The sequence below is a fragment of the Sturnira hondurensis genome, unplaced genomic scaffold (assembly GCF_014824575.4).
Source record: "Sturnira hondurensis isolate 20B ecotype Veracruz unplaced genomic scaffold, ASM1482457v3 Scaffold0019006, whole genome shotgun sequence".
In the NCBI taxonomy this organism is placed as follows: Eukaryota; Metazoa; Chordata; class Mammalia; order Chiroptera; family Phyllostomidae; genus Sturnira; species Sturnira hondurensis.
This window is the reverse complement of record NW_028091637.1, coordinates 3,319,011-3,463,189: the sequence shown is the minus strand read 5'-3', so window position 1 is coordinate 3,463,189 and position 144,179 is coordinate 3,319,011. Positions and strand designations below refer to the sequence as shown.

At 41.5% G+C, this 144,179-nt stretch overlaps 4 protein-coding genes and 1 non-coding gene across 6 annotated transcripts in view; 2 read left to right on the top strand and 3 right to left on the bottom strand.

Annotated features, from left to right (window-relative positions):
- The window catches only part of NR1D2 (nuclear receptor subfamily 1 group D member 2), a 33,882-nt gene extending 3,823 nt beyond the window's left edge, over nt 1-30,059 (bottom strand). Inside the window, exons 1-7 of the mRNA XM_037070846.1 lie at nt 29,750-30,059; nt 17,060-17,326; nt 16,033-16,121; nt 13,852-13,996; nt 11,337-11,959; nt 9,244-9,429; nt 6,720-6,930 (exon numbers count right to left, since the gene is read on the bottom strand). Coding sequence (XP_036926741.1) covers nt 6,720-6,930; nt 9,244-9,429; nt 11,337-11,959; nt 13,852-13,996; nt 16,033-16,121; nt 17,060-17,326; nt 29,750-29,765 — 1,537 coding nt within the window. The 5' untranslated portion in view covers nt 29,766-30,059. The remainder of the gene's footprint in view (nt 1-6,719; nt 6,931-9,243; nt 9,430-11,336; nt 11,960-13,851; nt 13,997-16,032; nt 16,122-17,059; nt 17,327-29,749) is intronic.
- Nucleotides 30,060-50,306: 20,247 nt separating this feature from the next.
- On the bottom strand, nt 50,307-52,807 carry RPL15 (ribosomal protein L15). Its single transcript, XM_037070758.1, has 4 exons — nt 52,707-52,807; nt 51,831-52,012; nt 51,304-51,440; nt 50,307-50,663 (listed from the first exon to the last, which is right to left on the bottom strand). Exons 2-4 carry the CDS (start codon nt 52,000-52,002, stop codon nt 50,358-50,360), a joined length of 615 nt encoding a protein of 204 aa, XP_036926653.1. The 5' UTR covers nt 52,003-52,012; nt 52,707-52,807; the 3' UTR covers nt 50,307-50,357.
- A 78-nt stretch (nt 52,808-52,885) lies between these two features.
- Nucleotides 52,886-70,262, top strand: NKIRAS1 (NFKB inhibitor interacting Ras like 1). Of its 2 annotated transcripts, XM_037070760.1 has the most exons (5): nt 52,886-53,108; nt 58,632-58,742; nt 63,383-63,624; nt 66,707-69,398; nt 69,434-70,262. In XM_037070760.1, the coding sequence occupies exons 2-4, from the start codon at nt 58,649-58,651 to the stop codon at nt 66,947-66,949; spliced, it is 579 nt and encodes a 192-aa protein (XP_036926655.1). In that variant the 5' UTR covers nt 52,886-53,108; nt 58,632-58,648; the 3' UTR covers nt 66,950-69,398; nt 69,434-70,262. The 2 variants fall into 2 exon arrangements, with proteins under 2 accessions (XP_036926655.1, XP_036926656.1); XM_037070761.1 differs by lacking the exon at nt 52,886-53,108 and having other exon boundaries at nt 58,638-58,742; nt 63,361-63,624.
- UBE2E1 (ubiquitin conjugating enzyme E2 E1) lies at nt 68,599-140,042 on the bottom strand. Its single transcript, XM_037070759.1, has 6 exons — nt 139,881-140,042; nt 138,535-138,719; nt 134,402-134,452; nt 73,481-73,613; nt 70,370-70,517; nt 68,599-69,383 (listed from the first exon to the last, which is right to left on the bottom strand). Exons 2-6 carry the CDS (start codon nt 138,684-138,686, stop codon nt 69,286-69,288), a joined length of 582 nt encoding a protein of 193 aa, XP_036926654.1. The 5' UTR covers nt 138,687-138,719; nt 139,881-140,042; the 3' UTR covers nt 68,599-69,285.
- On the top strand, nt 100,509-100,632 carry LOC119004138 (small nucleolar RNA ACA64). The gene has a single exon (XR_005070131.1). It is a non-coding gene; the product is annotated as a small nucleolar RNA ACA64 (small nucleolar RNA).
- Nucleotides 140,043-144,179: the final 4,137 nt, after the last annotated feature.

The following is a 144,179-nucleotide window of genomic DNA, read 5'->3' as shown; positions in this document are numbered from 1 at the left end:
AAACGAAATACTGGACTACCAAAACAACGGTAGCTTCCACCTGATGCACTCACAAAGCCAGATGCCATGTTGTGAGCTGCGCAACCAAGTGGTTCACGGGCTAAGAAACTGAGGGTGGTCTCCAGCCAATGGCCAGCAAGAAACTGAGGCACCTTAGTCCAACAACTTACAAGAAACTGAGTCCTGCCAACAGCCAAGTGAATAAGCCTGGAAGCAAACCCTCCCTTACAGAGCCCCCAGATGACGAGCCGACAGCCCTGCCCACCGCTTGTCTGCAACCTCTTAAGAAACCTCAAGACAAAAGCACACACCTAAGCCACACCCATATCCCTAACTCTCAGAAATTGTGGGAAATAAATGTATACATTTTTAAGCCATTGAGTTTTAGGGTGATTTGTTATACAGCAATAGATACATACATACTATGCAACTTTAATACCTAGTTATATTAACCTGCATTCACTTTCACTTAGCGTACTGTGCTCATTAAATCATTAGGCTCATCATACAAATGTTAATAAATAAGTGGTTTAATACACCAATAAAAGAAAGTATCTTAAAATTATCCAAACCTAGGTTGTTTGCCCACTGACTTTTTTCATCACCAAGGACTATTTCTTCCCTTTACAATAGGAGGCACTAGTATGAAGGAAATATTCAATGGCTCCCAGTATAAGGAGCTGTAACTAATCAGAAAAAGACTTCTCCAAGGAAGCAAAATTCTCTGGCCATTTATACCTTTTTCATTCTTTACAAGGAGATTAAGGAAGTTTTCCATTGTAACCAGTAACTTAAAAAGGCCACTTGCAATACAAACATTTAGAAAGAACTAAAATTCAATAATAAAGAGAAGAAAGTCTGATTAAATGCAGAAAAATGATGAAAATAGGCTTATCTTACCTTTAATAAATTTGGATTATTATCACAACTATGTGCTAATTCTTACAGGAAAAAAAAAACAAATTGAATGGTGACTACTCATTTTAACTGTATGGTAATTCTATGGGAAAAGAAACATGAATTTTGACTATTGGTTTGGAGAAGAGGGTCACACTTTTTCAGATAATATTGTTAGACAAACAAGAAACCTCCTTTCTCTTGACATTTGACTGTGGCCATACAACCATAAGGGTCATCTTTACAAAGTCAATTAAAACTTTCAATAATAATTCTAAGAGTCTCCCCTGCCTTTAATATTCAAGTAACTGTTTTCTTTAACATCCTTGCAATTTATTAATTCATTTACCAAATACTTACTGACTGTAGGTAGTTACTGTGATAGGTGCTAAGGAATTAGCAATGAACATAACTAAAATTCCTTTAGAGAGCTCATATTTTGGTAGAAAAAAGAAACTGGTTTGCATCTTCTCATCAGTAATTCACAATACCAACAACTGGGAAAGAACAACAGTTCCCCACAAGCAAAATAATCTCAATGGGCAAAGAAGCATACTGTAAGTGGAGGATATCCGAGTATAGTAAGTGGTGTGTCTTCTGGTAAGCATCTTGTGTTTGGATGACCTATCCTTCTCTGTACAACTCAGAAGTTCAGGGAAAAGCACACCTACACCTAATAATGTAAATCATATTACATTTTTCTAAAACCTCAATTTCTAAAACCATGGCTTCATGATTTCAAGTCCAAAGAACCTAAATACAAATCTAGCTAGATGGTAAAAGAGCAGTCTTCTAGAAATCGTAACAATAGAATATACAGGCTGAAGGGGACACCCATCTTCAGGGGTGTCCAACCTTTTAGCATCTCTGGGCCACACAGGAAGACGAAGAGTTGTCTTGGGCCACACATCAAACACACAAACTAATGAAAACAACAAACCTCATAATGTTTTCAGTAAACGTAGGATTTTGTGTTGGGCTGCATTCATTGCCATCCTGGGCCATATGCGGCCCTCACAGGCCACAGGTTGCACACCCCTGTCAAAGCGATGCGCTAAGTATTGCACTATACCGTTGAACTCTGATACATCTGTCTTCTACTTCCTGAGCTGGTTCATCACCCCTCTCCTGATCCTCACCAAATCTCCTCTCCGTGCATACTGACTCTCTACAGAATGAAGTTAAATCCCTTCCAAAGAAATATGTCAGGACAACAAAAATCCGTATGCACATGAGCCTTGGTCTCACACCTACATGCCCCTGATCTTCAACTGGAAGTGACTGCTTGTATTTCACACAACCTGAAAAATAATGTACCTAATGTACACCCAGGTATAATTCCCCTCCTCTTCATGGTATCAAGATTCTTTCAGCCTCACAGGAAAATATGCTTGAGATTTCTCTCTCCCTTAGCGGCTAGAGGTAGTCTGATAACAAGCAGTATAATGGAAGGCTTTGAAACTAGACTAATAGTTTAGTCTAGTTTCAATAGGAATTCAGCTGCTTGCTCAGCCAATTCTTAAATATACAACCTTGGGTAAATTATTTAACTCCTCTGTTCCTCCAATTCCGGCATGTATAACCTAAGATAACATATCCTAGCTTACACGAGTTACATAATGTTAAATAACTGCCCTGGCCAGTGTGGCTCAGTTAGCCGAAGTGTCATCCTGTAAGACTAAAAAGGTCCCCAGTTAGATTCCCTGTCAGGCACATGCCTAGGTTGTGAGTTTGGTCCCTAGCCAGGGCACATGCGAAACACAACCTATCAATATTTCTCCCTCACATCAATGTCTTTCTCCCTCTCTCTCTCCCTCCCAGCCCCCTCTCTAAGATCAATAAGCATGTCCTCGGGTGAGGATAAATACATAAAGTTACATAATCAACCTAGAAATTAAAAAGCATTTCTTCTGACAACCAAAACAAAAACCAGAAAGCAACTGTAGATTCCAAGAAAAACAAAAAGCTACTTTAAACATAAAGAAACTATAATGTTGATTAATTCTAAGCAATAAATAGAAAATGTAAATGATTAATACATTTGTTATCTGACACTTGGAACTTTCCCATCCAGAAGGTACAGGTTAAGGGCAGAGATTTACATGGTCTTGTCCACCATTTCAACCCCACTGTGTTAACACTGTGAACACTACTTACATAATTATAGTGTTGTAAATGCTGATTTTTTACTTTTTAATTCTTAGACTCAACTTACAATGCATGGAAAATATTTGCAGCTATAGAACTGAATGCAAATGTTTTGATTCTTGACAACAGACATTATTTAGCAAAAGCAGCTCAATATGGAGAAAGGAGGGCACTGTCTCCCTACATAATGAGAAGATTCTATCTAAGCTATCCGAGAGATTATTTAAAAGTGAAGGATCCAAAAATGTAAGCACGTGGCCCTGGGTGGTATGGCTCAGTGGATTGAGCGTGGGCCTGTGGGCCAAAAGGTCACTGATTCGATTCCTGTCAGCGTACATGCCTGGGTTGCCGGCCAGTTGGGGGCACAATGGATTAATGTTTCTCTCCCTCTCTTCCTCTCTCTCTCTAAAAATAAATAAATAAAATCTTATTTTTTTAAGGTGAGCATGTTGAAATTATAAATAAAACCAATACAGTAACTGAAAAATATAACATAAAAATTGAGAGGGGAAATGAGAAGAAATTTTATCAGTTCTATTTACTAAATAAAAGGATGTATAAGCATAGTATTTAGAGCTGGGTGGGCAACCATCAAAACAATCACAATGAAAGACGGTTAAAAATCTAGTTCTTGGAAGAAAAGGCTGAGAACTGCAGAGGGAAGAAGAGAATTTTCATTTAAAATTCTTCTCTAGTTTTTTTATTTTATTTTTCTGCCTAGATACTGCTTGAAAAATAACAAAGGCCTTTTTACATGGTAAAGATTTCAATTTGACATGAATACTATATGTTTAAGTAAAAAAATTATTTTTAAATGTGTGGAGTTGTACATGTATATAAATTTCTTGTATATCTTAATATATAAGCATAACGAAAATTAAAATGTATATATTTTTATAATTTTCCACTTAGTATATCAAACATTTTTTACATACTATATATCAGTAAACAGGCAAATGGATTAATGGATGGGTAGGTGAGTGGTTAGCGGGAGACCCTAATGTTAACAGTTATCTTTTTTGGGAGTGATTATTATCATTATTCTTATTTTCATCTTAATATTTTCTCCTTTTTCAAAGAACCCACACTATTCTTATTGTCAGGAAACAAAAAAAGGCTTTTTCAAAGGGAAATACAAACAAAGTAAAAGTCATGCTCCTGGTGGAAAATACAGACGAAGACAGTGGCATAGCTCCTAGCACACCCAGGGCTCCCTTTCACCCCCTGCCCTCATTCTCCCTCCGCAGTATCTCTGGCACAAAGTCCCTTCCTCCACCTCCTCTGACACAACCTGTTTCAGAAGGGTTCACTCCACTGCCTCACACCTGAAGTTATTTCAACAGACTCTCTACCCGACTCTCCAGCTCTAATCCACCCAGGATACTGGTACAGAACAAGCATGACTTTGTTCAGGCCTGACCATTCCTCTGCATAAGAAGTTACACTGACTTCCAGCTGTCCCGTTTAGTGAAAACTTTTCTTAGTTCTCGCTGCTGTCATCCCACGACCTGGTACTCCCTTAACTGGTAAGCCTTCTGTACCCCTCCTCCTTAACGTGTACATTAGGCTTTGGACCTTTCCCCTGCCCTACTTGGTGTTTCCCCGCACCGTTCCATCATTTTCTCTTCCTGGGAAAACCTAATAATCCATCCTTCTAATTCCAGTTCCACCTCCATATTCCCCACATAGCCTTCTCACATGACTCCATCTTCCTGCCTGTAACTCCTATTTATTGCAAACCACACAAGTTAGTACATAAAGTTTTTGTGTCAGTTCTGTCTCCAAATAGAATATAAATACTCTGAGAGCAAATTCGTGTCTCTACACTTGTTCTGTCATCCCTTGATCATCTAGAACATAGGGCATATTCATCAGATAAAGAAATTAACAGGGGGGGTGGGCTGGGATGGGATGGGAGTAAAAAACAGAAAACTGTACTTGAACAACAATTAAATAAATAAATTTTTAAAAAGAAATTAACAAGTATGGATTACCTTTAGTTTCATAATAGATTTATTAATCTTATGTCCACTCAAACCATTACTAATTATTTACCAAGAGAATGCAAAATGGTAAAGTACAAAAGGCATTATAAGGTTACCAAGAGAACAGGTAAACCTTCCTGACAGTCCTTCCACTCTTTCCATACTATTCCCATATCAGAAGTGCATTTTTAGCTATGCAGGTAGAGCTGATCAGAAAAGGTAGCTAGCCCTAGCTGGTGTGGCTCAGTGGATTGAGGACCAGCCTGAGAACCAAAGGGTCACCAGTTCAATACCCAGTCAGGGCACATGCCTGCATTGCAGGTCAGGTCCCCAGTACGCGGTACACAAGAGGCAACCACACACTGATGTTTCTCTCCTTTTTCTCCCTCCCTTCCCCCTGTCAAAAAAAAAATAAATAAACAAATTAAATCTTTAAAAAAATAAAAGAAAGAGGCCCTGGCTGGTGTAGCTCAGTGGATTGAGCACGGACCTGCGCGAACCAGACAATCACGGTTCAATTCCCAGTCAGGGCACATGCCTGGGTTGCAGGCCAGTTCCCAGCAGGGGATGCATGAGAGGCAACCATACATTGATATTTCTCTCCCTCTCTCCTTCTCTTTCCCTCTAAAGCTAAATAAAAGCTTTTTAAAAATAAATAAATAAAAGAAAAGGTAGTCAAATTATGCTCCCAAATAGCCTAAGTCTTTATTTATAGCACTGATGTACAGGTCCTTTATGATATACATAACTCTTCATAAGAGTTATTGATTTACAGTTTAGCCAAATAACCAAGGGCCCTAACCTACCCTTTCACAGTGCCTAGCACATTTACAGAGTTAGAAGCAAATGAGAAGCTTCAAGTATGTCATATCAAAACAGTGTAAAACTCTCAACAAATGTTTTAATATAAAGTCAGGGATACCTAAAAGTGGCTGGTACTTACTTACCTATCTCCAGGAAAGTACTGCTTCAATTTCTAATTTGCTATTGAAAACTAATATCTGCTTTAGTAACTATTGTCTAAACTGAAATACTCTGGTCAGAAATAACTGAAGTATGAATGCAAGATAGGGAATTGAGAAACACCATCAATAACTGTTGTAAACAAATATTAAATATTAGGACTCAAAAATCTTGGTCACTCATTCAAACAGTACCTGACCCCATAATAGGCTCACACGGTGCAATCCTGCCTGGCACAGCATGAAAACTGAGACAGAAGAATAAAATTATTTACATACAAGTTACACATAAAATTCAGTGGCAAAGCTGGGAGAAAGCCTACAACTAAAGATTCACCAACTGTTGTATAACAAACCATACTGATACTTTCAACAATAACATACTTGTTACTTTAATTAAAACTTAATTCTTATTAGAACCACCTACCTGGAGAAATACGATGTTCCAAAATGAAATAATGATTTAGAGACATAAAAATCACTAACAAGAGCTAGTCTAAAATAGAAGCCCAGCTCTAAACATCATTTTATTGTTATATAGTAGTTTTGACTGTTACCACTATGATTTTAAAACATTAATTATGCAAAAATAACAGATTGATGTAGCTCAGCATCTTCCTTAAGGTTTTCTTCCCTCCATATAGCTTGCTACCTTATTAACTGCCACCTCCTCCCCAGCTGGTCCTTACATTCTAGGTGTGGCACAATTTGGAACCAGCTCGCATACCTGCAGATACCAGGACAACTGCGGTAAACAAACTCATCTCTTCATCACTAAGCTGGAGAGCATTCAGCTTCTCACTAAACTCAAACATAGAGTTTAGCAGATCCCCAGCTCCCATTGAGTGTAAGTCATCCACGCTATACTTCTTTCCACTTAAAAAGGTGACAGTACGCTCCTTTGCATCAAATAATGAAGCAAACCGTACCATTAAAACCTGGAAAAAGAAAAAGACTTAAATGTATTTGCAGAAGTTTAATAGCAATGCTAAGAAATACCTCAGTACTCAAGTCAGTCAGTAAACATTCTACATATAAAAGAAAAACTGAGTTTATTTTTACCCAGAATCATTTCCTTAAGGCCAATTCTCTACCAAAGCAATCAATACTCCAAAAAGAAGATCAAAAAAATTCCAGCCACCAGTGGCAAAATACTTAAGTCCTATGATACCCTGAAACTCTATTAATAAAGATTCTGAAATGCAAATACAAAATTAAAGCAGGTAGTAATGCCAAAAAATCTGAAACAGGCCTTGGCCAAAGGTATTAAAGAAACTGTTTAAGCTATCAAGTATACCTCACAGTCTCTAAGCCCTAAGTACAAAGAGCAATATTTCAATGCAGTAATACTTGGAAACTCAAAACACCAAATGCAGCCAAGGCAAATGCAGGAGATGAACTCTAATTAGACCACTTCAAAAAATCATAACCCAAAGAAACAATATACAAAGAAAACTATTACAGTAAAAGTGTGCTAGACACCAAGTTATAATCAAAATCCAAACTAGTCAAAAACTAACTGCTTACCTACGGCACTCCCTCCACAATACTAAATGGTGACATTTGTCACATATTTCTCTCATAATCAGCAAAACACCATCCCTTTGTAATGCTGTCAAGCAAGGACTTGCTTTACTCAAGACAATCTAAAAGTTAGCCTTCTGTGCAGATGGTGCTACATAGAATAAAGTTATCCCAGGACAAATCACAAGGCAAGAAGAACCCAAGTCATGGAGTCAGGAGTTTGTATTCGAGCCCTGATTGTGTTATGAATGTACTGGTAATCCAGGAAAAGTCTTTTCACCTCTCTGGGCCATTCTTACCCTCAAAAATGGGTGAACTGAACTTGATCACTGTACACCTCTGGCTTTAAATCTTAAGTACAATGTTTTCCTTTAAACTGAACATCCTCACCTATAGGTATTACTTTTGAATTACACCAAAGGTGTTTTCATTCATAAATAGGGCTTCACCTCTGTTCTAGTCCAGGTGCTCCAGAAAATAAAGCCTAAGCAAAAGTTTATGTGGGGTGTACACTGGCACATGTGAAAACAAGAGTAAGGAAACAGGAAATGATACAGGAATATTAGCATATGTTTACTGAGCTACCCACCACTTATTATCAAGACCAATTAACAGCCTGATCTTAAGACCATTAGAGAGAAGTGGATCCCTACCCCCACTGATCAAAGATTTCACCCACTAGACACCAACTTCCCACCTACTGAATTTCAGAATAATGCATAAGAGACCTCCAAGCAAGTCCTGAGGCTTTTCATACCTCAGCAGCAACAGGGAAGCCATGGGCCAGACAGGTGAGAGGCACCTAACTAAGCACTGAAGAGGTACTGTTTGTGTCCTACTAAAGCTGGCAACTGTGGCGATCCCAAACCCTGACAGGAGACATCACAGCAAGAGAAACTGAAGTAAAAGTAGCCATAGATTCTGGAGTGAGTTGTGGCCAAGAAACTCTGAGCTGCCACATAGGAGACATTTTATACATCCCCCAAATACATGGTGGGGCAAAAGTAGTTTTACAGTTGGTCATATGAAAAATAATACACTAATAAATTGTTTTGTATACTCACAACTGTAAACTTACTTTTGTCCCAACTTACATTCTACAAAAACCACATTCACCTAAAACACAAAAACCACATTCTGTTTAGCCTTCGTATTGTGTACTGAGTACAGTAAAGTCCAGGCTAGGCTTTCAGTAGAGTCCACTACTCTGCAGAACACACCAAGTCCACATCTTAAAGCAATACTTAGCCCTGGCCAGTGTAGCTCAGTTGGTTGGAGCATCGTCCTGTAAACTGGAAGGTGACAGGTTTGACTCCTGGTCAGGGCACATGCTCAGGTTGTGGGTTTAGTCCTCGGGCAGGGCACACACAGGTACAAGAGACAACTGGTCAATGTCTCTCTCTCACATCAAATGTTTCCTTCCCTCTTTCTCCCTCCCTTTCCCTAAAATCAATGGACATGCCCTTGGGTGAGGACATTAAAAAAAAAAATAAACTAGAAGCAGTACTAGAACTTGGAGTTTGCATGCTGCAAATACAGAGCATTTATGTTTGAAGTCCTAAATAACTCTGCATTTATCTAGCCTCCTCCCCCAAATCCCAAGATGGCCATTCTTCTGTTGGTAGTTTCAGCCTCTAGACTATAAATGCTCATTTACAAAAGGACAATGTGCATGAAAATAAAATACTGCATGTCCTGTACCCATACTCAGGATTAACAAAACCTACCTCAAAAGTCCCAGCCTTTAAAAGATTGACCTGGTCATGCTGAGAGAGATCTCTGAATCCAGGAATACGCTTTGCAAATTCCACCACTTCTTTCACTGCTGGGGTGAAGCTCATCGAAAATTCTTCCCAGATTTCATGCCCCGATTTATGAGGATCGACGTATGGAGACTTGCTCATTGGACAAACCTGGTATGCACAAAACAGAAAAAGTCTTCAACTGTGTGAAGTGGTAAAGAAATTTCAAAAGCGGCATCTCAATCACGTTGGAAATGCCAACGTGAAAACAACCCTCAGATGCTACTGAGGACAGCCCTTTCTCTTCCCCTACTCCACCTACTCCACCAGACGACAGGAAGCCTCACAGGAACTGAACGTAAATAGCAACTCACGTTACCATAAAAGAGGCAGCCTGAGCAAAACTGAGATCTGGAACAAGGCAGTTCAGAAATCTGTGGCATGGGTTTAAGAGTTTACTTTACAATACTGCTGCCACCTTACGTAGGCTTCATGGTTTAAAAAAGATTCACACATATTTACTTGATTCTCAATCCTATTAGTGAGTACTGGTAGATGTTACAATGACCATTTCTTAGATAAGAACAGACTCTAAGACGTTTAGTGACTTATGCAAACACAGCTAGAAGTCACAGGCCTAGAATCCAAGCCCACATTTAGTTAATATCTCAAAACTCACTTTTTTCTAAACGGGCACATTATGACATTGTAATTTCAAAGAGGAAAAGATAGTGATACCTCACTTTTTTAAAAAGGTCATTAACCATTTACTTTATAAACAATGATGTGAGCACTGACCTCTGCTTAGTCAATTAGGAAACAACGACTAGAGACACAAGTGGATCTTCCAGAGGAGGATTGGGAAGGAAAACATAGGAAGCTAAAGAAGGCATAAAAAGCGCTGGCTGGTGTAGTTCAGTGGATTAAGGGCCACCAGTTCAATTCCCAGTCAGGGCACATGCCTGGGTTGTGGGCCAGGTCCCCAGTGGGGGGTGCGTGAGAGGCAACCACACATTGATATTTCACTCCCTTTCTCCTTCCTTTCCCCCTCTCTAAAAAATAAATAAATAAATCTTTTTTAAAGGCATAAAAACACTAAAAAGATTATAAAACATGCACTACAAACTCTTTTAGTAAAGTCAGTCTTTACATTTTCACTAAATCCAAGAGATTCAGAAATTAAATGATTCTATAACCATGCTATTTTTTCCCCTTAAGGCAGCCACTAAGTCTAATAAAATATAAGGTCACCTGTCAGATCCATGGGATTGAATACTTGCAAGTGACCAAAAAGATCTAACATAGGGATTGGGGTACAGTCGACTGTTTTGAAAATATAAAAGAAGGCTTTAATTACCTGGCTGTAGAAAATACCAAGCACTATCAAAGGACCTCATAGTTTAAACTGGAAATGACGCAGTACTGATGCTTTTGCTGAAATTTTGGCTGAATATAAACACTGTACTTTCATTCATGTAGATTGTTGTATTTGATGAAAAAAAAAACTTGAATGATATGAATAACATTAACTCATCTCCTAGGATGAAGTCTGAGAAAAATCCTTAGAGGGTAGCCTATTAAATTACACTATTCCTAAATTCTCCCACAATAAAATATCCATGTTCTATATCCAAAGACCCTTTTGCATTATAATGGTTAAAGAAAACTCCAGAGAAATCAAGGAATTACTGACTGTGGTGAGCTTAAAGATTAGTGCCTAGAGAAAATCCCAAAGCTAGTAAGGTGGTGATTAATCAGAATGCTTAAATTTTGAAAGGGATTTCTAAGAATTAAAGGACCTATTTTTCATGATCCATACTTGACATAAAATCCCAATCCCAATCACGGTATCAATCAAATCACACGTTTGTACCTAACTCTGTGTGAAATTAGGTCATACAATAAATGATGTTTATTAAAAGTATTTGACCTAAAATATTGCACAAAAGTGATTCTGTAAATCTCTTAGGTTTTCTGACCCACCCTTAAAGTTGGTATATCCCCCACATAAAAGAAAACCTTCAAAGCTTTCCTTGATACAAGGTGAGCAAAAAAAAAAAAAAGAGATATCACTATACCAGATGCATTCTCCCTCCATTGTTGCACAGGTAACTATTCTTGTTCTCATTCTGAGAAAATCCATCTATCGAAACTCTATCACATACTCTTTGAGTATAAGCATTGGAGAAGTTCATACAATGTCCATTTGCAATACAAATGGCATGCCCATTTGGGTAATGCATTATATTCCTCCCTTTATACTGTCCATTGAGATTCTGCTGGCTCTCACTACAAGGAAAATGGTTGCTAAGCCCATTGCCACAATGGTCATGATTTAAATTATATTGCTCCATGTTCTTGGGAATCCGTTCTCTCTGGGGCTGCATGGTTTCTGCTGAGTTTTCTCGCTGCTCTTGATTATACATAAAGGTATCCTTGTGGGCTCTGGTCACCATGCCAATTACTTCTTCCTTTGCAAAATCAGAAGAGGGAGGAGAAGAGCTTTTGATGTTTTCTTGCTCCAGCTGGGGCTTGGGTCGCAGCTGTTCCTGGGCTGGTAAGGCTGTCTGTTCATGTTCTACTAATGTGTCATTCTGCAAATGACCATTGAACTGGCTGTTCATCATGGTCTTCATTGCACTCTGCATTTCAATTAGCATCCTCTGTTTTTCACGCTTAGGAATACGACCAAACCGAACAGCTATTGAAGAAAAAGATATTTAACATCTATACTCTAAACAGGACCTGTTTATACAAAAGAACAACACAAAATTATCTTTGATAGCTATGCCCTCTAGTCATACAAGTAAACAGTATCTATATGTCTCTGCCATAAATTATTCTAAACTTACTGGTTGTTTTTGATATACCATAGGAAGTGGAAGGCACTGTTCTCCCAAAACAAAGCTAAGAAGATCTGTATCTCTTGGGTAGTTTATAAGCAAAATCTAAGAAATTTGAAATTAACTAATGCAAATCAGAGCCTGAAGCAGATCAGCATGACTACACCATACCTTATTAACAAGGCTAAAGATTCTTTTTAAGAAGGCACATGGGATTCAGCTACCTAAATCCATTAACACTTAACAGAACCTAGTAGATATAATCACTCCCTGAACATCTGACTTTGTCAATTTATTTTCATCATTTTATCCTCAAGATCCAATATTAAATGACCTGTTCTTTCCTTTACTGGCTTCTTCAAAAAGAAAACCTTTTCAAAAAAAAAGGCAGCTCTGGCCAAGTAGCTCAGTTGGCTACAGCCTCATCCCAATATGCCAAGGTTGCAGGTTCGATCCCAGGTCAGGGCACATTCAAAAAGCAACCAATGAATGGCTAAAGAAGTGGAACAGCAAGTCGATGTTTCCCCCATCCGCATCCCCTGCCCTCAGAGATCAATTAAAAAAAAATAGTCAAGAGAAATGCACTTACTGAAAAATCAACTTGCTGGATTTTAATTAAAATCAATAAAATTCATCCTCCATTATTTTGGAGGCTAGTCTTAGACTGTGTATGGTATTTTATACAGATGGTAAAAATTCTATACACCCACCCAGCAAGAAAGCCTTACTAATAATCTAACTGTATCTCTGACATTATCAGACACGTGCTTTCGTCTTATTTCACACTCTACACCTCTACCCCCTCTCCTTCACAAATGATTGCCATTTTTATTCTTTTGGGGCAATCACAGTATCAACTTTGGACTGCTATTTCTAGTGCTATAAAATTTTTTTTCAGGCAATTAAAATCCAAAACATCAATTGCTAAAATCTGTTCTTTAAGAGTCTCCATATTGCAATACTATATTTCTGTGTCAGTAAGATATTAGAGCAACCTACAGGATTGCTTAAATGACCTCCCCTGGATAAATACGAGGTTCATTCTTAGCAGTTCTTAATTAGGCCTACTAAACTAATCCCTGTGAAAACCTCTTCCTCATCTGTTATGTTTCATACGACAGAATTAGACTGTCCACAAATGATTTCCTAAGCACAATAGAAGAGTCAAATCTTCCAGTGATGTCATCCACAGATAACACTAACAGTCCCACAAATTACCACAACTTTTATTTTCCATCGCTCCATTTCAAACCAGAAATGAACTACCTCTTCCACTCCAGACCCTAACGTTTCTTTCAAATTTGCATTTCTTTTCAGTGTATTCCGAATCTGTGCCCTAAAAGCTCAGGCTGAGAAAGTGATGGAGTCACATAAAAAGAAATGGGTTCATCAGCAATGCTAAGAGATTATGGAGAAAGATCCATGGATTCCTACATCAAGAAAAGCTAAATCTTTTTTGGGGGGGGTGGGGAAAGTATTCAAATTATACAGAGAGAAAATAATGGGTCTTTTTTACAGAACCAACAAAAAAAGAAGTGAGTCATAAGCTGTTCCTGGATTGTTGATGCTAAAATTTGACTTTAATGAATTTGGCATTCTACAAGGCATTAAAATGTGTTTTCTAAAATCTGCTTTACCCTAAGCATGAAAGGACTACCAGTAACTGGTTTATAGCTCTAGTTTATGCTGAGAAATACAAGTCAAGCTCCATATGCTTTAAAAAAGAATGATCTTTAAACTAGGAATATACCATCTCTCGACATTCCAACAGACAGACACTTTTTGAAGCGACACTGCTGACATCTGTTCCTATTCATTCTCATTATAGAACAGTTCTCATTCTTCAGGCACTTCTTATACTGGATGTTTTGCTGAATGCTTCTCCGAAAGAAACCCTAAGAACAAAGACAGACAGACCCATTCATTTAAAGACATCCAGATGGATTGCTTATAAGCAACCACCCCAACCCCTAACCACTCAATACTACTAGCTAAACCTGGGAAATAATTTTGGCTTAGAACAGAGGGAAACATAATCTTGACACATGGAATTTAACTGGATTCTTACCAGCATCAGTAAGCCTCTATATTTTCTAACCAGACAAAACTCTTCCTCCCTTTCTTCCTTTTGGAGAATCTTGCTGCCTTCCAAGCACCCCTTGTCCTACACTCAACTCTTACCAGTCCCTGCCTACAGCCACATTTTCTAACTCATACTTTAATCACATACAAATTCCAAAGCTCCTAAAATATGACTTAGTTTTAAAGAGTTGACAGAATATATGTTCCATAGCTATAATCCCCTCAAGGGAACTAAGGATTGTTAGTAGAGCTTGGTCTTTCTGGATCATTGCCTGCTGACGCCAGCAAGGCCTACTAACGTGTGCCAGGTGTCCCTGGCTGATTGTCAGCAACAGGTAAGTATCACACCACAGACCAACTAATGATCCAGAGAAAGACAGGTTCCAGCTAGATTGCTGTAAGTAACTGCCTTCAGTAAACAAACAATTTAAGTGTATGTGCAATAATAGGTATTCGAAGATCCCAGCTTAATAGTTCCAAGGAGAATGGAAAAGTCAGGAACACAGCTACCAAAAGTATCTTAAAATGCAGTTTCCTTGAATATTACAACTAACCACACAGTTCATGAATCTACGTTGGTAATTTGGGGATACAGTATTTTTATACTTAATTACTACAGTACTATATTGGACACTACAATATCTGAACCAGACACACTTTTAAGAAGCTATAGAATAATTATGTGTACTATATCAAGAATGCACAATTAGACTCACTGGCTTGTGCTTTTGTTTCTCCAGCTATAAAGGTAGAACGATGCCTGCCCCACAGTTACTTCACATTTTTGAGGGAAAAAAGAAAAAATGGTGTTTATACAACTTTTTAAACATTGGGAAAGTGTTATGTCTACATAAAACCCTGACCAGTTTATTAAGTGACCAGGCCATGAAGAGCTACCAAGATCACAATTTATTCACAGCCACCCTAAAAAATATTTCTTTTTTCACCATGTATATTCATTATCTCATTCACCCATCATACCCTGCCCAGCTGGATTCCTGCCTCTGCCCTTCAGTTAGAGAACAGCAGGAGCACCTGCCACAGCCATGTTGATTCAGGAAAAAGGATTGTGTCGGATTAGAAAAACAGAAAGAGAGGTTCCCTGGGTATAAGTAGGAGGTATAAACTATATCCCTTAGAATTTTCTGATAGACGATCTAAGAAATATTCAACCAAACTTAAAATATATAATGAGCTTTCCCAAGCACTCAATTTATATCCAATTTTCTTTTACTCATTTGGAACTACTTCCAAAGATACCAGGTTTTTACAAGTACCTAGGAATTATTCTCAACAACTAGTACCAGACATGTCAGAAAACACACCTGATGAGGTCTATTCAAAATTTGGTTTAAACCAGTTCCAACAAGGCAGGAGTGTCCCTCTACCTGGAACAGCACCTGACACATTAATAAACAAGCATTTTGTGCACTTGGTTTCATACCATAATTCAATTTGAGAATGCAAACTTATTTTAATCAAAATCTTTAAAGAAGTACTTTCACTGGATTAGAAATATATTTTTTCAAAATAAATTATATTTATATACTATAGATTGCGGCCCAGGTCCCCAGGGAGGGCCACGTGAGACACAACCATGCACTGATGTTTCTCTCCCTCTCTTTCTCCTTCCATTCCCCTCTCTCTAAAAATAAAATATTTTTAATTTTTAATTTTAAATATTTTTAAAAATAAAAACCAATAAAATAAAATGCTTAATACTTAAAGAGGAGCAGCAGCTCACTACTCTTCTCCCAGATTATCGAATGTGGAAAAATGGCAAACCTAACTCCAATGTGTTTAATCCCAGAATCGGAAGCTTAGAGGAAAAAAAGCATGCTTTCTTTACCTTACAACCTTCACAAGCATGAACTCCATAGTGGAACCCTGACGCCACGTCCCCACAGACTTTACACAGTAGAACCATGCCACTAAATTCTAAGGCACAAACAGAAAGAAAAGTGAGAAAGATTTCAACTGGTTTTTTTCCTTCCAATTGAATATTTTTCTGTTCATCTTGCAAGTGCTTTAGAAAGATACAATTACACTTTTATCATTTAAAGAAAATTCTTTACACCAAATTAACAAATCAAAAGACATTATAGTCTTCTCTTAAACTCAGTTTATGGGACTACCAAAAATCTTTCAGAAAAGCTGGTTTTGCCCTTCCCTGATGATTTTAAACATACTCTGAAATTTTGTAAATCCAGAGTTACTTCACACCAGATATAAAACCAGAACTAGGAAAACAAGTCTCCAGGATAAGAATGAAAAAGTCAGGCAGAGAGGTCAATAAATAAAAGGTACGAACAATGTCTGCACAGGCTGCTGTACCCTTAGTTCCCTTAACCTACAAGTCCCAGCTAGGTCCTATTCCTTCTGGACATTCCTTCCTGATCTTTCCCAATACCAATCCATCTTACCTCCATACCCTCTTAGGGGTCCAAATTCCACTATTCTAAGCCTGCTTTATTTCCTAATCCCAATATTCCTAGCTCCAACTTTATGGAAGAAAAACCTTTCCCACAATGAATAAAGTACTCTGTTCTAGAAACCAGATTCAGTACTAGGAGTCCAAAAGAAAGGTAACTGTGAAAAAGTGGCAAGTGGAGGTACCCTAGAGGAAACGTGGTAAGGCACAGTATATAGCCACAGATTTCACTTGGTGACAAGAATCAGTTATGATAACCCTTAGGGGCTGTGACTTTTAAAACCATCACTGATTTCTTACCTAACTAATGAACTATGTATGATGACCCAGAAAGGAGTGAAAATTAGACCCCCAAATATAACAGGTTCCCCCAAATAAAAAGCTGATAAAACAAGCCCCACCTGCAATGAATGGCACCAACCTTTAGGAAACTAAAGTAACTTACTTGTCACTCCACTATGACTCTTCGTCACCCCAGGTGCACTCGACTTGCTTGTTTTCAGAGAACAATCTATTCGATCATTCTTCAGAATGCCTTCAATATTGGAGAGATCACCACTTTTGGGATTACCATTGTTATCAGAATTAGAGCTATTTGGAGAAGATGGAACAGAAGAGAAGGAGGACTGGAAACTATTCTCGGAACCCTCACTATGACAAGAGGCAGGGCTGGAGGCTGAGCTGGAAGAACTGATATAGGCAATCACACCTCCTAGAAAAGAGAGAGAAATCAGATAATTAGACACATGATAATATATATATTCTATTTTTATAATTTTGAACAGTAAAGTCACTAATTTAGAAATTGATTGCTGAGTAAATGTCAACTTATCCCAAAAGGAAAAATAACTTGTTTCCTACTATTCTTCCTGTTTCCACAAAGTCCAAAGCCCATACTAATTTCCACTGACTGAAAAAGTGAGAAGGCTCTGATTGGCTTAGTTATTCTGAGTATATGCAGATCCAAACCTAGTTTTCTATTTTCCAACCTTTACCTAAGAGGAATGAAAAACCTTCCTGAGTGACTTCACAGCTTAAACAAATTGTTGTGGCCATGAAGAAATACAGTTCTGATCCTCTTTGTGTCTCCTTCATTATACCTTTATGTGACATAATCCTAGAAACAATGAGTTCATCGTTTGCCTCCCCCATCATTTGGCTAAAACACAGGTTAATCAAAACAAATGTAACATCTGGAACTCCTGATAAAGTAATGTATCTCAAAATAGAGAAACTTTCAGTTATTGGTCTCAGAATCTGTTCTGACGCTCCCTGAAGACTTCTATGACTATCGCTAAACCCCAGTTCCACTCTCCCTTCTCCACCTACTTCTGACTCGAAGACACACTTTACCTCTAAGCACCTCTTAAGGAATCCAGACTCACTACTTGTTCTTTTGACCAACTACAGTAAATGTTCACAAGACTAAAAGAAAGAATGCAGGCTATCAGAGAATAACATTAAGGCTGAAGTTAATGCCCTTTTCACAGAGCTACTCTCAAAACACTACTCACAAATTCATCAGTGTAACTTCCACAACCCCCCTGAAAACTGGTCTTAACACTTTAGAGACTATAAACCTCCCAGATGAAGAAATAGCACTTAGAATTATTTTTAGGATATAATTACAAACTTCTTCACTCAAAAAGACAGAATGTTGCAACAGTAACCTCATAGACAACAGTAACCTCATAGACAAATATATTATTTTTCCAAATCCTAGATCAAACAAGTAATTCTCATCTTCTCTGCCAAGGTCTACTGTAGTTCTTTTCCTCTTCTCTCCATCACCAACAAACATTTATTGGCTTTTTCAATGTGCATTAGATGCAAAGTTATCTCTCTTCCATCTCCATCCTGAGGTCTCATTTAAACCTGTTCACTTGTTTCCATCTATTTCTCAACTAGACTGTATGGACCTAGGTGTACAGGAGTGTCTCTTAATTCTCCATACATGTTTCATGTAATAAGCCCATCCTAAATATTTTTAACACCTAGTACTTCTCTGCCTTTGTTCTGAAGCCCACGTCTAATAACATGGACAGATTCCCAAACATGATAAAACATTCCTAGAAAGTTGCCAGTAAAACAGGGCACTTCTGGTAATAATCTAGATGACTATACTGAGTAGTAACTGCAGAATTTTGCACATTCCCAAAGTAATAACTACAATTCAAGGTTCTACTCTGAAACAAAACTTTCTCTGCTAAAGGAAAACAACTCTCCAATTTTTTTTAGATAAAAGCCATACTTTAGAAGTCATTTAAATCATACACACAGAGACATAGATACACTCAACAAAAAATGCCAAAAAAATTCCAGAGAACAGATGTTTCCATTTACAAAGAAAAAAAAAAGAATTTTAGTGTCTTAGTCTGTCATGTTGATATTAGGTACCAAATACATATTCATGTACCAATTATTACATCCAGGCTGGGAAGCCCTGAAAAGTAAAGCACAACCATTATCAGGGAGTTTGTTAAACTATCAGAAGAGATGTTAAAACAGGTGCATACTATGCCAAGAAAAACACAGCAGTGTTAATCATGTACCAATTTAATATGTGTAAGAGCGACTAAGTACACCTGAGTTTTAAATAATGTGAAAAATTCCATCTACTTTTCCATTCATTAAGCAATGCCTTGTATCAGTCCTAAGGCTAGGGTGTGAATCTGCTCTTTCTATAGTTTGACCCACTTCCCGAATCCTGTTAGCATGCTGTTATCAGCTGCCCAGAATGAAGTCAGGATTTGATAATTAACGTGTCCTGTAATGTGGTCCCTACCTATAAACCAGTCATTCTCAAATTGTGGTCCCTGGACTCAGGGCTCCAGCATCAACTGGGAATCTGGTAGAAACAAACACAAGATCTCAGGCCCCACTCCAGGTCTATTCAATGAAAATTTTAATCACCTTGATGATGCTGATGCCCAGTAAAGTTTGAGAACCACCGTCACACCAGCCAACTACTTTCATTAGTGCTCAATGGAACAAAAAGTGACGAACAATAGTTTTAATAATAGAAATTTCATCTACCACTGATTTTAAAGTCTAAAGGGTCCCAAGACTTTGAACACAAGGAGAACAAGCTTCCAAATGTTGAGTTAATTCTCATTATCTAGAGAAATTATGTAAAATATATATTACAGAACCATCTGGTACTTTTCTAAAATATACATTTCCAAAGCTCTGCCCAGATGATAAGGAACCAGTACGAATAAGCATTTTTAACAAGTTCCCCAGGTGATTCTTTGCAACATGAAATTTAGACTGGCTACAACCAGTGAATTCAAGCACAAACTGGCCTACAGTTGTGTTTTCTAATTATATTTTATTGATTATGCTATTATACTTGTCCCAATTTTTCCCCCTTTGCCCCCCTCTACCTAACAACCCCCACTCCCTCAGGCAATCCCCACACCATTGTTTATGTCCATGGGTCATGCGTATAAAGTTATTTGGCTACTGCATTTCCTATAACATACTTTACATCCCATGGCTAGTCTATAACTACCTATTTGAACTTCCTAATCCCCTCACCTCTTCACCCATTCCCCCCCAACACACACACACCTCCCATGTGGCATCCACCAAAACGCTGTTTTGCAGAGCTTCCCCTGGGCTGGCATGTCTATTTCCTTCACCAAATAAGAGAAGTTTTCATTACTTTTTTCAAATACATTTCCAATTTCTTGCTCTTTCTCTTCTCCTTGTGGCACCCCTAATGCAAATGTTGGAACACTTGAAGTTGTCCCAGAGGCTGCTTACACTATCCTTGGTTTTTTGGATACCTTTTTTTTCTTTTTAATATATTTTATTGATTATGCCATTACAGTGGCCCCACTTCCCCCTCTTCATTCCCTTCCACACTCCCTCCCCCACCATTCCCCCCTTTATGTCCATGTGTCACAAGTTCTTTAGATTCTATATTTCCCATGCTATTCTTGCCCTCCCCGCTGTCTACTTTCTACCTATCATCTATGCTACTTATTCTCTGTACCTTCTCCCCACTTCTCCTCCTCTCACTCCCCTGTTGCTAACCCTCCATATGATCTCCATCTCTATGGTTCTGCTCCTGATCTAGCTGTCCTCTTGGTTTGCTTTTGTTTTAGGTGTGGTTGTTAATAACTGTGAGTTTGCTGTCCTTTCACTGTTCATATTTTTATCATCTTTCTCATAGATAAGTCCCTTTAACATTTCATATAATAAGGGCTTGGTGATGATGAACTCCTTGAACTTGACCTTATCTGAGAAGCACTTTATCTGCCCTTCCATTCTAAATGAAAGCTTTGCTGGATAGAGCAATCTTGGATGGAGGTCTTTGGATTTCATGACTTGGAATACTTCTTTCCAGCCCCTTCTGGCCTGTAAGGTCTCTTTTGAGAAATCAGCTGACAGTCTGATGGGAACTCCTTTCTAGGTGACTGTCCCCTTATCTCTTGCTACTTCTAGGATTCTCTCCTTCATTTTAATCTTGGGTAATGTAATTATGATGTGCCTTGGTGTGTTCCTTCCTGGGTCCAACTTCTTTGGGACTCTCTGAGCTTCCTGGATTTCCTGGAAGTCTATTTCTTTTGCCAGACTGGGGAAGTTCTCCTTTATTATTTGTTCAAATAAATTTTCTACTTGTTGGTCTTCCTCTTCCCCTTCTGGTACCCCTATAATCTAGATGTTGGAACGTTTAAAAATGTCCTGGAAGTTCATAAGCCTCTCCTCATTTTTTTGAATTCTTGTTTCTTCATTCTTTTCTGTTTGGTCATTTTTTCCTTCCTTCTGGCCCACTTCCTTGATTTGAGTCCCAGTTTCCTTTCCATCACTACTGGTTTCCTGTGCATTTCCCTTCATTTCAATTAGTTTAGCCTTCATTTGTTCCTCTAATTTGTGACTAAAATCAACCAGTTCTGTGAGCATCCTGATCACCAGTGTTTTGAACTGTGCATCTGATAGGTTGGCTATCTCTTGGTCGCTTAAAAGTATTGGCTCTGGGGCTTTGAGCCGTTCTTGAGCCATAATCTTTTGGTCTGTTTGCACCTGTTCTGTATGAGGGGCAGAGCCTTAGGTGTTCACCAGGGCGGGACCACCCAGGTTACTGGGTTATGATGCTCTATGTGGGGGTGGGGTCAGAGAGGGGCAATGGCATTTATACTGCTCTCTCTCTGATTTTGATCCCCTCTGCTGCTTCTCAAAAGCAAACTGGGCCCTTCTGGTGCTGGTTCCTGGGTATGTGGACCTGTGCACCCTCTAGGACTCTGTGGGTCTCTCCAACAAACTCTCTGTGAACCTGGGAGCTTCTCCCGGCACCTCAACCTGGAGAGTTTTTCCAATTGGTGCTTTTAAACTTTAATTCCCATCGCTGGGGCCCCAGACTGCGTGGTCTGTCTCACTGCTCGCTCCTTCGCCTCGTTTATCTGTTTGCAAATGTGTGACCATGATCAGCCAGCTGCCTTGCACCTTCACTGGGTCTGCCCGTTGCCACCCCACACCTGGGATCTGCCAACAGCTGCCTGCACACCTAGGTCGGTCCCTCTGGCCACTTTTTACTGCACAACCCCGCTCCGCCAGCCGCTGACTCCGCCCCTTACCAGTCTGGATAAATGGTTTGTTGTTATCGGACTTCCGTACAGTTCAATTTTCCGTGTTTTGGTTGCATTTTTGTTACTAAAACTTTGTTGTCTTTAAACTTGGTTGTGCGAGGAGACACAGTGTTTCCACCTATGCCTCCATCTTGCCCAGAAGTGCCTTTTTCTTCTTTTTCTGATTGGTTGTTTTTTGCTTCTTTATGTTCTAAATCACTGATTTGACTCTCACTTCATCCACTCTACTGTTTTTTGACTGTAGATTGTTCTGTATTTCAATTAGTGTATCTTTCATCTATAACTGGATCTTTTTTTATGCTTTTGAGGTCCTAAGTTCCTGAAGCACCATTATAACCAGTGTTTTGAACTCTACATCTGCTGGATTGCTTATCTCTATTTTGTTTAGTTCTTTTTCAGGAGTTTTAATCTGTTCTTTCATTTGTGACATGTTTCTTTGTCTCCGTATTTTGGCAGCTTCCCTGTGATCATGTCTAGGTATTAGAGTTGCTTTGACTCCAACATAGTGTGGCCTAATGTAGTAGGTGTCCTGTAGGGTCAGTGGCACAGCCTCCTCTATCACCCAAGCTGGGTACTCAATGGTGCCCTCTATGTGAGCTGAGTACATCCTCCTCTTAGAGTTGAGACTTGATTGCTGTTGGCACATCAACAGGAGGAATTTACCCAGGCCAGTCAGCTGCAAGGACTAGCTGTTACCACTGACCACCAACCTCCACCCTCGATGGAGGATGAGCTGCGCAGGAACAGGATGGTGGTGCTCTGACATGGTCTGTAGCTGTCCACTGCATTGCAGGCTCTGGGGTTTCCCACGTAATGCAGGCCAAGGTCAGCCCCCAACTGGATTCTGCCCAGAGGCACCCTGCCTGAGCTATAAAACAATCTACAGATGGCTGCTCTTGTGCTGGGCCCGGAAATTCCCAGGAGAAGCCAAGCTGTGAACTTAGGCTGTCTGCTGCTAGTGCTGCACCTGGGGCCACGTAGCAAGAGGTATGAAGGCTAAAGGTTCACAGAGGTCAGCTGTCGCTTGTTTGAAAGAATTTAGGAAATCATAAAACATGGCTGAAGACCAGCCATTCATTTGGAAAAGCCATTGTTAACAGCTTGGGTAGGCCACAAATTGGGTGGGACAGAGCCTCAGGAGATCTACAGGGCTGGGCAAACAGTATTAGCCAGGTTGATGAAGTCTCAAATATGGGACGTGCCTACTGATGTGGCTCTGGCGGGAGGCGGAGGGGAATGGCTTCTGCCCACCCCCCTGTGTAAGCAAAAACTATCCTCCTGCTCTTGCCTTGATGCCAGACACTTTAGTTCCTCCCTGCATGACACTAGTGTCTTTCAAGCTGCTATCCAGGTCCTGGAGCTCAGAGGGAGTGAGACTGAGTAAGTATACATGTGGGTTTTTTAAGGGGAACTGCTTGGGAATCCAGAAGTTTCTTCCACCAACTCAATCCCCACTGGTTTTTGCTGCCATAAGTTATGGGGACTTATCTTCCCAGCACTGGGACCCTGGGCTGGGGGCCTGGTGTGGGGATAGGACCCCTCACTCCTGATGTACCCCTCCCGAATTTTTATCCACCACAACGGGCCAGCCAGTTCCACATCTCCACCCCTTCTACCAGTCTGGGTGGATGTGGTTTCTTTAACTCCATAGTTGTCAGACATCCATTCAACTCGATTTCTGATGGTTCTGAGTGATGGCATTCTATATTTTAGGTGTAATTTTGATGTGGCTGTGCAAGGAGGTGAGCCATGTTTATATATGCTGCCATCTTGACTGGAAGTCTCTGAATCTGGCCTATACTTATAAAAGTTAATGCTTCATTGACATAACTGCCTAACTACCCTTAATGTACTATGAGTTCAAACAGAAGCAATTGTAACCTGGAAGCCTATCAAATGCCATGTTCCGAGGTAAAAACCATGGTGCCATCTGTTCTCATGAAACTTTAGAGATCTGAAGTTCACATTAGAAATTCCACGTGTTAACAAACTGCTGCTTTTTTCACATGTCTTCTCTCAGAATAAACTGTAAAGAAAAATATTATTCTTAGTCCTGAATAAATTCCCAAAGGAAGGTTGCACAGCTATTTATCTTCTCTAACCTACTACCTGAAGTAGTAAATTCACTTCCTAAGATCTCAAGAGGATAAAAGATGAAAAAGTGATAGTTTTCCTTAGAAGACTTTCCTAGGGCCACCATGTGAGTCAACCATTTATATTCACAAGGTCTTTGGACTACCTCAGCTTAAAAAAAAATTAGAAATCAGAGCTATCCTGATGGCTTAAGAACTAATTTAAAGCACTGACTCAGGAATAGAAGGTACTATTTAATCCAAAATACATTTTCCTTTGCAAAAATTCCAAGATCAAACCTAAGAAAAATTACTGAGCTACTATCAATCCAGTTAAGATCCTATTCCTATCTTTAAAAGTTCAACAATCCTTTACAACGAGAATTTGCGCCAGCTACCGTGGAATCAGAGATGACCCATGACAAGCAGCTACATTCACCTCAAAAGACCTTCTACGCTGACTCAGTTGTCTGATAGCATCTACTCTTGCTTCTAGAGACACCAATCTATCAACATGATGACTAACCCAAATGAGTTAAATTTTAATCTCCTGTAAGGTACAGGGTACATCTAGTAGTTCCTTAGGCCAATGAAGAAAGGAAAGTGAAAACTACAAGTCACCAACTACCTAACAAATGTCAAGAATAAAATGATCCAATTTTACCTCACATTTCATCCTCACAGGACCCCTGTGAATTAATTTCCAGTATCCCATGTTATAGATGAGGAACTCAGAGCTCAGAGAGGTTAAGTAATACAGCTACTACGTGGCAAGGCCAGGGTTGAAATTCAAAGCTATCTAATTCCAGAGGGTGGACTATTACCTATTCCTGAGAAGACCTAGGCAAACAAGTCACTTTCAATCTCTCCAAATCTGAGTCATCTTCTATAAATGGGAACACCTGCCAGTTTTTACAAGACTGAAATGAAATGGTGTTCATAAATGAGGGTTAATAAAGTGTTTTTTACATGTTTTTTGATGATAAAGCAAGAAAGGCAAAATCCCCAACCCAGCATGTCCCAACACCTTCAGAAACAGGGAGAATGTACTTCTTACTTAGATTCCTCAAGCTAAAATTAGCTGAGACACAGTCTTCTCTATTTTTAGTTGAAAAAGACCTTGGAGCTGGGCCAGGCTCCCAGGCTAGGGCTTACCCAGTGGTCGACTTCAGACCAGCCAGAAATCAATATTCAATTTTGTCCTATGGGGAAGTACTCACTGTCCCTTCATATATTGGAGGTCTCTTACCCCAATTCTAGGCTGACCCATCATCAAAACCCTCCTACTGCCACTGCCCACAATCCTGGGATACGTGCTTGAGTTCAAATCATGACTGTACTTTTTTGTCTTAGAACAAAACATGTTTACCAGCAAGAAGCTTTAGTTTTCTCATTTAAAAGATTATTAATAATTTCTACTCACAGGACGTTAGAGCAGATCTAACTGAAACACTGAACTTCCAACTGTGTCCTGAGTGTCAGGGCTCTAGTGAACAACATGGTGCCTTCCCTAAAAAGCTGTAACAGCCCAGGTGGGGAACAGCTATGTTAACCACTCATTTCAGTGCAACGCAGGCATATTCATACTGTTATGAACTGCTGAGGACCGCACAAGAGCGGTACAGAAGGCAGAACTCAAGAGAGACAAACAGCCAAGGTCACAGTAAGTGGGATCTTGAAAAATATGTAAATTATTAAATGATGTAAAATAAATATTTGTTATTTAAAATAACAAATAAAAAACAGAATAACAAGAAACAGAGGTCTTATCTTGTAAAACATGCTTTGTCTCCATGTAAGTTGCTGGAAGAGGAGGGCAAGTGTAATCTAGTGTCACGAGGAAAAAAAACAAAACAGACTAACTAGATTCAAAAAGTGGAATGAATGTTAAAATTGGGAGGTTCTGCTGACACCTGCCCTTTTCCACCAGCTATAACCCTATACCACCACACACCAAGTGGATCCTCAGTTATCTCCTTCACCCCCAAGAAGGCAGGACCACCAAGTTGTGCATATACCTTCAAACATTATGTAAGCGTAAACCTATTACAGTAGCTCGCTTGTGCTCCCCAAATGGACTTTGTGGGTTCAAAACCTGGCTCTGCCACTTGCCTAAGTTACTTAACTTCAATTAGACCCTCAACTTCAAATGGTAACAACAGAACTTTCCTTCATGGAATTGTGAGGTATCAAAGCAGTAACACACGTAAAGGGCCTCACGCACCATAAATGCTCAATGGATACTGGTCATCATTATTTTACCATCAGAGTACTGGAGGAGTTCAGTCAGAATAGTTCAAACAAAACAAAACCTCCATATCCTTACTTAGTTCCTTCATTCGGAAGGTGTCAGATGACCCACTCATTTCTCTGTAGGTTATTTCCACGCTACCTTCTGAATCCCTACACTCTACTAACTAGTCAAGCACCTCCTCGTCACATCTGATTCTTTCCACTGCTGGACAGTTTCTCTTTCCAAATGAAGACTTCTTTACCCTCATCTCCCTCTGAAGTTTACTTTCCAAGTTTGGAGAAACACAGTAGAATACTGTGAAGACTTAGGAAGATATAAATAAATTATATGGGAATGCTTTCTTAATTTTTAAAATATTAATTACAACCAGGATTAATAAGTTTATGCAATGAATTATTTAATGAACCTAGCATATGAAATCAAAACCTATCTGTGATAGCCCTAGCTGGGTAGCTCTGTTAGTTACAGCATCATCCCCAATATGCCAAAGATTGAGGGTTCAATCCCCAGGTAGGGCACCAACCAATAGCCCTGGTTGGTGTGGCTCAGGAGATTGAGCGCCAGCCCACAAACTTTTGGTTTGCCGGTTCAGGTTCGGCAAACCTGGCCAGTTCAGGTTCAATTCCCTGACAGGGCACATGTCTAGGTTGCCGGCCAGGTCCACAGTTTGGAATGTCTAGAGGCAACTATTTGATGTTTCTCTCCCTCTTTCTTCCACCCTCCCCTTCCCCCCACCCCCGAAAATAAAATCTTAAAAAAAAAAATTAACCAATGAATGCATAAACAAGTAGAACAAATTGATCTTTCTGTCTCTTCCTTTCTCTAAAAAAAGAAATCAATAAATTAAAAAAATAAACTGTGACAGTGTATGACTCAGTTTCTGCCACTTCTATTTCACATCTGTAATAAGCATGAAGAGGACAGAGACACAGTATCATGAACTGTAGGACAGTTAAATGAAATGGTTAATGTTTGAATGTGTATTTACTAATACAATGATATCAACCCAAAGAAAAAGGTTAGAAGTGTGCCAGTCATAAATGAATTTGGCCTAACCCTAATCAACATTTACAATTTGAAGAATGTAAAAGGGAATGCTTATCAAAACTCGCTCTGACAAAGGTCAGAATTATTGATACACCAACAGCTGTCACAGCTTGAACTTTGAGCCAAAAGGAACAAGAGAAAATTTAAGAAAGACGATTGCAAAGTCCTATACTAAAAAAACAAACAATCACCTCCACGATGGATTAAACCTAGCTTCAAAAGTTCACATGAAAAGGTCCTGATTGCAAGGTTACTGTGAGTCAGCAATGCAATATGCTACAAAAGCTAAGCCTGCCAGAGAATTCATTTGCAGCAGAATCCCAAACTTGGAACTTGGTAACTGTCCAACCATTTCCACAGGAGCCTGTTCATTTCTGGGTGCTACAGCCCCAAGGGCAACAAGGATGATAATCAGAAAGGAAAAAAAACCCCACTGTGCAAGAAACATGGGATGAGAACTGGAAATAGAAGGGGAGTGTGGGGGGGGGGGGGAGGAGACCGTCCTTCAAAAGAAGTTTTATAACTTATACTGCAAAAGGCAAGATTCAGATCAGTGATACTTTCCCAGGAAGGTTCAAGCCAGAGAAAAATTTTCTGATTTTCTAACCTGAGCCTGCCCATATATGAGGTTGCAAAGCTCGGTTAGAGTAAGTTGATCCTAATAATCCCCAGATCCTATCAAATAAGAGTTTAATTCCATGACAACTTACCTAATTTGTTTTAAATATCCTCAAGGGCTAAGTAGGCCTCCATTAACAATGAAAATACAGTTAAAAAATTACTGTTCTTACTGTTGGTGAAAAATTCACAGCACATTCATTATCAAGGCATGTTTTTTACAGCATACACTAACTTAAAAACTGGCTTCTGTAACCTCACTGACTTCAGGTATAAAGGCCATCATTGGAGCAGACAAAAAAGGAAAAGGAAGTAAAATACTGTTCTGTAGCACTGTAACAGGAAATACAAGAAAAAAGACTTACAAAGCCAAACTGCTAAGGTTCAACTAAGATCACTGACTTAACGGTTTGAAAAAAATCAAGTGAAGTGAACAAGGACCAGTCTTACAGAAAGGTCTGAGTAGAGTCACTTGGAACACAGGACAACCTGAGGAGTCATCCTAACCACTCGCGTGAGCTGAATGAATGACTACCCATTGGTGTGAGCCATTCGCAACACAGTAAGACTCTCAACCCAAGCGGATTTTCAGGCCCATTTTTGTAACTTAAGATACATCGCGTCCTAGAGAAAAACTTTTTTTTTTTTAATTTTTGGACAGTGAAGCAACCTCATAACAAGGGTAGGTGTTGTCCCATCTGCCGGACGTTGCTCAGAACGTAAACACCAAAGGCTCCTTAGAGGGTCTCGCGTCGCGGAAGCCCCACGCCTGTCCCGGGCACCTCCTTCGCCCTCGAGCACGCCCTCGCCCCACACTTCCTCCTCAGTACCCGCAAGGTCTGCGGCCCATCCACCCCACTTCCCGCGGCTCCGCACATCGGGGTCACCTCCCAGCGGTGCCGGCAAAGACCGAAGCAGTGCGGCGTCTGAACACCCCCCAACCGAGCCGCGTGACCACGGGAGGTTCCACGGCTTGCGCAAGCGCGGCATCCCCCGCTCTGTGCATCCCTGCGGGGGAGAAAAGAATCGCTTCCACGTCACAGCTCGGAGGGTTCCAAAGGGGCGGGGCCTCCCGGGAGGCAGCGGCGCTCCCCGCCGGCGCGCGCGTGCTTGCGCGCGCGCTCCCGCCCCCACGTGTCCCTGCGGCTCTGGGGAATGTGGGTCACAGAGGCAAGCGGCCTCACGTGTCCCCGCCCGCCGCCACCGCCTCAGCGCCCATTATGTAATGCCGCGTCACGCGCCCGCCCAGCCAACCGGCGCCCGCGCGCCGCAGAACGTAAACACAGCACGCACGTGGCTCGCGCGGCCCGGCCATGTGAGGGGGGAGCCGGGCCGGCGCCACCGGGCCGCGCTGCGGCGTTGCAGAGAACGGTGAGGGCGATCGTGGGGTGTCCCGGGGGGGCGACAAGAACCGAGCCTGGGGCGGATTCGCGGCGCGTACCCCCCCACCCCGCGGGCCTGGGGACACCTTCGGCCTCCGCCCCTCCGAAGGGCCCCAACGGGCTCCGAGCATCCCCTCCGCCAGCCCCGACCCGCCACAGTCCTCTTACCCGCATTCACCTCCATGGTACCCTCGGGGAGGGGGCCGAGGCCGACCACTTTCCGCAGCGGGGGCAGCACCTCCTCCGCCTCCGCTTCAGCGCCGCGCCGCCCCGGGCTGGGAGCAGCGGTGGTCGCGGGGCCCCGTCATGGGCGGGGGCGGGCGGGGCGCCCGGGACTGGCGGCGGGAGAGCAGGCTGCCGAGAGAGGTGGCAGCTGCAGAGCGGCGCTCCTCGCGGGGTCCCTGACAACAAAAGCGGCGGCGCGGAGGCTTCCTGCAGCCAGCGCACCGCGGCAGCGAGGGCGGCTGACGGGGAGGGCAGCCGCGACCATGTGACCCGCGCACACACCCCCTCCCTCCGCCCGCCCCTCGCTGGCCGCTGCGGCGACTCCGCCCCCTCCCCGCCTCCTCATCTCCCCTACTCTGTCCCCCTTGCCCGCCGTTTCCTCTGTTTCTCCTTTCTTTCCCTCTCCCCTTCTTTTGTCCATTTCCCCGCTCCCCGCATCCCTTGTTTCCCCTCCACCGCCCCCACCCATCTGACCTTCCCGCCTGTGGCCCCGAGCTCCCTCCACGCCCCCCTCCGGGGCCTGCTGCCCGGCACCTCAAGTCACCTCGGACGCTTCCCGAGGACCGCCCCTTGGCGCGGAACGGACTGGCTTTTCAGGACCGTGGGTCGTGCCAACTTGGCTCTGGCTGGCCCAACCCCAGACCTGCCCCGTAGGTCCTCCCGCTTTCCCACCCGGCAGACCTCTAAAGGCTGGGATCCCTGAGGGCACAGCCCATTTCTCTAACCTCTTCGTGCGCTGGGGAATTTCATCCAACTTCATAGCTTAAACAGATCTACGTTCTGAAGATTGTCAAATTTACATTTCAAATGTGGCCTCTCCTCTGAGCTCCAGATTTCTGCATCCAGCAACATGTTTGGTTATGTCCTGTTGATGTTCCTAGGCATCTCAAATTTAAGATGTAGCCAGATGTATGTGTCAAAATTCAGTGAACGTGCACTTAAGATTTGTGCATTTGGCTTTGTAAGTAAATTTTAAAAAAGAACCAGATGACATGGATGCTGAGGTATGCAGAGAATGGCACTGATATGGGCAATTTAAATGCACTGCAAAAGGAAGATGAGCTGATGGGTAGAGGCATGGGTACATGAACAGAAGTGTATAGTAAGATCTTCGTTGTAGATGTTGTATGTGGGTATTCACTGGAAAATTCCAAATTGCTCTTTCAAAATGTTCAGTGTAAAATGTTGAAGGAAATGTAATATGTATTTTTACATGTGTAACACTCCTTCCCCAACCGCTATTTCATGTCACACAGGTTTCTTTCCCACCTTAATCTTCACTAATTTGGTAAATCTGTTTGTTCCTGAAGCCAGCAAGTTAGGGTGTTCTCTGGCTCTCATTTCCCCCCTTCCCTTTTTATACTTCTTTCAATCCATTAACAAATCTGAGCTATTTTACCTTCATAGTGTGTCTTTAACCTCTGTGCTTCTCACCATCTGCATTGCTATTACTCTAGCAGGACTGTCCAACCTTTTGGTGTCTCTGGGCCACACTAGAAGATGCGTCTTAATATGCGTCTTAATATTTAATATGTGTCTTGGACCACATATTAAATACATTGTGACACGTAATTGCAAAAAAACTCACAATGTTTTAAGTAAATTTACAGTTTTGTGTTGGGCCACATTCATAGCCATTCTTAGCTGCATGTGGCCTGTGGGCCGCAGGTTGGACACCTATGCCAGTGATTTTACAGCCTGTGTGCTACAAAATTTTTGAAACATGCAATCAATACCTCACTATTTAGTCAGGGACACTGACCTCTTTTCCCATAGATTGTCAGATTAAAAATTTAAAATTTTTAATTTGAAAACACAACAATAGCCATCTGGTGTGAGTGAAAGAAAATTATACCTACTTTGTCGGATCAGCCAAAAATATATTTTTTGGTGTGCCGTGGAAACTTAGTAATTAGTTTATGTGTGCCATGAAATGAAAAAGGTTGACAATCACTGTTGTACACCAAACCATCATCAGCTCTTGTCTGGGCTGCTGTAATAGTTCCTAACAGGAGGGAATGCTCCTTGTATCCACCTACAGTCACTTCCCCCCAGTCAGTGTTATTTTTTAAAAATGCAAATGAGATCTGATTGCTTAAACCCTCCAATAGCTTCCCATTGCACTTTGAAAAAAATCCAGTGCCCTTCCTTGACCTGCAAAACCCTGCACAAACCATGGCCCTACTTCTCTTTCCAAGGCCCTCATGCCACCTTTTAAACACACTTCTCTAACCACAGTGGTCCTATTTTCTTCCCTGCCTCACGGCTTTATTACCCTATGTGATGCTGATGCGAGAGTTCCCCAGACTACACTTTGTTGCTTGCTTTTTCCATTTTATATATCAAGCACCATCTGCTTCTGCATGGGTAACATGAGGCCAATATGAATAGTCTAGAAGGCAAAAAAATCATAAAAGGGTACCGTTCTGGAAAGGTTACATACTGTACAGTTCTCTTTATATGACATTCTGGAAAAGACAAAAACTGGATGTGGTAAAAAATCATTGGTTGCCAGGGGTTGGTGGGGGAGAGAGGAATGAAGAGCACATGATTTTTATGGCAATGAAACTGTTTTGTATACAATAATAGTTGGCACATGAATAGTCATAGAAACTGTGGACTTTGGATGACTATGGTGTGTCAATATAAGTTTATTGGTGGTAAAAAATGTACCACTGTGGTATGGGATGTTGATATTGGGGAGGGCTGTGTGTGTTTGTAGAAACTGAAGGGATATAGGAACTCTGTACTTTCCATTCAATTTTGTTGTGGACCTAAAACTGCTCTTAAAAATAAAGTCTATTTTTAAAAAGAGAGAGAGGATACTACATTTGAATTTGAAAAGGAGAAGTGTCAAAGTGGAAATAAGCCATTGCAAAGGAAATAAGACTCTCTTCCATAATAATGCCTATGAAATAAAATCTGTATCTCTCAGCCTCACATTTTTTTAAAGGTCATCTCCTTCCTGTGAGGCTTTGTGGGTAACAATCAGACTGTAAAGCTATCACCCAGGTCAGTCCCCCACCACACCAGTGGCCCCTGGAAACATGCTGGGTTCATCAGTGCCACCAGAGGTTGTTGAATGGCATCCAGGTTGAGCAGTCCTGGAGGGCTGTAGCTGCAGTGGAAATTGCCTTTTGCTGTTGTCATTCCAAGGTACCTGTGTTAATATTCCTGTGGAGTCTATGGCTCAATCTATAAAAATCTCAAAACTATTCATAGTGGATTTCCACCTACTACACCTTCCTCATTCCTCTGACCAAATAATAAGGCTGTTGACTTAAGTGACTGTGACTTCAAAAATCATCTGTTTAAAAAAGTGCAAATGATTTCCTGGGAAAGCTACTTCATTAACCCTTATATTCCACAGGACAGGTTACTCCGGGTGTGGATAAAGGAAGAAAGAACTTAAATGTTAGAGTCCTCTAAGCAAAACAAGCTAAGTAAGGCACTGCATTATGAGGACCTGGATGAAAGAGAGGTGGGGAGGAGGGGTGGTAAGGAGGGCAGAGGTGGAATTTCCTTAAAGTTAAGGCCCGTTCAAAGCATTTTAAGGTCATTCCTTATGTAAAAATGCTCTAATGAATATTTTATAGTTCACAATACCACAGTAACATCCATTTAAGTCTCACCTTCCCTGTACTCTAGATCAGCAGTTCTCAAGCATTTTGATTTCAGAACCCCTTTACACTCTTAAAAGTATTGAAGACCACAAAGTGCCTTTTTATGGGCTATAGTTGTTGACATTTACCAATACCTATTACAGATTAAATAAGAGAAATGTTGAAAACACAAGAATACACAGCATTTATGAGATGTGTCCAGAAGAAGTCCAACCATTGTAATATAACAAAAACAGTTTGTGCCACATCAGTGTACCTGGCAGCCAAGGAGAGTGGACTGGAATGTGCATGTGTGAACAGTGACTTCACTGTATTGGTCAGTGGGGGCAGTAGACACAGTTGAATAAGCATGTGTACTGTGGGGCCATCACATTCAAAATGACTGAGGGAGTAGAGCAACAAATCTGCATCAAATTTTGCGTTAAGCTCGAACACAAATAGTTTCTCCATGAAAACTATTCAGATGATTCAGAAGGCCGAAGCTATGGGCAACTAACTGGTGATTGGCAGCTTCATCATGATAACACACCTGCTCATGTATCACGTCTTGTGCAGAGTTTTTTGGCAAAATATCAAATCACCCAGTTGACTCAATCCCCCTTACAGCCCAGATTTGGTGCCCCAGACTTCTGGCTTTTCCCAAAACTACCATAAAATCACCTTTGAAAGAGAAAAGAAAGAGAGAGAAAAAGAAAGAAAGGGAAAGGGAAGGAAAAAAAGAGGGAGGGAAGGAATGAAGAGGTATCAGACTGCCATGAGCTTCAGGAAAATACAATGGGGCAGCTGATGGCAGTTGGGAAAACTAAACAATGCTTCTTATATCTTTGTATCTTCCTCGTCTCTATTTTTCATATCGAATGGCTGGATACTTTCTGGGCAGACCACCTAGTATGTCACAGAGCAGTGACATCATCACATGTTAACAAACAGTTGCAACTGGTATTCATGATATTTGTGATGTGCCTTCTTCCAGGCTCTCTTTTTCTTTATTGTTATGGTTACAGTCCTAGCTTCTGTATCAACCCCAATGCTGAATCAAAGTTTGCCTTTATTTTAAATTCTAAAATTTGTCTATATGTATTCTTCCCTTAATAAAATTACTACATTTACATTTGTTTACACGATAGGATGTAACAACACACAATTATTAAGCCAGAATACAGGGATTCACGACTAATACTGCACTAAAATGTGAAAATTAAAAATAAGACTTTTAATTAGATGTATAAAGTAACTCCATAAAACAATAAAACAGAATTAGTAGCTAAAGGATCAGGCAATTCTGAATATTACCTAAATGGAGATGCTTCCTTTTAGCTAATATTGTGGGAAAAATAATAATAATACCATTGTATTATATCATAATGATATTACAATAATAATACTGTTGAGGGAAATAAAAACCACAAAATCAAGAACTTAATTTTTATATTTTCCTGGGTCTCCCATAACTGTCAATTTTAATTCTTATGCTAAAAATAGAGTTAGTATTTCACTTCACCTGGATAGCTCCAATTTATCACATCTTTGGGACCTAGGAAGCAAGAATATTTCCTTTTTTGGCAAAATACTACCATTTATAGTGCATCTGATCACTACCATGTAACATCACTGAATATAATGATTAATCACTGAATACCATGTAACACCACTGAATATAATGATCAGTCCACTTTTGTTCTCCCAACTCAGTTTATAAGATTAACTGCCCCACTTATTGGTGCTAATTCTTGGTGTATCACCAGTCTACAGTGGCTACCTTTAATTTCTCAGCTCAGCAGGACTTGAATTCTATTTAACACAGAAGGAAAATGTAACTACATTATAAGTAAATAATGAAGATTTTGACTTAATTACCAGTTCTTGCTTACATAAATATCAGTAGGTAAATTATATCTTCATTTGGCCTTCATAAAACGTTCAAATAAATATGTCAAAATTATATCTGTACAAAAAATAAATCATTAAAATTGAATCGAGTCATTGATTCCAGCAAGATCAATGATGAGTGTATGTGCAATACAAGAACTGATGCACACATCCAATGCACACTCCAATGCTGTTATAGCATCTTAGAACGTGCAGTGGTTAAAGTAAAACATAAATATAGTCCTGCCAAAAGGGTCAGGTTTTACTTAACAGAAAAATATTTTACACTGTTACAGTTTTTTTCATTTAAATTTAAATTAGTTAAAGTTAAATAAAATGTAATCCCTCAGTAGTGCTAGCCATATTTCAAGTGTCAAAAGTCACATATGACTAGCAGTAACCATACTGATCATTTCAGATTTACAGACTCCTACTCTTCCTGAGTCAGTGTGAGAAATTGTTATTCTAGGAGATTGCTCATGAGTAAATTTTCAAATTTATTGAAATAATCATCTTTAGATTCTCTTATTATCTCTTTAATCTCAATGGGTTCTGTAGTTCCTCATTCTTAATTTTATTTGTAATTTTTCTATTTTTTGTTTTTTTCCTTAGTCCTACTGAAGATGTATCCCTTAGTTTTTCAAAAGCTCAATTTTTGTTTTTATCAACTCAATATATTTGTTTTCAATTTCACTGATTTCTGTTCATTATCTTTTTAAGATTTTATTTATCTTTAGAGGGGAAGGGAAGGAGAGAGGGAGAGAAATATCAACGTATGGTTGCCTCTCGTGTGTCCCTTGCCCGGAACTGGCCTGCAACCCAGGTATGTGCCCTGACTGGGAATCGAACCTCGATCCTTTGGTTCACAGGCCCGCGCTCAATCCACTGACCTACACCAGCCAGGGCTCTGTTCATTAACTTGGTCTCCCTCTTCCCATTCTCTCTTAATCTGATTTTCCTAATTTTCTAATTTTGACATTTAACTTACTAATTTTGCTTCGGTTGGCCAAAGTCAGCTTCTCTTGTACGTAACTAAGGAAACCTTACTGGCAGAACTGATTCAACTCATTATCACGTGTTACAGGGAATATTCCAGTCACTACTGCTATAACAAATCACCCCTAACTTAGTGGTTTAAAATGGCAGCAATCCTTTTATTATATCTGGTGGTTTCTGAGTCAGGAATTTGAAGATCTCCGGGCTGAGCATTTCTGGCTTGGGGTTTCTTGTCACTGGTGGCAATCATAGAGCAGGTGGAGCCGGAACATCAGGGGACTGGAGCAGCTAGGGACTAACCTGGTCTTTTTCTCTGCAAGTAATTGCAGGGTTTCTCCATGGGCTCTCTCTATATGCGATACTTTGGGGCTCCCTCACAGCATGGTGGCCTCAGGGCAGTCAGTCTGCTCCCAGGGCAGGGCAGGGCTCCTGTACCAATGTTCCAGAGAACAAGGCGGAAGTTGCAATACCTTTTCTGACCAAGCCTCAGAAATCATGCAGCATCAATTTGGGGCATTAGTAGTCACAGAGGAGTTAGAAGTACACCCAGATTAGAGGGTTGGCAGGTGGACCTCAGGGGCATCAAGGTCACACTTTGAATATCATGTGATATGGAACATATTGTTGCAGCTACCACCATTCAAACAGGGAACAATTTTCAAGAAAAACACATGTAAGAGTCAACCTTGATTTCAGGACCACATTACAGCGTCAAAGCTTTAAGATTTTTTACATGGCAGCATTTCCTAGGTGTTGGCAGAAAGAGAAAGGAGTGAGTCAGATAATACATGGGATACAGAAAGGTCCCCACACCACACGATGGTTTTCTTGATTTTTTAGTTTATTCTTTGTGCAGCTGAAGGTCAGTAGAGTGACATTTAAAATACAACCTCAGTCTCTGGGCTATTCTGAGTCCTTTATTATCCAACATCAGCAATACCTTATGGCATTGGAATGGAAATGCTTTTTCAGAGGACCATCTCGTAGGAAAAAAGGGTTATGTCCACATGTGATGAGTACAATCTATACAATATTACATAAAAATCCAGGAAAATCCACCATAGGACCTGTCTGGCCCAAGATGCAGAGTGGGAAAAGAGCTAATGCAATTTGGAAATCCTGGCTGATTTTTTTAAATGCTCCATTGATTTAATAACATATTAAACAGAAATTTGAAAAAAAAGAATGGAAATAAAAAAGAAAAAATTTGCGGCAGCTCAATAAATAAAATGCTACAGCAAATGCCCGATTATCTCTAATATTCTCTATAACAGTTTAAAAATAATCTACAATACTTCTTCCCCAGGAGGAGGAAAAGAAGACAAAAACATCAAATATCAAAAAACTAGTTCTAACAACAAGGCATTGTTCTAAAGGAACAATATGTATTGCTGACTCTCACTAATTTTCCCATCTAATTTTCTTATTCTTTTGAAAACCTCTCCCAGCAGTGGCATCGGTCGTATTGTGACCTCCATCCATTAACTGACTGTTCTAAATTCTCTATCCCAAATTATCATGAACACTCAGAGGGGTCTTACAGACAAGGGGCACCTCCTTTTTCAGCAATCAACTCCTCCCTCCTCAACCTCAGTTTATCAGCAACTCTCCTCACCTGGTTAATTCCTCACGCTTTATTCCTTCACTGGGAAGGCAACCTAGACTAGTGGTTCTCATACTGGGTGAGCTGCACAGCATCATCTGGGAACTTGATAGAAATGCAATTTCTCAGGTTCCACCTCAGACCTAGTGAATCAGAAACTTTGCCTGCTGTGCCAGCAACGTGATTCTGATGCTCTCAAGTTCAAGAACCTGGGTTCAGAAAGCCAGCAGCATTCCAGGGCTATAGGCCCGTGTGATTAAGCGTATAAGGCTGGTGCCTGCCTCTTTCCAGATTTTCTGCACCATGCGTCCGAGTGAGTAGGATTTGTGACCTGCAATATGTATGTAATATGACAGGATGTCATGTGGAAAGATAGGATCTTAATGTGTGCATGAACCTATGCAAGAATTTTCTGCATGAATGCAAAGCCCACATAGCCTCGGCTTCTGACTTCAGTTCTTTCTCCAGCCTGGATGCGTTTCTATCTATAGACTCCAGGAGAAACCTGCTAGTCTCATTAATTGGTTATGTTTTTCACTAATAAGTCTTTATTAATTATCTATCTATAGATTTACCAACATTTTATTTTTTAATAACTTCTATTCCTTTATTACTTAAGACTAAACAAATCCTATATCTTTATTTTTATGTATTTTTAAAAGATTTTATTTATTTATCTTTAGAGGGGACGGGAAGGAGAGAGGAAGAGAAATATCAATGTATGGTTGCCTCTCATGCATCCTTGCTGGGAACTGGCCTGCAACCGAGGCATGTGCCCTGACTGGGAATCGAACCACGATGCTCTGGTTCACAGGCCAGCGTTCAGTCCACTGAGCTACACCAGCCAGGGCAGATTTATCAACATTTTAGAAAATGAATTTTATTTTTAAGGCTTAAACTCCTCTCCTTTCTGGCTGTGAAGGATAAACAAAATGTTCTAATTGTGGTAAAAATAGGATAGTCATTTAAATGTCAGTTAATATCCAGGACCATCTTTTAGCTTCTAAATTCATATAAAAACTCATTCCTTCCCTGGCTGGTGTGGCTTGGTTGGTTGGAGTATCATCCCTTAAACCAAAGGGTCGTGGGTTCAATTCCCAGTAAAGGCACATATCTGGGTTGTGGATTACACCCCAGTCGGGGTGTGTGCAAAAGGCAGCCCATCAACGTTTCTCTCTCACATCAATGTTTCTCTCCCTCTCTGACTCCCTCTCTTCCTCTGTCTCTAAAACCAATAGGCATATCCTCAGATGAGGATAAAAATGAAAACAAAACTCATTCCTCCTCCTTATGATGCAGTCCTATAGAAGAAAGTTGGAGGAGAAATTTCTTACCAGTTATACTGTAACAAACAAACTGCATACTGATTTTTCATGTCTGGACTCCACTGTTTTAAGGCAGTGCATTGGGAGGTCCAAAGACTTTACAACTTGTGACTACCTATTAGGCTTTCAGACTAGGAAACCTTTTTTGTATGGGTCTTCTCTCAGTCTTGGAAGAGAAGCCAAATGTAATTTCTTCAGATCAAGGCAAGAGACACATTTGTCTTCTACTACCTCGCTATTCAAAGTGTGGTTCTAGACCAGCAACATTGGCATCATCTAGGCACCAGTAAGAACTGCAGAGCCCTGGCTGGTATAGCTCAGTGACTTGAGCTCAGGCTGCAAATCAAAGCATTATTAGTTCGATTCCCAGTCAGGGCACATGCTTGGGTTGCGGGCCAGGTCCCCAGTGAGGGGCCACGTGAGAGGCAACCACACATTGATGTTTCTCTCCCTCTCTTTATCCCTCCCTTCCCCATCTCTATAAATAAATAAATAAATAAATAAATAAATAAATAAATAAATAAATAAGAACTGCAGAAACTCAAGCCCCACCTTACACTTACTGGATTAGAATGCGCATGCTCACCAGGGCTCCAGGTGATTTGCGGCACAATGCAGTTCAACAAGCCCAGCTCCACTGTATGAAGGGGACAGGGGCTTTGCGGCAGGAGTGCCTCTGGAGGGATGTGGTTGGCAGCCTTCTAGAAGTCCCCCAGTGACCCCCGCCTCCCAGTATTCACTCCCTCTGGACCTACAAACTGCTTCTAAAAATAGAGTATGGCAAAAGTAATGGGCTGTCACTCTGACCATGTCATAAAAGACTGAGCCATATCTTGCTCACATTGTCTCTTTCTGGCTCTTCTCACCTGCTCACCTGCAAGCTGTGATGTAGTGAGCTGTCCTATGGGAAGACTCATGTGGTAAAGGACTGTCAGTGGGAAACAAGGAACTGGATCCTACAAGGGTAAATTAAAGATATATTCAGGCAGGTGTGTTTTCCGAAAAAAACCCTCCCACTCTATATGCCTTTTCTTAGGGTGATGTAATGTAGATTAGGAGGATAGAGAGAAGAGGTGTGTGTGTGTGTGTGTGTATACAGGAAGAGGGGTGTGTGTTTCCTGTCATGTCTGTGACAGGAAAGTGTCATTTACATGAGACAGTGACTAACATTTATGAATAAAAGAAACAGTATTTTAAAGACGTCATTTCGAAATAAGGAAATATTCAAAAAGTCAAAGCTGGGGGCCAAAGGATGAGGAAGGATATGGCGGGGAACCACCATTTCTCATCATAAACCTTATAGAACTGGTTTCTTAATATATATATGAATTTATTAGTTTGTTGAAAATTAAAAATTGCTGCCCTGGCTAGTTTAGCTCAGTGGATTGAACGCAGGCCTGCGAACCACACGATTGCGGTTCAATTCCCAGTCAGGGCACATGCCTGGGTTGCAGGCCAGTTCCCAGCAGGGGACTCATGAGAGGCAACCATACATTGATATTTCTCTCCTTCTCTCCTTCCCTTCCCCTCTAAGGATAAATAAATAAATAAAATCTTTAAAAAATTAAAAATTACTTTAGCTTTAGCTGGTGTGGCTCAGTGGATTGAGTGCCACCCTGTGAATCAAAGTGTCCCCGATTTGATTCCCAGTCAGGGCACATGCCTGGGTTGCAGGTCAGGTTCCCGGTAGGAGGCATTCGAGACGTACCACACACTGATGTTTCTCTCCCTCTCTGCCTCCCTCCCTTCCTGTCTCTAAAAAGAAACAAATAAAATCTAAAAAAAGAAAGGAAGAAAATGAAAAATTACTTTAAGGACAAAAACTGTCCAACTCCTCTTAGACACCACAATCTTTCTAAATAGTAATTTGAGAATATGTACAGCTGATTCACAACTGTTATTAGGTGTTCAGGTAGCATTCACTGGTCTCATTTCTGGCCAGGATGACTGAGAAAAATCAGTCTTTTTCTTTCTTCCAAGTTAAAAGAGAGAGAATCCTTAGACCCTATAATTCAATTTCTGGGACTATCCTAACAAAATAATCATAAATACAGAAAAAATTTTTATGTGAAATTATATATGATGCTGTTTATATATTACTACAAAATTGGCAAATCCTTAACTGCCAACCAAAAGCAAACATGAGTAAATTCCCCTCAGACTTTAAAAAGAATATTTATGAGGATTAAGTAATCATGTAAAAATGTTGATAATCTAATGTTAAGTGAAAAACATCTATGAAAAATTACCTGTGAAGTATTATTACAACTATTTTTTAAGTTCTATGTATTAAAAAATGATTAGAAGATTATACCAAAATGTGTACAATGGTTTTGCTTCCATGCTGATATTATGGATGATTTTTTCCTTTTACTTTGTGCATTTTTAGAAAAAGTCAAAAAATTTTATATTAACAACATAATTAAAATACATAAAATATGAATTAAAATTCATTTTTACATTAAAAACTTTTGGGGGACTTAATTTTTATTCTACCAATGTAGCACTGATGTTTTCACATAGTGGATTTTTCAATGGCAGTCATTGCAAATCCATATATAGTTGACTCTGACAAGTTTATAAAAGCAAAAATTTGATTTTTAAAAAGATTTTATGTATTTATTTTAGAGAGGGAAAGGGAGGAAGAAACATCAATATGTGGTTGCCTTTGAGAGCCCCCCACTGGGGACCTGGCCTGCACCCCAGGCATGTGCCCTGACTGGGAGTTGAACCGGTGACCCCTTGGTTTGCAGTCTAGCACTCAGTCCACTGAGCCACACTGGCCAGGGCTAAAAGCAAACATTTTAATCATAATTATCCCAACATTGATAAATTTTCAGCAAAAAGTATTAACTAGAAAAATCCAGTAGGCCAATTTGACTTGAATAATTTATTGCCGAACAAATTAACAAATGATCGATATTTTATATGGTGAAGTTAAACTATTTCAAGTAGTTCCCATTTCATTCTGGTTGCCTAGAATTATTTTCATAAAAAACAAACTCCTTCTCAAAATCTTATAAAAAATAGTTGCATCATTGCACAATTTTATTTTTCTCAATTTTTAAATTTCTTTTGCCAGTCAGATCTTGAACCATCACGCTTTCACTCAAGAACCTATTTCTTTCCAAGGCTATCTGACTTAGCAAATTTTGCATATTTGTAATTTGCTGAGGTTTATTCTATTATTTTTGAGTCAGCAGTAGGCCTTACTATGTTTAGTTTTAGCCATTGTTAGTTTGATTTGTACTGTAACATCATTATACATTCGACTTTTTTTAAAAGCCTGATGATTTCTGCTTTGCTTTTATCTAATTCATGAAAAAAAATGTGATAAATTCCCCTCAGATATATCAGGATTGGTACAAAGTTTATGACTGGGTTACTCCACAGTTTTTTCCCCACTTCGTACCAAGTACCCAAGCTGCTGAGTAAAGAGGTCAAGGCCAGTTCAAACTGTTCTACTTCACAAAGTCAAAGAACTGGAGCTGACAAAAGCTGTACATCACCCAGCATGTTTATGTACTTGCTCCATACCAGGCACTGTAGTAAGGCCTGGGGATGAAAAAACACCAGTCTCTACCTCCCAGGAACTCCGTGGCTTCTAATAAGGGAGGACTATTATGTAGTCTTCATAATATGCTTGTTAATGGCTAAATTGGATATATTTATTCTTTTGTTACAGTAGGTACTTAAGACTTTGGCAGTAAGTAAGTAATTACAACGCCCCATCGTCTCTAACTACTTCCCTGGTCCCTCAGGTGATTTTCTCCATCATGACATCCAAGCTCCTTAAGAGTCTCTCTGCCTCCAGAGAGACTTGCTCCCAACAATTCATTCTAAGTGAGCTTTTAAAAATCCAAATCTAGCCCTGGCTGGTATAGCTCAGTGGATTGAGCACGGGCCTGCGAACCAGACAATCGTGGTTCGATTCCCAGTCAGGGCACATGCCTGGGCTGCAGGCCAGTTCCCAGTGGGGGATGCATGAGAGGCAACTGTACATTGATATTTCTCTTCCTCTCTCCTTCCCTTCCCCTCTAAAAGTAAATAAATAAAATCTTTTTAAAAAATCCCAATCTTGTCATGCTATTTTTCTGCCTAGAACCCTCTGAAAGCTCTTCATTTCACATAGACTAAAATCCAAGATCTTCCCCATGGTTTGGAGGCTCCCAGGTGTCCCCAACCTCATCTTTTTCTCTCCCTGCCTGTCTTTCCACTCTGGCTCCACTGGCCTCCTCTCATTTCCCCCAACCTCCCAACTCATTCCCAGCTCAGAGCCTTTACATTCGTTTTTTCTTCTTCCTGGAAAGCTCTTCCGTCAGATCATCACATGGAGTCTCCTTATCCTCCAAGTTTTATCTCTATTTCTTTCTGGAGACTTTTCTGATTCCTCTTTAATGTTGTCCCACCCTTGGTCCACAGTCACTATATGAAATTATTTTATTCATTCGCTTGTTTATTGTCTCTTCTGCTAAAATGTGGGAAACACGGGAGCAGAGGCCCTCTCCATCTTCACTAAAGTATTCCATTCACCCAACATGTCTTTATTCTTCAGTCAATACCTGTGGAATGGATGAATAAATGAAGGGTGTGTAGAAAAAGATGTAACAGAAGGAATGTAACAAATGTCATCAGTAAAGAGGTGACTTTTGATTGGATGATGACTAGAAATTCAGATTGTGGGGGACAGGCAGTTGAGAAGGGGGCCGAGTGTGAGAATGCAGATGAAAGAAGGTACAAGAGATCCTGGAAGATCGAGTCTGTGCAAAGGTATCCTGATGAAAAAGAAGAAACAGGTTTCCTGAGCAAGGAGGAGATCAATATTGTTGAAACCCAAGTTGTTCCATTACTGCCTGGCAGTCAAACATACTGTGGTAATCAGAATAACGGCCCCCAAAAGGACCACATTCTATGATGTGATTCCCCAGAACCTGTGATAACCTTATGTCACGTGACATGGGGGAATTAAGGTTGCAGAAAAAATTAAAGTTGTTGATCACCTGACCCAAAAATAGATTATCTAAGATTATTCAGGTGGGTCCAATGCAATCACAAGGGCCCTTTAAATGTGGAAGGTCAGCATCAGTGTGATGCCCGCTGAGAAAGAGTACCCCAGCCAGTGCTGATTTGGAAGACAAAAGTGGGCCACAAAACAAGGAATGTGGGCAACCTCCAGAAAACTGGAAAAGACAAGAAATGGATTTTCCCTTAGAGTCTCCAGAAACCGATGCAGTCCAACTGATTCCTGGAATTCAGCCCAGTGAGCCCTGTGTTGGACTTCTGACTTCCAGAACTGTATGATAATAAATTTGTGTTGCATGGTGACCCTGAATTTGTGGTAGCTTTTTACAGAACACATGAAGACACTAAAAAATCACTCAAGTAAAATGAGGAAAGGAAAGGCAAAGCCCACAAGTACTTTGAGTTTATGGACTTGGGAATGAAAAAGGTTTGGTAAGCGGTAGAGAGGCTGCATTCCAGTCTTAGAATGCTGACTTCACACAGTTCATCTTTGTTTGCAAAACATGAGAGAAAATTTGAGGAACTAAGAAATCTTTAAGATCACCTTCAGGGTATAAAGGGGAAAAGTGGGTGAATTAGATTGTAGTTGGGCTGGCAATAACCACTGTTCACTTTCTGTTCTTTCAAGATTTAGCAATCATTTATTTCATGGATCCCTTAAGTCACCTTTTTAAAAAAATATTTTATTTCTTTACTTTTAGAGAGAGGGGAAAGAAAGGAGAAAGAGAGGGAGAGAAACATTGATCAGTTGCTTCTCCAATGCCCCCAACTGGGCACCTGGCCCACAAGCCAGGCACGTGCCCTGACTGGGAATAGAACCAGTAACCTTTTGGTTTGCAGGCCAGCACTCAACTCACTGAGCCACATCAGCCAGAGCTCTCAAATTGTTTTTTATAGATTTCTAAAAAACCTGTTAGTGCTGGCCCGCTAGATCGTTGGTTAGATCGTTGTCCCAATATGCCAATGTTGTGAATTCAATCCCTGGTCAGGGCACATACAAGAATCAACCAGTTAATGCCAAAATAAGTGGAACATGAAATCTCTCTCTCAAATCAATTAAAAAATAGAAAAATAAAAAATCTATTAGATAATAAGTCTAACGATATTCTTTGGAATTTTTTTTTTATAAGAGAGCAAGAGTGCTTGCATCTGAAGGAGAGAAAAGTAATCATGTGCATAATCTCTGGAGAATGTTTTATTTTCTCAGGAAGATAGGCAAGCTGTGAATAATCACCGTTGTGGTTAGCATTAATTCTTGCAGAGTTGATCCTTACAGGTCAACCGGATCCTTTTCTTTTGCTTTATAAATTGAGCTGAAATAGTTCCTGCTGACCTGAGAGTGCTGGCTGCCTGCCCAGAAGTGCCACCCCTGCAGGCACTGTATAATGAGACAATCCACTGGGCCGATCTCAGCATAAAGAAAAGTTCAAGCTGGGACTTAAATCTTTACACCTTTGCTGTATGAAAGCAAAACAGCCAGAGCCCCTGCAACAGAATGACGTCACTCAAATATCTGAATAACCGGTTAATCCTCCAAAGAACCACTATCACATGAGAGACATGTCATGGTGACAGCATGGCCCACAGCTGCCAAAGATGCATGCTTCCTTCTCACTTTGTACCCGTGACAAAACATGAGGATACAATTACTTTTGGTGTTTGGTTTTGGCTTATCGGAGTGGTTTGTTTGGAGGTGAGGAAAGGAGATGTTTAGTTCATAGGAAAAAAAATGGGCCCTGGCTGGTGTAGCTCAGTGGATTGAGCACAGGCCTGCGAACCAGAGGATCGCGGTTCGGTTCCCAGTCAGGGCACATGCCTGGGTTGCAGGCCGGTTCCTTGCAGGCCAACTCCCAGCAGGGGACACACCAAAGGCAACCCTACATTGATGTTTCTCTCCCTCTCTCCTTTCCCCTCTAAAGATAAATAAATAAAAAAATAAAAAAATAAAAATAAATAAAAAAAAATGGTTCTACACAGAAATGACAAGGAAGGAAGGAAGGAAGGAAAGGAAAAGAAGGAGCAAATAAACACGTACACATAAACACTCCCCATTTCTTTTGAATATAAAGTTCAAATCGTTACTTAGCCATTCTTTGAGCTAAATTTAGAAACCTCTCCTAAGCACTGTTAATCTTGATAATATAAATGTATAAATTTTAAAAGGCCCAAAATTCTGTTCTCGAAGAAATATTTATTAGGTTGTGAACATTCCACCACATAAACTGTTTTGAAGTAAGTATTGCTTAAAAGAAATCAAAATTATGTAGTGTAAAATTTAAAATATTCTACTTTAGCCCTGGCTGGTATAGCTCAGTGGATTGAGCTCAGGCCTGCGAACCACACGATCACGGTTCAATTCCCAGTCAGGGCATATGCCTGGGTTTCGGGCCAGTTCCCAGCAGGGGACTCATGAGAGGCAACCATACATTGATATTTCTTTCCTTCTCTCCTTCCCTTCCTCTCTAAAGATAAATAAAATCTTTAAAAAAAATTCTACTTTAGAATTTCTAGTAGCTGTGGTTATATATTCATGACTATGGCATATGACTAGTATTCCTTCTTTCAATTAAGGGCCTCTTCTAGGAAAAATGAAGGAAGAGATAAAAACAGGGCAAAACATTTTAAACTAGTAGTAATTGAATAGTAATTTTGTACATCATCTTTATGTACATTTTAAAAAATTCATAAGCATGCAAATTTTAAAATGAACTTCCTAGCTTGCAAAAACATTTTTAAATTCATGCTCTTTACTCAGAAACACAACCACTCTAACAGCTTGTGGGTAAGTTCCCCCAAACCCTGACAAGGCCAGAAAGAAAGACCACCTTTGGGAGGCATTGATGACACACTTGAGTGTAAAGCAGTCTCAACCTTTTCTTTTTTATTGTCCCCCTACCTCGGCAATTCGTGCAAAATTGTTCACTGATTTTATTGTACTGAAAACATTAGCCAGAGAAATTATTGATGATGAAAACATTTTCTTAATAAAACCTCAACTAGAGAAACGAGAGTGAAATCGCTGTGATGTAGTGAGACAGAGGTTGTCAGCGCTGAAGTCAAATTCCTTTGGAGGTTTTATTGCGTCTATGCCGCCTTCCTCAGCTTCTGTGTGCTTGTTTCTGTACTTGAGACTCTTACAGGAGGCCTGCCCTTGACCTACAAGTGCCACTTGGCATGCTAGTTTACATTCCAATCCCTGGGAGTTTCCATTCTCCCAGGGTGGCCCTGAACCCATGGCTGACTCCGGCAAGCCGGGTTTCTTTGCATGAGTTGGGACAAATCCTAAGACATAAATTTACACTCCTGAGTTCCCCTGTAGGATCAGGCAGAAACAACCATCTGCAATGCTGACATCATACTCCTGCTTGGCTTCTCTGCCCTTGTCATTTCTCCTGAGAGCACTTTCGTGATAAACCACTATCACAGGAACCCCTGATTGGAGTTATGTACACCTGATCTCAAACTACCACTTCTCTAGGGAAACACATCAGCCTAAAATTTTTTTCTGGATTGAGATGCAACAGAATTTATTTTTATATATGAGTCAAATATAACATACATCAGAATTAAATACTTTACATCAATAGAAACAATGTTATCAATCCACTAAGGAATATTAGGGACTGGAGGGTTAATGAACACTAAAAGTACTCGCATAAGACTATTTTCTATTAGTGATATATAAACAGGCAATGTGAACCTACAGTCTGCAGAAAAAAGAGCTATTAAGAACTACTCATGGTCCAATTAAAAGACCAAATTACTGATTAAATGGTTGCTTGGGGAAGTGCAGAATTAGAGGGAAGGGAATTGGCTCTTAACAGAAATTTCATTCAAGCCATTATGACCTACTAGATCCCTGTGTTCTACTATAGCACTATTTCTCTCTGAAAAGTCTGGCCTAGACATCCAGGCTGTCAGAGTACTCCTCTCCAAGTAGGAGCGGAAAAATACTGACAGTGTTTATTGTTTTACCCATTTTACAAGAGAATTCAGACTTAAAAAGACTCGAAGCCACTTGCCCAAGATCATTCCTGCCAGGAAATGGGAGTGCAGGAGCTTGTGTCCCAGCAACCTGACTCTGGTCGCATTGCCCTTAACCACTTCCCTGCTAATGCACAGAATTCTCTTATATTCAGAATGGGAGAGACAGGCACCAGAAACGCACAAGAGTAAGAAACTGGCCTGAAGCCATCAGAGGGAGTCCTGGGGAGGATTCCTTATCTCGTTTAGATCTCTAATCTATTAGAAAAATCGATTATCTAATTGGGTACATGCTAATTCTTTCATTCCTATTTTCTTCTAGACTCTAAAGTGCTCTTTTATTATTATTATTTTTTTAGGTATTTTATTTACAGAGGGAGAAAGACAGGAAGAAAAACACTGATGTGAGAAATACCCAGTGGTTGCCTCACATAGGTAGACACACACCAGGGGACCAACCCAGCAACCTAGGCATGTGCCCTATTATGGTATTTAGATGACAACAGACAACACAAGGTCCATTTGGTTTAGTTTAACAAACATTTATTCCTTTAGTTGAACATCTTCTACACACACAATAGATGGTGTAAGATTTTTGAGTGGAAAGGAATTTGTCTTGAGGTTTTGAGTTTGCTCAATGTTTTCTGGATATCGCCTGAGCCTTTTGATCCCTGAAGAAACCCACAATTAGATTTTGGAACCCAACTACCTAGTAAGTCAGCAAACCGAGTTGGTAAATTAAGGCCAATTCTTCTTCATTTCCCACTCAAATTCATGCGGGAACACAGAAGCCTGGTCTACTGGAAGACACGAGGCAAACACAATGTGGTAGTATGCTTTAACATTAGGGTGGGCATAGTTGAAGGCCTGGAAAGTTTGTGGAATGTTAAGGATTTTGAGGATAGTTTGAGGAGATATGGGCAAAGTAACTGTTGACCGGGCATAACACTCAACTGGAAACCATGAACTTGTATTGACACCAACTACATGACATTTTCTCAGTAGCCTTATGGGGATAATGGACGTAGTGGGCTGACCCAATTACTTGTAAGACTAACTGGACCAAGCAAAGAGGTACTTTTAAACAAAGCATATTTCTTTGTTTAAAGAAAATTAACACATTTTTCCTCATGTCCAATTTCCACGTTTTAATATATACCATTACTCTGCTGCAAGAAATTCAGTCTTCTATACACCCCACATCATGGGATTGAACCAGGTGTGTCCACCTTTTGAGTCAACGGTACTGTGGAGACCAAGCTAATTTTGTTTAGGTAAATCAGGATGTTTATGAGAGCCCTCTTGCAGCAAGATCATGCATGTCTCCTAAAAAGTGGTGGCATTCTTTAACTTTTCTCCTTTCAGACGAGCAGTTATATTAGGTTAATCTAAAAATATGGACCCCTTAGATAACTTTCATTTTTCTGCATAGGATTATGAGAGCAGGTTATCTTTTGCATTTCCAAGCAAAACTCAACTTAAAAAAAGCCCCTTGAGAATACACCAGCAGAGTACTGCATTATCCCAGTAAAGCTGTAGGTTTCATCACATGCATCAACAAATCTACACAGCTAGTTCTGTACTCCTTTTTCACAGAATTTATTTTACACCTATCATAGCAAACAGCATTTTAAACACTGACATAGAAAACTCCCTAACAAGAAAAAGTAGCGATTTTCAACTGGTGTGCCATGGCACACTGGTGTGTTGCAAGGATTTTTAAAACATGCATTATTTAGCCAGGGGCATTGACCTCTTTCCCCTTAGATTGTCAAATTAAAAAAATGACAACAGCCAACACAACAATAGCCACCTGATGTGAATAAATCAAAATTATACCTTTTTTATCAGACCAGCAAAAAACTAATACACATTTTGGTGTGTCACAGATGAAAAAAATGTTGAAAATCGCTGAGATAAAGCAAAAACAAGTGTTTATCTTATGAGAAACAAGATACACCATCACTTATAGTCTTCAAACATTATTGCACTTTAACTTTCATAATTTGACAATGCATTCACGAAACAATCTGCAGACAACTAGTTTCAACAAATTAAAGAACACTTTTAAGCAGACATGACTGTCCTAAATTGTTTATTAGGTAAGAATTTTACAAACATGATACGTATTAGCGGTAACGGTGGAGCTGGAGAGTATTGCGCCTTCTCCAAGCTGCACGGCGAGAACCACCAATAGTGTGGTGGAACTTGTGGCCCTTCCCAAGGCCACGGCTCTTGCGGCCTGCAGATGTCAGCCCTCGCATCTCCCTGTGCTTGTGGACTGGTTTGGTGATCCACTGGGTGTCAGGATTCCTCCTGATAGCCTTATGGAATGGATCAATGAGGATAACCTCAAAGAATTTGTATGTGGAATCTTCACCAACCCAGTAAGAATTCAGGACTCTCAGAGCCCCACAGTGACGCCCAGCTCGCTCCTAGAAGAGGAAAAAGGGTTAGTCTTCTACATTTCCCACAGAAATTAGAAACCAAGATTTCCTTCAGTTCACCTCTATACAAGAGACTGAGGTGTTATTAGCAAGTATGAAAAGGTAAACTTACTATTCCCTATTATTCCCCCCTGCCTAATGACTGGGATTTGTGAATGCCCTTAAGGCTTAAATGTTAAGACTCTGGCTAACAAAATTTAGGATTCTGGAACTTTGTCTCTTCTCTAATACAACAAAGGGTGTCAGCAAACCTTTATATATATAGAAAACCTTAATATTTTGCGTATTTTAGACTCTGCAGGCCAGTGGTATAGCCTTCTTTGCCTTTTAAAAGCACACATCTTCCATACACCTGGGGAAATGTGCTCTTCCAGACCAAGTTTACTACCCTTGAAAGCTTAGGTTCCAGATTCACACTAACTCTCCGATATACACCCGAGCAAAAACAAATTAGTAACAAAGACATACAAAGTTTCGCCTTTGACCGAAACTCTTAACCAAGATTAGTAACTAAAGCTTCTAAAACAAAAAGGGCTGGCCTAGGCACAAGTTAGCCATCAAAAAACCACACAAATCCTTGTATACAATCTCCAGGAGGTGACCTATCAACTACTCAAAAACCACTTACCTCAGCAACAGACTGCAGGCTTCTGGCAAACTTCAGCTGGTTAACCCCATGATGGACAGGCTTGCCATAGGTCGCACCCTTCGGGACAGGGCGCTTGCGGCCCCCACGGCGCACGCGAATCCGATATATGACATAACCTATAAACAAAAATTACGGTGGTCTTATAAAAGCCACAGAATGACTCGACATGTCATTTCTGCTTATAGCAAATATATTCAGGCTGTATATCAATTATTATGTAAACCATGGAAACAGAAGAATTTGTTAACCACAAATGGAGATAGAGTAACTTCTCATTTCCACTCTAGACTGTTACTGGGCTTTAGCCCAGGCTCATACAAATTTGTGTAACCTATACGACACTTGATATAATTGCATGCTGTCATCTGCTGCTAAACAATTTCAATATTTTCATTGAAGGCCCCATGTGAAGGTTTACATCAGGGAAATAGCTCTTTCTAATCACGGTTTCTAGCTTTTCCCAGGGAACCCAATTTTATCCCAACACCCAGGCAGAGACCTCTCACCTTGCTTGGCCTTGTATCCCAGCCTGCGCGCTTTATCGGGCCTGGTGGGGCGGGGGGCCCTGTGGAGCGCGGAGAGCTGGCGGTACTGCCAGCAGCGCACCCGGAGAAGGAAGCGCATCACATCGGACTGCTTCTTCCTCCATAGCTCCTGGATGTACTTGTAAGCGCCCATCTTGGCTTACCTTCGAGGAAAGGGGGGAAAAAAAAGAGTATTTAAAAGCGTCCTCCATTTAAAGTAAACGAGACCGACCGTCCATCTTAGTTCCCCGCCGCAAGGAAACCACGGAGGGTGAAAATGGCTCTGCACAAACTGCAGTGCACAGCCAGCCTAAACCCCTCCTCTGCGCTCGTGGAAAGCGGCGCTCAGTTACCCCCGCGACGCCAGCGCGGCGCAGCGCACAAAAGAAAAACATTTTTGCTGGACGAATAAATGGCGCTAGACTTGGGCCCTGAGGGGGGCGGATGACTGCGGCACACAGCGTCCCCAAGGGCCGGGCCCAATCTGCAAAAAGACTTCGCCAACCATACAGGAAAAGATTTTGCCGCCGCGGACGATTAACTCTCTAGGAAAAAGCAGTTACTCTATCTACCCGGCCGGGCTCGCTTTAGGAAGACCCAGCCCAGACTCCTCTCATTCCCACGCCTTCCTTTCCTTTACACTGTGGGCCCAGCTCGAATTCGCGCCGCCATCACATCAACCCCCAGTCCGCCCCGGCGGCCGCCTCTCCATATCCCCGCTGCCCCGCATCCTGATCAAATTCGCGCCGCACTGCAAAGAGGAAAAGCTCCGAGGACGTAGGACCCCTAAGCCTGGATGGCTCAGGTGAAGGGAGATCCGCGGTGGATGAAAAAGTGAACATCTCCGACACAGCTTACCTTATGGCTGCGGCCAGATGGAAAGGAAGAACCTTTCTCCCACAATCCCTTTTGGCTCCTCCCCTACTATAAGCGAAACTTTTTCCGGTGAAAGCTGCGGCGCCCTAGAGCCTCATGGAACTTGTAGTTCCGGGAGGGAGGGAGGAGCGAGAGCGAGAGAGACTGGTAGGCGGAGTTCGGCTGAGATTGGACACAGCGTTCACTTTTGTCCCGCCCCCTGCTGCTCCTGGCGACGGTCCTCGGCAAAGGCTTCGACTTGCGAGCCCTCGGGAGCCACTGTCCGGAGAGACAAGTTGGGGGCGGGGCTCCAGTGGCTAAAACCCGCCTTGGAGCCTCGCAGCCTACACGTCGCTTTCTTCGGGGTCTGCGAAGTGTGTAGGTCTGTGGCACTTTGGTGTACGGGTATGTTTCACGCACTGCAGGCTCCTCGCTTTTAGGGGTCGCTGCGGGAAGCGCTGTCCCCGTTCTACCCTGGGACGGGCGCAGAAGTCTGGGGCCGCGAGGTGGTTCTCGAAGGTGCCCCAGCCGCCAGATGATGTGTCCGTGACGGGAGCTTTGTGGCTAAGGGTCCATGAGCACCCTTCCCCACCCTCCTGCCGGCCAGTTAGGGCTTTAGCCCCTGCAGGCCCGGTTCCGAGGTATTTTGCTCTAAAAGGGTCCAGGGAAGGAGAGCGCGAGTGGCTCGGTGCCTTGTCATTCCCATGTCTTTCCTGCGTAGAGATGTGGTTTCAATATTACAACGTCGACCACAGTTTTGTTGTTTTTGTTTCTTTTTTTTTTTTAAAGAAAGGCGTAATATTTATTTGCTAAGATGTGGTTGGCAGGTGCGAGTGTTTAGGGAAGAAATGCCGAGAAAATGCTGACATTTTGTGTTGCGTTCGTTATTGACAAAATGGTTTACTAGCTTTTTGGCGTCTCCAGAATATTTTCATTTTTGATACAGTCGTGTGGTTTAATTCTAGAAATTCTAAGTTTAGGTGTGGCCAAGGGTTAAGAGAATCATACTTATCTTCTATCATTAGCGGTTTTGGTTATTTCGCTCCTATTTCCTACTTTCCTTTCTCCTTTTTATTTTTTTTTTAACCGCAGCTTTACCATTAGGAGAGTCCTCACATAATTCGTTGATTCAATTAACAAATATTTTTGAAGTGTCTGATATGTGCCAGGTAGTATCCCAACCGCTGGGGGTGCAGCAATGGTCAAGGCAGAACTGCTGTCTTTCTTGGAAATGGGCCATAAACATAGTAAGAGGAAGTACTGGGCGGTAAGTGCTAAGCACAGCCGGTAAGGGAGGTAGGAGATAGGGAGTGTTGGGGTACCGGTGGAAATTTTGAATGGAGTGTTCAGGGCAAGTCTTTTCTGAGAAGGAACGTTAAGAGAAGAGACCTGAAGGATGTGAGCTGTGGAGATGTGGGGACTTACTCAGTCGGAGGGACCAGTGCCAAGGCCGGAGTATGCTTGGATTAATACTGGAACAGCAGAGAGGCAGTATGGCTGCGATGAACCGCTGGGGAACCAGAGAGTTGAAGGTTCTTAGGAAGACTTTGGGTGTCCGTACTGTTTAAGATTGGAAACCACGGAAAGATTTTGAGAAGGATAACGATGCGACTCGCACATTTTTAAAGCATCAATTTGGATCGTAGTTTTGAGGCTAAAAGAAAGAAGGGGAAAAGTGGACACAGAAAGACCAGTGAGGAGGCTATATTAGTATTTTACTGCTGCTTTGACAAATTACAGCAAATATACTGGTGTAAAAGAACACAGATTTGTTCTTACAGTTCTGCGGGTCAGAAATCTCACTAGGCTCCAGTCAAAGTGTCAGTAAGGCTGTGTTCATTTTAGAGGCAGTACGGGGAAATTTATTTCTTAACCTTTTCCAGCTTCTAGAGACCACCGGTATTTCTTGGCTCCTGCTCCCTTCTTTCATCTTCAGAGACAGCAGGATGATATCTTCCAAGCAGCCTATCACTTTCTTGTCTCCCCCTCGAACAAAGACAGGTGTGATTACATTGGGTCCACCTAGATAATCCGGGATAATCTCCCCATTTCAATGGTCTTAGTTTCATCACAGCTACAAAATCCTTTTCTTTTGTCCAGTGAAATACTCCCTGGTTTGGAAACTTATGACACGAATCTCTTTAAGACCAGGTGAGTGAAGTTGGCCCCTCGGACACTTCACTGTGTCCGAGTGATGGAGCTGGTAAGTGGTCCACCTGGATGTTTAAAAGGTAGAGAGGACTTTCTGACCGACCAGAAGTGGGGTGTGAGAAAAATACGTCAACACTGTTTGCATAATTTGGTGACTCATTTGGAAAGGAGAGTCTGGCAATGTGAATAACCATTGCTAATTTCTTAGTTAGATTTTGTAGTTTTGTTTCTTAATTTGCAGTTTCTGTTATTTTTGCAAGATTTAGATTAGTATTTCTAATTGATTTTGACATTTCTGAGGGTACCGATCATTTCTAGTCTTGCTCCCTAGTTTGTTTCTAATGCCTGGCACTAGATAAACCCTTAGTATAAATATTTATTAAATGAATAAAAGAATGGTAAGTTCATGTGCAATAATACTGTTTGCAACCCCCTTTTAATGTATGTTTATGTATATAAATATATTCATATATTGATAGTAAAATTATTGTACACAGTATGTTTACATAAAATACTTTAATGTATATTTAATGTGTATTTGAATGTGTACACTGTATTTTTATGTAAACATATACAAGTATCTTCATGCGATGTATAGATCTTATGATGTAAACATACTGAAACATATTAACATCATAGATATTATAGGTGTTGTGATGTAAACATCACATGGGAAAAACTTAACTGTGTAAAATGGTTGTGTTTTCTTTATAAAAGTAGAATGATTTCCAAAGGTAGAATAACCAGAAGTACTGATATTTTGGGCACCTATTTCTGATTGGCTCTTTAAAGACAATACTGACTAAGCTCAGTGTTATCCACAGGAATGAACCAGGTCAAGTTTTTATTCTCTAGCAAGATAATTTTTTTGAAGATTTTATTTATTTATTTTTAGAGAGGTGTAGGGAACATCAAGGTGTGCTCTCATGCACCCCCCTCCCTACTGGGGGCCTGGCCTGAAACACAGGCTCATGCCCTGACTGGGAATCGAACCACTGACCTTTCAGTTCGCAGGCCTGTACTCAGTCCTCTGAGCAACACCAGCCAGGGCTATTCTCTAGCAAAATTATTAACTAGCCTATAAAGCAAAGCAATATGTATTTCAAGCTGCACTGGGTTTTGCCTGTTTAGCACATTTTCTTAGTTATTTGTATCAGATGAGTTTTACTAGGTCATGGACTGAATTTTATTGTCCAGCAGTTTCTGAGGGTAGGGACTGTAACGAGTAGCTCCGACTATTGCTTTTTTTTGTTAACCTCGGGGTCAATGTAGTTGCCATTCATAGCATCAGGAAGGTTAAAGGTCATAATCCATGTGCTCTTTCGAACTCTTCCAACCTAGATTTACATAAGAGACTTGGACACCCCCAGGATCCACTACCATGATTCAGTGCCCATGCAGGGTGCTGCAGATGGCCTCTTTTTTGTTTTTAGAATGAAATGGTGTGTGTTTATCATGTTTGTGAATTATTAAATATTATAATGCTTAAAGAATTAAGCTTTTAGTAGTTTTTGTTTGTAAATCTGGGTGTATATAAGCATAACTACTTCCTTATATGGAATATGAGTCCTTGCCATTGTTGCCATATATAGAAAATAAAGTATTTTTCAATGTGTATTTAATGTTCTTCACGCAAGGCCTTATGGTAAATTTTAATTTATTAAAGAATTCAAACTACCTAATTGATGGTAACAGGCCACTGATCTTCAGCTTTATGTAGTATTGTTTCCCCCTCGAAGACAGCTGGCCGCCTAGAACATCTCAGCTGCGCTTCAATCAACCACACATCGTTGCGTCTTTTTTCCTTTTTAATGATGTAAAATATTGAACTGGTCTATTCTATCTTATCTCTTTCCTTGTTTCCTAAAAAGCCTTAAAATCCTTACCTAGTGTTTGAGTTACCTCTGTTCAGTTCCTTTTACTCTCTACCCTTGATGGAGATTGCTGCGGAATACTGAAACAACCTTGCCCTCCCAATTTTGCCATGTATAATGTGCATGTTTTTGCACATATTTTTTAGGGAAAAATAAGGATGTGCATTATACATGGGTGCAGTGATTGCATTCGATAGGCATAGTAACGGGCATAATAATCCTGTGTATCATGCACACAAAAATGTGAGTGTGCATGATACACAGCAAAATACGGTATTTATTTATTTTTTTAAATATTTTATTTATTTACTTTTAGAGAGAGGGGACAGGAAGGAGAAAGAGTGGGAGAGAAACATCAATGTGTGGTTGCCTCTCATGTGTCCCCGACTGGGGACCTGGCCTGCAACCCAGGCATGTGCCCTGACTGGGAATCGAACCAGCAACCCTTTGCTTCACAGGCCCGTGCTCAATCCACTGAGCTACACCAGCCAGGGCAAAATACGGTATTTATTTACAGGTACACATAAAATGTACACATTTGAAACAAACTTTATCTGCTAATCCTAATATGAGTGATCAAAGTACAATGGTAGTATGCCACTTTTAAAGCAGATGTATTGAGACCACTTTAAAACTCTGGAACATTTGATTTCTGAACTACTCAGGATTCTGTTGGTTTCAGCACTTTCCCAGTTTGCTGCAGTCCCCAGGACTCGTATTTGCCTCCCTTTTACGGGGGTGTATTGCTGCTGTTAGGTGTTTTTTTCTTAAAACTGTCTGTTTCACTCAAGTACAGTATGTGTCTGCCTTTTTTAAGCACTTGAGAATTTTTTTTTAGATTGATGTAATGTGTGGTGCAGGATCATTGACTGAACAGGAAGGAGAGATGACATAAGGATTGGTATTTATAAATTCAGTTGGGGTTAAGAGATTTCAGAGGAAGGGGAAATAACAATAGAGAATCAGAACTTATGTCCCCATAGCAACCTTTCTGATTACAGAATCGTTCCCTGCTGCCAGCATTTTTTCTTATCCTTTGGAAGATTTTTTTTTTAATCCTCTTCCTATGTGGTTAGGTAGCACGTTCCTTTAAACTTTTTTAAAGAATTTATTTATTTAAAATCTTTTACTATAACAACTATAAAGAAGTTAGTAAATGGAAATATGATTATTGCATGCAGTAAATAGGGAACCTAGAGGGGAAGGGAAGGAGAGAGGGAGAGAAACACCAATGTATGGTTGCCTCTCATGTGTCTCCCCTGCTGGGAGCTGGCCTGCAACCCAGGCATATGCCCTGACTGGGAACCAAACCGCGATACTCTAGTTCGCAGGCCCGTGCTCAATCCACTGAGCTACACCAGCCAGGGCCCTTTACATTTTTTTAAAAGATTTTATTTATTTATTTTTAGAGAAAGGGGAAGGGAGGAAGAAAGGGAGGGAGAGAAATATCAATGTGTGGTTGCCTCTCACAGGCCCACTACCAGGGATGTGGCCTGCAACCCAGGCATGTGTCCTGACTGGGAATTGAACCAGTGACCCTTTAGTTCACCGCGCAGTGCTCAATCCACTGAGCCACACCAGCCAGGGCTATGTATTCTTTTTTATATTTGAAATCCCCTGTGTATGTATTACTAAATTTCAACATAGAAAAAAAAAGTTGATTTCAACTATATACAATTAAAAAATTTTTTTTACTTACTGATTTTAGAGCCAGAGGGAAGGGGACAGAGACATGATTGATTTGTTTCACTAATTCATGCACTTATTGGTTGATTCTTGCATGTGCTCTGACCGGGGGATCAAATCCATAACCACGGAGTATGGAGGCCATGCTCTTCCCAACAGAATGACTCCAGCCAGGGCAACCATATACGGTTTTAAAGATCTTCTGTTCTCTTTACAGTGGTAGCCTGAGAGAAGATGGGAAAGGGCTGCAAGGTTGTGGTTTGCGGCTTGCTGTCTGTGGGGAAAACAGCAATTTTGGAGCAGCTCCTTTATGGGAATCATACTATTGGTAAGTTATTTTTCTGTAGTTTCTCTTTAGGGTCTAGGACCTGCTAGGGGTCCTTGGTTGGTCATACTATCCTGATGATGGGTGGCAGTGCACAACAGTGTACCCAGAGGGACCAAGAAGGACACCGAAGTCAACAGAGATTAGGGAGGAAAAAATAGGGGAGAGAGTAAAAAACATCTTTTATGAGAGTGAAATTCAAGGGTGCTTGCTGTAAGTTAGATCCTTTATATATGTAGTTTTCTGTGTATTTACAAAATGAATAGTGATCTTGGAGTCATTGAATGATCTGAATACACTGAATGATCTCATTCTTATTTCACACACGACTTTCCAATACCGCTGGATAGGTTTTTAAAATGGAAGAAACAGCTGTTTGCTGCAGTATGCTCTAATTTTGTGAATTGGATGTTTTCATTTATTTATTCATTTGAGTTAAATCATTATTAAATCCTAGCACAGGCTGTGATGGGGCCTTGTGAAAATACAGAGTTGAAGAAGACTTCATCTTTGGCTTTAAGGGGGTCATGGATTAGTAAGGAAGACAGACATTACGAGTTAGAGTGAAATGAGGTTTGTGTTAGAGATGTAAGTAGAATCATAGATCTTCGAAGTATTTATCTCTGGCAAGTATCTTAGAGTATATTGCTATCTGTTTAAAAAAATTTTAAACTTATTTATCTTTAGAGCGGAAGGGAAGGAGAGGAGGAGAGAAATATCAATGTATGGTTGTTCCTTGTGGGTCCCCTGCTGGGAACCTGCCTGCAACCCAGGCATGTGCCCTGACTGGGAATCGAACTTTGATCCTTTGGTTCCCAGGCCTGTGCTCAATCCACGGAGCTGCCCCAGCCAGGGCATATTGCTCTTTTATTAACTAGTTTGATAAGCTCTGCTAACTTATCACATGCTAAGATAACATTTTTATGAAAAATAATTGTATCTTCCAAAACTTCAGTGAGAAGAGCATTGATTTAATTTCTGAAAATCTAATGTCCAGTTTACTGAAAGGCAGCTGGATTATTGTATTTTCTTGCTTTTGTATTCAATCTGTTGTGGTAGGTTGTTTAGTTGAAATACATGAAGAAAATCTGGCCCTTTCAATATGGAAATGCATGTTCTTCAGTTCTGAATGACTCTGCTGGTGCTTTTCTTCCTTCATGTTCTCTTTCTGGAACTCTTTTTGGATGCTGGACCTTCCAGACTAGTAATCTCTTTTTCTTCTGTTTTCCATCTCCCAATATTTTGTTCCACTTTTTGAGAGTTTTCTTTATTTTCCAGCTTTCATGTTGTTTTCACTTTTTGGTATCCTGTTCTTATTTCATGGATGCATTATTGTATCTGTTTGAGTACAATATGGCATAGTTTTGTGTGTTTTTTTGTTAGGGGTTTTTTTTTTTTTTTTTTTGCAGCCTTTCTTACCTAAGGTGGTATGTTCTGATTTTTTTGTCTTCCTTTTCCTCAGGTATCTGGAAATCATATGTTGTCTATTCATTATTAAGAATGAAGAATGAAAAGGTTTATTGAAAACTCTAAGCCTGTGGATAGGATTTATGACTTTGAGCTTCATTAGATGACCTGGGTGGGGGTTTGTTGGGGAACCCTAATATTGCCATATTTAGGATTTTACCTTTTTCAGCGGCCAGATTCTCCCTATTCCTCTGCCCGGAGGATAAAGACCTTACTGTTTGGGGAACAGGAGGAGCATGCCGATTGATTGCCCAGTTTTTATATCTCCTATCCCTCAGTCTGAGCACCCCTTGTTGTACTCTCTCCAGAAATTGTACCCCTGGTCTTCTGGTGGTATAGGGTAGGGGTTGTTGGCCAGTAGCATGGAGTGTGAGAGATCTAGAAAGCTGATGGAAGGGTCATGACTTCAGCTAATTTATAGAGTAACAAAATCTCAAAATATCTACATTTAATGGGGGGGGGGCAGGGGGAAACTAGGCTGGCTTTTTGTAGATAAAACAACCACCATGGCAGGTCTTGGTAGCTCTTAAAATTTTTTGTAGTCAAAGCCCACTAAGTTGTTTTTTAATAGAGTAACCTTTAGTTTCCTTAAGGGAGGTTAACTTATCACAGGACAATACATACTCAAACATATGAATAGTTTTCTCTTTCTAAACATTGAACATTCCTTAGTGTAAGGAATTATGCTGAAAGTACATTTTTGTTTTCTCATGACCCAATGTCTTTATCATTATGTGATTATTTCTTTTAATCTAAGACTTCATGGAGATTTTGTTTAATACTTATAGACATTTTATATAAGGCACCTGTAATGAAACATTTTACAGTATTTAGGTTGTTTAAAAGAATTATAGTAAGAGTTTTTTTAAACCTACAATATAGTATATTTTATTGGCATAGGATATTATCCATATGATTTTATTTCCAGATATAGCTCATATTTAAATATGAAGGTGATTACTAGGATAATTTAATACCTATCTTATATGTATCTCCACTAATTCAAAATTTAAGTGTTAATCTCTCTTAATCCCCATCAATAAATGATTATTGAATACCTGCTATGTTTTCTTTGCTATGTTTCTTTGCTATGTTTCTTTGCTATGTTTTCTTTCTCTCAAGGGAGTTACAGACTATTTGAAGAGACAAGTCTGCACAAATGAAGCAAAACAGGAATACAATTTATAATTTTTTTTAAAATTTCCTGAGTGGAAGGTGGGGAGGCAGCGGGATGGGGAGATTTATTGTTCCACNTTATTTCCAGATATAGCTCGTATTTAAATATGAAGGTGATTACTGGGATAATTTAATACCTATCTTATATGTATCTCCACTAATTCAAAATTTAAGTGTTAATCTCTCTTAATCCCCATCAATAAATGATTATTGAATACCTGCTATGTATACAGGTTTTCTTTCTCTCAAGGGAGTTACAGACTATTTGAAGAGACAAGTCTGCACAAGTGAAGCAAAACAGGAATACAATTTATAATTTTTTTAAAATTTCCTGAGTGGAAGGTGGGGAGGCAGCGGGATGGGGAGATTTATTGTTCCACTTATTTGTGCATTCACTGGTTGATACTTGTATGTGCCCTGCTTGAGGACTGAACCCACAACCTTGGCATATCAGGACAATGCTCTAACTAACTGGGGCTAGGAATACATTTTAAAAGGATCATGCAGGTCAGAAGGGGGCTAAAATTGGGACATCAATTATAAACTCATTATTTAGCAAATATTTACTAAGGACTTTCTTTGTGTGTAAGTCAGGTTGTTAGTCCTCAGAGCTATCAAGATGGACTAGCCACAGTCCTGGCTCTCAAAAAGTTTTACACTCCAGGTTTGGAAGGGACCGATATGGGAAGATTTAAATATTAAATGGTATTACCTATACAAAGCACCACGGGAGCAGAAAGAAGGGGATAATCAGGCGAGGATCCACAGAGTTGACATTCGAGCAGAGTCTAGGAAGGATAAAGGTGTTCACCAGATGTTCACTGGGTTGCTGCAGCAGTCCAGGTGATAATACACCAGTGGGAATGGAAGGAGGCAGTGCACTGAGCAGAGGTTTCAGCATTAGAGTGGCTGATTTATGGTAGCGTTCACCCAACCTTTCCTTGTTTAAAGAGAACTCGAAGGACTGCCCAGGTGGACGGTGATCAAGGGGAGAAAGCAAAGAGGGAGGACCTGAAGTTTTGTTATTTTGAAGAACTTGCAGGGTGATCACATAAAAGAGCCCAGCAGGTACTTGGGAATTAAAGCCTGGTGCTCAGGCCCAGACTGGACAAAGAAATTTTTGAGTATAAACCCTGGAAATAGTGGAAGTTGTACAGAAAAAAGGCAGCAAATTTACCCCCAGGTCCTGTCCTCGGCTCTGAGGGAGAAGAAAACAGAGCCACTTAGTTGTTGAAGCTACTTTAAGATCAGCTTTTAATTTTCCAATTTAGGTATTCAGTTGACTTAAGTTACTTTTAAAAATATGTAGCATTAAATCATTACTAAATTTTTATTTATACTTTTATTTCTTTACAGAATATGTATTTTTTTGAATCCTCCACCCAAGGATATGTTTAAAATAGATTTTAGAGACCTGGCTGGTGAGACTGAGTGGGTTGAGTGCTGGCCTGTGAACCAAAAGGTTGCCAGTTCGATTCCTGCTCAGGGCACATGCCTGGGGTGTGGACCAGGTCCCCAGTTGGGGGCATGCAAGAAACAATCAATTGATGTCTGTCTCACACATCCAAGTTTCCCTGTTTCCCTCTCAGAAAAATAAATATTTTTAAAAAATTGATTTAAGAAAGGGAGAGACAAAAAATGGATGTGAGAGAGAAACATTGACCAGCTGCTTCCCCTACATCCTTTGACTGGGGACTGAACCTGCAACCTACATATGTGCCCTGACTGGGGATCAAACCTGCAACCTTTTGGTGTACATAATGGTGCTCCAACAAAAATGATACATCCCTGGCCAGGGCCAGAAGAAATATTTTTAAAAGCAATTTGTTCTTTTACTGTAACAACTATAAAGAAGTTAGTAAATGGAAATATGATTATTACATGTAGTAAATAGGGAACCTAGAAAGCCAAGAACTTTTAAAGCACAAGAAAATACTCAACAATTGGTGCGATGTAATAGTTTGATGTTGGTACACAGAGTCATCTCCTTTTCATCCCAGGAATGGAAGACTGTGAGACGATGGAAGATGTGTATATGGCGTCAGTGGAAACGGACCGCGGAGTAAAGGAACAGTTACATCTTTATGACACCAGAGGCCTACAGGAAGGCGTGGAACTGCCAAAGCATTATTTTTCATTTGCTGATGGCTTTGTTCTAGTGTACAGTGTGAACAATCTCGAATCCTTTCAAAGAGTGGAGCTTCTGAAGAAAGAAATTGATAAGTTTAAAGACAAAAAAGAGGTAAGTGGGTATGTTAAAAATGCCAGCTGTGAATTATAATACTATATAGAGTATAGCATAGAATTTAGGGCAGTTAAAATATTTTGAAAGCATCAAGTTGTATGCTCAGTACCTATAATCTTTATTTTTATGTATTTTCTTCTCCCTGTGCTTGTTGCCATGTATTAGTTGAATTTTAATAATGACCCCACATCTCAAGTACTACACAGTCGGTTCATTTCACGTTGTGTGGCATCACTGTTTCCTGGGGCTTTTTTCCCCCTTTATGGAATTCGTTGGGTGGTATTGGTTCCTAGGGCTCTTTATTATTACCTACGCTAAATAGGATTCTTGTCTTCAGCCTTACAAAAAAGAAAAAAAAACAAGGAAAAAAATTTAAATGTAGTTATAGGTATCTACCCATTTAACACTTAAAAATAAGATCCTTACCATGGTCTATGAAGCCTTCTATGACTTGGCCCATGACTGTCCATTTCATCTTATTATCTTTGTTCCTTTGCCCCTGGATTCCACTGAGGCTGGTCATTTTTCTGTTTTCCCAATATGATAAATTTCTTCCACTAGTAAGTCTTTCTCAATTGCTAGCTCTCACGCCTGGAACTCTCTCATCAGAGATCATTTCCCAGACCTTCACAAAGCTGACTCCTCATCCTCTAGGAGTCCATTCTGAAATATGCTGGTTAACGGCACTGGCTAGGCGTTCTTAACCTAGATTTTTACATTTACTCTTATGTTAAACTTTGTATTTTGAGGTAATGTAGATTCACATACAGTTTCGATGCATTATTATTTCGAGAAATAATAGTGATATTTAGCTAGTTTCCCCCATTGTTAGCACCGTGCTGTGGTACAATATCACAGCCCAAATACATTTACGCAGTCAAGGTACAGAACACTGCCGCAAGGGTCCCTCACGTTACCTTTATAACCACACACACTTCTGCCCCGGCACCGCCCTGCTTAATCCCTGACGAACACTCATCTGTTCTCATTCCTGGAACTTTGCCGTTTCAGAAGTGTTCACATAAATGGAACCGTACAGTATGTAACTTTTTTGGTACATAAAACAGGATGACAGCAAGGGAGCAAATTAAAAGAACCTAAACCTGGAACTGAGGACACAGGAGGGGTGGAGGGACAGCGTGGAGGTGGAAGAGCCGGTGGACTGCAGGTCCTTGGGGTGGTCAGAATGCCTTCAGGTGTGAGGAAGGTAGAGGCCAGAGTGGGATTCCTGGGGTGGAGACCACAGAGGGGAGCAGTTACAACACTAAGAGCTAGGCCGTGTTTGTGGGAGTGAGTGCCTGAGGTCAGGAGGCTGACTAAGATCTTTAAAGAAGTCGAGGAACTGAGAGACAAGGTCAGGGAAGGGTCATCTACGTGATTAGTGAAATGACCATGAATTATGACAAAAGTAGTGTGGGCGTGACCATGAGCCAGGTATGCAATGAGCGGCAACAACACAGGAGTGGAAAGCAGGTAGGAGGCAGTAGCAGAAAGCAGCAGCACCAGCCTCCGGTTTTGAGGTTTTGAAGGAAGATGTGTTGCAGGCAGCTTTGAGGGTCAAAGACACTTTATGTCCTCCCCAGCCCCACCTCGTGGTAGGGAGAGCACTGCAGGGCTGAGCCAGGTTTCAGCTAGGGAGAGTGACAGGCACATTCTAAGCAGAGATGGGGGGTGTAGGGAGGGGACTCTGTGACGTCTACACACACAGTGGAATCTTTGTGCAGTCAGGGAGGAGAGAGAGATGGGGGTCAGACTAGGGGATTTATGTGAAAAAATCTAGGTGATGGAAGAATGATGGGAGGGCTTGAAGGGACAGCTCCTGCTGAGAAATGGAGGAGTCTGAGATTTGCCAAGAAAACCAAGCTTGGGGGCCTGTTCCCCACCTGCCAGGAAAGCATGGCCTTACCTGCAGCACAGGGAGTTCGGCTCAAAGGTTCTGGTGCAAAGCTTCTCCTCAGAGGCTCCTTCTGACAGTTCCTGTTGCCCTTCCTCCACTTCCCCACTGTCTTTATAGTATCTAAAAATTTCTTTATTATACGTCCTCCTTCCCCTGGGCTTGGTGACTGCTGTGTTTCAGTCACCTGAAATAGTGCCTAGTATGTAGTAAGCATCCAAGTTTAAGTGACTGATTGTCTTGCATTTATTATTGTAGAATGTTGCTATCGGTCCATGCACTCCACAAGTATTTAATATTGCATCAGGTAACTTTTTTTTTATATAAGTATTTTTTTAAAGATTTTATTGACCCTGGCTGGTGTAGCTCAGTGGATTGAGCGTGGGCCTGGGAACCAAAGGATCGAGGTTCAATTCCCAGTCAGGGCACATGCCTGGGTTGTGGGCCAGTTCCCAGCAGGGGACCCACAAGAGGCAACCATACATTGATATTTCTCTCCCTCTCTCCTTCCTATACCCTCTAAAGATAAATAAAATCTATTTTAAAAAGAATTTCTTGTTAGATAGAGGGAGGAAGTGAGGGAGAGAAATATCAATGTGTGATTGCCTCTCACACTCCCCGACGGGGAACCTGGCCCTCAACCCAGGCCTGTGCCCCGATTGAGAATGGAACTGGCCACCCTTATGTACAAGCCAGTGCTCAACTGAGCCACAGCAGCCAGGGCTAGGGAATTTTGTGTAACTAAGAATAATGTGAACAGAAAATTCCTATTCTCGTAGCTCTTAGGTTCTGCAGGTTCTAGGGGTGCAGAACTCAGAGTCCTCTTGGTGTATTTTGACATTCATTTACGGAAACTGCACAGAGCAGGCATAGTGAAACTCAAGTGTAGGCACATTTCAGTCAAACCATTATCTGTATCCTAGATCAATCTCCCCAAGTCTAGCGTCCATTCATAGCTGAGTTGAGTAACTTTATCTGTTGCTAATTTACAACAGCCTAATAATCTGTACTTTTAACAAAAAATGTGTGAGGAAGGAGTGAGGTTCATGTCCCGTTTTATGCTTCAGGTCACATCTGAGAATCCGTTTTGTTGAAGCAGTCTGTTAAGTGGGACAATTTATTTCTTCACTTTGCCTAGGAACTAATGTTGGCAAAGTGTGATCCTTTCGTCCAATTTTCTTTCAGGTAGCAATTGTCGTATTAGGAAACAAAATTGATCTTTCCGAGCAGAGACAAGTGGACGCTGAAGTGGCACAGCAATGGGCAAAAAGTGAGAAGGTGCGACTGTGGGAGGTAACAGTCACAGATCGGAAAACCCTGATTGAACCATTTACTCTCTTAGCCAGCAAGCTTTCCCAGCCCCAGAGCAAATCGAGCTTTCCTTTGCCTGGGAGGAAAAACAAAGGGAATTCGAGCTCTGAGAACTGAAAGTCAGTGTCACGGTTGTTTGGCGAATAGTGATTGCCTTTAAGTGTCTGTGAACATGTTTAAAATAGGCCACTGGCAACTACCTTTGGTCATTTGGAAATCCCTAAGGAAGTAGTAACTTAATGCACTTTATGTTTTAAGTAATTGTTTGGGCTAAGTTTATTTTACTGCCTGATATGAAATAATATATTTGCCTTCTGGTTGCTTGAAACTTGTCCCTGCTATTAGCACCCATATGTACCTATGAGGAGTGCCCCCTTTAATGTTTCAGAAGCTATCATTCTGTAAACTTTATGCATTTTTAGCTCAAACAAAACTTTGTTTTAAAAAAATTTGTCATCTAATGCTTAGAGTTATAAAATGGCATTGTGTGTCTAACTTGGATGAAACAGTGAACAATCTGGGTACTAAGCTGAATTTTACCTGGTGGCGATCCGCTATATAGAACAAGACCTATGATTTAGCTTTGTTCAAATTGCACATTTAGCATAACTTGAGGTAGTGTTTGGTATAAATGCACTCATACTCTTTCTTTAGAAAACTCTTAGGCCCATACAGATAGTAAAACTTCTGTTTTCCATAAGGAATACTGTGCCTTTTAGAATAGTTTTCTGGATATGTAGTCAAGTGGAATAAAACACAGCATAAAAATAATTGGGCTACAGGTAGTCTTCAAGTTGGATATCTAAGTTTGTGCCCAGGTTCTCTGAAGATTTTTGGCAAGGTCTGAGCAATGGGTTCACAGTATTTAGCAAATTGAGAATATCATAACTAATTTTACAAGTAGGAAGCAAGCTACTTAGTTGTTTTAGTGTGAAAGCAGTTAACTATTTAACTGTAAAACATGAAATAAGCTCTTCAAGCAAAGAAATGTGAAAACATCTAGTAAATTTTTACATCTTTAATGGAATGCTTTTAGGTTTAGCTAGTACTGCCACTACATAATTCTTTAAAATTTCTCACCACAAATACATTTTTGGTAATAAAAATTATCACTCAGGCATGGTCAAGTCATTCCCTACCTTCTCTCCCACTTACGTGAGTTTATCCTTCGGCTTTTTTCCCATGTGTTTTACATAGATGGATAAACGCTTTCACAATGATTCTAAACTAATATACTAGAGTTTCCTACAGTTTGTTTTGTTTGTTTATTTATTTATTTATTTAAGTGAACTTGGACTGGCATGCATATAGTTAACCATATTCCTTTGAAATACTTAATGTCTGTGTACCTTCCTCCCATGCTCCTGGGTGGGTTTCTCTGGTGTGGATACAAAGAAATAGAGTTGCTGCGCCCTACAGATCAGAACACTTAGCCCCCCCCCCCAAACTGCCCTCTAACGCAGCTGTACTAATGTACCCACAGGAGCACCCGTTTCTCATGTCCCGGCCACCATGGCACCTGTAACTTTAAAATGTGTTTAACTTTGTGCTTATCTGTGGAAGATGGTTAGATTAATCTTTTCTAAGACACCTCAATATCTATCCTGCAAGGTTATTTATTGTATAAATTAGAGTACCATACCAATTCAGTCAGTCTGCAATTACTTCTAGGTTGCTGTAGTAGCAAAGATCTATCAACTTTAAAAGAAAGAATCTTCCAACTACAAAGGCAGAAGAAAACAAATGAATACCGCAGTGTTAGGTGGTTGTTTTAATATTGTTTATTAGCACAGTAACAAATGCAGGCTTAAGTAGCCCACAACAAATAACCAATCCACTGAGCAACTCCTATTCCACACCTTACAGTTAACAGCTTAAGGTATTTTACTACAGGTTTTCACGCATCCTGATTTAAACCTCTCATCTTTTCACAATAGATTGGCATATAAAATAAAATACATAACTACTCATTTTCCTATGTGGTGTCTTACAGCCATGTGTCCATTTAATATATATGAGATGATAGTCTTAAAAACTGTTAAATATCAATGTTCCCTTCCAAGAAGGGAAAACAAATTTCCATTTTTTAAAACAAAAAAGTATGTAGTCTTGGAAGGACGTCACATAAAATGGCCATGTGTGTAGTCTGTACAAAATCAGGCTGTTTTAAATTTGCAGACCGCAAGCAACTGCATCCAAATGTCTAGTCTTCTCCATACTACATCTTAGCTTACACTGCAGAACTAGTGACGGTTTTAAATGTTGCTATTACCGAATCTGTCTACTGTAGCAAGATACCTTAAGTTACAACAAAATCTTAAGAAATAAGACTGAATAATATCTGTTATAGAAATACCCTACTCTTTACCAACTCCCACCCTCCCCCCCCCTTCAAAATCATAAGCAGCTCTCTCTGTGACAGACAAATAAGGTAAGAATTGTGAAAACCCAGTTTATGTAGCGTATCTCTTGGTCCACTGTCTGGCCATTCTGTCATGTTCTGCTCTGTTGGTCATATACTGAGTGGCAATACTTCCCACCAAGGGGTCGGCTGGAAGAAAAGAACGTAGGTTACTTTGGAGAAAGAAAACTAAGTTTTAGCAAATAAGTAAGAACTCGGGAAGAAATGTTTCAAGGATGGGTGATCAAATCTATCTTTGAAATACCACTTTACCATTCTGGGTAGTTTAAAAAACATAGCACATGGGGGGGGGGGATAGTTCTTCATTAAAATAGAATGCTCAGGCTTTCACTACTGGCCTGGCTGTTATGTCCCAGGCCTTTCTTGCTGTTACCAGTTAGGGGAGATTCAATGGAAACTGGAATGCTGAGGGCTCCCGACTACAATGCACATCCAGCTGAGTTCACAGGACCTTTCCTTTCACTGAAGGGCACTGCGCACTGTGTGGGCCCTGTGGCTGTTGCAATGTAACACTTTACCTGGACCTAAACACAGTGCTTTTCTGAATCCTAAATAGAATCTTTATTTTATATTTGCTTTAAGGAATTTTTTAATAAAACAAATTAGCCCCCCCATCACAGTCTGGTAATCAGTGAGTACTTAGCAAAGCAGTGTCACGGTCAGAGTTGACCGCCACGCCAGTAACCGGCTGCAGGGCAAGTGCTCAGTAACCTGCGGACACGGGTGGGATCACTCGGGCAGATGGCGCAACACTGAGCAGTCTGTGGCTTGTTTTAAGAGAACCATGTGAGAAATGTTTATAGGTGGGGCAAAAGGAAAAAATGAGGATGACTGAAAAATGTGAAAACCTGTGACAAATCAGAAATCTTCAGTTTAAAACAAACGCCTTGTTCCTAGAACGTAATACCAGTTAATGGTGGAGCTGCTGCTTTTCCCAACTAGTAGACTAAACTCTTCTTGATTAAAAATGTCTTTACAAAACTGTTTTTGTCCTTTGAAAACTGTCAGGAAAATAAAACCTGTACTTTATCTTTAGAAAATCATAGTTTATGTGGGGAAAAAAGTATTTTTCAGGCAAGGAAGAATAAAACAAGAAAAAGAATTATTAACCTTACCGGGATTACAGTCTGTAAGGAGTGAGCAGATAGAAAGGAGGACTTTAGAAATGGTTAGTGCTGGGCTCCAATTATCTTTCAGTATGTCCAAGCAAATAACTCCTTGACTGTTAATGTTACAGTGATAGATTCTCGTCCGAAATGTGACCTAAAAAATAAGATGGTGTTAAAAGGAAAACATCAAACAATGAAGCTTTTTACTACGTTACTTTTTTTAATTGAGTGGCCCTAATTAAAAACTTCTTAAAAGTTTTCTAAAAGGTGAACAACAGTTTAACTAAAGCCTGTAAGAAATAGGTTAAGAAACTGTTTAATAAATTTGAGATTTAAAACTGTCCACTGTATAATCTTAAAGGCTGCCAATTTCATAAAAAATATCCATCAACAAAAGGCAAGTTAACTTAAGTGCAATACTTCTAGAATTCATCTTTAGCAGTTTTAAATATTTTCGTAACATTTCCATGTTTGAGTAGCTAATTGCTGACCTCTTGTGCGAGCTGGTAGTATTACAAGGCCTCAAAGCAAGCTTTAGAATCATGAATTCAATCTGAGGCACATAGAGGCAATAAAACAATGATCACACACCCCAAGACTGGGGTATTTAGCAAGAGCTGTATTTAGCAAAGCAATATCACTTTCAACACTGACCCAAAAATTTGAAGATTTTTTTTTCCTTTTCTGACCTTTACACTGGATCCTGCAGTTATCTATCCTGTACACCTAAGTCACAGAACTCACTGTAATGAAGTCTCCACAGGTGAGGAGACAGACAGAAGCCACATGAGCCTGAGTTATTTTATTTGGTCTACTTTTTATTTGTAAGATACCCTGGATCATTCCAATGTAAAAATAACCTATAACTTTACCATTTATTCTTTTTTTTTTAATATTTTATTTATTTATCTTTAGAGGGGAAGGGAAGGAGAGAAGGAGAGAAACATCAATGTATGGTTGCCCTTTGTGTATCCCCTGCTGGGAGTTGGCCTGCAGGGAACCGGCCTGCAACCCAGGCATGTGCCCTGGCTGGGAATCGAACCTGGATCCTGTGGTTCCCAGGCCCGCGCTCAATCCACTGAGCTACACCAGCCAGGGACCATTTATTCTGATTGACAGACTTTCGATCACTTGCTTCTGCAATTGTGCATGTATCTAACAGTGTGCCCCATCCCCCAGAAGAGGTTTTCCTTCTGACAGTGTGACTAAGAGCCATAGGCCACTGAGCGTTGCAGGAGGCAGATGGTTTGGGCGATCCCACCTATCCTGGATGAGACATCCAGAGCCTGGTAAAGACTTTTACCACCAAAAGATGGCAAGCAGTGGAATCTAAGGCTTTGGTTAGGAGATTCTGATTCTTCATTGTCTTGGTGCATGAACATTTGGACACTATTTTAAACTGTTTAGAAACTCTTTGTTCGGTGGGAAACAGGGGATTAATTGCTATGTTATCATAAATATAGTAGTAAGTTCCTTCCTTACCGGTGGTTTTGCTTTCCATGAGTTCAGTTACCTATGGCCAACTGTGGTCCAAAAATATTCAATGAAGAATTCCAAAATAATTCACGTTTTAAATTACAAGCCATTCTGAGTAACTTGATGAAATCTCACGCTGTTTTGCTTGGGATGCGAATCATCCCTTCATCTGGCAAATCCTTGCACATGTGCCTCTGACTCACAGCCGTCTGGGTTATCACTTCAGCGGTCAAGGCATTACCGTGCTTGTTCATGTAACCCTTACTTTATCCAATAATGCCACACTCACCTAACTCCTATTATTACAGTATATTCTATTCCACTTTAGTTGTTCTAAATCTACTATGCCTAATTTCCCAATTTAACTGTATCATAAATATGTAGGTATAGGAAAAAAAACAGTACAGCTGACCCTTGAATATGGGTTTTAACTGTGTGGGTCCATTTATATGGACTTTTCCCAATAAATACTATAAATGTATTTTCCCTTCTTTATAACTTAATAAACTTTTCTCTAGCTTATTTATTGAATATAATAGATATACAAAATATGTGTTAATCGACTATTGGTAAGGGTTCTGGTCAGCAATAGGCTTAGTAGTTAAGTTATAGGAGAGTCAAAGGTTACATGTGAATTTTCAAGTGTACAAGGGGGTCAGCACCCCTAACCTACGTTGTTCAGAGGTCAACTGTATACAGACTTGGTGCTCTGTCGTTACAGGGACCTGCTGGGGGTCTCAAACATACCTCCTGGCGATAAAGGGGGGACTACTGTAACAGGACCAAACAAAGCACTTATTCCTAGAAGTGGTCTCTGCCAAATGAGGCAATGTGAACTCAAAGGAGTTTTTTGTGTGCACTCAAATATTAGAGATTCATTAAGATAGCAATCTTTAGTTAGTGTGCCGCAAGAATTTTTAAAACATGCAACAACTACTTCAGTCAGGGACACTAACCTCTTTTCCCTTAAAAATTAAAAAAATGAACCCTGGCTGGTGTGGCTCAGTGGATTGAGCACCAGTCTGCCAACCAAAGGATTGCCAGTTTGATTCCCAGTCTGATTCCCAGTTGGGGGGCTCATGCCAGGGTTGCAGACAAGGTCCCCACTAGGGGGTGCACAAGAGGCAACCACACACTGATGTTTCTCTCCCTCCCCATCCCTCAAAAAATAAATATTTTTTTAAATATTTTATTTATCTTTAGAGGGGAAGGGAAGGAGAGAGGAGGAAACATCAATGTATGGTTGCTTCTCGTGCATCCCCTGCAGGGAACTGGCCCCTGCCGGAAACTGGCCTGCAACCCAGGCATGTGCCCTGACTGGGAATCGAACCGCGATCGTCTGGTTCGCAGGCCCGTGCTCTATCCACTGAGCTACACCAGCCAGGGCTAAAATATTTTTAAAATTTAAAAAAATAACAGCTAACACAATAGCCGCCTGGTGTCAGATTGTCAACAAAATACATTTTTGGTGTGCCACAGAATTTTAGTGATTAATTTATATGTGCCATGAGATGAAAAACATTTAAAAATCACTCTATTAAGGAAGAACACAAACCTACTTTTTGTGATTAAAAACTATTTCAAGAGCTTTAATATTCTCATGGGAACATGAAACTTTAGTATAAATCAGGAATTTCTTACCTTTGGAGGTTTGAAGGGGTATTCTGGTGTAAAGGTGATATCAAGGAAGAATACACCACCCTCATACACGGATCCTGGCGGCCCTAGGATGGTGGATCTCCATTCATAGATGTTATCGCCTTTGGGGCCGGCACTGTGAAATGATACATCAAAAGATAAATGATGGTGGCACCATCCCAGTCAAAATAGGGAGAAAGGCCCCCTCTCTTCTCCCCTTTTCCTTAATGTGTGGGTTTCCTCCCCAAAACAGCAGGTCTTTCAGACACAATCTGATGCAGGACTGTTAGGTCAAGTAAACTGAATAATAATGATCAACCCACTCTTAAGACTACTTAGCTGTGAATAAGCAAGAAACTCCTCAATTCTCAAACCTCTCAAACACATCATAAGAAAATGTAAATAATTTTAAAAAAGAGAAACACTCCTCAGCATACAGAAGACACAGAAGGTCTTTGCTCACAGCTATATCATTTCTGATGACCATTTTAAGCAAAAAGGTTTAATTTCTGACCCACGACAGGGGCTCTGCTTTGCCCATTTATCTCTGTAATCTCACCCTAAAAGGAGTATAAGTTTGCAGCTCTTTTTACATCATAAATATGTTGGGAGGAGGAAAATAACGAAAACACCCAAATATAAGTTATTCAATTTTCATTTCAATACCTATCTATCTTACCTGTGGCCCTAAACTCTACTTTCCTCAAACCAACCATAGATTTTTTTTTTCCAGCATGAAATTTGGAGTGGAAGAAGCAACAACATACCTTAGGGGAACAAGAGTATAAAAGAAAACCATAAAGAATGAAAAGGGGGGGATCAAAAATAGGGCCAAAAGGTGGAGAAATCATGGATAAAAGAACAGGGGCTAATGGGAAGAGCAGGGCCGTGAATAGTCAGGAAGCACCAGCTACCTCACAGGGATGTTTTGATAACTAAAGTGGTGGTGGGGGGTGGTTACGGGGTGCGGGGGACACACGGCCTATGTAGAGCAACAGATCCCCGGTGAAGGGTCGTGATCACCACTGTTACCCATCATTCCTGCTGGCACACCTAGTATGGTTCTTTAATATCTCCTTGTGATCTGACCACAATTTTCTCCAGGTGGGGTAAAGGAGAGCCCTAAATAAACTCTCTCCTGCTAGGAACACCCAGCAAATAATCCCTCTGGTGAAAGGAACCACCCTGATCACTGCTTCATAGCCTGAGGTCACAAATGGTGCTTGGCCACATGAGGTTTGCCTTCCTAACTACATTATTTACACACAGCACAGGTAGTTGGCCAGAACACCTATAGATGCTGACTGATACAGCTACGACACCTCCTTATCATACTCGAGTTAACTGAAAAGTGAACTAAGGAGATGAAGACAACACTAACGCAGATGTTGCAGTTAAAAGGGAACTGTCCCCTTTTATCTAGTTCATGGTATCCGAGACTTAAAGAAAAAGGCTACTGTAAACCTTCACCCCACCCCATCTTTTTTAGAAGAACCAAGGTGGCCATCTAAAACCAAGTATTGGCAGCTTTCCAAGCTGCCACCTAAAAGTCCAGTGATCAGTACCATATGCTTTTCCTCATAGCCTGGTGATACTAAGGAAGTGACCCAGAAAAAAAAATGAAGTCAGCCTAACCCTAGACTTAGTCCAATTCTGTTGGCCCTTTAGAGAAAAGATAAAAGAACAAAAAGGTTTAACAATATGCCACTATAAGTAGATTTTATGGACTGTACAGAAAATCGGTAGTTTCCAAATAAGATTCCTGACCACTCAGGCCAGGCCTCCTAAGTTTATAATATCCTGAGGGGACCCAAGAACCTATGTATCACTTAAAAAGCTCCCCTGGTGATCTTTAAAAAGGTGGTTTGCATTTGGGAACCACTGGCACAGGTTATGGGAAGGAGGACAACCACTTCAGAATACAGCTTTAACCCCATACAGCTCATCACCCGTGATACAACTAGGGACCCAAATCAAGATCGCCACTTGCTTGTAATTAGCTTTCGCTTTGGGTGTGAACTTTTCTGACAATTCAGAAAAAAAAACATGGCAAAAGGGAGCTAAGGAATCAAAAACAACAACACAGACACAGCTATGTAATAACCAAGAAAAAATGGGGAATGAATGTGGGTTACAAGAAAAACACTACTAAGTAAAATATCCCATGCAGGTGAAATCATACAGCATGAAACCGGAGCCCTGGAGAAGGCTTAGCCGTGTGGATCCCCAACGGGTGGGTCCTCAACCAGGGGGCTCGGGAATGACCACTGCAGCCTGAATGAAAATTTTAGAGGCTCGTTAAAGCTGCTATGAGATAAATTAATGTAGCTTTTTGTGATGTGTTGCCTTAACCAGAGAATACAACAAAAATGCAGAACTTTTGAATTTTTCAAGTTCTCACTGGAAAGTTAGGATCCACAGACCCGTTTGGCAGGGGATGAAGGCAAGGGTGTACAACTCCCAGAAGGCCACTGTCAGGGAGAACAGGGAATAAGAGAATCTTTCCGTGGGCCTGTTCCGGGAAAGATCTGCTCCAGCACCCCACCCATTTCTCTGTACAATGATTAACCAGGTTTACCCTCAGGTCAGGGTAAGCTGTGACCAACCTTCTGTCTCTTCCCTTTAACAGAAGATACTTTTGATTCCACGATAAGAAATATGACTTCAATTTCAAAAACTGGTTGAAGGATACTTTAGAATGACATGCATTTAGTTAAATTAGAGTAATCTAAATGATTAGAAAGTACGAGAAGTTCTCAATTGGAGATGGGAGGGTTGAAATTAATGTATTAAGATGAGAACAAAAAAAAAATACACATCCCTGTTTGAAGATGTTGAAACTTGGGTTTAGAATCTTTACATGAGGTTGAGACAGCAAAACAAGACCATGCGTTTGCCTTTCAGATTTTGTCAGAGGTTTAAGGTTTACTTGTAACAAAAACACTTTTCAAAATAAAAGTGTAACACTTAGAACTTTTATACGAGGCAAAAAAGAATTTTGCCCTTTATTCAGTTTTTCTTCCTTCCAGTCAAAATAAATAAAAGTGTGGCAAACATTTAAAGAAAAATAATAGTCATTTCTAATTCTGACATAGTATTTTCTCATTTCTATAATGGTTTCTGAGTTTACACAAATCCATCAACATTAGTAGCAGCGGTTGGCGTGAACACCCAACTCTTCTGTTGGGACAGGAAGGTGTCTTGTCTGTTGCCTGACAGGCACCATCCCCATTAAGTGAACTCAATGACAGTGACCTCTAACAGCCTCTCCTACATTCCCAGATGCTCATCTTCCCAACGTTCACTGAACAGAGTGGCTGGAGGTCATATAGTTCTTATGCTTCATCACTCAAAGCGAAGAACTCTCAAGTGGTAGTAACTTTTGCTCAATACATGGTTTTAAACAGAATTTGAACAACATAAAATGTAATCAATCAATACAAGTCACTTAAGGTATAATTGCTAGAAGTTAATAAAACCAATTTTAAAAACATTCATTAGAGCAGTCTTAGTAGAATTTAATGTTTAGAAGTTTCATCCCTCCCCATCCCCACCCTCAAATACCCCTTTGTTTCGACTGCTCTAACACTCTTCTGGTTCCACAGTTAGAAACCGAGCCTGCATTTCAGTTTCCATACAGGATCACAGATTTCTTATAAAGAACATTCTGGAAGCAAGGTAAAACGTAGTCAATTTTTAAAAAATTTCTATGATCAATTTTTAAGTTTTCTATTGGGCAAGGTTCCTCTTGCTTACAAGTATTTTAAAAACCCTGATTCATGCCCTGGCTGGTGTAGCTCAGTGGACTGAGCACGGGCCTTCAAACCAGATGATCGCGGTTCGATTCCCAGTCAGGGCACATGCCTGGGTTGCAGGCCAGTTCCCAGCGGGGGACCCACAAGAGGCAACCACACATTGATGTTTCTCTCTCCCTCTCTCCTTCCCTTCCCTTCTGAAGATAAAATCTTTAAAAAAAAACAAAACCAAAACCCTGATTCAGATGTTATCTTAGACATAATTCTTAAAAGCTTGGTTATCTGGTTTTATACCCCAGAAAAAAGTAAGGGGTCAGAGGTTGGGAAGATGGAAAGACAAGGAACGTGTTGTAAGTAAGCATCTGGACAGCAGCAGCGGCAAGTGAGAGTGAAAAGGGCAGGTGAGCAGGCATGCCGACATGGTTCAAAAACTAAGAGGCTCAGAATGAACTGAATTAGAAACTGAGTTCTACCCACCTAAAGCTCCCAAATACTTGCTGATATTATCCCACAGTACAATGACTGTTTTCAAGAAAACAAAACTGACACTTGGAGCAAATTTTATCACAACTTCCAAAACTAGACGGGGCAAAGATGGTTGATTGGCTACTCCATGTCTCTTCTCTTCTTTGTAGAAGCTTCTTGATAAAGTAAACTAGTTGCTCATATAAAATGCAATATGTCACCAAAACCCTGACACAAACTCCACATAATTTTGCCCCCCAAACCCCTGCCCCCCATGATACTTGGCAATGTCTGGAGACATTCTGAACGTCACAGCTAGGAAGGAGGGTGGTACTGGCTCCCAGTGGGAGAAGCCACTGATGCTCCTCTACATCCTACACACCAGGAATGATCTTGGCCCAAAATGTCAAGTGCTAAGACTGAGAATCCTGTATTAAAGGAAGGAAATTCACTCCAAAGTGAGCTAGTAAAGGGAAATGTTTCCGTTTGAATCCTTATCTTTGTTTTACTGCTCTGTGCCTGGTACAGGAAAAAAACTTTCAACGTACATGGTTATTTTTAAAAGTTAGACTTGCATATACTCTACATTCCTTTAGACCCTTGCTACTCAAAATGTGGTCCCTGGACAGAGCAGCATCAGCATCCTCTGAGAGTTTGTTAGAAATGCAGACTCTCAGACTCCACCCCAGACCTCTGCATCAGACTGTGCAAATGATTCTCGTGCACTTTCAAGTTTGAGAACTCAGCTACAGGCGACATCAAGAGGCAACGAATACCAGCTCTTTCTAATCTTCTAGATTTACATTACCATTGTATTATGTCTCTCCTTCACTACTTATAATTCTTTGCAGTAAGAACAGTATCAACCCTGGTAATGCTTACAGGAAGAGATCCACAATTAGATCTACATTCCCTATAACAAACATACTACTCTCCTCCTCACAATCCATTGATTTACTCTACTTTTGCTAAGAAACTCAAAAAGAATATGATATAATATGAGTGTAGCAATCTCTGAGAGGGAATCCTCATCCCCATAAGGACCTCTCAGTAGACACACTCTCCAGGGAATGCAAGCTGCCTTCTCCATGATACCTACTTGGCACACCCAGAGGAATCTTACAAAAAATAAAAACATGAAACTGTGTCCTCAGCATCCCTTCATGAAACAGCAGCATTAGTAACCTAGAAATTGAGTGGCAGAAGGAACTTGAAAAATCAGAAAACCTCACTAGGGTGACTGACCAGGCTGGTGACACGGTGAGTGCTACTGAAGTGGAGCAATCCCTGCCACAGTCCTAACGACCAAGTCAGAGAGGCCTCCTCATACGAGGTGGTGCTTCTCGGGATGTACCATTCAGGTGACTAGCCCTTAGAAGGGCCTTCTAGACAAGGGCCAACCTAGAGGACTCCCAGAAAAGCTGGTGCCCACTAGGAATTCACCATCAGTAGTATCCAGTGCATCAAAGCAGTTACATTGGGACAGTGGCCCAAATGGGAGGGAAACTAACTCAGAAACTTAAAGTGTGAAACACCCGGAGCATGCCCACCGAGAAGGCCTTCCCACAAAGCCCCTCCAAAATTCTGTTATCCCAACACTGAGGAAAGGACAGTGTTGTCCTGTCTTCCTCCAGGACAAAGTAGGTAAACCTTCAAAAGAATTTGGTATAACTTTTCACGAAGCACAGAGCTGATTTGAGGCCTATAAGCTGTGGAGCTTTTGTGGAATTGGTCCCAAACCAGAAAGAGAACAGATCTGTTTGCAGGTATTTACACGGAATGCGATAGCCATGTGGGTGCACAATCTTTCTCACATCAGATTTTTTTTCTAGACAGTAGTAATTTCCCACATAATAGTAATTACCAATATTTAATGAGCTGTTCAAAATATGCACCACTCACTGTTTAGAATTACATGACAATGTTTTCAAATTAGGTACTAACGAAATACCACAAAAAGCTCAATCTTACCCAGTTAGCCATTCAATTGTAATTTTACCTTATGTGCTGCTGCAATAATGCGGCACTACTGGAAGTTTACATTGATACTAAAAAAAAAAAAGCGCAGATGCATATAGAGTAAGGATACAATTTTTAAAAGAAAACTATTTTCAAGATAATTTGGAAAGACTCCAGTGGAGATGGGAAAGGAAGACCTAAAAAACCACGGACATCAGGGGGCCTCTTGCTCTCAGCTAGGGATGGCTGAGTATGAGTATTCAATAAGCTGAGCTAAGAATGAATCGTGTGTTACGTTCTGGCCTATCAACACAGACGTGGGGGTAGGTAGCGAGCACAGAAAATAACAAGCTAGTCCTTTGTCAAGGGCCTAAGAGAAAACGGGGGTGGCATGGGGGAGCTGAGGAACAACGCACAGGAGCCATTACAGAAAATCAAAAGATCAACATCCCACGTGTCTCAAAAGCTATTTTCCTCTGCAAGGTCAAATAGACAGGTAGATAGGTGCTCGGGATAAAGGTGGATCAAACAATAGCTCTTTTCTGAACAAGTCAGACTTAAAAAATTCTAATTTGTTCCTTCCCCAGAAGTTAAAAAAACCAGGGCCAGAGCAGAAGGAAGTTCTAAGGCCATAGAAATTACTCCTTGTTCCCACTAGAACAATCCAGAGCCGGGGCATCTTCCTTAAGATTCAAGTGGCTGAATCCCGATTTTGGGGTTTCAATGCTTACGTTAGCATATATAAAACTGCTACCTAAGTAAGTAGCTAGAAATCAACTATTAGTCTCTGGTTCTTACAGTAGCCAGTTCACGGGGCCTACCAAGCACTACCAAGTCTTCTTCCACTGAGACAACTGTACTGTGCATGAGGCAGCTGGGGGAATCTTTAGACTTCTCGAGTGGATACTGTGCAGTTGTTAACTCCTGTACCCTCCTCACAGTCAGTGCTGATCCTCAAAAGTGATAGTGACATACGCAAAAACCTGCTGAAAGGATACCAAAACTCTCAAAAAGGTTTTACTCAATCCTAAGAAACTATTCTAGAACACATCTTGAACTACGAAATTATCATAAACAGTTCCCATTCACTCACACTCATGTTCTGCTCAGCTTCTGCCCTGCAGCTGCTACCAATCTCAGACTGCGGGTTGGCAGGCAGGAGTCGGGTTGGCAGGCAGGAGTCGGGATGAACAGAGGGAATTGTGGGAAGTGAAGTCAGTGTAAACAAGAAACAGGTTCAACATCTTGAACAGAGAAAGAGTTGCCTGAAGTATTTAGCCACAGTAATTTTTGGTCACTTATGTGGTGTAAATTTATAATATTTCATTGTTTGGTAAGTAGTTTATTTAGTAATAATAATTTTACATTTTATTATCACCCCCACCCCCCGCTCTTAAAAGTGCTCTAATTAGGCCCCAGCCAGGGCGGCTAAGTTGGTTGAGCATCATCTTGCAAACCAAAAGACTGAGGGTTCAATTTCCCATCAGGACCCATGGCTAGGTTGCGGGTTCAGTTCCTGGTTGGAGCACATTCAAAAGGTAACCAGTCGATGTCTCTGTCTGTCTGTCTGTCTCCCCCCATCTTCCACTCTCTAAAATCAGTAAGCATGTCCTCAGCGGAGGATTAAAAAATAATAATTGGAAAAAACTGTGTTCCAATTTGGATGATATAGTTAACCTATTTGCAAGGGGATCTCAGAACACCTTCCTGCACTGCGCAAATCAGCCTGGAACGCCCCGCCAGTCTTCATTCTAGCAATCGCAGGTTAGTGGTTCTTGGTCCTCAACCTGCATGTGCCTTCAAAGGCTTCAAGCAAATACCCAAGTATTTGGACCCAAGTCTCTCATCTTAGGTCCAGCTCCCTGCAGCCGGAGGGTGACACCTTCGGCTAACACTGCTGTTCACACATCATCAGGGCAAGGCTGGGTCAGGGCTTCTCCCGAGGCCCTTTTAGGATGTCCCCAGGTCGAAACTCTTTTCATAATTCTGAACAGGAGTTGCCTCTTTTACTCTCATTCTCTCACGTTTGTACTGAGGTTTCCCCGTGATTACCAAGGTGTGCTATGGCAACAAACAATGCGGACACGAGTGATGAAAATCCAGCTGTCTTAAGTCAGACATTAAAGGAATTTGCAAGTTTGTAAAATAGTTCCACTCTAAGGTTTTTTTTTTAGATTTGGAAAATAGAGGTTTTTTATTAAAAGTTTTTGTAATTTTTAATGAATTATAAATAGTCTTACATATCTTAGCCTTTATTTTGAATATAGAAAAATCTGTAATTATTAACCATATCAACAAAAGCTCTCGGGGGGGGGGTCACATTTAAGACTGTAATAGTATCCTGAAACTTTGAAAACAGCTTGCTATATTATTTTTAAATGCTATTAACACAACTGGCTAACCATTACAATAAGTGTTTGACTTTTACTCCTGTCACACATTAAAAAATAATTAAAAGCTTTAGGAACCAGTGGTTGCCTCTCACATGCCTCCTGCTGGGGACATGGCCTGCAATCAACCAGCGACCCTGTGGTTCCCAGGCTGACACCCAATCCACTGAGCCACACCGGCCGGGGCGGGAAAATGTTTTTATCTTGACAACCCTGCAGCAGAGTCTGTCCCTGCCTCCTCACCTACACCCCATCTGCCTCAAGGTTCTCGTGCTCCTGTCAGCTCCCAGCTGCCCCATCCGCATCTCTCTGCCTGGAAACTGCTTCGTCCAGGGCACCTGGCAGGGAGTGCGGGTAAAATCAACTCCCTGCGATGGTTTTACACACAATCCACAGACTCTCTGACATTCCTCCAAGTAAAGCCTAATTCCCTTCCCTCTGAATACAGGCTGATCACAAAGTTACACAGGCGATGAGTGTTACTTCCCAACCTAGGTCCTTTTTAAAAAATTGAGATGGTTTTTTCCTGGCTCATATGCAGCTGTCTCTCTCTCTCCCGCCCCTCCTGCCCCCCACCTCTCTGTCTGTTTCTGTCTCTCTCTCTCTGGGCCCTGGAAATAAACCACCGCGTGAGAAGTCCAACTACCCTGAAGCACTCATAGTGGAGAGACCACGGGGAAAGACAACATAGAGTGAGGGTGCCTGAGAGAAGCCCCGCGATGTTCCAGCCCTGTCATTTGAGGCTTCCCAGCCCAGACACTAGACATGTGAGTGAGGAAGCCTTCCGGTGACTCCAGCCTCAGCCTCTGTAACTGCAGGAAAGCCAGCCCCAGTCAGCCCTCCCCCCCCCTATATATATATATATATGAGAGGCTTACACCATATATATATGAGAGGCTTACACCACACAGTTTAGGGTGTTTTGTAAGGCAGCAATAAGTAACTGGAACACTCCCCAAGAGCACTCCTTAACTAATAGCTAATTGTTTGGATGGGGCAACTCTGAGGCAGGTGCATTAACCCAATTCCCCAGAGTAACCCTCAGGCAACTTTCACTGGGGGAGCTGGCCAGCAAGGCCTCCTATAGTGATGCCATTACTTCCCGCCTCTACTCTTGTTCCTCAGCACCATTACAGAGAGCTGCAGCTCACCCTCAAACACCAGGGCTAGGAACACCAACAGTGAGTGCCCCCACACCCCCGCACAGGTGAAAATTTGCATGTAACTTTTGACTCCACCAAAATGTAACTACTAATAGTGTACTGTTAACTGGAAGCCTTACCAGTAACACAGTCAATTCACACAAATTTTGTATGTTACATCATAATATACTGTATTCTTACAATAGAATAAGCTAGAGAAGAGACAATGTTCAGAAAGCCCAGAGAGAAAGTACATATTTAGTACATACATATTGAAAGTAATCATGTATAATATAAGTGGACCCACACAGTCCAAACCCATGCTGTTCAAGGGTCAGTTGTACTTTTATTTGTATTTTCTGGGGAAACCAAAGCTGAGACACCACTAAGGTTAAAAACAACAACAACCACCCACACATACACAGAAAAGATGACTAGATGTGACCACATGAAAATGGAAAATCTTTAAAAGAAGGACATCTCTTAAGGATTGGGGTGGCGGGGTGGCCGCAGGTCAGAAGATGTTTGTGGCAGAGACATACTTCAGAGATACGGCCGGTTTGGTTCCAGACCACTAAATAAAGTGGGCATCACAATAAAGTGGGTTGTAATCTTTTTGCGGGGGGGGGCTTGCCCTCAACTTGTAAAAAATGCAGTATCTGTTAAGAACAATAAAACAAAGCACAATAAAATAAAATATGCCTATACATGATTAAAGCTTAATATTTTGACCAAGAAAAAACCTTAAACATTCCAGTAACAAAGGATAAAGAACAGAGGCATTCCTTAAAAGAAGCCCATGTGGCTGCATTTAACCATCACACCACCACACACTACACAGCTCTTGGTGAGGTGAGGTGTGCATCCCAAACAGGGTTTAAAAAATCCATAATGTACTGTTAACTGCAAAACCACCTCATTTTTATAAGACATTTAGTAGTGGTTACACCTGCAGGATGAGATGCAGAGGATTTATTTTCTCCTTTAAACGGATCTAAAATTACTAGGATTTAAAAAAATAATGATCCTGCTTAACTTTTATAATAACAAAAGGTAGAAGAAATGGAATCTAATCCACCTAGTAATAGAGAAAGTCAAGTAATAGAGAAAGTAACTATGGTTGGCTTGGGGTGGGCAGGGTTTGGACTAGAAAGCCAGTGCTTTAAGGTCGTGGGGGATGGAAAATGCTCTGCTGGGCTACTTAAGCAGTTTTCACAGAGTTGTTAAGGGGCAGGAGTGAAGGTGGCGGGTTTTTGACAAACCTGTTCCTGTCTGCCAGGACCCAGATACGTTCCCAACAGTGGCCCAGTGATTTACTGCACATTCAGCTGAAGTCTGAAACAGGCATTCGTGGGAAATGAGTATGACTGCTCCCATCCCCAATTTATGGCCTTATGAAATCCACCAGGGACTGCAAGGGGTTAGGTCTCCTGTAGTCAATCTGAAGGACAAATCTGGCCCTATGGTAGAAGCTTCCACAAACATTTAATTTGAAAACTATGGCCCTCCTGTTTCACCCCACCCTCTCCTGCCTTAACACCAACTGTTTTTTCCTAACCTCATCTTTCTGCCATGCTCCCAGACACGGCACTGAGACACAAGCTGAATGTGGGGAGCGACTGCGGACCCTCCTTACACCTTAAAGGTGTAAATCAAAAGGGCTCAAGTGTACTCCAACAAGATGCAGATATTTTTCACAACCAGGCAAGGGGATTATCTACCGAAGTCATCAAAACATAAAAGTCTTGAAGTGGGCTCACTGAACATAAATTATATTGTGGTAAACTAGATAAAAATTTACCTACACATAAACAAAATAAAGTTTGGATTTAATTCTCCAAAATTTATTAGGTATCAGTTTGTTCTGACCATTCTAAGAACCAACATAAAACAAAAGCAGAAAAATACCCTAACATTTCCTTTCGAGAAACATAAGTTTCAAAGTTCTTCCATATATTTTCAGGAAAGGTAACACTGTCCCCATTTAAAAGACGGGGAAACAGATTCAGGAGGTTAAGTGGTATGTCCATACAAAATGCCAAAGCTAGGAGTCACACACAGTCCTGGCCGGTGCAGCCCGGGCATCCCTGCAGTGACGGTCTTTCCACTACAGCCAGGGACCTTCCAACAAAGTCTCTCCAATGGACTCACTGCCAACTGTGCTTAATCACATTGACTAATCTGCCTTTCCTACCTTTTTGTTTCATTTCTCTTTCACATTTGGATAGAAGCTGGACTTAAAGAGGAAAAGAAAGTCCTGTGATCTGCCAAAAGGTATCAAAATTTCTCAAAACAAAAACTGACTGCCCTGGCTGGTGTGGCGAGTTGATTGGGCGGCGGCGTCCTGCAAACCGAAGGGCCGCGGGTTCCATCCCTGGTAGGGGCCTGTACCAAAGGCAACCAGTTGACGCCTCTCTCGCACATAGATGTTTTCCTCCCTCTTTCTTCCCCTCTCTCTAAACCCTATCTTCCTGTCTCTCTAAAAACAATGAGAAAAGGGTCCTTGGATAAAGATTTTAAAAATCGATTCACTTTATTTGTAGAAATGAATGAACTGAAAACACATACCACACAGAGTTCTTAGTGTGGAGGAGAGGGGATTTCCATAATAATGTGGCAACTACTAAAATGATGAGAATCCCCTGCTTAATGAAAACCAAAGATGGTTTGGGGAAACAAGGATCATTGTAGTGAGTTACAGTCCAAATGTTATGCTCCTAAATTGCAAAGAGAAGAAGAAATAAACAGTTCTTTTTTTAAGGAGGAAAAAAAGCTAAAAAGAATTAGGTATAAAAACGTGACACCCTGCCCTCTGTGACAGCATGGATGGACCTGGAGAACATTAAACTAGGTGAAATAATTCAGTCAGAGAAAAACAAATACCACATGATTCCACGTACATGTGGACTCTAATGAACAAACTAAACTAACAGGCAAAACAGGGGCAGACTCAGAGCAGATGACAGCTATGGGGCATGACATGGACAAGGACAACAGTGTGGGGTTGGGGGCATGGGTGGGTAATAAGAAGGATAAATGGTTAATGGGGGGATAAAAAATAAAAACCAAGAACCCCAAACCCTAAAACCCATGACACTTACTCCCCAGCTCAGGAACTAGTTTGGTCCCAGACACAGCCCAGGAATTCAGACCCACTCCAAGTCTAGTTCACAGTGACACCGGGAGGTCCAGCAATCACTGGAATGACCTGCACTGAAATGGAGGTCAACCCCTGCCTGAGGATACAATATCACCCACTGCTCAGTGCTCTGTGAAGCTGAGGCCTCTACAACCTCTTTGTTCCCTCCCTCTCCATTGCAGGAGCTGCAACTCAGAAGCACCAGGAAATCACAGGGTCAGGAGGTGAGGAGAGCTATTTACTGCCCCTGGAGAGAGTCACTCCTTTCTTTCTTGGCCCCAGCTGGCCAGGAGAGACAGGGGAAGGCTGTTTATATTTGCAAAGAGCTGAGAGACAAGGCTATGCTCTGTATGTCAAAAACAGGGCTAAGCTTGGAGGGGACGGTCTGGCTTCTTTCTTACTGCTCAATCTCATTGGCAAGCCTCTGTCCTGCCGTCTGCACACATCATTCTAGCAGAGCAGCAGGCAACAGCTTGAACAAAGCTGAGCACTGCAGCAGCTGCTAAAGAGGCCTAAATTGGAGCATTCACTTGTGACACTTCAAAGCTGCCCAAGTCAAACAAGTCTAGTACTGGGACCAGTACGCAGACACACAGGACTTTCGCCAGTCGCTACTGACCAGCCACCATTCTGGCTTGCAAATTAATACATGCAATTCACATGCTACCTCATGTTAGTATCACTTGCTTCCTAAAATGACTATGTCATTTAATATTAATACCCAAGGGAGGACAAGCCATTATCCCCAAACATAAAAGGGCCCTGTATAAAAATGCCAGCTAGTAGTTCCAATCTTGTATGAAGATACACTCTCAGAGAACTAACTGCTAAGGTATACGCTGGTTCAAGAAAGGTTCTATAGAAAAGGCCAAGGAGCAAGGAAAGTTCAGATTAGGGGCGACGGAGGCAGCTGCTCCAAGCCTAAAGTGAGCGGTGTGGCTTAGGGGTACAAAATGTGACCAGGAGGTCCACATACTGGGTTGGCCAAAAAGACCATTTAAATCTATTTTTTGGAAGTAACTTTATTGATTTGGATATTTTGAGTATGTCAGATATTTCCTGCTAAACATCTTCCAATGGATAAGAAAGACTCAGAGCAAAGAATTATTTGCCCATAATGTCAATAGCACCAAGGAACTTCGCAAACTACTTTTGACACATTTGATCAGTCACGGCACCTTCTCCCTACACTGCCCAAATCCTTTTTTGTGTTTCAGTTGTATTATCTTTCTTGAAATAATAAAACACAATATGCCAAAAATGTTATATATTTTCTTCCATCTTCAACATTAAAATACTTGCAAAAAAATTCACCAATTTTGGTAAGGTTGTTTTTTTAAATGCATGCTGATATGACAGCTGTCACATTATAATCTAAGAAAATCTTTTCGAATGAAGTTAGAGACAACTCAGCACTACTAGAGACATTTTTTTTTTTGGTACAGAAAAAACTAAACAAACTTTTTGGCCACCCAATACATGACTGGAAAGTAAGGATGAAGAATAAAAGGCTACAAAAAATCAGTTAAGTAGGAATTTTTTAATCTCTTACTTTTTTCTTTCTTAAAAAAATAAGTGTTGGACAGTGGGGGGGTTGCTATCTCAGAACATATGCATAAAGGTGGCAGACTGAACCCATACACCATCTTTCATTCGTTCTCTAAACACTAACATGACAGTGAAGGGATTTTTTCAAAGGCATGAATGTACAAAGACGGGGACAGCATGGACAGCAGTTTGGAAGCTAGAAGGCAAATGGACAAGTGGTAAAGGACTTGACATGTCCAAGGAGGCTGAGTCCCACAATGGCCGTGAAGAAAGCCAGGATCAATCCCAGGCACACCCGATAATCTCCTAAATGTGTTCGGAATTTCGGATGCGTAGGGTAGTTGAGAATGAAGCAAGGAAAGACTCCAAGGGAGTGGGTAAGTGTATATAAGCAGCAAATTCCAAGACCCTCTGTGACAAGCAGAATTTTAAGATGAGCAGTACAATCTCCTCCTCCTAGTGTCACACCCTGTCTGAGCGGCTCCATAAGCGTCTGGGCAGAATCTGTACCTCCCTTCTCACCACCAGAATGAGACCACACTGGTGGGCTACCACTCACTAGACGGTTTCTACTAAAGGTCATGTTATATAAGAGTCTTACTGACTGCAGAACAAGACTCTTTTAGCCTTGAAGGAGCAACCCCCTATATGATGTAAACTGCTATGACGTAACTGCAGATGGCCTGTGGGAGCTGTTGACTTCAGTTCTACAGCTGCAAGGAACTGGAAACTCTATGTCACAACTCTTCAAGCTTGGAAGAGAACCCTGAGTGACAGATGAGCACACAGGCCAGCTGATTCCTTGACTGCAGCCTTGAGAGACCCTGAGCAGAGGACCAAGCTAAGCTATGACCTGACTCATGACCCAGGTTAAATGTAGACACTAAATATGCGTATTGCTTGTGAGCTGCTCAAGTTGCAGTAATTTGTTGCACAGCAATAGAAATCCTGCCAGACTGAGGTTTACTTTCTGCAAAGGTTAAAGCAGAGGGTCTGAGCCAGGGGACATTAATATGGATGAGGGCAGAGGTGCTGTGCTGGAAATGAGCTTATGCTCGCCAGACAAAAAGGTCCCCAGTTTGCTCCCTCGGCTCCCAGAACACAGCCTGGCCTTGACCCTCCAGGCAGTCTCCTTGGGGGAGTACGGGCAGCTCAGAGGAAAGGCCTCAGGACACTGACAGTAAAGGCTCCCTAACTGTGTAACAGATAACCAGGAACACAGCTCCTCTCTAACATCACAAACAAAATGAGCTAGAAGATGGCCAATTAGAGAAAGTAAAAACTACCAAAAAATTTCCAAATAAGCTTATTAATACCCAGGGAGACTAAATATACTGCACTGATGAAACAAGAACATGACTAAAACAAAATATTCAGAAAAGAAAAGGAAGGTGGGGGTGGAAATACTAAGAGATGATAAAGGCACAAATTTCCAGTTTGGGGAATGTGATGTAAAACACAGTGACTACAGTTAACAATACTGTATTTTGTGTGTGTGTGTGTGTGTGTGTGTGTGTGTATATATATATTCAGATTTTATTTGTTTTTGGAAAGGGGACAGGAAGGAAAGACAGTAACATCAATGTGCAAGAGATACACTGACTGACTACCTCTCACATCCCCCACCCCCGCCCACTGGTGGGGGGCAGGGCGGACTGGCTGGCAACCCAGGCATGTGCCCTGACAGGGAACAGAACCAGTGAAACTTCCCAGGACATCAATTTCCAGGTTGAAAGTACACTGGAGGAAAACAGGTCCATCAATGTACAGGGAGGAAGAAAGAGATAATGTGCAAGGAACTGATCAGCTTGGCTTTGGATTTCAACAACAACATGGGGAGCTGGCACTGCAGCAATGTATTCAAAATAGCATCCAACACAAATTCCATTCCCAGACAGACAAAATCAAGTATGACAGAAACAGAGATCTTTTCAGACATCTGAGGTCTCTAAAAGTCCATTTTCCAAGAATTCTTTCTCAGGAAGTTACCGGGGAACGAACTCTACAAAACAAAGGAGTAAACAGAGAGAGGGATAAAGGAACCAAGGTTCAACGGAGATTAGAGAGAACACGCAAAAAGACATTGTAAAGAAAGCCTAATATTGCTTTGAATTGCCAGCCAAGATGGAGGCATAGGTGGAAACACTGTGCCTCTTTGCACAACCAAGTTTAAAGACAACAAAGTTTTAGTAACAAAAACACAACCAAAACATAGAAAATAGAACTGTACGGAAGTCCGACAACAACGAACCATTCATCCAGACCAGTATGAGGGGATGGAGTCAGTGGCTGGTGGAGCAGGGTCAGGCAGGAAAAAACGGCCAGACCAACTCAGGAGCGCAGGCAGTGGTTGGCAGATCCCAGGTGTCGGGTGGCAACGGGCAGACCCAGTGAAGGTGCAAGGCGGCTGGCTGACCGTGGTCACACAGTTGACGCACAGATAAACCAGGCAAAGGAGTGAGCAGTGAGACAGACCGCGCAGGCTAGGGCCCCAGCGATGGGAATTTAAGTTTAAAAGCACCAATTGGAAAAACTCTCCGGGCTGAGGTGCTAGGAGAAGCTCCCAGGTTCACAGAGAGTTTGTTGGAGAGACCCACAGGGTCCCAGAGGCTGTACAGGCCCACACACCTGGGAGCCAGCACCAGAGGGGCCCAGTTTGCTTGTGGGAAGCAGCAGAGGGGATCGAAATCTGAGAGCAAAACGAACGCCATTGCCCTTCTCTGACCCTGCCCCCACATACAGTGTCACAACCCAGCAACTGGGCCGCCCTGCCCTGGTGAACACCTAAGGCTCCGCCCCTCACACAAAACACTCCAACAGACCAAAATATTATGACTCAAGAAGAAGAACAGCTCAAAGCCCCAGATCCAGTACTTCTAAGCAACCAAGAGATAGCCAACCTAACAGATGCACAGCTCAAAACACTGGTGATCAGGATGCTTGCAGAACTGGTTGATTTTAGTCACAAATTAGAGGAACAAATGAAGGCTAAACTAATTGAAATGAAGGGAAATGCACAGGAAACCAGTAGTGATGGAAAGGAAACTGGGACTCAAATCAAGGAAGTGGGCCAGAAGGAAGGAAAAAATGACCAAATAGAAAAGAATGAAGAAACAAGAATTCAAAAAAATGAGGAGAGGCTTAGGAACCTCCAGGACATCTTTAAACGTTCCCACATCTGAATTATAGGGGTACGAGAATGGGAAGAGGAACAGCAACAAGTGGAAAACTTATTTGAACAAATAATAAAGGAGAACTTCCCCAGTCTGGCAAAGGAAATAGACTTCCAGGAAATCCAGGAAGCTCAGAGAGTCCCAAAGAAGTTGGACCCAAGAAGGAACACACCAAGACACATCATAATTACATTAGGCCAAGATTAAAATGAAGAAGAGAATCCTAGAACCATCAAGAGATAAAGGGACAATCACCTACAAAAGAGTTCCCATCAGAGTGTCAGCAGATTTCTCAAAAGAGACCTTACAGGCCAGAAGGGGCTGGAAAGAAGTACTCCAAGTCATGAAATCCAGAGACCTACATCCAAGATTGCTCTATCCAGCAAAGCTTTCATTTAAGGGCAGATAAAGTGCTTCTCAGATAAGGTCAAATTCAAGGAGTTCATCATCACCAAGCCCTTATTATATGAAATGTTAAAGGGACTTATGTAAGAAAAAGAAGATGAAAAATATGAACAGTAAAAGGACAGCAAACTCACAGTTATTAACAACCACACCTAAAATAAAAGCAAACTAAGAGGACAGCTAGATCAGGAGTGGAAACACAGAAATGGAGATCACATGGAGGGTTAGAAACAGGGGAGTGAGAGGAGGAGAAGGGGGGAGAAGGTACAGAGAATAAGTAGCATAGACAGTAGGTAGAAAATAGACAGCGGGGAGGGCAAGAATAGTATGGGAAATATAGAATCTAAAGAACTTGTGACACATGGACATAAAGTAAAGGGGGGAATGGTGGGGGGGTGTGCAGGGGGAGGAGAATGAAGGGGGAAATAGGAAAACTGTAATGGTATAGTCAATAAAATATATTAAAAAGAAAAAAAGAGAGCCTAATATGAGGGCTGTGTCCAGATTTGGGGTAGTCTGTCCACAATGGAACAGATTGAGTTCCAGGAGAGTGATTTTCAAAAAAATATGAAATTCACATATAATACCTAGTACATTTGATGTCTTTTGAAAAGGTTTAGACAACTGTGAACATATTGAGGTTGAATTGTGATAAATGTGGAAAACTATGGAGTAGGGAGGGAGACAGCAGCGAGAGGAAGAAAAGGAACGAGAAAAATATTAACTCCAAGAGGGAAAAAAAAGTGAGGCAGGAAAAGTGATCACAGTTGGCTACTGAGGTATGTGGTACCCCAATACTACCAACACCTGTGAATAATTCACACGACATAAACAAGGACAGAACAAACAGTAACATAAACAGATAGTATGAGGGGAGGTACCGAAGGGGAAATAACTAATCTTCACCATTCATCGTTATGAATCAAGAATTATTGCCGAAAATTGAAAGAACAAGTACTATGAACATAGCTGCCTAAAAACACGGAGGTGAAGAGCAAAATAATCCAGCCAAAGAGGTGCAAGTAGTTGCCTTTAGACACCAAAATGTGGGAAGGCTGAGAAGAGCTATTTCTTTGTAACAAATCTTAAAGAAATAGCAGATTCTGTCCAGGGGTGTCCAACCTTCTGGTGTCTCTGAGCCACCCTGGAAGAAGAAGAGCTGCCTTGGGTGTACATTAAATACACAAACACTAATGAAAACTAATGAGCAAAAAAAGGGGGGGGGTTTTAAGTAGATTTACGATTTTGTGTTTGGCTGCATTCACAGCCATCCTGGGCCCCATGCAGCCCACAAGCTTCAGGATGGTGTATCCTTTTAATAAAACTAAAAAAGAAAAGATGGAAAGGTAAAACAAAGATAACATCTCAAAGCCTGATGACACAGCTTCTTTTACTAATTTGAGTTCCTCCAAGTACCATAGTATGTGTTAGTTACTTTTCCAAATGATCTTCCACTTGGTTCCCAGAAATCAGGCACAAAATGCTGGCCTGATGTTATAGATTCACTACATATAGCTTAATGCCCATTGTACTACATGTAGTATAATGCAAACTAAAGTGTTAACAAAAAAGGAGTAAACCAGGGACAGACGCGGTATGAAACGTATTCTACGAAGAACTGGGAGGGCTTCACAGTATAATAATATCTAAGTTATGCTTAGAGAGCCCAATAGGTTTTTTCCCAGGGAACAGGTGACCAAAAATGGGGAACTTCTGGTACAGAGATGTGTATCACCCACAGGATTGTAGTTGAAAATGGAACTGAGAAGATTAAATGGGAACAGATCACAGAGGACCCTAAATGCCTACCAATCAATTTAGATTTTAATTTCACTGCCTACAGGAATGAAGAAAAAAAAAGTCTCTGTTCAAGTGGAAAACCCCAAACACTGGAAGCATCAAGCTATTCAAAATAGGAAGCCACACATTCAACCTTCAATGAATGAAGCAGAGAGCTTAGGTGAGAGAAGCTCTGGAGACCTAACAACTGGATTAGAGCAGTCACAGTAAGAGCCAGTGGTCTTTAGGAAACCATGCGTACTCCATGCTAACAAGCCCAACGTGTTAAGTTCTCGGTAAACGAGAGCCTCAGAAGGCATCCACACACACAAGTAAGACGTCTATGGTCACCCCTTGGTGAGCAGAAAGGAACCCGGACGGTCGCTCCTAGGCCTGCCCAGTCCCCCAGCAGCACTGTCAACCAGACTCTTTGCCAACACCTCTGCAAGCACTTCCATGGCATGCTTAACATAGTTAAGCCATTATTTGCTAAATAAACAAAATGTGAGTTTATGAACACAACCTTGTATGTTTATTAACATTTCAGAAAACTGTCAAACTGTGTACTACTCTGATTTTAGTTCCTGAAATACTGATCATTAGTTATAAGCTTACTTGGTAAGTTTGCTGTTATATGCAAATAGTTTAAAAATACAAGATACATCCTATTTTAGGTAATGTCTAGGTTTATTTCAATAAGTTTAAAAATACCAGGTTTAATATTCTTTTAAAAAAACACTACTTAGCCCTGGCTGGTGTAGCTCAGTGGATTGAGACTGGGAAGGCCCGTGAACCAAAGGGTTGCTGGTTCTATTCCCAATCAGGGCACATGCCTGGGTTGCAGGCCAGGTCCCCAGTGGGGGACACATGAGAGGCAACCACACATTGATGTTTCTGTCCCACTCTTTCTCCTCCCCTTCCCCTCTCTCTAAAAATAAATAAATAAAACATTTAAAACAAAACAAAACACTACTTAAATGGGTTGATGGCTTTATTTAAATGGATTTATGCCTTACAGCAAAAAAAGGGGGGGTAGTATATTGAAGGAAATACATTTAAGCGAAACAAATACCTTTAATCAGTTTATCTGACAGCCTGGTTAGGTGGTGCTTCTTTTAAGAAGCGGGGCTCAGAAGTTTAAAGAGTCTCCAACAGGCACACTCAGCAGTACCTGAAATGAGTACTGATGAGGAACCTGGCACTTCCCATTACTATCAGTGAGCCGCACATGCACAAAGCCCTGAGAGAAGGCATACCAACTAAGACATTGCTAAAAAGATGAAATCACAGCAGCCAAGATTTGTTTAACGAAACAAGGCTAGTGAGGTGCAGTCAGCAGCTCCGGAGGAGGAGCAGCTGCAGCGTGCGTTCCAACCCCACAGAAACCTGAGCAGGGCACAGGGCGTTCATCTGCACTTGGCCAAGGTGAAAGAGCCCCGGAGCCAAGGAGCAGGCAGCTGCTAGAGCTGGCTAGCTGGAGAAGGCACAAGCCTGGGAGTTTCGGTCTCAGAGCAGAATGCCTTTCTCCTCAGCAAGAACAGTGCAGAACCACCCTTCGCTTCGAGACACCTTTCACATCTGCTCGGTGCAGAACCTGAACATGAGACATGGATCTGGAGAAGAGCTGCCTCAGAAGGAAGCAAAGGAAAGTTCAGTGGTTCAGCAGCCGGGGCTGCTAGGCATGCACAGTGAGAGTAAAAATAAATCCTGACTGGTTCAGTACCATAAACCAATTAAAAATACCTATTTAGACCTCTGTTCAACATTGTACTAGGTACAAGAGTCACAAAAATGGTAAAAGCTAGTGCTTACTCCCCTAAAACTCCCAGCTAAGAGGAAGGACAAGGAATGATTAAAATATATGGTAAACTGTTAGAAGATGGGTTAGAGGAAGTGAAATGGATGTAAACCTAAGAGAGGGTAGCTTAGAAATAGGCCCAATGTGAAAACCCTGCAGGTAAATGCCCTCTTTCCCCCTCTTGCACATGCGCACACACATGCAAAGACACACACGCACACCAGCTTTTGACCACCAGAAAAGCTCCCTTGCTTTCACCTGGGAGGGGAAGCGTGGAATAGGAACACAAGTATTTAAACAAGTTCCCCAAAATGAACAGCCTCAGTGATGAGAGTCAGCAGTCCTTTCAAGGCCAAGACAAAGTTTTCACCAAATGCTACAGAAAAGGGGGAAAAGGATAAAGTATTTATGTTTTTCATAAATTTTAATGTATTCAAAATAAAAGTTTGCCCTTCATTCTGGTATCAAGTTCTTCATCTATTGTGATAAAAAGAATTATCCTCCCTTTTGTGGAATGCTGATGAGAGTAGATGGTGATTTTGTTTTCAATGTCCTTGTGAGACAAAATAAAATCAGCAGCCTTGTATCAGCCCTCCATGTGCTGAAACTCCAAATTTAGTTCTGTAGTAACAGCTTCTCGATAGCAGTTTCCATAGAGGAAAGGACTGGTCTCGAGCCTGGGGCTCAATGGGCCCAGCACCTCTCAACTGTCCCAGGTCCCCAGCCTCTCAGCAGAGCCTAGATAAGGCCCACCGCCTTACCACTGCCACAGCCCACCTGCACCTCTATCACTCCAGACTCATTCCTGAGAGAAACACAAGCGGGATGCAGTCTCTGTGTACATCTTCAGAAGGTTCACACAGAGCTGCCAGCCCTGTCTCTCTCGCCAGGCCCACACCACACTGACGGGAGATAAGCCCCTGCTCACAAGTGGCAGGTGAAGTGAAGCCCATGTGCCAAACCATCCCCTAAAAGAAGTCAGTGTAACCGTCCTTGGCTGGTACATATCTCCAGTCTGATATGCCCAGGTTTTAGCAAGAGCACTTTAAAAGCATTAAATGTGTTATTTATTAAGGACTTCTCACTTTGTCTCTTGCTCCCACAAAACCTTCACTCTTCTTCTTTCACTTTGGGTCTATAGGTGCTTCTTTCCAATACAAACGTGGTCTTTATCAAATTGCATCAGTGAATCTAACCCTTGATTACAGCAAGTTCAGACTTCACCATGCAAAAAGAAAAACACAACAAACCGTGAGATACTCCTACACATCTCTATCCCTCCAAGCTACTGTCCCGGCTTTCTCTTGCCCTTTGGTGTCAACTTTCTGCTTCTACCTCCACACACACCCTTCCAAGAGTCAATCCCACTTCACCTCAATGTTCTAGAGCTGTTCTCTCGAAGGTCACCAATGACCTTCCAGTCTCAAACAAAACAGCACTTCCCACTTTCTTCATAAGCCCTGCCTTCTTGAAACTTTCTTGCCACCGTGACATTCACGTTCTGATTCTCCTCTCCTCTGAACTCCCCCTTTATAAAGCCTTTTCCCTGCCCATCTGGTAAGGCACAGAGACAAAGCCAACAGCAGCACCTTGTGCAGTGGAACAACACAGAGAGAGAGAGATGCATTTCAGGGAAGGGGTTGCATACATGTGAAGTCCAGAGTAGCTTCAATGGGTGTAAATGGAAGTCAAAGGGCAGAGTCAGAATCTGATACAAATTTAGTAGGAAATATTAGCTTGCCATCTTAAAGGCAAGTTATACGGCATTGGCAACTAAGCAAAATGTCTACCACAAAGCAATGACTTTCAAAGCATACCCCAGATGGAGATCAAAGGAAGGCTTTAATGTTCTAAATGCCTCATTCCCCCAAAATCTGTTCTCAGAATGGGTTACACTGCTTTCAAAAGCTTTAAAAGTACACTTGTGTGATATACAACCCAACACTCAGGGAACTTGCAAATCAAAACAGAGTTCAAGTTCAATATCAACCCTCAGTTTCCTCATCTGGAAGGTGTGGCTAATGACATCCTACATTCCACCACACTGCACTGAACATTGAGAAGTAGGGAGAGTACTATAAACTGGCTTTGAGCTTAAAGCATTTGTTAAACCCACACAATTATTTTGAAAACAGTAAGTGCTACAATCTTCATAGAAATAATGACTGCTTACTTGAGTATCAAAAACAGGTGTCACAAAAAAATCTAAGGATACATTTTGGTTTTCCAATAATCAAGTTAATCTTTTCACTTTAAAGGTCAAAATTAAAATAGTAAAATTCCATATAATTAATGAAGGTATTATACTGAAGTCAGGTAATACAAAAATTTTCTTACATCATTACATCATCATGATTTCTTAAATCATCTAACTACCTCAATGGATGCAGAAAAAGCACTTGGCAAAACTCAACATTCATTTATGATATAAACGCTCAACAAAGTGGGTACAGAGGAAACATACCTCAATAATGAAAGCCGTATACGGCAAACCCACAGTGAATATCATAATTAACAGTGAAAAGCTAAAAGCTTTTCCTCTAAGAACAGGACAGGAGGATTGTATATCAATTAAGATATACATTAATTTAATAAAATCTAAAACATAAACTAGTAAGAATGGTGGTGATGCTTCTTGCAGAGGTTACATTTCTGTGCCCCTTGCTTAGCCAGATAAGGAAAAAGATGTTCTAGAGACCTACCTTCTTCAGCCCCCAGACTACTCAACGGATGCTTCAATCTGACCACTACACAATGAACTCTGTGTTTCTAAAATAATTGCTCTGTGAATCTCTAAGTTGAAAAATATTCCTCATTTAATTTCAAATCTATAGTCTCACAAAACAGTTACTCCAAATTAATAAAAATTATACTGGAAAGTCCAAACCTGTTCAGGGAATAATCTGCTTCATAAATGTGAAGTCTCTATTAAGCATATGCCTCTCCATAAAATAGAATCCAGCTGGTCACATGAAAAATTAATCCATATGTTCATTAAAAGCAGACATTTAAAGATATACCTCTCAGTTATTTCTTACTTAACCACTGGACTTCAATTTTCCAAATTACAACTGATACCTCAGAAATACAAGGGATCTTAAGAGACTACTATAAACAATCATATGCCAACAAATTGGACAACCTAGAAGAAATGGATACACTGCTAGAAACATACAATCTTCCAAGCCTGAATCAAGAAGAAATACTAAATCTGGAAGACCAATTACTAGCAAGGAGAGTGAATGGGAAATCAAAAATCTCCCAACAAACAGAACTTCAAGACCAGACAGGCTTACTGGTGAATTCCACCAAACATTCACAGAAGATTTAATACCTATGCTTCTCAACTCCTCCAAAAAACCAAAGAGGCGGGAATATTTCCAAACTCATTTTACAAAGCCAGCATTAACATGATACCAAATCCAGACAAGGTCACCACAAAAAAGAAAGTTCTAGGCCAATATGCATGATAAACATAAATGCAAAAATCCTCAATAAAATACAAGTTAAGCAATCCATTAAAAGGATCATACACCAGGATCAAGTGGATTTATTTCAGGATGAAAGCAAGGATGGTTCAACATCTGCAAACCAAGAGATGTGTTATACCACATTAACAAAATAAAGAACACAAAAAATCATCTAACTACCTCAATGGATGCAGAAAAAGCACTTGGCAAAACTCAATATTCATTTATGATATAAACGCTCAACAAAGTGGGTACAGAGGAAACATACCTCAATAATGAAAGCCGTATACGGCAAACCCACAGTGAATATCATAATTAACAGTGAAAAGCTGAAAGCTTTTCCTCTAAGAACAGGACAGGAGGATTCCTACTTTTGCCACTTCTATTCAACTCAGTATTGGAAGTCATAGACAGCAATTAGACAAGAAAAAAAAAGGCATCTACATTTGAAAGTACTAAAACTCACTATTTGCAGATGACATAATATATATAGAAAACCCTAAAGACTCCACCAAAAACTCTCAGAATAAAAACATTCAAGTGAAGTTGCAGGATACAAAATTAATATACACAGATCTGTTATGTTTCTATATTCTATAAGTAGTTACAAGAAAACAATCCGATTTACAATTGCTCAAAAAGAATAAAATACCTAAGAATAGATTTAACCAAAGTGGTAAAAGAGCTGTGCACTGAAAACTACAAGACACCAATAAAAGGAACTGAAGACACCAATGGGAAGACATCCCATTCTCATGGATTAGAAGAATTAATGTTAAAATGTGCAAAGCATCTATATATTCAATGCAATCCCTATCAAAATACCAATGTCACTTTTCAAAGAACTAGAACAACTAACCCTAAAATTTATATGAAACTATGAAAGACCCTGAATAGCCAGAAAGATCTTGAAAAAGAGCAAAGTTGGGGTTCTCATGTGCCCTGATTTCAAACTCTACTAAAAGCTATAGTGATCAAAACAGTATGGCACTGGCAATAAAAAGACACACAGAGATCAATGGAACAGAATGAAGAGCCCAGAAATAAACCCATATATATATATATATATATATATATATATATATATATATGGTTGTTTAATTTACATATTAATACCACTAGCTATTTAGAAAAATGCAATGCAAAATCACAATGAAATTATCACTTCACACCCACTAAGTTGACTATAATAAAACACAGATGATAATCTGTGCTGGCTAGACGGGACTGTAAAATAGGGCGGACAATTTGGAAAACAGTTTTTGCAATTCCTCAAAATGTTAAACACTCAGTTAACCACTTGATCCATCGATTCCACTTGTAGGTACATATCCAAGAGAAATCAAGTGCATATCCACACAAAAACTTCACTTGAATGTTCATAGCAACATTATTAATAATAGCCAAAAGTAGAAACATCCCACAGACCCATTAAATGATGAATGGATGAACAAATATGGTATACCCCTACAGTGGAATTATTATTCAGACATAAAGAGGAATTAAGTACTGGTACATGCTAGAAATTGGATGAACCTTGACAAACGGTGCTAAGTAAAAGATGCCAGTCAAAACACCAAAAGGGCATTCACAGCACTCCACTACTTACTAAAGCTTACCAACACCTTCTCCTCTGGCTCCAGCTAATGCTGCCCTCTCTTCCCTTAAATGTCCTCTCCATTTTGGCCCTCTGGCTAAGACCTTACCCAAGCTCCCTACATTTGTCTACAAAGTTCTCCCTGACTCTACTCTGATTCTCCCAGAGCTGACCAGCCAGGGCAGTTACTGATTATATCAGACAGATGGGCACTTCTGTCTGCTACTAGTCCTAATGAACTGCTACTAGTCCTAAAGTTGTGATGTGATTATGTCTGCCTAAGCTCCTTAAGGACAAGGACATACTCGGGCTAGGGAACATGATGAGACCTAACAGATATTAAGTACCTCCTTAAGCTAAATACTTAACATACATCACCTTAAAACAAGTTTTAAACTCTGAGCCTTTGGCGTTGGTTGAAAATCACCCTCAGCTCTGTCCGTGACCGTGGGTGAGATTCGGTGCCCAGAATCACCGGGGGCCTCAGCTCAACGCCCATTTGGTGTGGGAAGGCGGAACCTCGGCCCCGACATGTGTCGCTGAAAAAAAGAAAAAGAAAAAGAGAAAGAAAAGAAAAGAAGAAAAAAAGAAAAAAAACCCTCTGAGCCTGACTTTCTTCACTTATAAATCAGGACATTAATATAAAGGCCTGTAGAGGAAACAGTGGGGAAAATCCATGATACCAAGTGGAAACAAACACAAAGTATGGAATAGCATCAGTAGCATACTTTGTGTTTATTTAAAAAAATGAAGGTACAGAAGATGTGTGTATTTCTGTATTTATCACCACCTTTACTTTCCATACTGCCCTAGAGTAATTACTACTGATAATTATATGGTCACTGTACTGATAACCAAAGGGAAAAGAAGTTTATTCTTGTAATATCAATCAGAAAGATCATCCCACCAACTTAAGGAAGAACTATGACAATTTTGCACAGTAAACTCCTCTTTTTGAGCTGACACAGCACACCTGGTCCCTGCTCTTCGACTATTTATTCATCCTGATAAATCAATTTAAAAAGACATAACTAGACATTTTGATAAGAAAAAAAGGCTATTTATATTTCTCATCTCTAACAATTCCATCTTTGTATACTTCAGGACATAGTAAACACAGCTTAAACACTGGTGTTTCCCTTCCCATTATCCATTCTTGAACATGTCTAAGAAGCAATAAAAAAATCTAATGTTAAGATCATAACCCCTTTATTTAATCACTGCTTCCTGAGCACTGGGAACTACTTTCCCTCGTAGGTATTGGAAGTTCTTATTATTATGAAACGAGAATTTCCCAAAATAATAATAAACAGAGCAACAATTCTATCAGATAAGCTAGAGCCCAGGTTTTGTCTCAAACTCCAGGTGCCTGAGGACCACTCGGGAGCAGGGGAGCAGTCAGCATGACATAGTTAACGCAAATCCGCAAATCAGGCCCACTGCCTATTTGTGTTTGTGCTGCGAGCTCAGAATGGTGTGTTTCACAATTTTTAAACAAGCGAATATTTTGTGACACTATTATTCTATCAGTGTCTACGAATAAAGTTTTACTGGAACACTACTATGCTTCCTCATTTATGGCTATGACTGCTTTCCTACTGTGGGTAGAGTTGAATAATTGTAATAAAGACCACATGGCCTGCAGAACCTAAAATATTTACCACCTGGACACTTACTGAGTAAGTTTTCAACCCCTGCTCTAGAGGCTTTTGGAAAAAGACAGATACCTCTCCCCTCTGTACAGTAATGTAATGTCATTGATAGGACCTAGGGCTTTAAGTAAAAGGATGTATAATGAAACCAGCTTTACCACAGGCTAACTGATAAAAACAATAGCTAAGTTCCTACAGTATTTCATCAACATTATAATGAAAGAATATTGAACAAAAACATTATTCAAGAACCTGCTGCATATTAAAATATGGGGGATGAAAAGCTGGAGGAGAGGAATTCCTATTTTTTTAAATAACCACCCAAGTAATTCCGGCGTAGAAAATGTATTCAGAAAACACTGAGCCCTCTAAGGTGCTCAGGGAAGGGGAGTTGCCATGTGGAGGCTCCTGGCTTTACAGCAAGTACCACGGGAGCACCTAGAGGGCAGCGGCTCCCTCCTGGGCGCACAGCTCAGCGTGCACGCAACCCTGCCTCCCCTCCCCAAGCACACACAGCAAACACTGCCCGGGCTTTAGGCCTTTGGGTAAAAAATAAAAACTCCATTAAGCAGAACATTTTAATTTCCTGTATTAAATGAATTTCATTTTATCTTAAAAATTGTGTTTTTGAAGGTAGGCTTTAAAAAGCCCTTCCTTCTTTAAGTCCCTAGCTTATGGGTCACATTTTCTTTTTTATCTTTACAGTTTTACTTTTCACACATAGGCCAGCCTTTCATCCACCTAGATCTTTCCTCACATGTGATATTAGGTAGGAATCCAGTTTTATTTGCTTCCACTGATGAGTGGTGGTATTGCAGACAGAATGGATATACCCCATAGAATAATACGTAGCAGCTCAAAGCAATGAATTAGCAAAGGAAGAGAACTTAAAACCTTTGGCTTAGTAAAAGCAGAAAACAAACTAACATTTTTTATGTAAGTTAAAAATATAAGCACGCTAACTACATTGGCAAGAACACATACAAATAATATATGAAAACATTACATCCCCAACTACCCCCTCTAGCCCTACCACTGATTACTCTTACATACCCCGGTTTTGGCATGTAACAGACCTTCTTAAAAGGGGCTCTAAGCATGAAAGAATCGTGAACAGTGAAGAAATATAAAACGACATCCTGAGTGGTTACAACCAGAATGTGGAAAAAGATGGCATTATCTATTAACAGGTAAAAATGTGACAGTATTAAAGAGACAAAGGAACACAAGAAATATATTTGGGTAAAAGAGGTTTACATTTTAGACGTTTTGTTTTTAAGTTCCAATATTTGGTTGAAAACACTGATTTCAGCAGGCAGTCAAGGGCAGCGGCAGAGACTTGAGAGTCATCAGGACTGTCCAGTGTTCTAACTGCCACAGAACTTCTGAAGATGACTGAGGCATGGACGGTGCTGACGACAGGGATGCTCTGGGCAAAGTGGAGAGGTGCTGGTTTAGAACCCAATAAACCGTAGGAAGCAGAGGGGAAATGACTGTGGGAAGTGACAGGGGAGAGAGAAGGCAGTAAATTATTGCAGTTCTCATTTACTACAAGTTGACTGTGTGTGATAAAAACTAAGTATGTAATTTTGTGTTCCAACACCATATTGTACTCGAAGTACGCACCCAAGATTCAAGATAAATTCCTGCAAGCAAACAAAAATCTGGAAAATGATGATGTCATTACGTGAATGGTGCTCTGTGGAGCTGTGCAGTCCAGCAGCCCTGACCTGTTTTCATTGACAGCAAAATATTGTGCACAGTTTAGAATGTCAATCAAACACTTAACATCTATCATGTGCTAAATAATGTATTAGGAAATTCATTTCCTGTGGTTAACAAGTCTACATAACCTCATAATTATACAGAATAAGTCAAGATATTACAATGACCTAATAGCCTTTCCTGTCCCCTACCCCCCAAAACACCTAGTCTGGGGTAAGAGATGGCTTCCCAAAGAAAGGCAATTTTAACCTTAAATGAAAGAAGTTGTCCTCAAACTATGTTCTTTCAAGAAAAATAGCTTTATAACATATTATATATTACCATAACATACAAATATATAATACATAGTATATATACTGTGGAATCTTGTACTAGTAAATAGTATTATAAACAACAGTATTACATTTACATATATTTTCACCTATTTTTATATAAATTTAGTAGTACATGGTATACTTTACGGTAGCTGTACCATACCTATACTACTACAATTTTTCATTTAAATAACACAAGCCACTGCTCCCCTCAGAAGTCACAGGCACTAAGTAAGGAAAAATTGACCTTCCTATTCCAGATGGAATGTCTATTCCACATGGTGCTCTACAACGAAGAATCTTCATTTCCTCAAAAAATAGAAAATCTTATGACTTCAAGATCAAATTTTTAAAAACCTAAAAATACGTCTGTAACTTACGGTAAATGAGATTTAATGTCACAAAAACTAAGTTTTGACACAGAAGTATATATGAGACTCATTTATTTCAAGCTCGGAATTCAGTTTATGTAATGAAAGGAGACCTAAAACATCTTTTGCCCATCTCACTTGGAATGAGACAGTTTAGTGATATTTAAAGTAGATACTAAAGTGAAGAGGTTTACTCAAACCTTCCCCCCAAAAACAAAAAAGAAAACCCACCCCCAAACCAAAAAATCCTCAAGGGGCCATAAAATAGTTTAAATCAACCCTGTTTCCTTACCCTGTTTCCTTATCCTAACACAAAGCTCATTAAATCTGAGATTAACCACCTACCATACTCAAACTAGAAGTTCTCCTGTACTTACTTTTATCTATTTACAATAAATGTCTTAAGGTAAATGACTTTCTGACCCAGTGTAACAATCACTAGAATAACCAAAACCCGGGCATGTAAAGTCTTTAAAATGAGACTGTACTCTCTGCCCTCACCACCCACCCAGAGTGCCATCATCCTCTCCTACCGGAGCTCCAAACCACAACCACCCAAACACACTCCCACAAAACAGCAAGATCTAGGACAATGATATAAAACTGGGACTCTCGCTGCGTGGGGCTCTTTCCCTCACCAACCACAGGATTCCAACTCGTGTCGGAGGCACAGTACAGTGCTGTGCTCAAAGGCGGCACTCATGTGGTTTCTCTGGTTAATGGTGATGACAAACCTGCCCCCCGTCCCCCCCAGCACTGAATGGCACTGGTTTAGAAAAGGCAACTTTTAAAAATGAAAAAAAGTATGAGATGAATATATGGCATTTACATTTTTCTCCCTGCTAGACTCAAAATATTTCATCTGCAAATCCAACAGAAATTTGTGAAAAGTAGGAATATATAACCTGCAACAAGGTAGTCATTTAAATCTTACTACAGCCAATCTTACTACTACACATATAATATATTCTTCTGATCTGGCTTGACCTGTGATCATATTAGAATTACTATGTATTTGGGGGTAGAGAGAGTGAAGCAGGTCAAGGGGCTCAATGATATGCTTATGATGGAGACTGGACTTTTCGTGGAAAGCATGATGTTGTACGTAAGTACATACGGATGTCAATTTATAATATTGCATGCTTGGAACTTACATAGTGTTATAAACCAATGCTACTGCAATAAAAATACACTTAAAAAGAAATTAATATGTATACACTCAAAGTATACCTATTCCAAAATCAACAAAGGGGTTAAAAATACAAAATCTAGAACAACTATACTTTCTAATGGCAAAGTGCAGATGATATGGCTCAAAAACAGTACTAGTCTCCAAATGTCAAGACAAATTTTAAATAAAATCCCTTACTCATAGCAGATAAAACATGAAAAACTAGAAATCTAAATGAACTAAATTTGTCCCCACCTCATTATGGCAAAATCAGTATCTTTATATCTTTTCAATTTTTTTCCCAAATAGTTCAAACACAGTTCTAAAAGTAAATATCGTTATAAATGTATAAAAGCTGGAGGAACATAAAAGTATTGCTTTATAATGGCTAATCTTTATTTTTTAAAAAATGTCAGGGGCCTTTTAAGTCACTTCAGCTTCTGGCCAAGATAGAAAAACAGGGACCAAATTTACCCTACCACCTTAAACAACTAAAAAACCCCTGTAATACATGAAACAACAGTTTCTAAACACTGGGCATCAGGCAGCTAAGGGAAGTGATTCTTGAGAGCGATCCAGGCAGACAGAGAGACACAAGGGAGAGAGAGAAAAGAAAAAACAAACAAAAAAACACAGGAAGACCTACAGCTGCCCCTGTGGCACTGGGAGAGAGAGAATCCAGGTGGCCCGAGTTCACAAGAACAGAAAGAGCGAGCTCTGCAACCACAGGAGCCCAAAGATCCGTGGGGTCCCCCTCACGGAGCTGGCTGAGGAGTGCACAGCTGAGCAGTGCGCGTGCGTGAGAGGATGCAACACTATGAAATGTCAGGGAGAGAACACCCAGAAGGAACAGAGGGAACAATACCCCAGGGCTACCAGCGTCAAACATGGTTTGTGTTCCCACTAGTTAAGAGAAGAAAAATCTTTTAACTCCCAGGACAATGTATAAAATACTCAAAATAGTATTGTCTCAACAGAGGGGGAAAATTAGCCTTAGTAACTCTTCTGATTACTCTGAACAGAGTGTAAAAACCAAGTCCCGAAAGGTTAAGACTATTTCCAAGTAACCTTCACTGCATCTCAACTTAACTGCAAATCCAAGAGTACTTAAGAATATAAAAATATATCCAGCACACAAACAGCAGAATCCACAATGCCTGGTATTCATTTAAAAATTACCAGATATGGAAAAAAGTCTGAAAATGTGAGGAGAAAAGTTCGCTTAACAGAAACAGATCCAGGTGTGACAGAGATAATAAAAATAATTAAACAACTATTCTGCAAGTTCAAAATGAGAGACAAATGCCTGAGGATGTCAGAGTGATGGGAATTACAAAAAGAGCCAAAATCAAACTTCTAAATATTAAAAAATACATGAGGTAAAAAAAAAACCAGGATGAAATCAACAGCATATTAGATGTTGCAAAGATGAATAAACTTGGAAACGAAGCAGTAGAAATTATTCAATGTTGGGAACTGCTCTGCCTGGTGTCAGGAATTGTAATTAACCCCCATGGCTAAGGATGATGAGCAACCTCCAAAATGGGAGCCGGGAGCCACAAGGGGACAGATAAAGCTTGTCTCTGGTAGCAAACGCTGCCTCTACTTACTCCCCTACCCCCAAAGCACAGTTGGATAGTCAGAGACAGGTAAGACCCCTCAGAGGTGGGGCAACCTAAGCCAGACACGATCACTTGGGAGGCCATCATGGAAGGACTCAGGGGGCTACAACAAAGAGGAAGTGATGGACTGGCTATTCTGACATAGCCCAGTCCCCACGTCCTCTTGGGAGAAGTGCTTCCTGGCTCTAATACACTTAAGCCTAAAAACCTATGCTGGGGGAGACAGTGCAGCCCCTTGCCAGCTAGAGCAGGATCTGGGGTGATCTGGCGTAAAAAAAATTCCCAAGGATCTGGGGTGATCTGGCATAAAAAAAAATTCCCAACAATCCTGTGAAGCTTGTTTTGGTAAGAATGCTTTTTAGCAAACGCATTTCTAAAGCCTGAGCAGAAAATGAGTTTGTTTTCCAAAGTCTTGTAGCCCTTTAGCTAACAGACTCAGAAGAAGCCCCTAATAGTTCTCTGTGTCCTATCTGCTATTTACTGCCTGACAATGATTAATAAGTTAATCATTACCTGAATTCTTGTGCAAAAAACCCAGTAAAAGCCTGTCTAGCCAAGGGTCGGCACACTCTCCCCTCTAGAGGGTGGCCAGGCCGCTCTGAGGTGCTCCCTCCTTGAGGGAGTGAGTAGTCAGTGTTCCCTCCCTTTTCCTCCCCAGGACTCAGTAGTCAGTATGAATTTGTCTTGATTTTCCATCCATAACACCACGGCACTGCAGGCCAGTGCACGCGTCAATTCAAAATGAAACAGACAAAACCCCCTAAAACTCTGAACAAAGAATCAGTTAATTGTGGAACAACTTCAAACAGCCTGATATGCAAAGGGGGAAGAAGTAGAAAATATATTTGAAAAAAGGCTAGTAGCCAAAAAATTTTCTAAATCTGATGAAAACTAAACTTATCAATCTAAGAAACTTAATCCCTAAGCACAAGAAACACGAGAAAGCCACACCAAGGCAGATCATAATCAAACTGTGAGACATTAATAATAAAAATTAAATTTTAAAAGGCAGTCTCTCAGGTGGAAGGAAATGATTGATAACAAGTACATCGGAACGACACAAAAGAATAAAAATACCAAAATGGTAATAAATTTGAGGACAATATAAGTTTATTTCTTAAATCTCTTTAAAAGACATTAAGTGTTTAAAGCCAGAACACTGGGAGGATTCTGACATGCACGAATAAAATTTACGGTTAACGGCAGCATATCTGGTGCAGGAGGGAATGCTGAAGGATCCCGTACCATAAGGAAGGGGTATGGTATCACCTGAAGGCAGACTCTGGCATGCTAAAGATGTGTTTCGTAAACTCTAAACTAGCAACCACTAAAAACAAAGTTATAGCTAGTAATCCAACAAAGCATGCATGATCATTAAAAACAAAAAAACAAAACCTCAGCCCAAAAGAAATCATGAAAAAAGGAGACAGGGAACAAATCTCACAAATAGTGAGATTTAAACCTAGTTGCATCAATAATCAAATTAAATGTAAATGATCCAAACATTCCAATTTAAAGGCAAAGATCATCAGACTGGAAAAGAAGCAACTCTCAGATATATGATCCTTAAAAGAAATCCATAGTAAATACAGGCATACATTTTATAGAGCTTTTCTACATATTGTACTTCACGGATGGTGCATTTTTTACAAATTGAAGGCAATATTCCCATCACTAAGATGATTACTTCTAGTGTCTGGAAGGGAACCTGCAATATCTGAGGTATGCCTGTACTTAACAAAAGCCACATGGCCAGCTATAACTTTAAATTAGACATTTACTAATCGATATTAAAAGCTTCTTCTGCAGGGACTTAAAATGTATCAACTTGAAGTATAAAGCAACACACATTAATGGACAGGTGGAAAAGGAAATTTTCAAAAGAATGGTAAGATGGTAAGAGTTATATTTCTCAATTCTCCATATTAATTACTAGAGTCTATCTTCTACTGAAGCTAAATACCATATATTACTTAATTCTCTGTGTGTCAAAAGTTTCTAAAAAAAACTAAGGTTGGTAAAAATGCTGCTCTTCACACAAGCCATTCTCACTCAAATCGGATGTAGGCTACTTCCTTAATTGAAGAAGCAAAACAAAGGCCAAAATCAAAACCAACCAAACACTATGTCCAATCCTTTATAAAATACAAGACATGTGATTTTTTAACATACCACAAACCCTTTGAATTTGAAGATGGGATCAGTTCCACGGGTAAAAATAAAAAATACATGGCAAGTTGGACTTGGATAAAGAAGGCAATATTCCCAAAATTTAGTCCTTCCTCTCTTTCAGAAGCAGGAAACGTATCACTAAACATGTAACAGTTAATGCATTACTAACATGCTGAGATGCTTAGAATTTTGAGGGATTTTTTCAGTACTGGTGACAGGCACCAGATCTCTGGCTAAGCCCCTCCGTCTAAACAGAATGCTCGGTTAGACACCCTGTTTAAGTCCTGGCTCCCAAACTCTCAGCTGTGTGAGCACCAGCAAGTTACTTAACTTCTTTCTGCTTCAACATCCTCATCTGCAAAATGGAGGGGGGAAAAATATAGCGTGACTTTTTAAAAAAGATTTTATTTACTTATCTTTAGAGGGGAAAGGAAGGAGAGAGGGAGAGAAACATCAATCAATATATGGTTGCTTCTTGTGCATCCCCCGCTGGGAACTGGCCTGCAACCCACGCATGTGCCCTGGCTAGGAATTGAACTGTGATCCTTTGGTTCGCAGGCCAGTGCTCAATCCACCGAGCTACACCAGCCAGGGCAGCATGACTTTTTTTAAAGAATGCTTTAATAATAGTTAATATGTATGGAGTGCTTATTAGGAGCTGGGCATTGTTCTGAGTGCTTTACACCCAATACATCTCTAAACCCTAAAAGCCTAAACCCTCTTATCAACATTTTACATATAAGGAAACTAAGGTACAGACATTTGTTTCTCCCAACTTTACATATCTATTAAGTAGGGAGCTAGGATTTTAACTCAACTGCTTTCAGAACCTGTCATCTTAATATATATGCTAAACAAGTAACTCCTTTATAATTTTTTTCCAAAACTGCCCATCTCGCTCTAGACGGTGAACCACTTAACTGAAAGAGCTTTATCTTCTTCATGTTGAGTAACCCCAGCATCTCGCACTAAGACAACATAAAGCAGATCAATGAAAATCTGCAGAGCAAATAGATCCTGGACAGGATCCTGTTAGTCATGCGTTACTCACTTGTATAGGAGTAGGAATCAGAAGACCAGTGTTGCATCCCTGACCACATCAGTCCTCAGCTGTGCCATTTCAGGAAAAGTCGTATCACCTCGCTCCATCTGAGCGCTTTCACTTGTAAAGTGAGGAACAGGAATTGAACTAGATTGAAGCTCCCTTTCAGCTCTAACATTTCCAAGAAAAGCCAGTATCATTCTTTTGGGGAAAGAACAAAAAGGGTTGTGCCTGACCAGCAGAAGTGAAGGGCCTTGCAGTTTTTGGAGTAACATTTAGAGCCCTTTTGTTTTTTGCTTAAAATCCCTTGCTCCCCCAAACTCAGAGGTCTGACAGGGACTGGCCCTAGATTTCTTGTTTACATGCATACCCCCAACACAGTACCCAATACATGGGAGATAGCTAATGTTCAACCAGAGAATGTGCCCTGACTGGTGTGGCTCAATGGATTGAGCGCTGACCTACAAACTGAGAGGGTCGCTGGTTCAATTCCCAGTCAGAGCATGTGCATATTATGGGGGGCAGGGCACGGGGGGGGACAACTGAGTTTCTCCTCTCCCTCTTTCTCCCTTCCTTCCCCTTGCTCTAAAAATAAGTAAATCTTTTTTAAAAAGTGCATGCATAATAGATAAAAACATGCAACCAAAAGTGAAATCAGCCCTGGCTGGCATAGCTCAGTGGATTGAGCACAGGCCTGCGAACCAGAGGATCGCAGTTCAATTCCCAGTCAGGGCACATGCCTGGGTTGCAGGCCAGTTCCCTGCAGGCCAAATCCCAGCAGGGGACACGCAAAAGGCAACCATACATGGAGGTCTCTCTCCCTCTCTCCTTCCCCTCTGAAGATAAATAAATAAATAAATAAAATTTTTTTAAAAAAGCTGACTTGACTTTTTAAAAAAATTTTTTTAAAAAAGTGAAATCAGAAAGTACTTTTTCATGTGGCACCCTAAATCAGTTGTTTCCTACATCGCATGAATGGATGGCTACTTTTCTAGGGGGATTACAGATGCTCCCATTAACTTTAATTACGAAAACTGTGCTTTAAAGACATTCACAAAACTCCGAAATGCTTAGTTCTTGCTGTTTCAATGCGTTTCACCTATATCCTACACAGCCTTTTTTTCCACAGGCCCATGTAAGATAAAATCTTTTTTTTTTAAGATTTTACTTATTTTTCTTTAGAGGGGAAGGGAAGGAGAGGAGAGAAATATCAATGTATGGTTGCCTCTCGTGAGTCCCCTGCTGGGAACTGGCCTGCAACCCAGGCATGTGCTCTGACTGGGAATCGAACCGCGATCGTGTGGTTCGCAGGCCCGTGCTCAATCCACTGAGCTACATCAGCCAGGGCCGATAAAAAGTAATCTTAACATCAGTAGTAAAAGCTCAAAATTTGTTTCTGAAATATGTATCTTGTCTGTGCTACAAACTAAATTATAAAAGCAGCAGCTGAAAAGGTTACTGGAAATAGCTTGAAACTTAAAGGAAACGGGTGAACTTCCCCCCCCCCCTTTTCCTAATGCCTTTAGGTATAAAGCTACTGCATGCTGAAATTAACCTTTTATTTTGACACAGAACAACACACTGAAATTGAATTCAGTCTCAATTTACCAGGGCTCTTCAAACAATAATTTATGAATTGATAAAGCTATAGTCACTGTAATCTTTACCCTAAGATTTTCCATCTCTAAGTCTAAAATATGAAAACATGTCTAAAGTTGAATGGCTTTTTATTTTGCTTTATGAATTTATGATAGTCATAAAAACATAAATCAAGACCAGGTGTACAATATGCTACAAGCGAAATACGCATGACTTCCTTGGTTCTTACCCCTGGCCTCTGTGTTTTGTTTTAATGCCTGAGCCTCCCCCTGGAGATAATGATTTCAAGTAAGTGATTAACTCAATATGCAAAACCTAAAAATGTTAAAACATTATTAGTCTAGTATCCTCATCTAGTTTCTTTTGTTTTTTTTACTAAATTTTAAATATCAATTGAAGCAGTAATTGCTTATATTGATTTGCAAGAATTATAGGGAATACCATCAGTCTTAAAACAAAATTCAACATAATTCCACTTTAATTTTAAGATGAAATTCCGTACCTTAAGAAAAGGGAAAGTCGACTGTGTACCTCCTTTAAAGCTTCTAAGACATTGGGCCCAGGTCAGAGGCCTTGGGAACTCCAGAGCCAGCTCTAAGTGCACCTGTCTGCAGTCACCCCCAAAACTGAGTTTCGGGTACACATTTTCCTCATACATTACTACGAAGTTAGAAAAGAGCCAGGCAGAGCAGAGTCCCTGGTCTGCTCTTCTGATTACATGTTAAGTAAAGACATACTGATCCACAACTAAAAAGCTATGGGCATTATTATATTTAATGAATTGTCCAAATATTGCATTTAAATAAATTTCTCCTGAAATTAATTCTCCCACTATAGCTGCAGAGGTTCCTGAAGTGGACAGGAAAAATATTAAGAAAGTAAAACAACTTGACATGTTTTAGAAAAATCACCCTAAATGGTGACAAAATATTTGTCCCCTGAAGGAGAATTTGATAGGGGTTAAAGTTGCCAAAGGTTAAGTGATCTGCACAAGGTCACAACACCTATAATAAGCAGAGTTAAGACCTGAATTTACATCTGTGAGACTCAAATCCAAACTTTTATTGGACCAAAGATTACCACAGGACTATAGAATAATGAAGCTGTGAGGGGCTCATACATGGGCATGAGTTGCCCAAAGACATTTCAAGAACTGTCTGCATTCTGGTGGCTGGTGGCTCACTGGGTAGAGCGCTGGTCTGCAAACCAAAAGATCACGGGTCGATTCCCAGTCAGGGCACATACCTGGGTTGAAGGCCAGGTCCCTGATTGGGAGTGTATTGCACACTGATGTTTCTCTTTCTCTCCCTCCCTCCCTTCCCCTTTCTCTAAAAAGTAAAATCTTTTTTTTTAAGTTTTAAAAAATGTCTGCACATGAACTAAGAATTAACCTACTTAAGTCACCTATCAAAAGTTTTTATGCCCTGGCTGGTGTAGCTCAGTGGATTGAGTATGGGGTGAGAACCAAAGAGTCGCCAGTTCAATTCCCAATCAAGGCACACGCCTGGGTTGCGGGTCAGGGCCCCAGTGGGGGCCATGTGAGAGGCAACTACACAATGATGTTTCTCTCCCTCTCTCCCTCCAGTCCCCTCTCTGTAAAAGTAAACAAATAAAACCTTAAAAAAAATACACACACATTTTTTTAAAAAAGGTTTTTTTATACAGCCCTGGCTGGTGTGGCTCGGTGGATTGAGTGCCAGCCTGCAAACCAAAGGGTCACCAAATCGAACCAAAGGGTTCGATTGCCAGTCAGGGCACATGCCTTGGGCGCACGAGAGGCAAACACACATTGTCGTTTCACTCCCTCTCTACCCCTCCCTGTAAAAATAAATAAAAAGCTTTTTTAAAGTTTTTTTCCTATAAAACTTTGGCATCTTGAATCAGCCTCTCAGTCGTGCCTACTTTATTTACCGCCCCCCCAGCCCAGCGACTGCAGGCACTGCTCCCCACTCTGTAAAGAGGGGGAGCAGGGCACTAGGGTTAATATTTGTTCAACTCCTGCCTCAGGATGGCTTCTGGACCTCATGTGGCTTTCTGAATCACCATTTATTTGTATCTTCCTACCTAACTCTGCAGTGACATTCTAAAAACGAGGGAAAACCATTTATCTAAAATAATAAACCAAATTAAATTCATTAATGAAGGTGCTCCAAAGATGTCTAGGAAATAAGCTTCCCCAATGGAAGTCTATTAAATTCTTAGTTTTTAATATATGACTATTAAACAGCTCACTTTCAAGGGAGGCACATAACACATTACACAATACTCATTTTTTAGGTTAAAACAAGCAGCACGAAAATTATATTTAAAACACACAACATAAAAAATACGTTTCAGGCCCCAGCAGATGTGACTCAGTGGACCGAGTACCAAACTGGGAATCAAAGGGTCGCAGGTTCAATTCCCCGTCATTCAACATGCCTGGGTTGTGGGCCAGGTCCTCAGAAGGGGCACGTGGAAGGCAACCACATACACTGATGTTTCTCTCGCTCTCAATCTCCCTCCCTTCCCCTCTCTAAAAAATAAATAATAGGTGTCTCCACTTTATACTCTGCTGACAGAGAGGAGTTACAGAGAGTAAAAGGAAGTGCTGTGAGATAGAGACTTGGAGGAAAAGGGGGAGGAAGAGAGACAGTGAGAAAAGAGACCAAAGGAGATGTGGTGCAACAGTCAAAGCCAATGTCAGTACTTAATTTTTTCCCTCACAGTCGTCCACACCCCAGGAAAAATACGGCCCCGTGAATTCTGTTTTGTAAGTGTTCCTTATTCAGGCAAATCATTCATTACTCCTTCATTCATCCAGTAAACATCGGAGCAGTCCCCGTGTTGCAGGCACTGTGCTGGGTGGCTACACGGTCCCTATTCTACCAGAGCTTAAAGGACTGAAGAAACTCCAACAGCCAGTTCCTTAGAAACTATCATTGTAAGGTTTCTTCCTTTAAAAACCAGTTTCCGTTTTCTTAAATTAGTCAACGTTACTGTCACTTGGACCTGTTCTCTTTACCAAATCAGCTGATTCAGAGGTCAGTCAAGCTGCACTAACCGGCCCCTTACCCTGAAGTTTGGTCAAAAGAAAAAAAAAGGTCAGTTTCTTTGGGTATCTGTGGTCATGTTCCTCCAAGCAAGTTGTTGGGAGCCAGCAAGTCTGCAACGTGAGAAAAAATACAGCACACGTGCAGAGGAGCAGAGATGAAAGATGGAAAGAATCCCTGGCTTCTGCTGTTTCTGGCACCCAGGACATTTCAGTTCTTGAGTTATCAGTCACACACTTGCATAAAACTTATCATCTCACCTTTCTACTTCAATGAGTTAGAATGTCATTACTTGCAACATAAAGACTCTTAACTAATAACAAAAGCAGTATCAGACTGAACTCCCTACCTCTCCCTACAGTGAGTGGAGTGGAGAGAACACAGGCCCTGGAGCCAGACTGCCTGGGCTCCTCTCCTGACTTCTCCACCTACTAACTCTGTGTAACTTAGGCCCTGATTCCACCACCTGTAAAAACAAGGATAACAGGACCCCCCATAGGATGGTTTAAATTTTAAATCAGTTGCTACATTTAAAGCCTAGGATGGTTTAAATTTTACATCAGTTGCTACATTTAAAGCCTTTAGAACAAAACTCAACCCACAGTAACTGCCTAACATGAGTTAGCTATTACTGCTTTCATTGTTCCATTACCAACCCCTCTGTGGGGGATCTTAAGGCTTCACTTTGCTGATGCTCTACCTGTGACCAGTCACCTGGAGTCACACGTTCCCTTCTGAGTGACACAGACAGAGAGAGCGACCAGCAAGGGCATGCTAAGGCAGGGATCAAGGTGCCTGGAGAAGGGTAGTGGAGTAGGGCAAAGAGAAAAAGCTGTTGCCAAAAACAACAACAAAAAAGAAGAAAAAGCAGTGACTGTTCTCCCATGAGGCACTTCCATACAAGCCACTATTTAGTTACACTGTTCTTCCTTCTGGTCTGCTGGTTTTCTAAACCTAAAGATTTTTACATGCTTGTAGATTCAACAGATGATTGCAGCTTGTCAAAAAAAATTACTCTGGCACAAACCTCACAATCTTCATTATTTGTGATTTTTGTGTGCAATGGGGATGCAACAAGGAGGATCCTGACACCTGTGAACCCTGAATCCATTTATAATATGCAGTGATTGGTCCTCTCTATGCCCACTGGTGGTCCTGTCCCGGGGACATTAGAAAAGGTCATGTGAAGGTCTAAGACAAGTTTGAGCACCATCCTGAAAGGCTCACTGAACTAGGACTAAGCATGACCCGGAGATCAAGCACCTGCATTTAAAGAGTCATGTGCAGCTTCACCACAGGGACCAGTTCTGGGAAATGCACTGCCAGGTGACTCTGTCATTGTGTGAACACCGTAGAGCACATCGAAGCAAACCTGGACAGCTACCTGCCCAGGCTACACACCGTGGCCATTGCTTCCAAGCTACAAGGCCTGCATAGCATGAAACATGATAAACGCAGTATATTCTTTTATAGCAAACTTTTTATGAGTAAAAAAAGTACATTCTAAAATAATAAAAAGTATAGTAAATACATAAACCAGTAGTATAGTCATTTATCATCCAGTATTATATACTATATATGATTTTATGTGCTATACTTTAATACGACTGGCAGTGTAATAGGTTTGTTTACACCAGCCTCACCACAAAAATGTAATTTACCACACTGTGACATCATGACGGCCACACTGTCACTAGGCAGTAGGAGTTCCTCAGCTCCATTCTGATCTTACAGGCCCAGCATTATGAATGAGGCCCACTGCTGACGAGAGTGGCATTCCACAGTGCATGGCTGTAGGGGTTTCAAAGGGCCAGGAAGGAGTTTTGAAAGGTGGTTTTTCCCAATATATTTCCTTGGCAAAGTACCTTTTAAATTATTCTAGAGCCAAAATTCCAGTGTCGCTCGCTGGAGAGGAGGCAGAAGAGAAACGTGCACGTAGCTCGTCCATATTTACAAAGCCAGGGCTGCTCTACAGCAATCTGGAACAGCAGCAAGCTCTGGGGGCTCCCCTGCCCAGGAATCCGTTCCCAGCAGGTGGATCAGGCCATGCCAGTGGTCTCAAACTGTCCGCAGGACAGATTTCTCCTTTTTTTTCTGATTCTCTCCCAAACGTTTCTTATTTGTATTAAGTAGCAAATGAGGCCGGTGGGGAAAAACAAGATCTTACTTCTAACCTCAAGAAAAAGTAATCTCTTCTAGTCCCTTCCCCTTCTCAGTTCTTTTTTCTTTACCTTCTCTCATTAGCTCAGTTCATATCTGTCAAAGGCTTCTGCCTCTACTCCCTAAATCTGTAAACACTCTGGTCTGAGCACTTTTCTTCCCTTTTTTAACCTCGACAAGAGAGGGAGAAACTATCCCTCAGGTCACTTCTATTGTGCTGGGACAGGGTTAAAAATCACTGCTCTCCATGACATAAGGTTTAGATGAAAGGGAGTTATGATTAAAATGATAAACAAATTCATCTTAGATCACAGTGAATCCTGTACACGGTGTCTGGTTCACTAGCTGCTTGGTGTTCTTGGAGGCCGAGAGCATCTACTACACTTTCGCACCTCCGCACGATCTAGTCAGCGCTGTGCTCACAGACACATAAATGTTTAGTCAAATACAATTGTAAGCCCGTTTTTCCTGATGGTAGCTATTACTCTAATATTTTATTGCAAAGGTAACTTACATCTGTCCATCACGCAGCAACTCCAATGCCTTTATCAGCAAACACTTGAACCAGCATTGGAAATATCCAAATACTCATCCCACGATGACCCCGGTTTGTGTTGCAGAAATCATCTACATTTCTAGGCTTGGTATACTGTACATTTTCTTAAGATTAAACCTATACTGAAAACCTTGAAGATGAATTTATATAAAATAACAAATTGCTTTGTTTTTACACCAATGAAAGATTAAAACACCCTTTATTTGTGGTTTAATCACTTCAAACTGACAGTAACTCTCAGTGACTTATATTAGAATCTAATGAAATGCAAAGTAACACTTACACAGCTACTTCTAGTCAAATGCTCTCATTTGTTTCAATAATATTTCAGTTTTTAGGTATCTCCTGCTGTTTGGCACAAGAACAAAAATAAAACAATCAGAATTTAAAGGACGTAGTCTGTTGGAGAGACTAAGAGTCTGTGGGAGTGACTAAGTCCTCCAACACTCGTAACTGAGTGTGATAAATGTTGTAAAGAGATACGTACAAAGTGTCACGCGGCAGCTCCACCATTTAAGAGCCAGGTCTTGCCCTGGCCGGTGTAGCTCAGTGGATTGAGCGCAGGGCTGTGAACCAAAGGGTCGCTCGTTCGATTCCCAGTCAGGGCCCATGCCTGGGTTGCAGGCCAGGTCCCCAGTGGGGGCCACATGAGAGGCAACCACACTTTGATGTTTCTCTAACTCTCTCCCTCCCTTCCCCTGTCTAAAAATAAATACAATCTTAAAAAAAAAAAGAGCTAGGTCTTAGGCAACCAACTTAAGCTAAACTAAACAGTAGTCCAGAATATCCTAAGTCATTGCTTTCTACTGCTGCTTCATTATTTTGGATAAAGTAAATACACAGACTATTGGACACACATCATTTTAGCATATAATTACCAAAATTCATTCCAAAGCCAAATATAAATTACCTTGAGGTTTTGTATGTGGATTGTTCTGCATTGCTGGTGGTGTTTCCCTTGGAGCAAATCACCAGTTATGTCTGCACTGAAATTCTGTCCCCTGAAGAAGTCTGAGTAACACATGTAATTATTTTCTATAATGAGTAACAGCCCCTTTCTGAACTGTTATTGACAGCTCAGAGGGGAAAAAACTTCCTTCAGCAAGAAAAATTTCCCCTCTCTAAGAAATGGAACCCCCAAACCTGTTGTACTGGGTTAAGATACAGCAAAATTATATCTCATTTTATGTCATTTTTATAGTATAAGAAACAAAAGAATTTTAGTAACTGGAATTTCAAATACACACCGAAGAATAATTATATCACTACTCCAATGTGCTGTTTGGCTTACGTGTCCCCTTCAGTCCAAATATTTCGGCTATCAGAATTAAAAATCATGACACAATTACTACTCCACCAAAGAAAATGGATTAGTACTACTCCACAACTAAGAAATCAGATTTGCTGTCTTTGAATGTTCCAGAGACGTTACAAAGCATTCCTACTTCCACCCACAAACTTCCCTTCACAGGAAATTTGGGTGGCATGTCTGTAATTTTGGGTAGCATGTCTAATATTTCAAAAATTCGACATATAGTAGACATAGGTATCTAGATATAATAGGTACAATGATATATTATAGATTATGTCGAGATATATAACAGAAATGTTATATACAGAAATGTCAGTGACTCTGTAAAGCAAAAATTAAAAAAGCTGAAAGACTGTTTCTGTAATCTCTATTCTTATGAATCAGCAACTACGGAGATGCTCTTCTGTACAGGCCAACTGTGGCGGTGCACCCCTCTTCCGCTGAAAACTCTCCAACTGCTTTCTGCTGAAACCAACAATCTGTGGCTCCTGCCCACCTCATCTCCGACCACTCTGGTGACAGTGTCCAGTCACCTGAAACGTCCTGCTCATAGCAGGGTCCTTGTCACCACCCGTGACCATCTCCAGGATTGGCACCTACCAGTGGCCAAACCTGCCCCGTCACCTTCTCACTAGGCCACTTCCCTTTTTTACTTTTTTAATTTCTTTGTACTGTTATCTGAAATACTTTCATACTTTTTAAAACTGCCCCTCCCTGCATATGAACATTAGCTCTGTGAGCACAGGGACATCACTATCGTTTTCACTATCTCCAGTACCTGGCACAACAGGAAATGCCCAGTAAATGTTAGAATGAGCAACTGAATATAGTGAGAAGCAGCTGGTTACAGCTACAGCCTAAGTCAAAGGGCCACAGGACGGAAGAAAGCAGGCAGGCACAGGCCAAAGTACTGGCAGTGCTGTCAGTGATTTGGGTCGCTCGGCCTGGCTCCCCGGGGAAACAGGCAGAGCGCACAGGTGGACAGGCAGGACACTGCCCCGCCCACCCCAGCTGAGTCACCGATAACCCTGCCGGGCCTCCAGGCACTTGCAAAGCCAGTAGCAGACAGTCCTCCTGATGCAAACAGTGTGTGTTCAGTATGTGACATAATTTAAAACTCATTCACGGAACATAATTACTAAGCTACTGGGCTTGGTAAACCTTCACAGGTTAGGCCCATACTCATACACAGAGTCTGGGTACACCTAAGCAGTATTCTTCTAGAAATGTCCAGTGTCACAAACTGTTTTCTGGCTCTGGTGAGCATGTCCAGAAGAAATTTCTGAGAAAACTTCACCCAACTGGCTAACCCTTCCCCCCACCCCCCAAGACACAGGAAGGGGAGGGAGCATCCCAGGGTAGGAGCAAGCCAGAAATGAGATTTGACTTATGAGTCCATTCAACAACTGGAGGGCATTTCTTTTTAGGCACTTCCAGGTCAAACGACAGTCAGAAAATGCCGCTCCCTCAAACCCCGCACTACATGAGGGGCTTGTTGGGTGGCAGAGAAGCTCCGGCACCGAGACGACTGCTCTGGAGGGGCTACGAGGTGGGGAAGTTCAGGTCTAGATGGGAGTTGGCCCAAGTGCAGAAGGGTTCCCAGAGGGGCTCTGGGAAAAGGAACAAAGCACCAGTCACCTGGCAACAGAAAGGAGGCAACCGGTAAAAGTTAATTTATCAATATACACCTGAAAATGAATAGGACACAAAGACAAGGAAGGGAGCATCAGCCCTTCCTAGCTGCAAATTTCCCTCATAAAAATTAACTTGGGTGCTGAGATTTTAATAGCTTTTCACCTTTTTTTTCACTATCATGTGTTTCAACTTACAGGTACTAAACTACAGAACTTCCTCCCCATATACGGGATCCAGGAAAAGTAAAACCCCCTTTTTATTACAAAATCTTTCATTACAAAATCATACGCATATACTTCTGTAACGTAACGATATCACATTCAAGCACACCACATCACATTTTAGGCAAAAGGCTCAAATTAAAACTATAAACTGATACACCCTTATTATTACACTACCAACCACACTCAAGCAGGTGTTACTTCTGCTGGGCCCTGTATATAAACATACAACGTTACAGTAAAATGTGGTAGAAATCTCTGTATCTACACAGAATCCAGTAGTGTGGCCAGATAGAATGGAAACCAACTTCAAATCTCAGTTGTAACAAGAACTGTGTCCTTAACATACCGATTTACTTCAGGACCAGTCCCTGTCACCAGACATTTCCTACACAGTAAACACACTGCAGACGAGAAAACATCTCTGGACACTTAGCTCCGAAGCAGAAACCCTCCTGGGAGGCTGCCGGTCCAGCAGAGGAGGAAGCCGTGCACTCTGCGGACTCCCACCGAGAGTGACTCAGAACAAGGGCCCAGAGCGAAGCAGTGTCGTGTCCCACTAACTAGCATGCAATTGTTGCCGCCTTTACTGCCGGTCTCTGCTCACACATCACTATAATCACCTAACATACATTTGTTTTGAAATATTTACTTAGGTTAGAGGAAAGTTATCCATCAAGTTTATAAAAAAAAAAAACCCTCCCGGGTACATATTACAAAACAAATGTTTTCTTTTAGAATCTTTGATGTACACCAGTTCAATGATTTCCTTGTCTTTCCAGGATAAATGTGTTCCAGCAAAGTCTGCTAAGAAATAAAATTTTATAACGCCAATTCCAATAAAATGCTTTTAGAAGCTGAGATGTACGCCCACAGAGGTGGCGTCATGAGTGGCGGCAGGGGAAATTTTAACTTATTTGGGAAGAAAGTTCCTATGCAGCCAAACACTCGTGCTTCCACATGCCATCGTTTGGTTCCCTCTGGCAGTGCCTGGCTTTTCTGCGGTGCCAACGAATACTCTCTGAACTGGAACGTCTCCCCGGCCCCCAAAACGTCTTTATTCTCCCCTCAATCCTTGCAGAACTCTGCCGTCCCTTTCCCAGTCTGAGTCAATCACCTTGCCTCTACCTCACTCAGTGGCCTCCATCCAGCACGAGGATTCAAGCCTGAAACTTCACATCATAAAAAAAAATGGCTTATCTATGTCACCAATTTTAACTTAGAAATCTGACAAAGTTACTTGAATAAGAGATACCATGAATAATTTCTCCTCCAAATACCTGTTTACTGTAAGCACATATGGAAAGATAACTTGTAGTTGTTTGAAAATGTCAAAAATATCAATCATAACCCAAAGAACCCAATTTTAAAGAAAGTTAATGTCAGTATACCATGTTTTTGAGACTGAAAACATAGTGCCTGAACTGGTAACTCCTGTGATGTGAATAAAAAGACACCAGCTAGACCACTGGCACCCAAAGCCCCTACATCCCGAACGTGAACAGGAACCGGGCACCCGAATTTTCAGACACAAGCTGCTGTGTGCGCTCGGTGCTCCAATGGGAGGCACCAAGGCAAACATCTGTACAGCAGGACGTTCTCTTATACGAAACTGTTCAACACATTCAGCAACAATTCTAAGTATCTCACTGCCCCCAACTCACTGTAACTTACAAGCCTGTGTCTTAACAAGATCAATCTCAGAAAAGGGGACAACTTGAACTGTGAAATAAGCAGAACCAAGAGTACCTGGGATAATCTGAAACAAATTAGTGAACATGACCGTTGGGTTGGAAAGACGATACTTGTTTCACATTTTAGGAGTTCCAGATACATCCGACGTGAGGCATTAATTAACACCACTGCCGATCTTGAAAGGATGAAAACATCGAGTTTGATAAATAAAACTTAAGCTGTGTTCAAAGTAAACACACACACCCACTCATACTAGTGCCTTCACAAGTGTGAACAAAGTACAAAAGGTCAATGCAAATCAAAGCACGGAAAAGGATTCTGCCCTGGCTGGTGGGGCTCAGTGAGCTGGGCGTCGTTCTGCAAACCAAAAGGGTGCCAAGGTTCAGCTTCTAGTATGGGCATGTGCCTGGGTTGCGGGCCAGGTCCCCGGTTTGGGACGTCAAGAGGCAACCCATCCATGTCTCTCTTTCTCTCTCCCTTCTCTCTCTCTAAAATAAACAAATAAAAATCTCTTTTTAAAAAAGAATTTTAAGGATGGCAGCAGCAATTTACTGATTGTCCAATTTACCCACACCCTAGTATTTTTAAACTAATACCTGCAAAAGGGATCCATCAAGATGTAATATACAAGCCCTGGCTGGTGTGGCTCAGTGGACTGAGAGCCGGCCAGCAAAACAAAGCGTGGTCAGCCTGATTCCCAGTCAGGGCACATGCCTGGGTTGCAGGCCAGGTCCCCAGTAGGGGGCACACGAGAGGCAATCATACATTGATGTTCCTCTCTCTCCCTTTCTCCCTCTCTAAAACTAAATAAATAAAATCTTAAATAAAAAAAAGATGTAATAGATGGATCTGGCACTATTATTTACCTAGGGTGCCCACACTACAATGTTAGCCATAAGATCACCAAGGGCTTATATCTAGTAAAGCAGAAGTTAACATTTTCTGGAGCAGGGACAAGAGAGGAAATCATTAAAAAAACAAAACCATTCAGAGTCTAATAAAAAATGATAAACCCTGTCCCAAGGTAAATTATACACACAGGATTATATATAAAAAATATATACACAAGAAATTCCGCTCTATAAAAATTAAATAATATTAACCCCCTACTTCGGACAAACACAATGGCATCTTCCAGTAGAGAAGGGTAACACAAACACCTCTGCTTTTGTGATAACCATTCCCTCCTGTGTATCACCTCTACACTGGTCAACAAATCAGAAGTTATGAAATGCAATGGGTACTTACTGGTCTTTACCTTTCTACCGACACATCTTTCAGAACATGTCAGATGTCTCAGGCAGGTGCCCGCATCTCTGACATAACCTCACAGCATTATTTCAGATCTGATGATCACTGAACTCCACACACTCTGCACCCACTGCCTTCTGACACCTACTCTCCCGATTTTCCTTCCCTCAGTCTCCCTTGCCGGTGTCTCCCTCAGCCTACATAACCTCTAAATCTAGGTGTCCAAATCTCCATCCTGGGCCCCCTCCTCACCACACCTCTGCTCTCCAGATGAGCTAGCGGCATTCCCAAATATTCAAAAGTCTCTATAAACTGATGTCTCCCAAAGGTATATATATCTCAAGCTTGTATTTATCCTGAGGTCAAAATAGTCCTCTGAGCTCCAACCACCTATATCTGACTTCTGTATGACGCCTTCATCTGGATGCCTTATTAGCATCTGTCTCAAACCTAATGTATCAAAAAAGGAGCACTCTGTTGTTGTTGTCTGAGAGAGAGGGCTTGGCATGAGCACAGAGAAAATTTCCATGTGAGAGAGGAGCATCAATCAGTTGCCTCCTGTACACACACTGGCTAGGGATCAAACCCGCAACCTAGGTATGCGTCCTGACTGGGGATCAAACCCGCAAACTTTTGGTGTCTGGGACAATGCTCCAACCAAGGGAGCCACGCTGGCCAGAGCACATATCCAAAAACTACACATTCTCTATGCTATTGTCATCCCAACACACACATGTGCACACGTGTGCACACACGGGCCCCACTGCAGTCTTCTGCCTATCAGCAAGATGTCACCATCATCTACCTGACTGCTGAGACCACAGAAACTCAGAGCCATTTCATCTCCCACATGCAGTCCCTAACAGGCCCGGTGTTCTAACCTCTTCTCCACTGCCCGGCCACCCACCCGCCAGCTGCCGTCACCTGCTACCTGGAACAGAGCACCATCCTCCCTCGGGTCTCCCTTCTCCTGCTTGAGCCTCCCTCCCAGCCATTTTCCACACAGCACAGAGGGAAAAGACTGAAATGGTTACTGGAATAATGCCACTTTCTTGCTCCAAAACCTTGAATGGCTTCCCACTGAAATAGTGGGATACACAAAACCCAGACTCTCCACCACGGTTTACAGCGTGACCCCACATCACGGGGCTCCCTCCACCTTAGGGCCTCTACGCTTCCCTCTGAATGTTATTCCTGTCCTCTTCACAAAGTTCTCCTTTCTTCCCATCTTTCAGGTCCCTGCCTAATTTATCTTTATAAGCCTTCTCTAGGCAGTAACTCCCCACCCCCCAAATTATCACTGCAGTGTTAATTTCTCTCCTTCTAGCCAACACACTGGTAGTTAGTTACTAATCCTCTTTACTTGGCTGCTATCTGTACTGCCTACTAAAATTCAAGTTCCATAAGCCAAAGTTCTGTTGTAGTCGCCACGCAGCAATGCCTAGTGCACAGCAGACACACTAATATTTTAAATAAACATGACCTGATTTACTCTTGTGCAACAATGCTTTCTGATTATAACCCCGACTTTTGCATCTGTACTGTATCTAAAACTTTTCTCTAATAAGATCATTCCAAGTGTAGTTCTATCTACTGCTAATTGAAAATGTGCTTCCAATCTTTTCCTACCGAACTTAGAAGATCCACCACACATCAATTTTCTATCTATCAATTTAAACGGGTAACAAACACCAACGTCCTGTTAGTCCACATAACGATCACCATTTCAGCCTATAGGCCCTCTCCACTGATTATTACTACTTAATGAGGTGGGGGAGTTCTGTGAGCCTGGGAAGGTGGTGCTGTGGGGGGCGGCCGCAGGGCCCGCCCGCAGGCAGCCTGATCTGGTTGGGGGCCAGGAGCAAAAGCGTGGTTTCCGTCCTCCTACCATCCTGGTTGATCACAGGTGCTGTACAGATGTGCAGAGCTCGGGGCTCCTGGGGTGGACAGCACATTCCGGTCTGAGCCCTCGGGTGACACCAGTGTGACAGTGCTCGCAAATTCGAGCCATAAGGCGAGGGGGTCCTGAAAGCTTCCAGCCCAGGCTAGCAATCATCACAGCTTCTGGCAACTGGGGTGATTTTGGTGAACATGGTGGTGTGCCTGTCCCACTGTCTCACAGTGTTAGCACGTGTGAATGGGGGAGGGGCAGGGCTCACAGGGCTGGACTCATGTCCTGGTAGACCTGATGCTAAGTTTTGTTGAACAAAACTTCAAATGGTTGGGTAAGATTATTCCTGTATTGAAAGTTTCTGATTACACCCTTTTTTAAGTACTAAAAAGAAAGGTTCAAGCTACCAAATTTTCAAATAAAGTACAATTCAGTGCCAACACAGGTCACTACAGACAAGTCAGACGTGCCCCCGAGGCACACGCACTGCTGAACGCCGTGTAAGAGCCAGAGACCCCTGCCCCTGTCCCTTCAGTTTGCCCTGGCACCTCACTCTACCTCGATCAGGTTTGACTACTTTGTTAATTAAAGTATGAGTGGACGTTAACTAAAGTAAGAGTGAACAGGACTGCAGGATCCACTCTCACTTATGTTCTGCATATGAAAACACTGGTTTGTTTGTTTGTTTGTTTTTTACTTTCTGACCAGCCCAGACATCACCCTGGCCTTCCCTGGGTTCGTCTTCTATGCAGCGTGGCATGGACTCTGCAAAGCAATCCGTAATCATTCACAGATATGTTGCAAGAAAAGAGCCATTAGTATACAGCAGGTTCCTGGGTTACGGTTCTCAAGCAAGGAGCTGTCAGCTTCTCAGCTTGTACAGGAGGGAGTTTCCCGGAGGATTAGAAGCATATTCTGACACCAGTTACTAGGTCTTTCGTTTCACTTCAGAGCAAGGCTGCAAACGAGGGGCTGAATAAGAATGGGCTTACAATGAAACCCTGTTTCACTACACTGGTGATGGGGACTGTGTCAGATGTCTCAGGCGGGTGCCAGCATCTCTAACATAACCAACTATCTGGAAGAGTGTTAGGATTTCAGGAAACGTCTCTAGGAAGGCCAGTTTACTCAGCACCCCTCAACCCACACTCGCTTGTTGGCCAACAGTAATCTTATAAAATCAAAACATGTGAATCAAAAGTACTGGTATTTTCTTTACGCATCTCCTCAATCCAGCCTGCAGCGTGATCACGTCTTTTGCATCACACTCCAGTCTAGGGCTGCTCTTTGATTCCAGGAAGGTGAAAATTGCCCAAACTCCTTGGGTGCCAACCCATAAAGACTGCCAGCAATGAACAGCTGCACAGTACGATAGCAATTTCCCCAAATTTCCATTATTTTCTGAAGAGGGTCACGAAGATGTTCCATTTGACCATCAGACCTGAATTAGGTTTTTGTGGTGGTGTTTTAATTTAATGAATATATATTGTGTATTTATTCTTTCTCGGACACACTGCCAGGATACAAAGATACAATCCCTGCAATCAAGAAACTCAAAGTGTACTGGGAAAGAACCAACCAAATAAAACCAGGGACGGATGCTGCTGCTTTTCCGTCTGTACAAGTAGCTGGAGTGCTTGTTGCTCAGGACCAGAAACGCTTCAATCCTCTAGAAAACTGTCACACCACCCTAAAGGTCCCAGCTACCAGCCTTTCTAAATATACTCTCCCCTTACGACCTCAGTTCCACATTCTATCGCCTTCCCCACATTGTGTTTAAAAAACATTACACCCCCGTCAGCTTCACTCTAGTCCTCTCTGCTTGCTGCTGATTCTCAGCCTACAAAGCAAAATGTAAACTTTATACTTTCAAACCTAAGAAAAATTTCCTTGAATTTCTGATGTGAGCTTCCAGGCCCAGCAGCCCAGCTCAGGTTCAGTGCTATTTAAACACATGTGAGGAGCATGATACAGCTTCCTCTCAAAGGGCCCTACAAAAGGAATACATGAGAGAGAGAGAAGGCAAACATGGTGGAATTCTAACAGCTGACGAATCATGCTAAAAAATGGGTGTTCCCTGAATTATTCTCTCAACTCTTCTGTAGCTTTGATTTTTTTCAACTGAAAAAGTTGGAGGAAAAACATGCAGGATCAGGCTCAAAGACAGAAATCACAGTCGTTGTGCCTTAATTTGTCTACTCTAATCTGAAAGTAGGCAGGTAGATCTGAGAGTTCAAATGACTGATTGCTAGTGAGTTTAAATACACAAGCAAACTGCACATATTTAGAGAGAGGCTACGAAGTAGCCATATGCTAAACACTGTACCTGTACACGGTCACCGGAGCAAAGAATGAAACCTGCAGAGAATGAGCTAATCCGTCTCCCTCAAGCCCATTCACCTTCCGCTTTATTCCTTCTGGTCATGGTATGTCCCACCACCTTTGGGTGTATATCCCCAATACCCAAATAACCTCTGAGTCCTTCCAAGGGCTCCTATATCTAAATCGGTGGCCAAGTTCTCTAGATTCTACTGCTTTCCTCCTCTCCACACTGATAGCCATCACCTGTCCCCATGGCCTTCTTGGCCTCCCACCTTGGCTGCTGCAACAATCTCCAGGTCTCTTGGTTCCCACCAAGCTCTGCCCAACCCTTGCTTTGCCTCTATCCAGATACTCAACTCTAACTGGCTTACACTCACTCAGAAGGGTTTCAATAATTCTCCAGTATCTGTAAAAGGAAATTCAACGCCTCAGCCTGACACCAAAGAACACCACAAGTCTGATCTCTTGCTCTTTCCCCTCCCACTTTCTTACTCTCCAGTCACAGGTTTATTCACTACTGCCTGTGAGTGTCCTGTCTTTCCTCCCTCCTGTCTCGGCTTACATGGTTGACTCCAACACAGATGCCCCTGGCCTTCTGGCCTCACTTCTCATTTCCTCCCAGAGCTGCCCAGGTCAGGGAGTGCGCCAGCCCGGTCCCTCCCACCCAGGTCACGGCAACTTCTAACTCCTCTAAACCTTTCACCTGCTTTGTGTATTACTTTTCCATTAATCTCCCAAGTACTATTCAAAGTCAGAGTGTATGCACATTTCTTACCACGTCACTAGGTTAGGAGCTCCTAGAGGCAGTGACTTTTTGTGTGTAACAGGCACTCACAGTTTGTGGCCTACATTTAACATTAGCATCTGTGTAAGAATTCCTCAAAACCGCAGTGTTGCCTCTTAAGCTATCAGCCTTCTCCCTCGAAATACTGGTAACACTCTAACAGCAATAGTTTTAACCGTTTTATTGTAGTAAATATGAAATATGCCATTTTAACCATTTTTAAGCATAAAATTCAGTGCCATTAATTACATTCACAATTGTTGTGCAACCATCACCATGATTTGTTTCCAAAACTTTCATCACCCTGAACAGAAACTGCCCCTGGAAACCTCTAACCTTCTTTCTGTCTCTAGAAATTTGACTATTCTAGATACAACATTTGTCCTTTTGTGTCTGGCTTATTTCAGTTAGTATAACCTTTTCAAGATTCATCCATGTTGTAGCATGCATCAGGACTTCATTACTTTATATGGCTGAATAATATTCCATTGCATGAACATTCTCCATTTCACTTACCCACTCACCTGCTGATAGATATGTGGGTTGTCTCTTCTCCTGCAGTATTATGAATAATGTTGCCGTGAACACTGACAAGTATGAGTCCCTGTTTTCAATCCTTGGGGGTATATACCTGGACACAGAACTGCTGGGTCACATGGCAATTCAGGTTAGCTTTCTGAGGAACGAGAGCAGTCCAGCCCCACAACCCAGAAACACAGTCTTTGGGTAAACAGAACAGCCAGGAGAGTTCCTACTCATGTAGTAAGCAATTCACTTCTGGATAGATTTCCTTCCTTCCTACCCATTCAGGACCCAAACGATGATCTAATTTCCAGCCACTTGACCCTGGTTTGGGTGCCATTGTGCTTGTGCTGACACTCTAGTCTCACAGTTCTATTTTTCAACACTGTCTTTATATGCACATAAAGACAACCACACTTCAGTGGTAGTGCTCCATATAGAAATTAGAATGAAGCTAAACATGCAATGAAGTCACATCAATATCCTTAAATGTATTTAGTAGCATCAGAAGAATTAAAAATACGTAAAAGGAAGGATATTTTCAGCAAGTGAGATGACACAGGATTTTGCAAAGAGTGACTTCTGTAGAACTCATGGAATTAACAACCACTTATAACACGCTAACCTCAGCCCTGGCTGGGTGGCTCAGGTGGTTGGAGCATCATCCCATTCACCAAAAGTTTCAGGTTCAATCCCCAGTCAGGGCACATACCTGGGCTGCAGTTTCAATCCTCTGGTTGGGGTGCTTAAGGGAGGCAACCAATTGATGTTTCTCTCTCACATCAATGTCTTTCTTCCCTCCCTCACCTCTCCCTCTTTAAAAATCAATAAATATACCCTCAGGTGAGGATTAAAATAAATAAAGCGTGTTAGGACAAGCTAAACTCAGGCGAGGTGCATATATCTTCATTGTTGTAAGGAAAGAATCCCTCTTCATTCCACGGTTAGCAGCATGGGACCCCAAACTATCAGTGTGGGGTGCAGCTTACAGTTGTAAGCACGTGCAACAGAGTTTATTCTTGTATTACTATTTATTAATTATTGTAGTACTTTCCATACCAACAACTGTAAACCACTTCCCCCCACTCTGTACTATTACCACTAATTCCAGGAGGATCTGTAAAACCAGAAAAATACCATAATATAATTTCACAGAAACCTTCCAGAAAGATACAGGCAAAATGCTAAACAGGCCCTGTTGGACTGAGCCCCTGGCTCAGTGGACTGAACTCAGGCCTGCAAACCAGAGGATTGCTGGTTCGATTCCCAGTCAGGGCACACGCCTGGGTTGCAGGTCTGGCCCCCAGTAAGGAGCTCAAGAGAAGCAACCACACACTGATGTTTCTCTCCCTCTCTAAAACTAAGTAAATAAAATAAAAATTTTAAAAATTTAAAAAAACCCAACAACAAAGTGCTAATCAGGAGCATCTTCAGGAGGGGCACAGTCAGATGGGGTCATGAGGCAGATCATCCACTTTTTACTCTGTAACTTCTGCGTTTCAACTTTTCAAAAATGTGCAATCTTATTTTATTGTGTAATGGCTGAAAAACTGTATTGAAATACCAGCGATAAAAGGCAATGTTAGTAAAAAGAGACGAGCTATAAAAAGGAGCTAAATGGGCAATTCTACAATATCACCCATCTGACACAGGCAGGAAACCGATCTCATCTGAACTCTGCAGCACTATGAGGAGGCAAGCCAGGTCTTTGGCCCTTTTAGTGCATGAGGAAAAGTAGGTTGAGAAAATTTAACTTCCTACACTAATGCATTGTTATTTTTTTCTCATTAACCTTTAAATCATATTCCAAAAAGTATTATTTAGCTGTTAAAATGTAAAACCAACTATATCTAAGTACATAAGTCATTTTCCCTTAAAAATTAAAAGTACTGACTTAAGTTTACTTATTTAGGAAACAGAAAAATAATGGTGAAAGTGTAATAATGTCATATATAAGGAAAATTTATCTTTATTATTCTCTATCATGCTTGAAATATTTTATAACTTCTAAATGACCTTTTATCCTAAAATAGCAGCCGCTGCAGAAATCCTGAGATTTTAGGTTTCAAGCCACTCTATGAGTAGTTCGCTCATGATAAAAATGCATCCATTAAGTAAATCCTGAAGTTTAAAAGACTTGGGCAAAATACACCATTTATTACGTGCACACACACTGTCTACAGACATTTATGCCTACAGATTAGTTAGATAGCTATAACTAGTCAATTTAGCAAAGAGTGAGCCCTGAGCTATAAATAACAGCTGCAGAAGTGGCGCTAATGGCCCAGAGTTCACCAGCCACCAGCCACCTAAAAGGCATAATTTTACCATCCAAGATACGGCATGCTTTAGGACATCATTACTGTAGTTAAGAAAATATTTTCTTCCTAAACGAACGGAGACAAAACACGGGGGGAAGCCTAACCGAATGTGCAGCACAAGAGTCGGGGCGAGTCTCTGTGTACACACACAGAAGCAAACAGTTCAGACACCAGAGAATTAGATTTATATAGCAATATAAGCTAATTGTAGAACATTCACTTAAAATCTACCTCACAAGATATACTACACTTAAGATTTCATACATTATAACATATTTAGCCACTGCATTTCACACAAGTTTTGAAGTTCAGCAACTTCAAAGCCAAATATTTTTGCCAAGTTCCAAACTCAGTGAACACCAGCCGTGCACCTTTAAGGGAATTTAAAACTACACCAAGTACTGATTGAAAAAAGGTAGTCCCACAAAGGGTTAATACATGATACATTCATTTAAAGCCAATTATTTAATGCTTCCAAAATATAATTTACAGTTGATTTACTTACAACTTCACAAAAACCAAGCTATGAAGTTCTCACACTGAGTAACATTTTAAAAGTTATACAAAAAAATAAACAATGCATATTCAATCTATCATTTAATTCACACATTTTAATTGGAAGCTAGCTTCAAAGAGTATCCCCACACTAAATTATCTATTCGATCTCCAACAATGATGTACATTAACTGCTAAACAGTTCAATCCCATAAGGGACCAAAACAAAACTTAAAACCCAACTCATTTAGGTAAACTGAGCACTGGGACTGCTGGATAGTGTTAAGTCAGTCAACACTAGCACGCCAACCAAAAGTAAAAACAGTAACTCCTATTGCTTAAGCAGCCCTCCTGGAAAACGTCTTCAGAAAAGACAAAGTCTTTATTTTTAAGGCTCAACATAACACACATTCTCTTGCAAAATAAAGATGCCTAATGTTTTCTTTGAAACCGAAGAGATATTTTTTGCAAAATATATTGAAGTTTGCTTTCCCACCACTGACCACTAAATAACCATCCAGTCTGGTGAGCCACCTGACCACAGATAATGTTTAAAGGTTTCACCTTGAAAAAGGTATTAGGGTTTTCCAAGGATACAAAGTACATGTTCAACAGCACAAATTTCTCACCTGTAAACTTAGCTAAAATGGTGTGAAATTAAAGTGAATTTATTGTTTCTTTAAAAAATAGTCAATCCCATGAAACCCTTTAAATTATTTACAATTTTTAAATTTGATTGCACCTATTTGCAAGAAAGCCATAACATTTAGATAAATGTTATCAGTTCTGAAACCATGCTTCAAAAAAAGCCTTTATGCTCTCATCAGCTACAGCTTCTTGAACTCACCAGGCACACACGGAAAGCACTTAAAGAACAGGAGCAGTAACTACAGAGCACAGACCAGCACAGGGAAGGCACATGGATTTAACACAGCCAACCAAGGGAAGCTACAGGCTTCGATCTGAACGATTCCAAAAAACAACAGGTATCACAGCCCTAAGCCTTACTCATTTCTCCACTTTTTAACGGTGTGAAAAGATTCTTTAAAAAAAATGTATTTATTTTTTTAGAGAGAAATGAAGGAAGGGAGAAACAGAGGGGAAGCAACGTCTATCGCATGCACCCAATTGGGGACCTGGCCCACAACCTAGGCTTGTGCCCTGACTGGGAATCAAACCTGCAACCTTTGAGCTCTCAGACCAGCACTCAATCCACTAAACCACTTTAGCCAGGGCCTGAAAAGATTCTCAATACCCAGGAAAGAAATCCTCAAGTATAACTGAGTGGTTCGGTTACAAACCATAGCTTAAGAGCATTTCAAACTCAAAATGACTTTCCTTACAAAACAGGACAAAATTTTACCAAAGAACATCCCACACCTGCCCGACATTAACAACATATGTAACCAAAATGGCAATATTAAAGTCTCCACTTAATCCATTAACCATAGTTTAGAAAGTTCAGCAATAATAAGCAAAGTATTTCCCTTAGCTTTTCAACCTGAGTATTTCCACATGCTTGATTTAAATTCTGTGTTTTGGCCACAGTATTTTCTTGTCGGTAACTTCTTCTACCCCTACTTAAAAAGTTCAGCACACTTTTGAAACCTCACATCCCATTCCAATGCCAATTATGAAAACTGAGAATGAGGTTAAATGTTAAACTTAATTTTAAACAATCGGAGTAATAGAAATGAACAATTAATCACCCTTAAATAAATGGCTCTAGTATAACAAGTCTTTCCTCACTTCATTGTTGATTTAGTAAAGTCATCAAGTTTTCTATCTTGACTCAACAGCAAATAACAAAACGGGGCATCTGAAATACAGTGATCAACAACCCTTTGAAAACTAGGATCCAACTGTTTTGAGATGGAAACACACACAGACTGAGTAAAGCAATTTCGAGGAAAAACACCTTAATGAAAGAGTTTAAATCTATAACTTAACACCTTTTTATCAAAGCCACAAATTATTTTCTAACTGGTCTGCCAAAAGCCCAACACAAAATGTATGTCCGACAGAAAGACTGTGCGGGGCCAATGTTTGCTTTAACTCTGTGCTCTCTCTGTAGAGAGCCTGAGTAACAGATGCAGATAGCAAAGCAATTTTTTGAAGCCAAAATGCACCTGTACATCATCCTTAACGACACGTGAAAGACCCAGGATTAGTCAAAAGTACATCTTTAAATTCACTGTGCAGTTTTGTTCCGTGCACGTAAAAGTGTCCACTCCAAAGAAATCTATTCCTTTAACTCATTAACACAGCACTGAGATTGTCAGAGGCTCATCAAAACATTATACTCAGGTAAATAAATTCCAGCTGTTATTAGATGTTAACACCAAAACAAGCATTAACCAAAGAATAAAAGCAAAAATTTGTAAAATAAAGAAAAAATAATAAAAGAACATTTTTTTTTTAATTTAAAAGGATGCTCACCTGCAGTTGGGTGGAGGGTCTAAAGTGATATCTGCCAGTTCCTTCTGAATCCTGGAGTCAGGGAAGTGAGAGAGAAAAAAAACACAAGAAACATTTAGGCATTGGTAGTCTCCCACCTGGAATGTACTGGTCGCGCAGACAAACCTAGACTCCTGCCACGATAGTAGCACTGGATTCTACTAAGGGAGGAGGAAACTACATACCAAAAGCTTCACAACCGTCACTCTGGGAAAAAAAACTTTGTTTTTGCCCAGGTGAGCTGCTAGCTGGGTCTCATTATCACCTACAACGTCGGGGTTCGAATCTGGCCTCACACTCTAAAGCAGTTCTGTTTCTTGATGTGTTCCATTTAGGAAACAATTTTAAAACTCCCCTGTGCACAAGTTCTCTGAACTGCACTAGAATGTGTCAGGACACACACATCCTTCCCCGGCACCTCCTGTCCCTGGACGGAGCAAGCAGAGCCATCCCAAGGGTGGGAAGGACGCGCCCCACCGCCTCCGCCCTGGGCTTGCCCGGGTCACCCCGAGTTCCTGGGGCGTCCTCACGCCCACCCCCTCGCAGACCCCTCCGCCCCCAGGCCGCCCAGCGTCCTCGGTGAGGACGCCAACATGGCCGCTCCCCGCGAGGCCCCTCCAGCCCTAAGTGACCTGCACGCCGTCGCGGGGTGCCGGGGCGACGCAGGCCGCAAGACCGACCCCTCCCGTTGGCCGCCCGGGACCCCGCCCCTACCCGGCTCGCGCCCGACGGCCCGGACCGCGCGGGCGAAATTGCGGGCCAGGGGTGGGGAGAGCCGCGCTGCGACGCAGGGCGGCGACGCAGGGCGACTCTCCAGGTCGCCCCCACTGCGTCCCGGAACCTCCATCTCGACGCCGCGCCGAGCCCTGGCGCGAACACCCCCACCCGGTCCTCCCCGGAGGCCGGGCTCCAAAGGCCCGCCCGCGGCCCGCACAGGTGCACCCGGGTCCGGCCTGCAGCCCGCACGCTCACTCAGACTCTCGGCTCACCTTTTTCCAGGACATCCTCTCACTTCCCTAGGGTCGGCCCCCTTCCTCTTCCATTCCACACCGAACGCGAAACCCGGGACTCCCCATTTTCTATCTCTGCACCAACCCACGACTTCACAAAGAGCTCCATTCCCCACTCCCAGGCCGACGCCACCAGGCCGTTCACACCAAGCTCTGGCCTTTGTCTTTGCTTACCTAGGCGCTTAGGACAACAATTAAGACGACAAAGTTTGAGGCCTTAAAGGTTCTTCCACCTTCGAAATGGTGCCTTCCATTTTTATAACTTTTTCTGCTCCTCTCACATAAAGCTCTAAAGGGCTGTGGTGTAACTTAATCTCACCAGGGCAGCATAGTAGTAGAAAAACAACAAAACAAACAAACAAAAAAACTAACATACACACACACTAAAGACAATCTGAACCACAACGGACGCTTTTTCTCCTTCCAAAGGTTTTCTGAGGGCAGGAAGACAGGCTGGCTGGACTCAAGTCTGAATAAGTTTTAGAATGCATAAAGTGTAAGTAAAGAGAATTTAAAGGTGGTGATTGGGAAAGTTCTTTAAACCTTCCTGTTGGAGAACATTTCCTGTCCTCTATAAATCTGGTCTGCCTTGGAAAGGGGTTCACTGGCAATCTCTACTGACATCTCCTTATCTGTGTCCTGCTAAATTCTCCTGCTATCAAGAAGCATTTCCGTCTGGGATATTTGGATCCCTGCTATTTGACTCATTATTGTATGCGGGACTAAAAGTTTGGAGCCCTGGTTTCCTGTTTCCTTACCTGAATGCATATTATAATGACTGCCCGCTAAAAACCTATGCAGATAGGGAAAATATCCTTCTCACCTGAGCACAACTTGGATAAAAATACATACTGACTTTATTTCTCTTTGTCAATGCAACCTCTACTTCCAAACAGTCAAGAAAAGGTAATTCTTTAATACTTAAAAAGTGTAATACCGGACAGCTTTATCTACTTCATCTCCCCAACACTTGCACTTCTAGAATAATGGCAAAAGATTTGCAAGAGTTACACATTCGTATGTTCTGCAGAGTAATTCTTGTCCAGACCGCACACAGTGGGGGCCTTCCTCCACCCGTGGCCTAGAAACCACTTACCACTATGCAGTTAAGTAAGCTTGTTGGCCAATTCAGGCTTCTCTTTCAATCTGTCTCCAGGTATATGTGCTCCTTCCAATTCTATGGGTAACATCTGCCTTCCAAATCAATATAGAAGCAACTTCACAGAGTAGGTTCCACAGGGCCCCATGAACACCAATTTCCCCATATTCTTTCCTGGACATACTGTTCCTCTCCACTTTTTACCTATACTATTAACCTTGGTTAATACTAAGGTGTTAACATTAATACCTGCTTTAACACTAACAGCTAACCTTTCAGCAAGATATCCAGAAAACTAAAACTGATGTTAGGTTTATAGGTAAAATTACTGTTTGTAGCTTCCCACCTTTCTTTTTTTTTTTTTAAACACCTACCATTTCTTTTCCCAGGCATTTCCAAGTAGGTTTTTAGCTCCCTTAGCGTAGATGGACAAATTGTGTGGTCGTGACAAACCCCTCTCACTAATTTGCTGACACAAAAGACTGTTTTATATTTGAAACCTGTACCTTTACCCCCAAATACATACATGTACAGCAGGGATAGCCAGCAAAATATAAAAACACTAATGACCTAAAGCAAATATCCTGTCTTAGGTCAGGCCAAAAGACTGCTCCAGTGTGGATTAGGAGGCCAGACCCTGGGAGGAAGGTGGAGAAGCCAGGAGGTTAAGGAATGCCCCATCCAAAGTGGGCAAGAGAGATGCCAAATTCTGGGAAAACCAGCACAGCACTAATCAATGAGGGCTGGTTATGACTCCTGGAAAGCACACACACAAACTAACTCTCTGAAAGTAAGAACAATCTTGCCAAGGCATCTTGCCACTTAATTCTAGAGGTCTACACTATTTAAGCTCAAGTCACACCTCCATCTGCCCACCTGTTAGGTTGCCAAAGCACTTTACCAACATTTCCAATCTCAAATCAGGAAGGAGGACAGAACAAACTTTCAAACTCCAAGTTCCAGGTTCACTACTCAGTGGAGCAATTTAAAGCCTCACATTCCATTTTATTTTACATTCTTTAAGGAAAGATATCCCAGTTTAACCCACCACTTGGATCTCTCTCTATCCTTCCGGTTTGCCATTGTAGTTCAACCACAGTGCACCTGAGAGCAACGAGCGTTTATGAACTGTCCAGGGGCTCCCAGAAATGGGCAACAGATTTCTTTAGGGGTTACGGGACCAGAGGCCATTACTGAAGGACGACAGAAGTAAAAAGCAGCTTCTCCCAGAGACATAACAGGAGTGAAGAAAAGAAGCCACCACTTGAATTCAACGTGAGGTGGAAAAAAAACCCCCAAAACCCACATTTTACAGGAGAGCAAACAGTATGAAAAACTTCATGCTCCCTGAAATTTGGTAAACTGCATTTCTTCAACCGAACAAAAGAGAAGCCCCCAAGTAACCTAGAATTACCATTTGACATCATGTATTGATTCATTCATTTGCCACAGAAAAATCTTTTTAAATTCCACTTGAAAACTTCTGTCACCACCTATTAAGCTTTTTTACCCTGCTAATATGAGTTACTTATTCCTTATGCAATCTGTGGGGGGAAGCTCTCCTCAGAAAAAGATCATGTGTGCAACAGGTGAGGAGGATGTGATGGTAATAGAATTCATTTTAGTAGAGTTGTCTGGGCAGGTATTAGTAATTAAGTGCGATGACAGTAGGGAGGGGGAGAGTCGCAGATTGCTGATTAATCGGACAAGTCATTTGAAATCAGACTGGGGGGTCAGGCACAGAAGTAATGAGGACTCTCACGAACTTCAGCAAAAAATGAGAAAGGCAAGCCACAACAGTGGCAGGTGGATAATGGCTAAGAGAAAATAACAGAAAAAGCAACAGACAAAAAATAAACAGTGAGGACTTCCAAGGCCCTTCTTTCAGTTTTACGAACACACAAATCAGGAACATTTAAATCTACCCTCACTGGGAGGTAGACCCAATGCAGCAAGAGGCAGTTAGGGGGAAATAGGAAGCCTGGGGGGGTGGGGAAGTGCCGTACCTCTTGGCGCTGGTGGAGAGGAGTTTGGAGTTTTTGCTCATGCTGACTTTACTCTCCTTCTTCTTGGGGGTGTTTGTTTCTTTCTCAATTTGCTGGTTGGAGGACGAAGATGACGAAGAGCTGGTGCTGGCCCTCGAATCGTCATCCGACATAGCGAACCCCCCACCCCGCCCCGCAAACAGCCCCTGCAGGGGGAGAGAAACAAAACAGAAAAACACACCCCTGAAGCCAGTGTAAATTAAGGGACCCGGGTGCTGTCAGGAGGGCTTGGGCTTGGATCAGGGGTGCACCTGGCCGCCCACCACTCACTTCTCAAAGTCTTCAGGCCCATCAAGGCTGCTGCAAATTGGACGCCGCTTGTTTATTTTTGGCCCCAAGTAGGGGGACACGGTTGGAAAACGGTCAGGAGCAAACCGTGCGGCCTCTTCCTCACAGCCACCCCCCCCTTCTCCAGGGGCTCCCCTCGGGGCTGGAAGGGAGAAGCCGAGGAGGCAGAAGAGCGCAGGGAGGGGACGCGGGTGCCCCGGCCGGGCACCGAGGGAAGGTCCCGGCGGTCAACCGGCCTCGGGTATGTTGTGTTGGCTTCCCGGGGGTCGCCGGGGTCGGGTGGCCAGGGCGAGGCTGCGAGGGCCGGCAGCAGAGTTTGGACAGTTCGAGAAGAGAAGGGCGGAGAGAAGTAAGCGAGGAAGCCTAAAGAGGGGGACGGAGGCGGGGAGCGGGTGCCCGGTGGGGGAAGGGAGAGGCCAGCGGGGGAGGGGGGCAAGGGAGAGGAGGCCCGAGGTCCCCCGCGCCGCGCCCCGACGTCCCTTCCTGCCGGCCTGACCCTCGGCAGCCCGTGTCGGGGCTACCGTGGCCGTGGCGGGGGTCCCGAGCACACGCCCGACTGCCACCCTGGGTGGGGGTGGGGGGGTGAGAGGTTGGGGGGGATCGGCCTCCTCAGAGAAGGAATAACAATGAGTCCGCCCGCCCCAGAAGGGTTAATCCCCGTGGGCCCCCGCCCTGGAGGAAAAAGGGGCTCCCCAAGTCCCCCTCCCCCGTTCCTGGCCCCCCGAGCAGCCAGTGGGGGGGTTCCCAGGGTAGCGCTGACAGTTCCAGCCACCATGCCCCCCCCCGAGTCCCCGACGCGGGCGGTCCCCGCACCCCACGCGACTTGGGGTCCCTGCCCATCCCCCGCGGGCGGGCCTCGGACCCCTGGGGCTCCCCGGCCCCTGTCCGCGCCTCCTCCCGCCGCGCCAGCCTGGTGCCCGGCGGCCCGGGCGGCGCGGGTCGAAGGAGGCGGCGAGGGGTGTCCCCGAGGCCAGGCGACGCGACCGGGGGGCGGCGGGCGGCGGGGGGGATCCCCGTACCTCTCTTTGTGTCTGGCTCCTCCGTGCCGCCGCGGCGGCTGCTGCTGCGGCTGCGGCTGGGCCTGGCCACTCGTGTCTCTCTCTCGCTGGGAGAGAAGCGGAAGTGCAGCAACAGCAACTATTAAACAGGCAATGGCTTCCCCCAGCCACACACGCTCGCACACACACTCCTCCTCCTCCTCCTCCTCGCCCTCATCCCCTCCCCCACTCAGCCGGGTCCCACCCACCCGCGCTCCCCTCCCCCTGCACACCTCCGGAGGGGCACGAGGAGCACCCGGGGGACCCGGGGAAACCCTGCCCCCTTCCCACTCACACCCCCACCCAGCGCCTCCTCAGGACGCCGGGGAAGGGGGCGACGGCGTGAATTTTCTCTCAAGTGGTTTGGGGACCTGGATCTTGGGCTGGAGAGGGGAAGCCGTTCCGAGGTGGGGGGCGGGGGCGCTGGGAACGATTGGAACCGTACGTAATAGGGGGGTCACGAGAGGAAGTTCTTGACAATAAAGGGAGGGGGTGGCAAATTGGAGAAAAAAATGGTAATCCGGCGGCGGGGATTTTGGACTAGAGAATGCAGCGGGAACTCCTCCTAAAAAGTGATCCGTTTAAGGGAGAAAATCCCAAAACAGGATTTTCCTTTGGGCTTCTCCCTCTGGCAGTTTACCTGCTCGGAGATCGGTTGGTTTAGGCACGCCCGGGAGAAAAGCCCAAACTGGAGTTTTCTGCTCAGGCACATGCAATTTTACAATTGTAGGTTCTTCCAGTCGCTTTTTATACAAAGTGCTGGTGTTTTATAAAAGTGATACAAAGGATTCCGTGACAGGTAAAACCAACGTGTAACAGGCTTATAAATGAGAGAAATCACTGGGAATAAACCCTTTCCTACTAAATTATACTGGATTTAGAATGTTTGGTGTCAGTTTACTTTTGACACGAAGTTTGATTTTTGGAAGTTGGATTAAAACTTTTGAGAATTCCTGTACCTTCTTCAGGTACAATATAAATGCAGTTCAAGTAATCATTTTAAAAATAACCACTCGGTAATTCTTCTGGATTTTCCTTATTTAGTATTTTTACCAAGATTAATTTTTTTTAAGATTAAGGCATCAGAAAAAGATTAAGCCATCAAATTACGATTTGGTTTCTTGTCGTTTCATTCCCAAGAAACTGAAGAGATATGTGCAATGCTACACATACAGGGTCTAGTACATTATGGAGAGCGCCCTGTCAGATTTCCACCACGTGCCACTCTAAATTAGCTCATTCAAATGGTCATCCTTTCCCATGGCAACTGTGGCTTCAGTTACCGCAAGACAACACAAGATACAAAGCGTATGGCATATCCACAACCCAAGGAAAATAAGCATTCTTACCAACTCTCTAAACCCCTTAGCCCTTAACATGAAATTCCATCTTTGTCAAGATTCGTCAAGTAATTGTGCAGGCTGCTTGCTCAGCCCTGGACAGGAAACTGTATGCCAGGAATTGTCAGAATCAAGGGGTCCAATAGCTTGGGGGGAGGACCTATAGGTTACCATTTAAGCCTCCAATCTCCTGCCTGCAGACAGAACTATCCCCCAGTCACTCAAATACACAGACGTTTTATAATACAAAGATCCCCAGAAATGTGTTTGCTTTCAGGAGTCCTGGTACAACCTATAAAAACAATGACATTCCCTGCTGTACGCTATTTCAAAACAAAACAAAACAAAATCTCCTTAAAACCAGCTTGTATACTTTTTTTTTTTTTACTTCTGATGAAAAAGAAGTTCGAGAGAAAACAATCAACAAGCACGAAATAAACTCAGTTGGGATGAAGGAAATAATCTAAAGACAGTTATTCAAATTGACACTTAGTTATGAAAATATGAGTTTCTGATTCACTAAAATACATGTCTACATTATGATTACAACCAGTAAAAAATCATATGTATAAAGATGAGAGCTGGCAGAGAATGCAGGAAAATTGAGAAATTCCATTCGTTGATGTAATGAGGATAGCAGGTGAATTTTTCTTCCATTTTGGTTTACAGAGCTTGTATGCTTGGGTGTTAACTACAATGACGTTTTAAAAAAACAACTGAATGTGGTATTTTGTGTTTCATCGTTGATGCTTGGGGTGGACTGGCCCCTGAGGAAATAAATCGTGCCATCGAAGGGCTCCCCCTCTGCAGGGGAGTGCTTTCCCCACCACCAATCTGGAAGGGCACTGGCCCCCCTTGGAGAACGAGCCTCTCTTATCTCTAACCCTGGTTAGTGCTTTATGGTTGGGGAATGACCTACTGAGGGGGCATAAGAAACTCAAAATGTTTAGAAAAGAATCCACTGCTCTCAAAAGACTAATCTTTATGTCAGATTATTTTAAGTACACAGTTGTCTCATTGCCTCCGTCATTAAAAAAGGAAAAGAAAAACACTCCTTCACAACCTTCTAGGTTTTTTGCTTGTAAGCTACAAGGCCGAGAGAGCTGAATGGACCTCTCTAAGCCTTGGTTTCCTCGTCTATAAAAGGCACTGTATTGACTGGTAGAACTGTCAGAAGGATCACGTGTGTCTCTATAATGAAGATGATTTATTAACTGTTTTTGCAAAGTAAATGATTAGTCATCCCTCCCTGATCCTACTTCTTAAGAATTTGGTTAGGACACAGGGTCTTCATGACGTAGAATGAATGACAAGTATATAAGTAACTGCCTAGAAGATCGCTTCTCGGCCTTTTGGCCAAGATCAAGTGAAGAAACCACCCAGAGGAAAGAGTCAAGGAAAAATAGGACTTTAGTTATTAACAGGGACCAGAGATAGCCTTGAGTTCAAAGTCCTCATGTTACAGATGGAGAAATTAAGGCAAAGAAATCCAGTATGTCTTGTACAAGGTCAGTAAATCGGTGGCCAAATTTCACCTATTGCCCTTTCTACCCACAAATGATTTTGTCAGTTCTGGCAATATTCGGGGATTGGAGGGGGTGGACCCTCAATTATATTTTAAAAGATCTGTTAAGTGTAACAGAACTCTGGTATTTTAAAGAAACATATGAACAATCAAGACAGTAGGGAAAATGGAAAGAGGTTAAGAGAGTCAATGATTTTATAACATTTACTTGAACCAATTCATGACCCCTACTGACGTTTCTTACTCTCCATTCTAAGAATAATCATTATTTATTTCATTATTATGTATTAAATACACAATACACTCTCGTGGTGTATTCTCCTAGAGAAACCAAAGGGTATGCCATGAAAATACCCCTCCGCCCCTCCCCCAACTCTGTGGTAGTCTCGGCTTGCGGGAGCAGATGGCTTGGGACAGGTGGGATGCTTTGACAGCAATGCTCAATTTACATTTAAAAGATGCACTCGCAAGCCTAAGCAGTGCAACATTGTGTTAGCCATGGGTTTGGAGAAGGTAGGCTTCAATTTTTACTAATACCCACTCCTGATTCTCAGAATGATCCAACTCTTTTCCTCAAGCCATCTCTAGTGGAAACACTTGCAGATCAAGGTGCTAACTGATCCCTGGGAGGTGAAATGGTGCAGTTGGTTCAAAAGCAAGAGACCCAGTCTCACTTTTGAGCACTCCTATTTTGCCTCCTTGCTACACTGAATGTCACGTATTTCAAAGCAACCCTTCTCTTTGGCCAAAAGTCAAGCACGTTAGCATTTTTTAATATGAGTTGTTAAACTCACCTTGTGGCTGGATAGAAAGGATTTCCTTTTTGTGTCAAAAAAAAATCTTATGTTTGGAATATAAAAGGCATTTCTCTAAAACCTTTCTGAAAAGATGGACTCACTGCAGATTTCAGGCCACTTGTTTTATTTTACGATGCTCCTTTGCCTGAAAAATTCACTCCTTATACACAAAGATAGGGAAGGTTCTCAAAGAAGGGTTGATTCCGCAGAGCCTAATGGGATCTGGGGCTTTTATCTTCAAATGGAGTCACTTTCCCATAGGTTTTCTTAAAAAAACACTGGTCCTTTTGAAGGGCCCTAAGCATTGTCAGACTTGGTTGGTCCTGAATGTCGCCATCACAGGAAGCTAGGAGAGAGCAGGATTATTTTTCCTACCACATGGAGGCATTGAATAACCATGCGATTTTCAGAATTTACCAAAACTTGATAGAAGTCTAATGCTTTCTCAAGCATGGACAAAAAAGTTTGTTTGATGTTGACAAGTGGATAGCGCCTTAGTATAAAAGCATTCCTTTCAATTTATAATTTAGCGTCTCACCTGTAGGGCCTGTTCTCTAAACAAAGTAGCTTTCTTCAACCTCCTAGACATTGGTTGACGTAAGGCCAGGTTCCACTGGAA

Coding starts and splice junctions, on each gene's coding strand:
- RPL15 (XM_037070758.1), bottom strand. CDS start 52,002: ATGGGCGCTTACAAGTACATCCAGGAGCTATGGAGGAAGAAGCAGTCC. Junction 51,441..51,830: donor GGGATACAAGGCCAAGCAAG/GTGAGAGGTCTC, acceptor TTTTGTTTATAG/GTTATGTCATATATCGGATT. Junction 50,664..51,303: donor GCCTGCAGTCTGTTGCTGAG/GTAAGTGGTTTT, acceptor TTCCTCTTCTAG/GAGCGAGCTGGGCGTCACTG.
- NKIRAS1 (XM_037070760.1), top strand. CDS start 58,649: ATGGGAAAGGGCTGCAAGGTTGTGGTTTGCGGCTTGCTGTCTGTGGGG. Junction 58,743..63,382: donor TTATGGGAATCATACTATTG/GTAAGTTATTTT, acceptor TTTTCATCCCAG/GAATGGAAGACTGTGAGACG. Junction 63,625..66,706: donor AGTTTAAAGACAAAAAAGAG/GTAAGTGGGTAT, acceptor ATTTTCTTTCAG/GTAGCAATTGTCGTATTAGG.
- UBE2E1 (XM_037070759.1), bottom strand. CDS start 138,686: ATGTCGGATGACGATTCGAGGGCCAGCACCAGCTCTTCGTCATCTTCG. Junction 70,518..73,480: donor ACCCCTTCAAACCTCCAAAG/GTAAGAAATTCC, acceptor CTTATTTTTTAG/GTCACATTTCGGACGAGAAT. Junction 69,384..70,369: donor CCTTACAGACTGTAATCCCG/GTAAGGTTAATA, acceptor CTTTTCTTCCAG/CCGACCCCTTGGTGGGAAGT.